This window comes from Notolabrus celidotus, chromosome 2 (genome assembly GCF_009762535.1).
Source record: "Notolabrus celidotus isolate fNotCel1 chromosome 2, fNotCel1.pri, whole genome shotgun sequence".
Classification (NCBI taxonomy): Eukaryota; Metazoa; Chordata; class Actinopteri; order Labriformes; family Labridae; genus Notolabrus; species Notolabrus celidotus.
In genome coordinates, this window is record NC_048273.1 from 12,508,386 (window position 1) to 12,652,564 (window position 144,179).

General features: G+C 40.1%; 1 pseudogene; it reads right to left on the bottom strand.

Moving 5' to 3' along the window:
• Positions 1 to 41,511: 41,511 nt before the first annotated feature.
• LOC117807484 lies at positions 41,512 to 109,517 on the bottom strand (annotated as a pseudogene).
• Positions 109,518 to 144,179: the final 34,662 nt, after the last annotated feature.

Here is a 144,179-nt window from a genome sequence, read left to right on the forward strand (position 1 = left end):
GAAGGAAAAACAAGGAGGGAAGAAAGGAAGGAAAGGCAATAAGAGCAAAGATGAGGCTGTGCTTGTTTCAGTGTTATCAACGTCGAGCTGTACAGTGCTGTCAATTACAGTGAAGAGCTATATCATAAAACCTGCGAACATACACCCAATCCCACACACTGTTTTATCCTCTTCTATTCAGTGTTCCTGGTGGACCACGTGTGTATTCAGACGCTCTCTGCTTTGATTCTCTTCATTGAATAAATATGATGGTTCAAATGGAGAAACGGAGACTGCACCTCATGGTGCTGACTTTGCTGAGCACCCTGGTGGTGCAGGGGATGAATGAGCTTCAGGGCTTCCCAGAACTATAAGGAAACCTATTACTTAGAGCTGAGGGCCACACAGGTCTCTTTAATTCACACAAGACACCCACACACCAGCAACCAAGACATCCAGACACCCTTTGAGGGATTTGACTGGAAGCAAATGTTCATCCTTTCCCTTCTGAAGGGGTCATACTCCTACTTCAGTACATTTGAATAAAAAGAAACCATTAGAGATAAAGATAAATGAGAGAGATACAGATACACTACTGAAAAAGAAAAGGGGAGAGAAATTAAATGGATAAAGAAAGCTAAATGGACAAGTAGTCAAGTTCCCCTCAGCTGCCTGCTTGTCTTGGCATGGGATGTAGATGTGTCTCAGCAATGCAAAAGCATGCTGGACACATTTTGAGATGGACCAGCCTAGCTGCAAAATTTTTTAATGCTTTATTCACTCAATACATTACAATCATGCATCCAAAGAAAACCATGGTAATCCAACCTTGCAGACTGCTGGTGTGATTGAAAGACTCCTCAACTTAGGACAACAAGTGATCAGCAGAGGGGGTGGCACCAGTCTCGATGAATTGGATAGTGTGTTCATCCTCACGCCTATCAACGCCAGGCTGAGCTCAACCACCGAAAGGGTAGATGACAGAGTGGTTATAACCCATTGTTGAATACACATACGCATAGTCAAGAGGTTCTTCTCTCAACTCTCACTTCAAGTGGAAAACACCGGTGTAGTTGAAAGTGACGTTATGGTGGAATTTATTTGTTTGCTGGCCTGCAACCAAAGCAAAGCTAGGCAGAGAGCCAAAAGCAGCCCTCCTTTAAACCATTTAGCCTCTCCCACTAGGCGTCAAAAATTACATAACTTTGACCAAAAGCATATTTTACACATTAAGACATTTTAAACTTTTAAACTTTTAAACTTTTAAAAATTAAAACATTTCACATAGATATTTCAAACATTTTAGCTGGTATTATTATTAAACCCAAACCACAATTTTAGGAAATAAATGACATCAAAACGAAAAGATTAAATTACAGAAACCATGTGACCACTTTTGCTCTCCATACACGCCTATTTATTCTGCGGAAATGAGTCGCTCTGTTTCCTCATTTGAAATCAGGAGCAGGATATGGTGGAGCACATATGCAATGCACCTAAGCAGGTAAGTTGACCAAATTCTGTGTAAATGTATGTGGAGCTCCCAAGTGTGCAACCTTGTTTACTCATGTTTTTTCAAGCCATAAGATTAGTGATTGTAACATTAGGTTAAAATCAAACGAGGACAATGAGGGGAAGACTGTGAAGTGTGAAAGTCTGTGTCTTCTTCTCAATGTAAGATCAAAGTCACAAAGGGTTAACTAAACTCATTGTCAAAAATCTTTTTTTTCCACTAGGAAGCAATTCATAATTCCACAGCTCTATTTCATCACAGTCCTGTTGGTCTAAAGCTCTTCTCTAAAGGCCAAAACATACAGGTCTAAAAACAGCTTCTCAATATTACATATGGTGCAACAATATGTTTTATGCAGTATTTATAATGCTATAACGTAATATGCAATTAAGATCATACTGCAATATCCTTTAATGTGTAACAATGATCCTGTAAGGTACATAATACATCAGGTATCTACTTCCTAATACTTTCCCTGATCCATCTTATGTTTGTAGCTATTATGGATCAAAGTATGTCGATGGATGCATGTGGGAATCTGATGAATGCTACTTGCTTCTCTTTTTTTCTGTTATAGAGAAGCATAAAAAAACTGTAGCAGAGAGTGCGATGACAATTTAAGGTGTCCTATTTTATTTTATACAAAAATAATAAAAAAGGGAATGTGAGAACACTGAGCAGAGATTGATATTGCATAAGCTCTAACAAAATATTATAAATTGTGCATCAGTGAATGACGGGAATAATTTGAAACTTGGAAAGAGAAGTCTGCACGTAAGAAATCTGTAATTGCAGAAAGATATATACACAATAAGGTGCATAGGAACAGAGTAAACAGAGTAAAAGGGAAAGATTCTGCTGTGATAACCATGCAAGAAACACAATCAAAGTGTGAGAATGAGAGAAGATGACAGTGTAATGCTCAAAACAACCAAGAAAATAATTGCTCAGGGGGAATAGAAAGGAGACCTGATGACAGTGGTAAGAGCTCCAGCGTGCTCTGTAAAATCATAACACTTAGAGCGGATGATGAGTCATGAAAGTCTGCATATGTTTCCATGGTCCTGTTAGGAGCAGCAAAACAGCAAAAAAAAAGCTGTTTCATTGTGAATAAGGAGTTTCAGGAAGGAGTGAGGAGCTGGAGATGCAGAGAAGAGGGCTGACTGAGGAGGAGAGTAAAAAGGCTTGGTGAAAAGGAATATATCAGGAGAGAAAGAGGAAGGGAGAGGAGATAAAGTAAGAGAGGCTGGCAGGGGTTTGATGGTAAAGTCAGCTATTTCTAGCTTCATGTCTACACTGTGGTCTTGTCTCAGTGGGAGCCTCTCTGGTCTGGGATAGAGACAGGCTGGGATCCCCTTGCTATACTGATTCTCAGACACATTCATTTGGGAGAATCAGAATTGATGAAACCTGCCTGAGGCCAAGGTTTATTTACTTATTTATCTGGTGCTCCTCTGGTTCCTGCTCCATCTGTCTGAGAATATGAGGCTACCTGCTGAGGCCCAGCAGCTCCCAACGCCCAGGTCTGACAACTAATTTCAGAGTGTGGGTGCGTGTGTGTGTGATAGTGCAGGGTGGGCTGGTGGAGGGTGCCACCTGCACTTTGCACATGCTCCATTAATCAACTGTGGGCAGCAACACAAATTGACATTTCGCAGAGGGGTGTAGCTTCATTTCAGGTGCACTTGATTGTTGGTTTGAGGCTGTTTCTGTTTTTGCCACATCATTACAAGTCAGTCAGTCTGCTACCAGAGGAACAATCTAAAAAAAGTTCTGTGCTCTGCTCCTTGCTGCAAAGAACTATTCAATAAAACCTCTGTTGTCGAACTGATAATTAGATTTCAACAGACCATTCAAATAGTGGTTTAAAATAAGTGAAAACTCAAAATCAGTCTCAGCCATAGTGACCATCTCTCTGACCTGGTAGCTCTGGACAGCTTCCCAGTGTTTGAAGGTTTAGAGCAGCGTACATGCAGAGCTGTGACAGACACATTGGATGAGCGAGTCATTGAACATATGTGTTCATGCTGTTTATGTTCACCCATGTGCATTCAAATCATGTCTGCCCTCTGATCCGTACAAATATGTGTCTGTGTGCAGACAATGATGAGTGTAAACCAGATGTAGCGAGTATCAACATCCCCTCCTCCCCCTGTCCCCTGAGACAAGAACAAAGAGGTCAGACTACACCAGGAGGCCTTTGATCAGCTCAGCTCTATCATGTCCATATTAGAAACTGACAACACTCAAATCAAAGAAGCTTCATCAGCAACATGCGCACGTAAAAAGTGTCTGTGTTCGCTTGTACATAAAATATTTGTTTTCTGTTTTGTGATTTGTGTTTGCTTTCAAACATTGAAGATTTTTGGGAAAAGCATGAAGCAGTAACAACAAATTTTTCCCAGGTGGCTTTATCACAAAAATGAATGTAATGACACAGATTAGGAAAAACTTCTAGCCCCACCCATAGAGTGCTTATTCACTTGTGCTGAATCCATCTTGAGGAAAAGTCAAGGAGAAAAATTGAGGCTCTCCAGCCTGAAAGTAAGGTAATGATGTGATTTACTATCTACTGCTGCTTTATTGGAAGCAAATTAACCTACTTGAAAGTAGAGAACAGAGTTAGCAGCCCCGAGATTTGATCATATTTTTAATATTTCACCCTGAAGTGGAGATGGGGTTTTTTAGCGTTCAGGCTGACACTGTGGCAGTGATTTTAGCATCATAAGCTAAAACCACTTTACCCTGAAATGTTGTTTTTGCTGAGAGGTCCATCCAGAGCTGCAGAGGTCCTGATTTAAAACATTGTCGACAAAAACAAAGTGTTATTCATGCATTACAGTCACTAAGTCAGCCTTTTAGCCTCACAACAAGCTGCCATTAGAGCTGGAATGTATTTTGTTCTTCTTATTGTGTTAGACATTATCTTAATGCTTTTTATTGTTGTTCCACAGCACTGCAGCTGGAGTGCAGAGCTATTAGTCCATCATATATCAAGCCCTCAGTGTCATGTGTAGTAGTTAAGTGTTTTGAACTCACACATGGCAGCATGAATCTTCCTGAAGGCTGCTGATTATTAATGACGGTGTCAGAGCAGAGCAGCCTCCTTCAATCACACTGCAGGTAACTCCTGCTCCCACAGCCAACACCATAACAGGGAGAGAACTTTAAATCTATTTTAATATGAATGAATCATTCTTGACGCTGATTTCTCACTCAGCTTATGTTAATGCTTCTTTTTTTGTGAGATTAGACCCTACAAGCAAATTCATTCACAAATACTAACACCTGAAATGATTACAAATGAGGAAGTCATATGAATAAAAGACAAAGAGTACCAGCATGCCAACCTCCTCCAACCTGTATACAGTAATTAGTTACTGGGCTTATGGAGCATCAAAGAAGACATATTTGAATACAGAGAGAAAGCAAGTGAATTAGTTTTAGGAGCATTAAAAAAACAGGAGGAACGAAGAGACAGAATATGCATCTGTTCCTCTTGATACCCTCTAAAACACTATACTCATTTGTGTCATATTTTGTAATCCACTTGTGCATTTCACTCTGTTTGTCTTTATTTTTCTACCCGAGGATTTTCTTTTTACTCATCCCTCAACATCTTTTTTTATGTCATGCTTTAAAGATGAAGTAGCAACTTTATTTTTGGACTGCATTTGCAACGGCCTATAAGTATATAAATGCAGTCCAAAGAGATCCATAAAAGTGTCATTGCAATCTAAGGTACCACCTGTGTCCCACATGAATCAAATTTCACAGCTGCAATTATGCACAGAGTTGATGCTTCACTCAAACCCCACATTTGAAGTACCATCGTTAAACAGGTTGATTAACACGGTAGCCTTGTACTCTGCTTACTATTAATCCTTAATACTGTTGAATTAAAACACTGCATAGCCAGGAGTGATAAGACTTACACTAATTGACTCAAATGTAAGAAGAAAGTAGTGTATTGTTCATTCTTTAGCAGAAAGTTCAGATACGGGTCTGGCATTGAGATAAGAATGGGATCGATCTCTCTCTCTCTCTCTCTCTCTCTCTCTCTCTCTCTCTCTCTCTCTCTCTCTCTCTCTCTCTCTCTCTCTTGCCTCATTTCCTCCCTCATACACCTGCAGTTTCTCAGAACTGATCTGGCTAATTACACATCTCATCACATCCACACACAGCCAAAGGCTCTCAGCAGTCCCCATAATGCTGTAGTGGGACCTTTCAGACACGATCTGGGAGGAGACAGTCAGAATAATAGATCCCAAAACAACAACAGAGGCAATTTAAAGCTACAGTGTGTAATTACCTCCAGAAAAAAACATCCTGCTTTCCATAACTCATAGAAATGATGGGTTAAACACTGGGGTAATATGTGTAAATGTGTGTTTATCAGTGCATTCCACTCTACCCCTGGGCTCGTACCTGGTAACTTGTAGTCACCCATCAATTCTGATAGATGATTTCCTTTCTGTGCAGCCAACTGTTCAAGAAGTGCATGGCTCTTCATTTCCTTCTTTCCCCCAGACGCAGCGCTGACAGCTCAGGGACACATTTAGATTTTTAATGGCTGGTTTAGACATGTTCAATTTATCCTGAAAATATCTCTATGTGGATTATTGCAGGCGTATTACCCAGCTTTCTTACTAATCACCTGGCTGTGTTGAATATTTGATTCTGATTGGTCAATACCCATTTAACAGTTCATAGTTCTGAACAGCAAGGATGATGCGAGGGACTACCTAATCACAAACCTCACACATTGCAAATCAATCTTGCATAGAGTGTACTCATTCCGATTTCACCTCTTCTTCTTGTCAGTGCAACAAAAGCGTAGACAGACCGAGACAAACGTAGACCTAGACAATGTGGAGGATATTTTTTATAATATTGATAATGTAATTGGAGAGCACACATTTTTTTATTGATGGTTGATGGCTGACAATTCCCCAGCGGGGAAAAGAAGACGAGATGTCTTGCCAAAACTGCTGTGGGTCACTTCTTTGCCTGCAAACCCCTGCCACCTGGCCCATCCCTGATGTCAAAAATATATCATCTGGCCTGATTATTATTTTTTTAATTACATATTTTTATCTGGTTGTTTTCATACCCATTAAACTACCCTGTCCTATAATTTATAATGAAAATAAAATACAATTCCAGAAAAACATGGTGTATTAAAGGTTCCCTCACATGTCTAGGCAGATTTTTTTAATTATTTAAAGCAGCTTGCTGGACGTACGGGAAACTTCCACTACATTCATTTTCTTTTCAATTGTAGCCATTGTGTGTGTGTCAAGCGGCAACCTCCAGCTGCCAGAATTGAAGCCAATGCGGAAGTGTTAAACTGTAGTTTCTCGAGTGTCGGCTTGAGGCTGGCTCCGGACGTACTGGAAACCACATACACACCAATTCAAAAAAGTAGATCTTTACAGCAGAAATGACAGTTTTACAGCCTGGAACAAGAAACAAGTGTAGTCTGGATAGCTAATTTCTTGATCGGCACACACTGTGTGGGGGAGTGAGTGTTTTTTACAATGCAGCAACTTCAAAGATATTAAGATTACGAGTTTTCCATTATGAGAGGCACAGCTGACTTGATTGACAAGAGGGAACACTGTAGCTGTTGGTTAGGAGCATAGACTGTATAAAATATGGACGTAGTATCCGTTCCTGAGAGCTGTTTTGAAGCAAATCGACGGCAGGCTTTTTTGAACCAGGCTGTAAACATGATTGTTAATGCTGCAAAGATTGTCTTTTTCCCATTCATGTCTATGTGGTTTCCGGTGTTTCTGCAGCCAGCCTCAAGCAGATTTTCGATGTTTTGCAGTTTATAACACTTCCGCAAGGGCTTCATCATTTGAGACCGGAGGTTGCCGCTTGGTTAGGAGGCTCAAATACCGCCTCGTTACCTCACACTAGCTCAACAGTTGTTACGTTGAGCTCAGCATTTCCAATATGGCTCCCGCCAACGATTGGCTTCAGAACAGCAGTTCAGAAACAGATAGGCGACGTCACAGATACTACGTCCATTATTTATATAGTCTATGGTGTGCCTCCACTGGCTTCTCAGCTCCGGCAATCCAGATCCCTACACAGCAGATACACAAGTCTTCTATTTTTGCTGGATGCCAGATCACATTGCATCCATCATCACAGAGCCAATAAAGCGAGACCAAGTCAGGCTCCTAAACAACATCAAAACATCTGCCTAATTTTCAGAATAAAGGCATAAAAACACTGATTCTGTAACTACCATGGGAAGTCCTTGGTCTCATGACTCCAACTGTGGTGAAACTATCTGCTGCATTCTGAGAACACAGCCAGTGAGTGTTGAAGAACGAGAAAGCATGGAGCCAAACTGCAGCAGAGCAGAGATAGACCAAACATGGTGGAAGCCTGGATTTAGTTGTTGTTGGTTTGCTAACAACAAAATGTCTGTTTCCAAACTGAAATGGAAAGTGGATGTAGAGTTTAGAAGAAATGCCACCTAGCTGATATGCAAGGAAAATGTTTCTGTTTTGAAGGAATATAGAATATATCATTACTGGACTAAACACAGATGACAGTACCTGGGAGAAGAAAGTACCTGGGAGAAGAAAGGAAACAATAAGCCAGACAGTTGCAGAGAGGGCCGAGGGCTTGGGATGCAGCAATTGAAGCAAGTTCGGTAGTGAGTGAGTTAATTGCTAAAGCAGGTAAGCCATTCAGAGAATTTCTGAGGGTTTGCATGATATCCTGTGTCCAGAAGAGTGTCTGTTCAAAAATGTTATTTTTAACAATAATAACATTATCGGCCAACACTGTGGCAAAGTGGATTGTGGTTATCTGTGGTGCTTGATGAAAGCACAGACAAAAACAGACAATGCTCAGCTGGCCATTTCCATCAGGGACTTTAATGAAAAATTCAAAGTGACAGAAGAGTTGCTGAGCTTGTGTGCACTGCTCAGCTGTAACACAGCCAAGGATATTTTTAGCAGCTAAGTGACGCATTTGAGTATGAGAATTTGCCATGGAACAGACTGGTAGGAGTTACCACTGATGGAGCCTTGACCGTGACAGGCAGGCAAAACAGACTTCTTTGCTGGTGCAAAGAAAGTTAGACACTGTCATGTCCATCGTCCTGAAATGTATTAACTACATCAGTGTTACAGAGTTTACACCACCGTCAGTTCCTGGCCATTTTGAGGTAAGTGAGTCAGCATACAGTGTAGTACTTTACACTAAACACACTTCAAAGCTGCGGGTGAGTGGAGCAGTGATAAGCCGCAGAGAGCTTTGTTTAATAAATGATTAAGAGAACAGGAAGCTGTGGCTGGGAGGATGGGTGGAGGGTTGAAGTAGCAAGGTGAAGTAAAATAATAAATAGCAAAATAAGAATAAAAATATCTGCTTAATGACAGAGATATGCTGGCTGAGAATATTGGCACAACACAGATATGTTGCATTCCTCCACAAAATAAGTGATCAAGACACCTATCCCTGAAGTCAACAGGATTGATCCTCTTTAGATCATGGACATCAGGAGAACCATTCAAGATCACTCATCTAATTACTGTTGAGATATGATGTTGTGGAAGCCACCTCACTGACCCTCTTAAGGATATCGATCAGCCAAAAAAAAGCTCACACCTCATTTATCTGGCAGCCAAAGCAAAGAGCAGAAGCCTCAGGAGGCCTGAGAGGCTGGCAGTCAGATCTGTGGTTGTGACAAGAGCAGCGTGAGCTCCTGGATTTAGGAAAAGGAAATGAGTGCTTGTAGATATGTGGCTTTGAAGTCAACATCAAATGAGAAATGTGTTTCTAACCATTTTAGATAACATCTCTGTTTCTACTTTGAACCAACATGTGACACCAAACACCTTTAGAAACTTACCAAGGGCTTCATCTCTCTCTTTCTTTCACTGATGCACAGAACTATCTTGTTTGTACATAACACCCGGACCTCTCTGTATGTTTTGACACAGATATTTTTTCAAATATTCACTCCTGGGTGGCAGCAGCAGAGTGGTTAAGGGAGAAACTACTGCCAATTAAGTCTGCAGAGCCACATATTTTCATGTTGTGTGATGGTGGGTTTTTTAAGACGTTCTCTCTGAGACCTTGATTTAGAAAAATTAAGCCCAATCAAGAGGTGTGATTGCCAGATTGGTGTCATCAACATGTAAGATCTGAGAGACTTGAGAGAAGACGGAGGTGGCATGATTTAGTGGTGACTTAGAGGTTAAACGTTTGCAGCCCACACAGTGTATTTGTACTTGACGGTTGCCCGTGAATGATCTCTCGAGTGAGTAATGGTCAAGGGTCAGCCACCTGTTCCTGATCATCTAGCTGTTTCCCCGTCTGTCTATGGCGTTATAACAGTGACAAAACTATCGCGCGAGCAGATGAGATTCTCGCACGAGGAGAAGTGTAACCCGAGCGCAAATCAAAGAGACCCATGCAGAAAAATTGTCCTTGTGAGCGCAAACACATCACTCGCGTGCAACATTTCTCTACTCGAGAGCAAATTTTCAGCCTGTGAGAGGAAAACTACCTTCAGAGCACGTGCAGAACTGAACTGAGCGCTCACAGATTTAATCTGCGCGCGTGGGTGTTTCCCCTGCGCGCTGTGTCTCTCCTGCTCGCAGGTCACAGAGCTGCTCGCGCTCGAGTATATTTTAGTTTTGTCAGTCGGGGGGCGGGCACAGTGGGCGGGCACAGTCACAATGGTGTCTGGGTGTGATTGGCTGAGTCCCTGTGTTTTCTGATTGGGCCTTTTTTTTCACCTTGTTATTTATTGTTCGTCTCATGCGACATGGACATGAGTAGCTGCTATTAACGAGCTCCATGGCTAATCTTCCAAGATCGACAGCCTCAAATGCAATTCTCTACAGTGGAGACACTTTCCTCTTTAGTACCCCCAGAGCTGGAACCTGGACAAAACTCCGTCATCCACAGTTTGGACCACAGCTATGAAGGTAAGTGTCTCTGTTACATTGTTAGCTTAGCATTAGCTAGACTTCTTTGTGTATATCGCACTGTGGTGTTCTATAACTTAGACCTTTGTTTGGATGCTGATTAACATTCATAGAATAAATGAGGATATTCTCCTTGTGGTGTTTGATGGTGTAGCGTGACACCGTGATTTTGGTATTTAAACATCAGTAAAAGGTGAAAATGTGAGTCCAATAGTATGCCTTTACGTATTGTTCAGCCCACACCCACAGATATATGTACATATTTGTGATGCTGTAATCGGATACTGTTTTTGATCCCATGTGTTATGACTGATTTTGCAGGGCTAACAAGCTAAAACACGGAAGCTAAATACGTGTTGCTCACTCAACTACGAGAAAACAGAAAAAACATAAGGGAAATAAAATGATTGCTCACATGCTAGAATGCTGTAAGTTACTGCATTTATAGGGAGAAAGGGAATATTATGTGATCGATTAAAGATTTTGTTGATAGGAGTCTGATTTAATGCATTCATTAAACCTGTAACTTAAATAAATGTGCTTTTGTTTAGGAAAAAAGGATGATAACCCTATGCAACCGGACTACGTGCCATCAATCTTTAAACATGTGCCATCCCCAGAGAAGAGAAGAGAAGAAGGAGAAGGCAGCTGGATGTGTTCAACAGAAGGCAGAAGAGCAAACTCCAAAGAATTGAGCAGGCAAGGAAATCATGGGCAGCAGCAGATAGCCCTCTCATAGACTGTCCTGAGGAAAGCAGTACTACTCCTGCTGGAGTGGAGAGTCTTGCAGGAGAATCTCCAGAAAAATCGGCCCTCAATGAGCCTCAATGCACTGCTATATATGTTGTTAAAAGAAAATAATGAATAGAATTGGACTAAATGAAATGAGTCTCAAAAACAATGCTTAAAATGTTAACATTCTTACTGGTTTACCAACCTTTTCAGTCCTGATAACACTTTTTAATTTTGTAGCTCCTTTTCTGAAACATAAGTCAGACCTGACATCATTTCAGCAGTATATGCTTACGTTAATTAAGCTCAGAATGAACTTGTCTTTTGACTTTCTTGCCGATAATTTTGCCATTGATTCGCCCACTTATTCCAAGCTTTTAATGTGTGACATTAAACCAGAGTAGGTAAGTGGTGGCCACTGTACACATCAATATACATTTAAAAAAGAAGTGTGGGTATTTTGAAATAACTGTAAATAAATCATAGACAACCATTAACAAACCTGTTTGTCTCTGTTTCTTTCACTTATGTGATTTCTTTATGAGAAACTGATGTGTTACCAGTTTATAACCACCAACTATAAGTTTAATATAAGGCCATCACTACTGACTAGAAATGCAGTTTTTTGTGCATGAATGACTTTTCTGCAGGAGGGACATATCTAGTGTTTTGGAATTCCCTTCACAAGAAGACAGGTTTGGTGAAACTTTGTACTTCACATAAACCTGATGCACAGACAACATGTTCCCAACTTCAGACTCACGACAGTAGCACCACTGTTGACTATTACTAGTGAGTGCTGGTTTTGGGGCACAAAAATACTTTGCAAGCAGCTCTGGAATTCTACATTTCTTGAAAAAGTCTTATAGCAAATTCCATTTCCTTCTCAAAAAAGGCCACATCTGGTGTCACGGGTTCCACAAAAGGTGAAGTGCTTTCCTTTTCAGTCCAGAGGATAAAGTCACAATATGGTTTGTCACTAACAAATAGCTACATTTGCACTTGGTAATAGTATGCATGGTCCTTCTTCAGTGTAATGTTTCCTTGCTCCTATTTTGCAAGGCAAAAATTTGCAACACAGTGAGCTGCCTCATTTAAAGTGAGGTCCTTGGCACAGAATGCGCACTTTATTTCTAGGACATCGGAACCACAGCAGCTGCAGGACACATATCCATCAGGTGATGCCCCAATAAATGGGGGTACAGGTGAAATCCTAAATATATATATATTATATATAATCCTATAATGTGTATTTTATACAGTCTATGGGCATGAGACGAACAATAAATAACAAGGTGAAAAAAAAGGCCCAATCAGAAAACACAGGGACTCAGCCAATCACACCCAGACACCATTGTGACTGTGCCCGCCCACTGTGCCCGCCCCCCGACTGACAAAACTAAAATATACTCGAGCGCGAGCAGCTCTGTGACCTGCGAGCAGGAGAGACACAGCGCGCAGGGGAAACACCCGCGCGCGCAGATTAAATCTGTGAGCGCTCAGTTCAGTTCTGCACGTGCTCTGAAGGTAGTTTTCCTCTCACAGGCTGAAAATTTGCTCTCGAGTAGAGAAATGTTGCACGCGAGTGATGTGTTTGCGCTCACAAGGACAATTTTTCTGCATGGGTCTCTTTGATTTGCGCTCGGGTTACACTTCTCCTCGTGCGAGAATCTCATCTGCTCGCGCGATAGTTTTGTCACTGTTATAACGCCATATCTGTCTCACTTCTGTCTAAATCGACATCAAAAACTTACTTAAACTTTTATGTTCACACAATTCAGTGAAGAGTCTCTTACATAAATCTAGTGTGACAATTTAAATCCACTTCAAATTGCTCTCCTGCCTCCTCAGCACTGAGTATATGAGTGTGTTCCCTTTGTCTATAAGTTCAGAGGGAACAGAGTGAAGGTGTGTGGTCTAAAGAAATGTTTTCCTAATAAATCAAAAAGGAGCTTTTAGAATCTGTGCGCAGTGCAGTGAGGAGTATTTCTTTCTCCATTCCCTGTGAGAGCACCTGAAGTACACACTGCTTGACTGCTGATAGCTCAGTGGTAAATCACATCTCACACTGTGGGGCCAACTCTGGACTATCCTACAATTCCTGGCTGTTTGTCTTGTGCTACTAAAATGCACATATAGTCCAGGTGAGTGCTAAAACATCCACTCCACAGCTTCAGACTGCTTTGACCTTCTTGGTCAGGCTTGGGGAGACAGATAATTAGCTGCTGGAACATGTCTTCTCCACTGTTCAGCCTGATGCTTTGACACAGAGGGAAGAGGAGAGGAGAGGAGGTCACCTCAGTTTTTGAGTGTCTCCACCTGGTCCCCTCTCTGTCAAAAAAATGAAGGTCATAGTAAGGCTTCAGCTTTGGATGCCTGAGATACTTTAGACTTCCAAGCTCAAAAGTTATGTATTTTCTCTGCTGCTCTGCATTAGACTGATGGGACGCTAACTTAACAGCTGACCAAGTAAACACACGTCTGAAAAAAATAAATAAGTAAATAAATTATACTGAGACAGAGCAGCTGACCCTGACACAGTGATGGACAATGTTCAGAGATCAACAGCTGAGCCAATAGTCCAGTGCAGAGAGTGATCCATCACAGACAGCAGTCGACAATCAATCTGACCACAGAGCTGGAGATGCACGAGTCCAGAATCTCAGGTCCAAGTTCAGTCTTAAGTACTTTAGGGGCAAGTGCATGTCAAATATCATGTCAGGTATCATGTCATGTTTGTGGGTGCCTGAAGTGCACCTCAAGTCCAAGAGTCAAACTCAAGCCCTCATATCTGACTGCGCCTCTGGTGAAACACAGACAGTTTTTCATATTACATGATAATCTTTTTTAACTTATTATTCTCCCTCAACTGTAAAATTCAGTCAGATTCCACATATCTTTGTTGGTTATGCTGGAAAAGTAGACAGTTTTTTTTATCCATCAGTCACCATCAGATAGTTGTGGATTTCAATCACCCATCCAAGTGTTATGAGTTGCTGCTGTAGACATCCTGCTGCTGTGGGCGTTCAAGCTACTACTACTGCTATCCGGATTACAGAACACTCTTTCTGCTTGGTATACTGATTTAAAATGCTTAACCTAGATTATTCTTTCATAACAACTAAATTAAGTAACAACAAATCGTTTGAAGACACATAGCAATACAGCATTTCATACCTAATGCTACTTCTGCATTGAACTATCAGTGTTTGTCTGAATAAAACAAAGAGGGACACATTGTGACTCATTTTGTGAGACCAAAAATATATTTACCAGTTCCAAAGCTTCATGTACAAATATACAGACCACACACAAGAATAAAGGTATCCCTTCAAGTAGAAGACAGTGGATACATCTAAATGGAACCAATTACAAAACTTAGCCTGACCCCCAGGCAGGCTGTGTGAAGTGGAGGAAGTGACAGTATCTTACACCTCTATCCTTCTGCTCACTTATGTCTTGTTTCCCTTTAGCTTTAGCTCTCATTTCTCTTAGATCCCAGGGATTCCTTTGTACCTCTGCAGATTAAAACAGAACACTTGCTCACACTCATTAAAATGCACCTCTCATTTGGGAAGTGCAGCACATGAGTGAAAGACATCAGCCATCTGTAGGCCTCTCATGCACTACTTGTTTAGCAGCTCATCAGAGTCTGACAGATAGAGCTCATACAACAATGATGCCAACATCAGATACTTGATATCCTTCAGTGAGGCATCTCTCCCTCATTCACTGTGTGTGAACGCCCAGCCCAGTTTGTTCAACGGTAAAGATAACTATGAGGCAGGCATAACAGGGTCTGCTTCAGGAGCTGTCCGGTGCTGAAACCTCATAAAGAGTCCACAGGGAGCCTTTCTTTTCCTGAGCATTAACTTAGACAGGAAAACACCGGCATAATGTGTTTGCTACTTCTCAAGGGTGTTTTAGGAAGTGACTGATAGAGACACAATCCACATCTGATCCACTGGCAGTACATCTGACTTTGACAGAGGAAGCATCACAACCAGCCAAGATGAAATAGAGACCTGTAGAGGAAAGGTATTTACATGTGAACCCACCAGACGATCACCTTCCAATCACTGGAATATACTCCACTGTGTCACTGCCATTAATTCAGCAGACATATACTGTTACCAGATGTCATTATGTATTTATAGTTTTTAATAGGGAAAATGTCCTCCTTTGAATAAAACATTTGGTGCTAAAGGGGTGCAGAGCTGTGTTTGGAGAAAAGAGAGAGGTTTCAATGAATATTCAAGAGCGGCGTCTGGAAGGATTGTGGTGAAGTACCTTTGTTTCTGTCTCTGTGCCTCCTGGGCTTCATCTGCTCTGACAAGGGCCACAACGGCCCAGCTGAGCTGCTCATTTGCTTGGCTCTCAGTGTGATGGCTAGCTCAATATGGCCGGTGCCAGACTATTATGTTAATAGCCAAGGCAAAGCTAGCAGCGGCACACTTGGCCTCTGCTCCATCTGCTCAGTGGTGTCAGGGTGGAGAAGTAGAGGGACATGGAACTGTCAGTCATGCAGAGTGACGCTCTCTGGTGGGCAGTGGTAAAACCTTTGTGTAACTGCACATACTGTCAGGTCTAAAAGATGAACTGCAAGCTTACTCCACTGCCACACTCACAGATGTGTGACGGCTGTCCCACCTGGGGCCAGTTTTGTTTCCCTTTTGCACCTTTGTTACTATCTGTCTTATCACTATCATTGCTCTCTCTCTCTCTCTCTCTCTCTCTCTCTCTCTCTCTCTCTCTCTCTCTCTCCCTCTCTCTCTCCAACTCTTATTCTCCTCTATCCCTCTTTCCAAGCCAGACTCATTCGAGGCAGATGGCCGTCTAACCTGAGTCTGGTTCTGTCCCGAGGTTTCTGCCTGTTAAAAGGAAGTTTTTCCTTGCTGCTGTAACTAGCTTATTACTGTGAGGGGCATTGCCCATTATGGATTAAGATGAGATTAGATCGAGTCCTGTCAGTAAGATGGGACTGGATCTTATCCTGTCTTGATGTTGGGTCTTTGTTAATAATTTAACATACAGTATGGTCTAGACCTGCTATGTTTGTAAAAGTGTCTTGAGAAAACATTTGTTGTGATTGGCACCCTGACAACCTCCCCCAGTTATGAATACCTCTTCTTCCATTGTAGAAATAAAGGATACAAGTCAATTGATACAAGTAACAACATAATTAAATATAACTAGATAGCCAAACATAGTACCACACACTTCCATCTAAGGACTTGCATATGATGGCCTTCACCAGTCAAAGCACTGAACTCCAGTCATATCCTCTGCACCGATTCTGTGCAGTTGGCTGCCCCCTGTTTATTTCGCCCCGAGCCAGGGTGGCTTTATTTGCTCTAAGCATGGCAGAGTCAATTGTAGAAATATTCTTATCTCTGCAGAATGTCTGAGCATTCACAGTTTCCAATTCACTTGCTTGGACTAAACTCAAGTGCAAAAATTCAATATCTGTCCATTCAAGACTTCTGCTACAAGTGTCTGTACCTATGCGCATAGCGCATCCAGGCAGCGATGACACATTTCTGTTAGCTATCTCCTTTCTCTCTCCTCACTCTCTGTATTTCTCTCTCTTGCTTTATTTTGCCTCATCCATAGCTGGAGTAGAGCTGTTAAGCCCTACTCTGAAGGAATATTGTTCATCTGTTTTAGAGCCTCATCCCACAGAAAATGTGAAAACAGGGTTAGTGAACTGGTTATTGCAAATAAATGAACACTTCCCATGTGAATAAAGGCATTAAACAGCAGAGTCTGTGATCCAGAGAGAGAGAGAATGATAGTGTCAAAATAAAGAGACTTATGAGGGAAAAGAGAGACGGATGCAGAGACCTTGTGTGCTGGAGCAACAGGTAGAAAGAAGCAGAGGGGTACTGAAAATGCCTGAAGTACACTAACAATGAACAGGAACTTGATACTGAAGTGACCAACAGCTCACACTCAGACACACAAAGACACACTTAAAGCCAGCCACTAAGTAGGGAATATTTTATCTAAAGTGAGTCATAGAATGAGAATAAAGCTGGGTGCTGCTCTGCATCAGCTGGGAAGACACAGACTCTCTGCAGGTACTGGCTTGGCCTCAAACATCAAGGATCACACAGATGACACCTTGGAAGTTAAGGAGGGATAGAGAAAAGGATTGTGGGATGATCTTTGCTTAGAACAGCTTGTAGTTACTGTCGTCTCACTGAGAGTTTGTGTCATCACATGCCTGTGCAAATGCCACACATATGAAGAGCAAGAAAACCAGGGTAAGTGTCAAACAGAGTGCACAGAGAGAGGAAAAGAGGCTAGTAACTGTGTCACAAACTGCTCGGTTGAACCACTGCTTAATTTCCCAGGAGGTCATAAGCAACTCTGCTCATCGGACACCCTCACATTGCAGTCAGCCAAAGCTGTTTTTGTGTTTTATCCCCTACCACATATAACTGACCAATCACCCTCTAAAGCCTTGTTGCATTTAATAACGGTGTAGACGTCCTTGGTCTTCACTCTGATCAGAGGCGCTGTTATCAGAAAGTTCTCTACTAACTTCAGAGAGTCATTTGTTGAAGTTCAAATGCCATCCAGGATATCAGATCACTGGCAACATTAACAGTTCAGCTTTACTATCTTTATATTATCCCCCATCCAGCAGCTCTCTCTGCCTCTATCTGCCTCACCCAGAGGCTTCCAGCAAGAAGAAAAGGATTGTTTACTGAAAGAGGTGAAATTACAGTCAAACAGATCTTAAAGTGACCGTGTTAGTTTGATTAGTTAGTTTTTTTTTTTATTATACAACACACCTCAGTTCTGGGCACAACAAAGTCGATGTAGTCTCAGCGGACTAGATCAGAGGACACAAGGCTAAGGAGGTGATGAGGGGAGTTTGGATGTATGAGGCAAAAGTTTTTCAGTAATTGCATTTACAGCATGTCAAATGAAAACCCCTACTAACCATAGCGATATAAAGATAATTCCTGAGTTACTAAACAGCTCCACATCTTAACCTTGTAGTTACAAACTCATCTCCTATAACACCTCATGTTGATTTTATTGGAGGACAAAACCATTAAAAGGACAGGCTGCTGTTCATACACTAAATTTATATGCCGGAAGGAGCGGCCAAATCACTCACTCTCACTTTGATGCAGTGAGGTCCAGTCCGGAGGAATATAGAACAATGCAGCAGCCTCACAGGAGCCGCTGTGATACAGAGCTATGAATAGAGGAAAGTCCACATTTCCGTTAGAGTGAAGCCATCAGCCGCGATGAGTGGAAGAGCGACAGAGTGATGCTCATTTCTTCAAACTCACTGAACCAAAGAGCGCTCCACGGCTCTCTATTCAAATAGCAGAACAGAGGAGGATGAGAGGATGAGAGAGACAGAGGATGGTCCAGTCTTGGGGCTGACCTAAACACTAAAAGTTCATCCCACGACAAAAATCAAACTTATTATACGAATCGTTCAATATTACTGGACGATGACCCGATGTTGTGTTATAGTTCACTCGGTGCGAGAAGAGATCCCTTGATTCACCAACCAAGAAAGAAATTATTAAGATGTACATCTTTGCATCATGTATAGAATAATGATTCAAACATGCTGTTACGTGCCATAGTTTTCTGGTGTTGCTTTGTCTCTCTGTGCTCCCAGCCTCACTGCAGCAGCTGGTGATTGGGCACACCTGTACCTGATTTCCAATCAGTGGCCAGTCTGAGTGTAGGCCTTCAGCTGCATTAGCACGTGTGGATGTCTTCTTGAGTCTTGTGACTAGACCTTCAGTGGAAGGAGTGTTTGCTGAATGCCTCTGGCTTTGTGTTACTTTCTTGTTGTGGTTAATTCAGTTATTCAAGTAGATAGTGTTATTAGTGTAACTTTTGTTATTAAACTACTTTTGATGTGCTTACTCTTGGTTCCTCTCCTCTTTTCCCCAGCTTTAATTTATTTGTTACTCCCCTTCATCCCCTGGCTACCTTTGGGATCGTAACAATGGCACGTAACACATGCAGTAGGAGCTTATATGTTTCAATGGATGCTCTATAAACACGGAAATTCATGATTAATCTAGGTATTCAGAAACCATGGAAAAACTTTACATTAATCGTAGTCCCAATCTTAAACACGCATTAATTCCCTGAAGTCATGTTAACTGGATTATTAGTTCATGATGAGTACAGTAGTATCCTATATGAGTTCAAACCCTAGACTGTATAAAATATGGACGTAGTATCCGTGACGTCACCCATCTGTTTCTGAACGCTGTTTTGGAGCCAATTGGCAGCTGCAGCCATATTGCTTCTGTCAAGCCAGTGTGACGTAAAGGGGTGAGCTTTGAGCCTCCTAGCCAACAGCCGCAGTGTTCCTGCAGGCAGCTGTCTCTCATTGGAAGACTATTAATCTCAATATCTTCGAAATTGCTGCGTTAGAAAAAAATTCATCCCCCTCACAGTGAGAGGACATTGAGAAATGAGTTATTCAGACTACACTCACCTTTTGTACCAGGCTGTAAACATGTTTATTTCTGCTGCAAATATGCTCTTTTTCCCATTCATGTGTATGTGACTTCCAGTGCTTCCAGAGCCAGCCTCAAGTGGATCCTCAATGAACTGCAGCTTTTAACACTTCCGCATTGACTCATATTTTTAGACCGGGTTGCCGCTTGGTTCAAACTGAAATTCATCAGGAGTCATGTTTACGTCAACATGAAGTAAGCATTAATTTGCTAAAATAAAATCTGGACCATCATTATTAAGTGTTACCAAACCCATTTACCCGTTGTTAGTCAGGTAGCTTCACAAACTGCTTCCTGTTACTTAACTCCCAACACAGCTCTTGACCCACAAACTCTTCAAAGGACAAAGCCAATGAATGATGATGATGATGACTGAGACAGAGCTTCCTTTTTGCTTCTCTTACTAATTCCTTACGTTTCAGCTATTATTGCATCTCCACTTCTAAGAATGACCAAGAGGCAATCAAACAACAAACAAGAGAGTAAACAAAGAAACAGCTTATATTGATCCCTGGGCCTTATAGCGCTGAGTAAATGTGTTTATTTTGTGCAGATAATATATTACGCTTAGATTAAACACATATTTAATGTGCTGCTGGAGCTGCTTAGAAGCATCCTCTGGCATGAGTTTATTACATTTTGTTAATACCTTAATGAGGCAAAGCATGAGAGAAATTAATCCCTGGAGATTTAGTTTCTTCAAACACTGTCCAGCCACCCCTGAAAGCCAGTGGTATGATTAGACACAGCACAGAAATGTGTTTTTCCCTGGGAGGATTTATAAATATAGTTTACTATGTTCTTCCCCTCTGAGACCGAGGCTGTGCTGCTATTTGCACAGAATTCAGCTCTGTAATAATCACAATAACCTATTCAGCCATAATGATATAAAGCATTTAACAACTGCACAAATTCACTAGGCTGTGTGATTGTGAAAGCATGTTAACAAAGTTATCAGAACACCATGATTGTGCCTTATAATGACAATAAGATATCAAATATGGTGTAGACAGTGAAGCAGACATTTCAAACCATTACAACATTACTTTTGTCACTGAACATTGTTAAATAAGTAGAACATTGACTGCTGCCTCGTTTATAGCTGTTAGGGAAACAAAAGTTCAACAGACATAGACAGACAGAGGTTGTAATATTCATCTCTTTGCTCTGTCTTCTCTGCAGAGAAGACACAATGAATGATTGTTAAACACCCAGAGTGTGGCTCAATATTTAATCTTCATCTTGAAATAATTACTTTGACGTACTAATGAAACAATTCTGAAATAGATTTAAGAGTGTAATGTGCCATTTATCTGTTGGATATCTCTTTATATTGAATGAAACTCTGGTGAACAATGCCAGACAGTCCACATGGAAGCAGCTTTGTTGGGCTTTTCTGTAACACAGCAGTGCTTTGAGCCAATTCTGTCATCAGCATGATGTGTGTTTTTTTGTGAACATATATTCATTACAGTTGGTGTTGGAAATGTGCCTGCATGTTGCTGCCTCTCTTGTGTTTCCAACAGGTGATGTTCATCTTGGGGCGATGATTGGTTAGACTTCAGCTCAACAGATGATAGGCTGGGCCAGAGGTCTTTCCGCTATCAGCTGAGGGGTGACGTTACAGCAGCAGCACAGGAATCCCAGCTCCCTCTTCTGTCAACTGGCCGCATTAGGCTTTTGCTCTCAGCATGTATTTTTTCTGTTAAGTTGTGTATGGGTGAATCACCAGTTTATTTGATCTCATTTTCTCCTGTTTTTGTTAGTTGGAGAGGTAAGCGGCAGTAGCTCAGTCCATAGGGACTTGACTTGGGAACTGGAGGGTTCGCCGGTGTAGTATGGACAAAGTTTGGCAACTGGTGGCTGGAGAGGTGCTGGTCCATTTGCCTGGGTGCTGCAGAGGTGTCCTTGAGCAAGGCACCAAACCCCCAACTGTGCAGGAGGTGCTGGTTTATGGCAGCCTCCTAACTTTGACATCTCTCCCTTGGTGCATGTCCATAGCATGTTATTGCATGATTGTATATATCTATCAAGCTATGTGTGTAGCATGATTAAAAAAAGAGAACAGGAGTGAAAAAAATGAATTTTCCAGATTAATAAAGTACGCTTATCTTTCAGTAATTGTACTTTGGTTGCTTTGATTTTTCAGATTAGTTGCTTTGCCTCAGCTAGGAATGTTGTAAGTCAATATAATTCATGTAATAAACTCCCTTTGTTATAATTTTTAATATTATTTTTTTCTTGTTGCTGCTTGGGACTTGGGGGAAATGGGTCTTTTTCATGTTGGGTCTCGACCACCCCCAGACAGGGAATAACACTGACATTTTTATCTGACTGCAATCATTTCAAATCATATTGATATCAAGAAATTAGAATAAGTGTCTCAAAGAGATAACTTTTCTAAATACATGTTAAATAAAATGAAACTAATACTAACCATGTCCCCTATCTTGGAAGTATTATTGTTCCTACACTTCTTATTTGGATTCAACATTCAAAAATTACTGAGGTTGATGACGTAAGGGATAAAAGGTATTTGGCTGTAGTTTTGATTATTGGAGAGTGTTACATAGGCCTAGGTGAAACGTTCTTAAATCATTAAACATTTTCCCAAAGGGGTATATGTATATCACTTTCATTTAAACCCATTCAACAGAGATTACACCCAGAACAGTGTGTGCTAACCTCATGGTGGAGCTACAGGAAGAGAGAATCTCCAAAGTCTCATTCTCTGGGGACCAAAAAGTTCTGTTCAAAATTGTATTCAACAGCTGCAGCGATATTCTAGTTTGGACAAAAGTGCTGGACTGGCAGCCAAAGAGAGTGCTGGAGTGGCAACAAATCATAATTAAATCAATCCCCCAAAGATTTGTTTCATTCACTTTGAGTTGGTTCAACAGAATACAAAACATGTAGAGCAGCACAGCTGGACACTCTGCTGTTCTTGGAGGAAATGGAGAAATGTGATATCTCAGTCATGTAACATGGTGATCTACTGAAGGGAAGCATACAGCTGGAATAAAATAAAGTAAACATTGGGTGAGGTTGAAGACGTTGATTGATATTTAAATGCATAAATGTGTACATTTCAATTAATTCATTCTATGGTTAGTAGTATCTATTATTTTTGTTTGTATACCGTGCACCAAACATGGCCAATGAAAAACGTTATGTTGTAACTTATGTTGATATTATATTGATATGCTGAATAAGCCCAACCTCATTGAGTACATACAACAAATCAAAGGATGCTGCCATCGTGCTGGCATTTTCTTATTATTAGTTTAATATGCATCGTCAGTTCTCGGAAGAGCCACATGGTTGACAACAGTAACTCAGCAGCAGTGGGTATATAGGTTGCTAGGTTGGACTATAATCAGTGTGTGTCTGTGTATAAGGGATGTGTGTGTGTCAGGGGGTCAGTTATGTTGCCAACACAGACTCTTCAACTCATTGACTCATTAGTGACTGACATAAGGACCTAAAGACAATCAACACACTGCTCCCAGTCATTTGCTGTCACTGTGTTTGACCTCCTTAAAGAAGGGTTGAGTAAACGAGGAGGAGGGATGGGGTAGACAATAAGAGCCAAGACAAGGTAGAGGAGACTTAGGTAGGGTTCAAGACAACAGCAGCAGGAGAGTTGTGAACCAGTTGAAGAAGAAGAGTCAGCAGAGCAGAGAGGCTGTAAATGAGGGAGTAATGAAGCTGTGCAGGTGGAGGCAGGTGATCTTTAATGAATGAAGCTGAGAGAGGAGGAGACAAGATGCTGTTAGCTGGTCTGTGATAAAAGGAGAATCTAAGACTGATCTGGAGGGAGCAGAGAAAGTTTGGTTTAGTATTTAAAGATGCTCCCAGAGTCCGGGCCTGATAATTCCCTGTACTATACACGTTTTATGATTAAGAAAAAACAAAAATATTTGTATTCAACATGACTTTGAACTAACATATGTACAAGGAACATACTACAAAGATTTTGGTGCAAAGTGTAGCTACTGTGTCATCACAAATTAGCTTATTTTGTTTTGTTGCAGTTATAGTTGACTGTTTGAAAGTAGTGTTCTTGTGATTTCAAGAACATTATTTGAAAACCATCTCTTGGCTGTTTTTTACCATGGGATTTATTAACCAACAACGGACCTCTGTACACACACACCATACGAATACATAACCACAAAATGTCAAACAGGGATTACCTTAGACTGTATAAATAATGTAAATAATAAATAATGTATCTGTAACATCACCCATTTGTTTCTGAAGCGCTGTTTTGAATCCAATTTCAGGAGCCATTTTGAAAATGATGAAGTCAACCTAACTTCTGTCAACCCCCGGAGGTAAAGAGGCAGGCTTTGAGCCTCCTAGCCAACAGCTACAGTGTTCCCGCCTGTAAATCAGGTCAGCTGTGCCTCTCATAATGGACAAATTGTAATCTTAATATCTTCGAAATTGTCACATAATGAAAAAATCGACCGCCCATACAATGTGTGCCGATCGAGAAATTAGCTATCTAGGCTACACTTGTTTATTGTTCCAGGCTGTAAAAATGTCATTTCTGCTGTAAGGATCTGCATTTTTGAATTGGTATGTATGTGGTTTCCGGTACTTCCGGAGCAAGCCTCAAGTGGACACTCAAGAGACTGCAGTTTTTAACACATCCACATTGGCTTCAATTCTCGCGGCCAGAAGTTGCCGCTTGGTGATTACAAAAGAAACTCTGGGATTGACGTTGGGAGAAGCCAGTATAATCCCCTTTCAGTGTTGGGCAAAATTCATGTAACTGTAGCATCGGTATTACTACAGTGATGGTGGCTCCTCTGAAGCATAGGTTAAGAATTGCATTTTCCAAAAATCATTATGAAACAGCAGTCTGAACCCAAATCTTTCACTCCACTCTTGGTTTCATCATTGCCACACATCTTTTCATTGCTACAGACAAAATTCAATTTCAGACAAGAGCAGAGAGCAGAGAGACAACATTCTGATCAAAGACTTTGTCCAGAGGTCTGGTTGTATCACAAACTAAAGCAGCAGTGTTTACACTCTACAGCACTGCCAGCTATGACACCAGAGACCTCTTCCTCTTAACAGAATACCCTTGCTCTGTTTAATTTCTCCCTCCTCTGCGGACTGTGCTATCCTCTCATTGTTTAAAAGGAGCCTTGTAATCCAAACAACCACCTCAGTAAAGGGAGCAGGACCTCCTCATCCTCAAGGGGCTGGCACATCCTTCAAATTCACAGGTAATGACAATAAGGTGTAAAAGAGCTGTAAAAGGTGTAAAAGAGCTGAGTGTACCAGAAGATGTTCCCCCGTTCAAATGAATGGGCGAGACAGATTTTTGGACCTATACTGCAGCCAGCCACCAGGGGGCAGACACACTGCTGAAAGCCTCACCACCAGGGCCGTGTCCGGCACGCTTGGTTGATACTGGTTAAACTTTTGCAATAAAAATGATCATAACTCTGTACAATAAAGAAGTAGCAATATCTGTAAGAGTGACTCAAATCTTTCATAAAGGGGATAAACTTCAACAGACTCTTATTGGAGCCAACCATCTTCTTCTACAGTCAGCCAGCAGCTCTGTAATAAATCAACATAATGAGGCATAAATCAGCATTAATCAGCTTATGGGTTACAGTGTAATGGCACATGTCATATAATCCTAATTATCACCTCACACAGAGTGTCAGCAATCCCCACCTCCTCTCATCATTGTTGGTGACCAGTGTACAGTACTGTGTGACTTTTAAAAATCACAAGAGCCAGTGCAGACACCCAGATATATGTCCAGTTAAAGTTTTACAGAAGTTGACAAAGCCACAAACAAACCAACAACTCTGAAAAAAAAAAAAAAAACTTAGATGAAGGATTTAGCTTAGAGCATTGGGAAATAAAGAAAATGGCAGACTATCACTGAATATGATTTTAAAAATAAGATTGAAATATACAAAAGTTTATGAAAACAAATTAAGGTAAATATTGTATGGCCAGTGAGTAAGCTGCTTTAAAAATGTAGACTAAAAATGTTGTACTTGTCTGTAGTTACTGACCAGTCATGTAATTCCATTAAACCTTCAGGGCTCCATTGACTCCTGTTACAAGTTGCACATGCTCATTTGCTCCTCTTTAATACAAGAGATAGGAGCCACTCAGAGCGCAATTAATTGGCAGCTATAGTGAATTACACACCACCAGCCAGGAGGCAGCAATAGGGCTATGTAGCATGGGAGTGAGTTGTTGAACTTGAGGAAAAAGTTTGAGGCTGAAGTCACTCATTTCATTCACTCCTTTTCAAGGTGCTCAATAGGAGGCTTAGCTATAATAGCATGTGCTGCTAATGCTAGCCTCTCCTGCCTCCTTTTTCAAACATCAGGATCAGAGCCAGTATGGATTCAGACAGGCATGACTGATTTAGAGTACCTCTCAGAAAGAGCTAAACAACATAAACAAACAAGGGTGTACATGGAAAATGTTCATTCAGCTTAGCAAGTACAGATAGATGCCTTTTATTTAATTTAATTTGGTATACGGGTGAAATATCCATTGTTACCTTATATGAAATATGTATATTTTTGATTTTGTTATAGCTTTCCTCTGAGAAAAATGCTGTCGATAGCTGTGCAGTCGGAAACAGAAATAAAATACTGGATTAAACACTTTGAGAAGAAACTTCTTTTGGTATTGTTCGTATCCCACTAAAATCCACAACCAGAAGACTGTTTTTGTCTTCAACACATATTAACTGTTCTTCTCTTTCTTCTTTGTTTCTCTGAAGTTTTCTCCTCCTTATCCTCTCCAGCTCCCCAAAGAGAGCTCGGTCCATGCAGCAGGTGGGGATGGGCATTTCCAGCGTCACTGATCAAAAGGAAGCAGCTCTGTTGGTGCTGCTTGGCTGATGGACGGGAAACACACAACTTCAAAGATGTCCAGCAGTGATCTCTCTCTACTGAAGTGTTTACAAAAACCTCCCTCAGCCAGTCTTCTCTGCATAATGGGGCCTCCAAACTTAGCACACCAATCGGCCTCCTGGTTGTGTTTTCTTGAAAAAGACAGCTTGTGTAGATAGAACACCAGAGAACAAATTGTTAAACCGAGGCCAGAAAAATAGTGGACATGTTTCATGGTAAAAACCTATCGTGTGGGAGGTGGTTGGCTTCATTCATCTATTCACTTCCGACTCTGTAATAACCTCGTTTTTTCACCAGTATTCTTGCATCACCCTTACTTAGTAGTTCCTGTTACTAAATAAAATAACATAAGATATTTCAATCTCTTGTTTATATTAATTAAACTGCAGATCAATATAAGGAAGCCAATGTCAGATTTTAAATGCTTGCAGGCATTTGGCATTGCTAATGTTGCTAGCAATTCAGATAGGGTTGGCAGTGCTGATGAAGTCAGCTCTTGGAAACATCTGAAAGAGTTTTATTAATGAATCAGGACAACTTTAAACAAACTCAAAAATGGTTGATAGTTTTTGGACAGGTGTACCTTTTTTGAGAATAGAGAATAATTACATTTTTACTGTTTGTTGAGTGTTTCTTTCTGCTTAGCATCTTTGTTTCAGGGGATGTGAAAACCATCTCACCAACATCCTCTTTTACGTTGATTTAATGGACCATGAACTTTGTTTCAAATGTAAAATAATCAATCAATCTTTATTTGTACAGTACAGTGCCAAATCACAACAAATGCTTTCTCAAGATGCTTTTACTAACATAGTAAGTCTGGATCGTACTCTATGTAAAATTAGAGGAGATCAAGACTCGCACTCATTTAATCTCAATCCACCATGAGTAGAGCACCACACTGTATTAAACTAGTTACAGCAGCAAGGAAAAACTTCTTAACAGGCAGAAACCCCAAGCAGAACCAGACTCGTGTTAGACAGCCATCTGCCTCGACCATTTGGGTTGGAAAGAGCTCATGAATTGTGAACTACATCACTTAACTGGCCTTTAAGCTAGCTCATTTGTAGTTTGAACTTGCACACTGTCACTCACATCGTCACACTGTCTGAATAATACACAGATGTCAAATCGCGTAATATAAATGTGCAAATGTATGTAATTGAATGTTGCAAGTTCTCATTTTTTGGAAAGATTAAAGCAAACTCCAGCTGATCTCTTAGGGTTGATGACTCATGATTGCACCAGACGGGGACACTGTGACTCTACAGAGCCTGTATTTTTCCACTGTATTTTTTTATGTAAGCATAAAAGCCAGAGAGTAATTAACTGGTTAAGCTGATATCCATATAAATGATTCTGGTCATCACAGGAGCTCCTCTCGTAACAACCTCATTATGCATCATTAAGTAAAAAAATACACACTTCAGGACTAATTGGGCTTATATTTTTAATTGGCTCCACCACCGGGGGTAATCAAACAAACAGCTTCTCTCAACAAGGAGTTGAGTGTGGTTTAGGGAAAAAAGAACCATATGCTTCTTTTTCAAGCAAAGAAATAACAAAAAGTGCTGCACAAGGACCCTTATATGAGGTACATTGATAGTATCTTTCCACAGTTAGTTTAGCTTTTCCAGATTTCTTTTTACATAACTAAATGTCAGAGCGACACACTGCTTTGGACCACCAGATTCACTCATCATGGTTTATTTGTGTATTTCCTCAACAGTCCCCAGAAGTGTCGAGCTGTATTTTAAATTATAGATGGGGTCTCTTTTAATATGCTCTGTGGTGTTTGATGTTTGAAGAGGAAGTCAATTTATAATGTATTAATCTTGTTTCTTGTATTTACTATCCTTGCTCATTATCCTCTCTCTAAGGGGCATGTCTACCATTGTGTGCATCACCGCTTCTTTTAACAACACTCACATTTTGGAACAAAGTAGTCTGGAGTTTCGCAAGTGAAATGTCCCACTGTTGCATGATGTAGGATTTCAGATGCTCAACTATTCAAGGTCTCTTTTGTCAGATTTTTCGTTTCATGATGAGCCAAATGTTTTTAATGGGTGTTGAGTCATGCAGGCCAGTTTAGCAACCAGATTCTTCTACTACAGAGTCAGGCTGTTGTAATATGTGCAGAGTGTGGTTTGTAATTGTCTTTCTGAAATGTGAAAGGTCTTCCCTGAAAGTAGGTATTGTCTGGATGACAGCATATTTTGCTTCAAAAGCTGTATTGTCCAGAATTAATTATTCCCTCTCAGATGTGTAAGCTACCTATGCCATGGACACATAAGCATCCCCATTGAGAATGCTGGCTTTGGAACTGTGCACTGATATCAATATGAGTGGTCCCTTTCTTCAGTAGAATGGATGATGTGGCATCAATGATTTCCTGTAAGAATGGGAAATTTTGATTCATGAGACCACAGGACAGTTTTTCATTTTGCCTGAGACCATCATAAATGGGCTCAGGCCCAGAACAGTTACTGGTGTTAGTGATCATGTTTATATATGGTTTCTTTGCATTTTACATTTTTAGTATAGAGAGCAGGATATCAGCACACTTAATGCATTTTACATTTCTTCATGGTACAGTTCTAACCTGCATTTTTGGATGTAGCGCCCAACAGTCCTCACAGACAATGTTTTTGGCACTGACTTTCAGCCCATGCAGTGAGCTCCACTACTGAGTCATGTCTGTTTTAAATGTAGAGCCACAGGTGGACCTAGGATCACAGCCATCCAGCATTGGTCTCAGCCTTGTCCCTTTTGAACAGAGATTTCTCCAGATTATCTGAATCTTTCTATACTAAGTGCTGTAGATGATGAAATCCCAAAATTATTTTTAATTCATGCTGAGGAACATGATTCTGAAATTGTTCAGCTTGTTAAAGTTGCTTAAACAGTGTCTCAAAGAGAGGACATTGTCTTTCTATATTTATTTCTGAGAGACTCAGCCTCAGTCCTTTTCTTTCCAAGTCATATAATCAAACCTGTTTCATATTCATTTCATTATTTTTGAGATGTCTCTTCAGGCTTTCTTCTATAGCATGACACCATTTTTTCATTGTCTTGTGGCCTTGCACCAACTTGTTTTAAATGTGTTGCTGGCATTACATTTAAAATGAGCACATGTTCAACAAAACAAGCATTTTTTTTGTTTCAATGTTTGGCATGTTTGTAATGGAACACCTGTGAGCTAGTCTAGGCTGGCAATGCCAATTGCACTACTTTCACAAGCATGCCTTCATGGATTAATTTGAACGCACCTTTTCACATTGTAAGGCAACGTTTTAATATTGCGGAACATAATTACATGCAATAATTAATAAATATATATATTATGAGATAATTTTAAACGGCAAAATGTTTATTAACGGTTAAATGTAAAACCACTCACAGTGTTGCTTGAGGGAGAAAGAGTCAAAGAGCAGTAATGAATGGAGGTATAAGAAGCGAAGTTAGTCTCTTCCGTGCTTTTTTAAATTGCTGCTGTCTAAGCTGCCCTGCAGCCCAGCATACTTTATAACAGCTGGAAGAATCAATAATGATGTGACTGGGCAGACTGAATACAGTTTGTGAAAGATTGTTTCAGTGGATAGCATCAGGAGACAATTCATTAAAAAGTAAATCATATGAGTCATGTGTTGACCATAATTAATGTACAAGAGAAAAAAAGATAAGAAACAATTTTGATAACATGGGAAGATCACTCATAAGTCAAATTGCTCACCCTTCTGCAATTTTAGTTTCATATAAACTGTGAGGGTTGATGCTTTAGCAATTCCCCATTCCCTTCCTTTAAAACAGTTCTTGTTATTGTTGTATTTGTGGAATTTACCCTTAATAGAACAACACAATAAATATTTGTAGGTAGGTGGTGTTTGAATCAGCACGAGAAGTCATACCTGTTAAGTGTTATTTTATGACTGAGTTAAATGAGATCCATTCAGGTTAATGGTACTTGTAATGTTTTACACATCGTGGAAGATGAGGGGAAATGGTCTGTTGTGAAAAAGTCATGGGACATGAGCCAAAAACTACAACAATGGTCAATACTTTCCTCTAAGTTCTGATTATTTTATGACGGCCATTAAACATCAGGAAAATAAATTATCTAGAGTAAGGTACAAACTGTTTTCTGGCATTTTGGTTCCCTATTCAACAGGAGAGAGTGAGAAACAGCAAATATATGAGAGAGGAAGAAGAAAACACTTACGGCTGGTATTTTGCTCTTCACAAGAGATGCTCAATATGCATTTCATTACATTCAACATTCATAATTGTTTCATAAGCTTCACGGTATGTTTTTAAGTTCTATCATTTTTAGCTACCTTATTTGTGTTGCATCAAGATCCTCCAAGTAGTAGCAAGAAACAAGGAGTCTTGGGGTTCGAGAATCATTTATTTGCCTTATAGTGGACCAAACGTATTGTTTTTAGCTCCATCAAGTTATGTCTTGTGTTCTTCAATTTCACCCTCCATCCACATCCACCATCTGGTAAATGGGCTGTAGCTGGCCAATGCAGGAGTTAATTCATGCTTTATGGAGTTGGAAACTTATTCTACAGAGAGAAAATCATATTTCACCAGAGATCTCAGTCCTGCTCGACAATGATGGATTACTGTGGTCCAGCATGTTCCCTTTCACGTCTCATGTAATTGGATTTAGATTCCAGCACCTGCAGAGTAGAAGAAAAATCTGAAATGTAAATAAACTAGATAAATATGATTATCCTGTGCTAAAATTGTGCCTGGGAGGAGGCACATATGAGGTAAAACTGTCTCAGACGATAACATGTTTGATTGGATTATAATGATGTTGAAAGAGCTAACACCAACACAGATCATCTATTGTGAGCGATGCTAAAGAAACAAAACCATTCCAGTCATCTCAGCTTTACATATAGAATCTACAGCACCTGCCGATATGTTTCTACTTTAAAGTGATACCTTGCTAACATGCTAATCGGTGTTGGTTCCACTGATGATAACAATGCTAACAGAAGATGTTATATATTATGATCGTTAGCATAAATGTGTGTGTTTTTGCAGTGCTGCTTAAAGCTAGTTGCATTTAGTTTTAAGCACCACTGTGCAAGAGTCTCACAGAGAGAAGAATAACTTTAAACTCTACATCTTTTTTTACATTGAAGTACAACTTGGACATCACAAACAACTGCTTTAAAACAAATGAATGTATATGTATGATGTCAACACACACAAACACACACACACAGACACACACACACACACACACACACACACACACACACACACACACACACACACACACACACAATACAGAGCAGATCCAAACCGCTGCAACATTACTGTGGCAAGAAATTCTACAATGTGCAGCCAACTGGCTGAAACCCAAAAAGAAGAGACTCAACACATACACACGCACACACACACAAAATTCAAGAGACAAGCAGAGGCCCACTCTCTCCGATCTCATATGCGCTTACACACAAAACATGATTTTTTTTTGTCAGCATCCTTTTCCAATCTTACTCAGAGAAAGGTTACCCCTTAACGAGAGGAAAAGACTCCTTAAAAAAGTACATAATTATTGAGGATCAGTCTGTACTGTACGCTCAGATGACTGACTTTGAACTTAATTAACCTCTATACGGATCTACTTTTTACATCAGAATTACTGTGCTCAATGCATAAAACTACCTGACTTTTAGTGTGTTTGAATAGTGACATATTCAGTTTCAAAACATGAAACCAGACTGAAAGAAACATACTTGCATATTAGTTAGCAGAATTTGTCCGGAAATCTAATATTTTTCAATGGACAAAGAACACCCTTATTTATCTCAAGCAGCAATGATAAACACACACATGCACATTCAGAGGTAATGAACTGGACATAACTCATCCACAGTTGAAGAATGGATGACTGACTTAGCTTTAAGTCACTTTCTAGCATACATTCCTAAGATTTTCCTCAGGTCTATCCTCCTTCGTGTTATCACAAAGGCCGTTTCTATCTCCATGTTCTGTAAATGAGTTGTGCATTAGCATAATCTGACAGCACACAAATGCACCATCTGCCCCTTTTTAACAAGCAGTGATACAAAGCCTTTAATGTGACATCTAAAAGCCATATTAATGTGATGCTTTGGGCTTAAGGGGTTGCTGATAAGTCCTACTTCAATGAGCAATTAACTAATTGGAGCCATCCTTTGGATTTCTGCTTCTGCCTTCCTGCCATCATAGCGCTACTGTAAGCCTCACTACATCAGTAACTGGGTTAGGCATGCTGTCTGTGTGGTATACAGAGCAAAGATAGATGGATCTGTTTCACTTCTCTTGATGGATAACTCATTCACTTTTTGACATGGTAGTTCATTAGGCCTGAGGAGGAGAAGCAAGGTCTCTTCATTCTGCCTGACCTGGTCATAGATAATGTCCTAAGGTTCTCTGCTGATCAACTCTGCTGAATATACACAAACAGGATGGTTATATCTTGAGTGGAGCGATACATATTTAATTAGAGAGCAGTACTGGTGTAAAATATTTTAAAAGTGGTGTATATTTGTATCTCATTGCAGAGGGATGGATGAGATTTTCTCTCTCTTCTGGAATTTAAAATATTTCTTATACAGACTGTACTGATTCCATTTATGCACATTAAATATAATCCTACTGTCTGCTCACTTGCAGACTCTTACAACCTTTATGGCAGACTTCTCAGATGCATTATATATTCATAATATTCAGTGCTCTTTTGATTTAAAATGTGATTCTGATATGAACACCTTCACTCCCCTCTGCTTGCTTTTATATTATAGGACTTGACATAAAAAGGGGGTGAGAAGTGTTGGTGATAGGATGGAGTTATTGAGTCTCTGCTTATGGTCTGACTACATTTCAGTGAACACAATGGAGCCAGAGGCTGATTTCTAAAGGTAAATTACCATTCTGAGCAGTATGGCATCTGTCTGGGGAGGTTTATCACCTGTGCAGTGGATGTATCGTTGGGGGGAGGAGGAGGAGGTGGTCAGGACCAAAGCAGGTGACGAGAGGGAATAGAAAGGAAAGTGTTTGAAATGCATTTAAAATGAAAATCAGATAGGCTCTAATAGCTGTCATTCAGAAAAGCTGCAAATTGCTTTTGAGCAGATTGAACGGGTGACCAGGCGAAGATCAGGTCAGTTGATCCAGACAATGATGCTGTTGCCTTGGAAACAGACCTACATCTCCCAAGACTTCTGTACTCACATCCCCCAACCATCACCAGAGACCCCCTTCCAGCAGCTGTGCACCAGATCATGGTCCTGTCCTGGTATGTGCCCTGCTCTTTTTTAGATGTTTGCACAGATCACCTCACCATACACAGATACAAACTGTGTAAGCAAACTACCCATTCAACCCCATCAACATTCACCAAGAGACTGCATTTGCATACAATGACTCTGGCATACTGGGCGGCACGGTGACAGTGGTTAGCACCATTTTCTTCTATCAAGAAAGTTTCTGGTTTGAACCCCTCGTGGAGTTTCCATGTTTTCTCCCCATGTACATGTATATGTTGGTTGTCTCTGGGTACTCCAACAGTCATTCTGAAATGTCCATAGGTGTTAGTGTAGTGTGAATGCTTGATTTTCTCTATATATTGGCCCTGGGATAGGGACCTGGACCTATCCTGGCTGCTTTCTGCCTTCGCCCAATGACAGCTGGACAGGTTCCAGCCCCTCTGTGACCCCGATTGGGAAAAAGCAGGATGGACTCAGCCTAACAACTTACCCAACTACTGTCAACAACACTCACATCAGTTAAAACAACACTTTGACCCTCTTGACTAAACACACTTCCCATTTGCTGCTGCTGCTGTGTGTCACCTCCAGAAAGAACAACAAGCTGTAATGAAGGTGACATCTGTTCTAATTGTAGTAGAAACATATTGCTGGTGCTGACCTTAATAGACTTTCAACAGTAGTGCATGCTTGTGATATATACACAGACACACTGGGAAGTAATTTGTGGGGGGGACACAGAGGACGGTCCCCTACACTTTTTTTAAGGACCCCACACAAACAGAGCCCGCTTAAGCTGCAAGTCCCCTTCCAACTGCCCTCGCCTCTCCTCTCCGCACTGTAATTCCTACTGATTCAAACAGCAGCTGCAGCAGGTGAGTCTGTGGGGGTCTCTGTGATGCATACAGTACATATCATGGTGGCTTTGCAAGTCACTAATGTTAATTGTGCATGGATCTAAGAGCAGCTTTATCTTTACTTTGCTGCTTGCTTTCCCCGTAGTTAGCTCGCTAGCTAGCTACATATATTAGCAGTATCAGTGACAGTCTCAGGACCTGTCTGTCTAACCTGAGTCTGGTTCTGCTCAATGTTTCTGCCTGTTAAAGGAAGTGCTCTGTCTGCTCAATACTCACAGTTATATGAGACCCTTTCACAACTTCGCATTTCTAAACAAATACCCCATTGAATTTGTATAGTCTTGGATAATCTTGATGAAGTATTTGGAGTCCTTGTGATCTCCATGGTGAGACATTTTAAAATATCATAAGCTGTAATTGTCAGTCAACCACATCAGATACCTAAACCTTGTGATCAGACACCTGGAGTGTCGTCAATGTCTTGCGGTTCGGACTCACTGGTTGGTTCCCACTGGAGAGTCACAGTCACTTAACGTTACCCAATCTGACCTTGCTACATGAAAGTGAGATATCTTTGGATTAAAGACTTGTAAATTTTTTCCTAGATAAACTCAACCCTAGCTCACTTAGTAGGCTCTCATATCCCGGTGTCCAAATCATCTTCAGCAGTTCCTCTAATGGGGGACTCTGGTTGAGTTGGATGGGTTAACTGATGAGATGTGACAAGAAACATTCAGTCCTTCTTCAGTCATTTAATTTCTTCTGATGATGCCCCCAATCAGAGCTCTTTTAATAGGCACTGCAGCAGAGACTAGGGGCAAAATAAAACCACTCTCTGTTTCTACAGAGCCTGCTGTTTGATTTGATTGTCTGCCAACAGTCTCATAATTTTCTTCTGCCTTTTCTGGCTTTTGAATTGAGGAGATATTGAAATGTTCCCCTTCAAAAGATACAGAGTAATCTCAGTCAATACCTAATTAAAGTCTGGAGAGCTATACATGAGGATGTCATTACGTTTCTTAGGTGTGGCATTGTATAGCGCTTTTGATAATGGAGTGTTACTGTTTAACCCTTAAAGGTCGACACAGCAGTAAAAACCAGTCACTCTGTGGGACTCACGGCTTGCTCTCAGAGTGAGAGTGTGAAGTCTGAAAATGTTTTCATTTGATTTACAGTGATACTGAAGATGAACCTGCAGAGGAGCAGAACATTTCTGCAGCAGCTGCAGTGCCACCTAAGCATGGTCAGGGCTCCCACTCTTTTCCAGAGATGATTTTCCAGGAAATTTCCAGGACATTTTCATTGATGATCAAGCTGGTCTGACAGTCTAAATTTAGTTCCTAATTTAGTTCCTAAATGGTCTAATATGTTCCTCTCAGTGGAAGTCTACATTGAAAGACATGTCGTCTATGGCTATCAATGAAATCATCTCTTACATACTTAAAAATGATGGCAAATTGATAGAATAGAAATAGAATAATGCAACCACAGATGAGATTTTAAAAAATGTAAACTGTCTTCCTGCATGGCGATGTCTATTATGATCAGGGATGTCTACAACGTGGAGTTTCTGTGCAGCTGTGCAGCTGTGTCGCTCTTTTTGTTCCGTTTGTTTTCACTATCGGGAGTTTGCACTCCTACTAGCTAGAGCAGGGGTTCTCAAACTTTTTGGAGCCAGGGACCCCTTACAGGTGAGAAAATTGTCCATGGCCCCCTCATAATTGTAACACAGATTAAGCACATTAGTGATGTGTCATGATCAAAAGCTGCGGCTCTGAGAGCTAATGCTTTATAATGAATCAGAAGAGCCGGCTCGCATCAAGAGAGAGCCGGCTCCCAGTTTTTCCTTTCGCTGCTTAGCTCTCACAGTGCTCAGCCCCAGCTCTGCTCACAGCAGAACTTTGTTTTGATTGGTCAGCATGGCGGCCATGCGGCCAATCATATATGAGGATATAGGATACAGGTGATGGAGGGGAGGCTGTGTATCATGGCTTCATCTGTTCCTTCAGAGAGAGTCTTCTTGAATACCGGGCAAATACTCACTGTGAGGAGAAATCGGATCAGCCCATCCAAGCTGACGCATCGGATTTTTCTCAATGCCAACCTGAGGACATTTATTATGTTTGCTCCAGTTTGGTTCTGGTTCTGTTTACTTGAGTTGGTTCTGGTTCTGTTTGCTTGAGTTTGGTTCTGGTTCTAGTTTTGTTTGCTTGAGTTCTGTTCTGGTTCGGTTCCGTTCTGGTACGGTTCTGGTACGGTTCTGGTTCGGTTCTGGTATGGTTCGGTGCTGGTTCAGTGCTGGTTAGGTTCTGGTTCAGTTCTGGTATGGTTCTGGTTCGGTTCTGGTACGGGTCTGGTTCGGTTCTGTTTGCTTGAGTTTGGTTCTGGTTCTGGTTCTGTTTGCTTGAGTTTGGTTCTGGTTCTAGTTTTGTTTGCTTGAGTTCTGTTCTGGTTCGGTTCGGTTCTGGTTCGGTCCTGGTTCCGTTCTTGTTCGGTTCTGGTATGGTTCGGTGCTGGTTCGGTGCTGGTTAGGTTCTGGTTCAGTTCTGGTATGGTTCTGGTTCGGTTCTGGTACGGGTCTGGTTCGGTTCTGTTTGCTTGAGTTTGGTTCTGGTTCTGGTTCTGTTTACTTGAGTTGGGTTCTGGTTCGGTTCAGTTCTGGAACGGTTCTGGTTCGGTTCGGATTCGGTTCTGGTACGGTTCTAGTACGGTTCTGGTTCGGTTCTGGTTCGGTTCTGGTGCGGTTCTGGTTCGGTTCTGGTTCGGTCCTGGTTCGGTTCTTGTTCGGTTCTGGTATGGTTCGGTGCTGGTTCAGTTCTGGTTCTGTTCTGGTACGGTTCTGGTTCGGTTCTGGTACGGGTCTGGTTCGGTTATGTTTGCTTGAGTTTGGTGCTGGTTCTGGTTCTGTTTGCTTGAGTTCGGTTCTGGTTCGGTTTGGTTCTGGTACCATCCTGGTACGGTTCTGGTTTGGTTCTGGTTTGGTTCTGGTTTGGTTCTGGTTTGGTTCTGGTACGTTTCTGGTTCAGTTCTGGTTCGGTTCTGGTTCAGTTCTGGTACGGTTCTGGTTCGGTTCTGGTACGGGTCTGGTTCGGTTCTGTTTGCTTGAGGGTTGGTTTTGGTTCTGTTTGCTTAAGTTTAGTTCTGGTTCTAACCTTAACCTAACCCTAACCCTTATCCTTATCCTAACCCTAACCCTAATCCTAATCCTAACCCTAACCCTAATCTAATCCCTAATCCTAACCCTAACCCTAATCACACCCCTAAACCTAACCCTAACCCTAATCACACCCCTAACCCTAATCACAACCCTAACCCTAATCTTAACCCTAACCCTAATCTTAACCCTAACCCTAATCACAACCCTAACCCTAATCATAACCCTAACCCTAATCACAACCCTAATCACACCCCTAACCCTAATCACATCCCTAACCCTAACCCTAATCTTAACCCTGACCCTAATCTTAACCCTAACCGTAACCCTAATCTTAACCCTGACCCTAATCTTAACCCTAACCCTAACCCTAATCTTAACCCTAACCCTAACCCTAACCCTAATCTTAACCCTAACCCTAATCCTAACCCTAACCCTAACCCTAATCTTAACCCTAACCCTAATCTTAACCCTAACCCTAACCCTAATCTTAACCCTAACCCTTATCCTAACCCTAACCCTAATCCTAACCTTAACCTAACCCTAACCCTTATCCTTATCCTAACCCTAACCCTAATCCTAATCCTAACCCTAATCACAACCCTAACCCTAATCCTAACCCTAACCCTAATCATATCCCTAATCCTAACCCTAATCACACCCCTAAACCTAACCCTAACCCTAATCACACCCCTAACCCTAATCACAACCCTAACCCTAATCTTAACCCTAACCCTAATCTTAACCCTAACCCTAATCACAACCCTAACCCTAATCATAACCCTAACCCTAATCACAACCCTAACCCTAATCTTAACCCTGACCCTAATCTTAACCCTAACCCTAATCTTAACCCTGACCCTAATCTTAACCCTAACCCTAATCTTAACCCTAACCCTAATCCTAACCCTAATCCAAACCCTTACCCTAATCCTAACCCTAACCCTAATCTTAACCCTAACCCTAATCTTAACCCTAACCCTAACGCTAATCTTAACCCTAACCCTAATCCTAACCCTAATCTTAACCCTAATCCTAATCTTAACCCTAACCATGATCCTAACCCTAACCCTAATCATAACCCTAATCTTAACCCTAACCATGATCCTAACCCTAACCCTAATCCTAATCATAACCTTAACCCTAACCATGATCCTAACCCCAATCTTAACCCTAACCCTAATCTTAACACTAATCTTAACCCTAACCCTAATCTAAACCCTAACCCTAATTCTAACCTTAATCTTAACCCTAACCCTAATCACAACCCTAACCCTAATCATAACCCTAACCCTAATCATAACCCTAACCCTAATCACAACCCAAACCCTAATCATAACCCTAACCCTAACCCTAATCATAACCCTAATCCTAACCCTAACCCTAATCACAACCCTAATCTTAACCCTAACCATGATCCTAACCCTAACCCTAATCACAACCCTAACCCTAATCATAACCCTAACCCTAATCATAACCCTAACCCTAATCACAACCCAAACCCTAATCATAACCCTAACCCTAATCATAACCCTAACCCTAATCCTAACCCTAACCCTAATCACAACCCTAATCTTAACCCTAACCATGATCCTAACCCTATCCCTAATCACAACCCTAACCCTAATCATCACCCTAATCACAACTCTAACCCTAACCCTAATCCTAACCCTAACCCTAACCCTAATCATAACCCTAACCCTAATCATAGCCCTAACCCTAATCTTAACCCTAACCCTAATCTTAACCCTAACCCTAACCCTAATCTTAACCCTAACCCTAATCCTAACCCTAATCCAAACCCTAACCCTAATCCTAACCCTAACCCTAATCTTAACCCTAACCCTAATCTTAACCCTAACCCTAATCCTAACCCTAATCCAAACCCTAACCCTAATCCTAACCCTAACCCTAATCTTAACCCTAACCCTAATCTTAACCCTAACCCTAACGCTAATCTTAACCCTAACCCTAATCCTAACCCTAATCTTAACCCTAATCCTAATCTTAACCCTAACCATGATCCTAACCCTAACCCTAATCATAACCCTAACCCTAATCTTAACCCTAACCATGATCCTAACCCTAACCCTAATCCTAATCATAACCTTAACCCTAACCATGATCCTAACCCCAATCTTAACCCTAACCCTAATCTTAACACTAATCTTAACCCTAACCCTAATCTAAACCCTAACCCTAATCCTAACCTTAATCTTAACCCTAACCCTAATCATAACCCTAACCCTAACCCTAATCTTAACCCTAACCATGATCCTAACCCTAACCCTAATCACAACCCTAACCCTAATCATAACCCTAACCCTAATCATAACCCTAACCCTAATCACAACCCAAACCCTAATCATAACCCTAACCCTAACCCTAATCATAACCCTAACCCTAATCCTAACCCTAATCACAACCCTAATCTTAACCCTAACCATGATCCTAACCCTATCCCTAATCACAACCCTAACCCTAATCATCACCCTAATCACAACTCTAACCCTAACCCTAATCCTAACCCTAACCCTAATCCTAACCCTAATCATAACCCTAACCCTAATCATAGCCCTAACCCTAATCTTAACCCTGACCCTAATCTTAACCCTAACCCTAACCCTAATCTTAACCCTAACCCTAATCCTAACCCTAATCCAAACCCTAACCCTAATCCTAACCCTAACCCTAATCTTAACCCTAACCCTAATCTTAACCCTAACCCTAATCCTAACCCTAATCCAAACCCTAACCCTAATCCTAACCCTAACCCTAATCTTAACCCTAACCCTAATCATAACCCTAGCCACAAATGCTCTGCATAAAAAAGATCCTAGGGGCCCCATTAGATAGATCCGCAACGATTTGTAAAGTGGATGGACACTCTGGAGGTGTCTGTCTGTTCCACCATTCACGAGGCCTTCTCTGGAAACACTGTACAGAGACGAATTAGAGGACCAGATGGCAACTGGACCAGCAAAGGAGTGCGTTGCCCAACACCCATGTTGGAGTTTAAAGCTAATTAACATCTGCATTAACATCTTAAATGGATGAAAACTCACTGAGATATAAGGTATATCAATTCGCCACATCAGGCTTTCATCTGCCAGTGCTGGCCTAGAGTAGCTCCTCTTATCCTACGCCTACATCCTCCTCAATGTGAGACTGGTCTGAGTTTCTCTGAGTGATAAAAAAAAAGATAAAATAAACTATGACAGTTTTTTTAAATGGAGGAAATGAATGCATACAGTTAAAAACTAGAGGTTCTAATCTTAATTCTAACGTACAACTTGCAGGGGGAATCTGCCTAAAGATAAGACCCACATTATTTGACCTATAACTTACATAATGTGGACTAAATTGAAATGACTTTCTTCTGTTTTTTTTAATATGGAGGAAATTAAAATATACTGCTAAAATGACAATTCCTTAGCTTATCCCTAGAAATTGGTGTCTGTGGCATAAGTGGGAAAATGACTTGTCAGAAAAGTCATCTGGGGAATTACCCCCATGAAAAAGTAACAATTTAAAAACTTGGGGCACTAAAAAAGAAATGTAACAAGATAAATCACACACAAGAACAGTAGATATGATTCAAAATCAGTTTATTCAGAGTTTCTTTAACACTTTATTTAAAATAATCATGTAAAAAATAGTGAACAAGTCCTTTATAAAAAAGGGTTCACAGTAGTAAGTCGCAAGAGGTAACTGCCACAAGCAGCAGAGCTGAAGCTCATCAAAATAAAACGACACACTATACACCAAACCAAAACCTACAGGGTTCTGTACAAAAGAGAACACAAGGGAGCAGTCTGCTGCACATAAAGAAAGACAAGTTCTTCCCTTTATGCTTTGTCTTTGCCTTTAATACAGCCATGTTTCTTGTGTTTCTGCAGAGTCCTTTGAAATTTCTATGAAGTCCAACAGTTTAGAAGTGTACACTCTAAGGTAAGCATTATAAAGTGAGTCTCTCTTTGCAGAGCAAGAGTATTTATTTTATTGTTTGCAGTTTTCTGAAGAATCTCTCTCCTCCAGACAGTCACTCATGCTCAGTCACAGATCAGTTCTAGCCTCTTGGCTCATTTATCTCCTCGACCTGGCTCAGTTCAGCTTTCAAAGGTGACTGAAAAAGTTTGTGAAATGTCCCAGCTAGCTCCTGTCTTTTATTCTCCTTTCTTTACTGGCATCCAGACTTTTGAGCAGGTCACTGCATTGCAAAGGTAAGAGAGGTGACGAGCAGCAGAACACACCTGCTCCGCCCAGTAATTAGTGAATATTGAAGCCAGCTGTTGATAATTAAGTGTCTGAGGCAGAGAGGATAAAAGGACCCATTGGATATACACACTGGCACAACTCAGACTTACATTCATTATAATGTAAAATAAATAGTTATAGTAATTAATAAGAAATCAGATGATGTTACTTTCTAAACAATGATACGCTTACTCATTCAGTTAAACAGGGGTCTGTCCAATGTCGCGTCCACCGTTGTACATTGAATGGTGAAACCAGTTGTGCTAATGGGGGAAAAGCTAACTTCCTAGTCCAACTGATAGGATTGGATTCAAGTGACAGTCAACGTTTTCAAAACTCATCAGATAATCCGACCTCCTTCTTCCCTTTCCTCACAGTAAGCTTGTTTATTCCTGCTCGCATAAAAAGAAGGTAGTGTCACAAAGTTTGGGGAAGCCGAACAGAGATATAATCAATTTGCCTTATATATTGCACTTTACAAATCACTTCAATCAATTTGCCCTATATATTCCAGATGAATGAACCTCTGCTGGTCAACACTATACATCACTGGAGGATCTGTACGCTGATTGGCTATTGCGGCGCAATAGATTTGCTGGAGTTCAGACTTTTTAACTCTCGCAAATTATTTGGGTTGCCCAATTCGCACTGCCAGACCTCTACTCGCATCATTTTGCATCTTAACGTTGACTTTACATGAAATTAATTTGTGTGAATGATTTTATTCATGTTTGATGTGAACGCCCCTTTACTGTGTTCTATTATGATGGATAAACTGTAAAAAAAAATAACAACTATGCAACCAAAAAGGCAAGCTTTTCCTCACCTAGCTGCAGAGCAAATTTTAGTTGATGAAAAAAGTTATGATAAGCTGAACATCTAGTTTCACACTTTTCTAGTTATATGTGTTTATGGCAGGGAATAAATTGTTGATGGACTTGTCATATGGACAGATGAATGAGAGGAACTTTGTCCTGCTACATCACTTTCATTAACTAACAGCAAACATTCTTACAGCAACACAAATTATGAGTTAATGCAAGGCATGTGGAAATACTGAACTGAGTGAAGACAAACTGAAATCAAAGGTTCAGAATACCCTCAAGCAATAACTGATGCATGTCTGGAACAACAAGAGCAGTTTGAGATAGTTTGACTTCTGAAAAGTGACTGGTGTCTGATGTGACATGATGATACTGAACTGAGATGAGTGTTTCTGTTTTCCTCTGGGAGCTCAACAGTTGATCAAAGTAAAAGTCTATCACTGACAAGAACACACAAAGCTAACAATTAAATAAGTCAGTTACAAATGCCTCTGAGTCAGAAAGCAAAAAAATCACTTCAAGTTGAGCATGTCTTAGAAATCGAAAACAAGCAAAAGCAGCGCCGTTAACAAATAAACACAATGGCGCTCATTTATCAATCTGGTGTAGAAACCAGCGTACAACAGGGTTCATGGGTTATCTATGAATCCTGTGTAGCTGGGTCAATCAAGGCGTACGCATTATCAGATTTTGATAAATGTTGCCACTGAAAACAATTGTCATTTTAATTTTAACTGTACTATGCAGATGATGGTAAATATTCAATATGATAACTTGCAGACTGGTTAACCTACTCATTGTTTTAAATTAATTCAAGGTGTGGTCATTTTGTCAAATGCAGCCTGGCCTTGAAGTTTGTCACTTGTGCGCAGTTACGAGGCAAGTCAATTATGAACGAAGACCTGGAGTGGGATTTGAGTGTTCCCTCTGCCCACGTCCAGATAAATGCAGATCTTTGCATGGACATAATCATACACCTAGTTTTTGGTCGTAAGCAAGTTTGATAAATGAGGGCCTAGGTACATAAAGGAATAATGTGTTTAACAGAAAAAAGGTTCAAACCAACAGCAAAGATGACTTCCGTGTCTCCTTTGAATTTGAAAACAGCATTTCCAGCAATCTCCACCTCATTTATGGTTTGTAGAAAACAACTTCTTTCTGAAGAATGGTCAGTGTCATCTCATCTTTAAAAAAGAAAATTGATTAAATACAAAAAAAATCAAGCAAGTTTACCCCCAGGGTTCAGGCCTGGCAGCTCCTTGGCAGGTCTCAGAGTTCACTGTGATTCAGACTGACTCTCAGATCCAGAGGTGGAGCTCAGGGCAGAAAGAGGGCTTGGGTAAAGAGTTCTGTTCTGTACGGTTAGAAGTATTTTGGGAAGCTGTGTCAAGAGGTGAAAAGGGCAGGGAGAAATGCGAACTGTAGTCAGCAGCAGCAGAGGAAAAATCAAAAGCATCTGTTTCAGAAGTTGGTGTGGTTGTGGCCATGGCCGCCTTCTCCTCTGTGGTGTCCTCCCTCTCTGTGGCCGTGCCTCTTGTGATTCCTGCGTTCCCTCCTGCTCTTGTGGTGGTGTCTCCGGTAACGGTGGGCCTGTCGGGCTGATGGAAATGAGACACATTAAAATACGGCAGGGGGGTTTCAAGGAATGAGTCACAGATTGATAATCAAACGAAAAGCTAGAGTGGAAAAGTGATGTAAGAGAGAGATGATCCACTGACAGGAATCAGAAACATTCAGACAGAGCGGTGACACCAGGTAAAAGTCGAGAGAACAGGGACCAAATATCAGAAAGGTCAAAGGGTTCTCTGTGGATTTAACTGTTTCCACCACACTGAGGGAATCTGTTTTATCTCACATTCAGGAGACTGAGAGCATTCAGCAAGAGCACCTCACTATAAGCTTGTCCCTGAAGTTATCTGCCAAATTAAGCTACTCTGTCCCTTACTGCATCTTGCCAACAAACAAATATTTTTTATTATAATGGATGATAACAACACTGTAACTCTGAGCCATAAAAACAGCACTGTCTAAAGATGAAGAGAAAAAATAAGAATAATAATTTTTAATCACTTTGAAGAGAGGCTACAATATTTCAGTTTTTCAAACTTACTGTCACATTGCGAGCTGAGTGAAATCACATACAAGGAGCAGTATGTTCAATATTTATATTAATCCGTTATTTGTCCTCTGAAGACGAAAAATATTTTGTTTAATACTTCAAAGGAGACCTGGCCACTTTTAAGCAACCCCAGGGGATTATAATTCAGTCTGCAACCAGAGTGATATTTTTGCTGCTATTATTAATAATGAGATCAGGGATGTTGACAGGCACGAATCCTCATGGCGACAACATATCCTCAAGGTAGTTAAAGTTGGTGAATTGACTTGCAGATATATGATGGTGTGAGTGGTAAAGATAAAAAATATAAATATATAGATGACCTAACAAACAGAATTACTACTTTAAATCTTGTTGTCTCTTTCTCTTGGGTGTAAAACTCACATTTTATGCAGATAATTTTTGGCCGCTCCCACTTGCCATTGGCACGACACTTAGCAGTGGGGACATGGCGCTGCAGGAAGCCATCAGCACACTGGTAGCGCACTACAGAGTGGATGTCATAATGGGTACGCTTTTGACCAATCAGGAAGGCATTATCCAAAGTGGGTGGGGCTCCACAAAGCACTGTTGGAAGAAGACATAATGTCACAGAATATTGATCAAACTGTGCACGTTTGTTTATTATACTGTATATCCTCTTGTGTTGTAAGGATATACCATCATAAAATCTATGAATAACAATGACTCTTAGCTTTGTTATTATGCCTGGTAAAATAGTCAATTACTTTTCAAGAGAAACGCCTCAAACACCTCTCACAGCAAAAACATCAAAATGTGGGTTAAGCTCTGCAGGACAGAGTGAAGGTCTATGTCTGACAGTGAGTGGGTAGCTTTAAAGCATCACAACATTTCAGACACACAAGAGTCTAGGCAGAGTGAGGCCTGACTCTCTGACTGACAGGCTGGTTGGGTTTCAGAGAGACACTCAAACAGCTTAACAGATTCTCTAACTGTCTTGTCAGAGGTTGTCAGTCTCCCTTTGCACACTACAGGTGAATGTGTAACTCTAGGTATCACTCCATGGTGGTGCTGTGACTGCAGTGCCAAACTAATCTAAAAATGTATCACATCCACACTTAAATTTCATTTACACCCTTTGATGCTTCAAGTGACCGTGTGGCAACTCTAAGTGCTATCAGAAACTGTTTCTAGTACTTTTTAATCCCTTGTCCCAACAACTCTTTAATGTGTTGTGTTAGAAACAGGCTAAAAGTCATTTTCTCCTCATTGGAGACAATCACTGACAAATAGTATTAGATGAGGATTATTGTTATACTGGAAATATCAGTTCAGGTTTGATTAACAACATCTTGAGTGTGTGTACTCGCAGCAATTCCTCCTGATTACCTCACTAGATACGAAGAGAACCCCGACTGCTTAAAGGCACTGACAACAGATTATCATATTTGAAAGCACCCTGAGGCAGCTCAGCTTATATGGCTAAATTAGAATTCTTAGGATGTCCTGTGTGTATATAATAACCCTTCAAAACAATGGACTTAAATTTCACTGTGGGAGTTTAGAGAAGACTATGTAACTCTCACCATAATAATCAAGATATAAAACTTAATCTTTGCAACCCTTTTCCATTAAATCATGTTTTGCATTGTCCCCCCTTACAATAAAAGGGCATGAGAGTTGAACTGACTGCTATCACGTATCATTAAAACATGGCCACGGGGACTTAAATATCTTCTTAGTATAATATCCAAATGTGCAGAGCTTACATACATTGTAAAATAGACTATACTTCTTTTCTAGTCTTAGGACTACTCAGAGTGCTTTTACACTACCCATTCACACCACATTGATACACTGAGGCCAGAGGATTCTATGCTGAGTGCACATCAGTATCAACTAATCCTTTGCACACACATTTACACAGCACTGGCTGTGCCACCGGGAGCACTTTGGCATGCAGTGCATCATGAGTTGCTTTTGTTTTCTTTGTTTTGTAATCCGTCATTGATTTCTTGTTTTATTTTCTAGATTTTACTTGTGTTTTAGATTTTGTTTCCTCCCAGTGTGTATTGAAATTTTTGGATTTTCTTAATGTACATGTTTTATTAAGTATTGTGTCTTCTCTTGTCTTTTTGAGCTTTATTAATCCCACATATCTGTTGCAATGAGTAAAAAAAAATGAAGGGGAGGACCCATCTGCAGAACAAATCTTACTTAAAAATGTCCATAAACAAAATTCTAAAATGTGCAAAAGAAAAAACGAGGAAATACAACACAGGGGGTATGGTATGATGGAAGGCACTTAAAATGATGTGATGATCAAACACAGTAGAGGGGAAACACATAGGCTATTTTCAGAACCGCCCACTATACTACCAGTGCATACTGATCTGGCCAAAATGTAGTATGTAGTATGTGAACAAGTGCAAAATCTGCAATATGCCAAAACTACCGAGATGTCGTACTGATTCAGGAAATGTTCTCAGTGTGCAGCGGACTAGTCTTCCTCACGTTCTGTTTCCCACAATGCACAGCGCTAACTTTACGCTTCTTCTTTTTCCGTATATGACAGCAGGCACTCGCTTGTTTTTTGGTGCTGTGAACTTTATTAAATTCCATATAAACCACTTATTTACTTTTTACATCATAAGTGGATGCTAAAGAAGCAGTTTCACTATCAGCTTGGCCATTGTTTACTTCCGCTTTCTGAAACTGGAAATTCAGCAAAGCCTATCCCAGCAAACGGCATAACAGATCCAACAGAAGAGTCATACAACATACTACCGTCAAATGCAGTATGCAGTATGCAGTATGCAGTATGCAGTATGCAGTCCTTACTGCATACTCCATTCGTAGGTAGTTTGTAGCAGGCGGTTTTGAAAACAGCCAGAGACTAGATACACACTGGTTAATGAGCAACAGGTGTGGACACAGGACACAGGTGAAACTAATCAAAGAGGAGGGAAACACTGGGGCAGGAAGTAAAACTAAACTGACGTAATCACATAAGATGAAACCACTGCAACAGTGTATTAGAGGAAAGATTTGCATTTTTACCAACATCATAAAGCTCAAAGTGTAACAAGTGTGTAAGTGTGCAATACGCACTGCATACTGCATTTGAAGTTAGTATGTAGTATGACTGCTCGGTTGGATCTGTTATGCAGTATGCAGGGCCAGGCATTGCTGTTTTTTTCTGTTTTGCAAAGCGGAAGTAAACAACAGCCAAGCTGAAAGCAAAACTGCTTCTTTAGCATCCCCTTATGATATAAAAAATCAAGTGTTTTATATTGAATTTCATAATTTCCAAAGACACATGGAGAAGATGGGATGGATATTGACTCTTTAACTACTGAAAGTTACAAGATTCAACTGTGTTTTTTTTTTTGCATTACTTCACTCATTTAGCAGATTCTTTTATCCAAAGCGACGTTCATACGAGAACAAGAACAACACATGCAAAGATCTAGACAAGAGGAAACAAGATCAGTAAGAGCAACAAAGTGCTTCAAGTCAATTTGGGGGCAGGTACTGCCAAGCAGTGTAAAGGCAATGCACAAAAGTAAGTAAGGAATTATTTTTTTTTTTTTGAATAAAATAAAGAACATCTACAATGAAGTAACCAAACCATTTAAGACCTTCCATTATCATCATCAACAATTAACATCACCACAATAACGACCAAGTGCTAGGTCACTCAAGAGCTGTAATATAATGGGCCATTAAATGTCTGATACAACTCCAACACAGTAGTTTGCAATAATGCACCTCAGCTGTGCATTGTGATAAACAGTATCCATGGGAGACTGGTGCACTGCATACTGACAAATGTTCCCGAATCAGTTCGACTTGTGGGTAGATTTGGCTTATTGCAGATTTTGCTCTTGTTCACATACTGTCTACTACATACTACATACTGAATTCAAATCAGTACCTTACTACTAGTATAGTAGGCAGTTTCCAAAACAGCCATTGTCTTACTATCTTTCCCTAAGATCTCTACTCATCGTCCCTGACCGGTCACCTGATGGATGAATGTGTCCTATAAGCTCCCATGCTGTTATCACCAAATCAAACAAACGCTGCTGAGGAGCAGAAAAACACATCACGTGACCTGTGAGCTTTAGAGAGCAGACGGGTAATACGCAGCATGGAGCTGACAAACTCCACTGATAAGACAGGACATTACATGAGGTTACTCGGAGCGAAAAAGAACCCCACGGGGAGGAGAAGGGGAGATGAGAAGATGGTGATAATTGTAACTGACTGATTACGGTCAGAGGAGGGCTGGATGCTTGGGACTTGTGACAGTGAACATCAAAGGTGGTGCAACACTGAGCATGTGAGGGCAATATCTTTCCTTTTATGAAAGACTGAGGTGGCTGTTTGAGGAGATGAGTTTGTTGGCCGATGTTTCAGAGGTTTGTTCACTTGTGTTCTTGGATGACAAATTCTCAGCTAGAGAAATTATCTCTGACATTAACAAAATGACCATTAGTAAGGTTCATGCAATACAAGGTTTTCACTTCACATTTGCCCTGACTTTGATCAAATAAATCACTATATTTTCTCATTGATGTTGTTATGTGTTGGCATATGATGTAATCTTGTTTCAGCGTCAATTTTGAAGTTTACTCAGCATTTAACAGATGAAAAAAAACATCCCTATAGAATTTTTAAATAGCAATACATCATCTATAAACTGGCCGACAGTGACATAAGAAAATGAGGAACGTCTTGTGCTGGTATAGCTCAGATAAATAGCTTGTGAAAAAGACTTTAATATGACACTGATGATGAAGATGAAAGATGAAAAATAAAATAAACACCAAATGCATCAGTTCATATTTTATTCATCATGATGGATGATATTTTCTGCAATTGCCCTAAAAAGTTTCTCAATATGTTTGCTCACTCTGTTTCTGTTCAATCTTCTGTGTTCTATGATATCTAGCTTCAGATGAATTAATAAATGAAGATTCAAATCTACAACTAACTACAGCTTGTCACATGTCATTGCAGGGAAGATATGAAATTCAGCTGTCACTGGCTACCTTGATTTTATTATGTCTGTCTTCTTTGCGTTGTTCATGAGTCTGATCTGTGTGCAAGTGTGTGGTGAAAAACAAGCTCTAATAAGATCTCAGAGGAGAAAGTGATATCCTAAATCTAATGCAAAGCAATGGCAGCTTCAGCAGGGGGCATTCAGCAGAATACAACACAGGAACTTACACACACGGCAAGTTTGCTCAACTTGTTTTCAGAGTTTAACTTTCCTCTGCCTCAAGATACACTCAACATTACTAAACACCATATTTCCCAGAGGAGATGTAGCAGTGATATGAGAGGTATGTAGAGAGCATTTAATAGCCGACCTGGAGAATAATGGGTGATAGTAGAGGGAATGCTGGTGAGCAGTAAGAAGCGTAAATATGGACTGAGTGAAGAGGTTCAGAGCTAATCTCTTCTGTTGCAGAGAGCCATGTATAATGTAAAGTGTGACATACCCAGGATGTTCACAATCCTCTGAGGGTTTGTGCCGTCACTCTCTGTGCTTTAACACAATGAGGCTGACACACTTCAGCTGCTTTACATAAAAAAGTTGAAGAACATTTCGTCTTTTTTTTTTTCACATTCTGTCTTGTGATTGTGCTCGTTTGATTTCAGAGTATAGAGCTAGCAGCATGAGTTTTTCCTTACTCCTCTTTACTCTTCCCTATTCATTTTTCAAGGTTACCATTCATGTTGTGCTCCCTTACATTTCTGTTAATCATCTCTGGTTAAAGATGCAGCACAATTTATACATCTCTCTCTCCTTTCACCCTCCACCTAGATATTCTCACCTGTTCCCTTCTTGCAGACGTAGGGCAGGTTGTAGTTGCAGGGCACATCATTCCATTTGCCGTTCTCATGAGCGATCATCACCACGCAGTCTTCTCCTCCAGCAAAAAAGTTGTCCGGCTGATTCTCACGCCAATTCTCATAGTGCTGCACGTACAAATATGACAAAGAAGCACAGTTACAGAATTCAAAAGAGTAAGTTAGTGATTCAGAATAAATTATTTTTTCCAGATGCCATACTGAGCACGCTCAGTTGATTCACACAGTTTGCCCAGGGACTTAAACTCCACTGAGATCAACGTTTGACTGAGCATTGAACACACTCAGCTGGTTCCTCACCAGGTCCATCTTGTCGGTCCACTGAAAGTCGTCCTCCACCGTGCGATCATTCAACCCGATCCAGGTGTTGTCATGGCTCAGGCCTACGTCAAAAGAGACACATTGAGGAAGGTAATACAGCCAACAGAGAAAGCACACCTACACTATTACATAAACAGATACATTATAAGGCAATCCAAGGAATAGCATCCAGGAACATAATTTAATCCAATAAGAAAACAACAAATGGTGTAAATATGAAAAAACACAGCTCTTTAGCAACAAAAAAGCTGGAGTCTTCACATTTACTAACAGCAACTAATGGACTTTCATATTAGTTAATCTTGTTTAGCAACTGTCCATGTCATTTGGATTCCACTGTTTAGTTTAGAATGCAAGCCCTAGGCTTCTAAAGCTTAGATAATACACACTGACCCCTGATGACATCATTAAGGTTATTTTTTCTCTGATGTAATATAGCTCCCAGAACAATAACAACATTATCCATCATTTTTCACAGTGCAGTAATAGTCCCAAAGACTATAACCAACGCTGATCTTTACAGTGTGTGTCAGATCACTAGAGTGCTTATTAATGTTTGTGGTTGTAGACCTTTGTGCATCAGGCTCCTCACATGAGGCCTGACTCAGTCCTGAGATTTGACCTCTGACCTCAGCTGAAAGATAAAAAAAACACCAAGTTCTACAGTTTCTGTCTTTAATGCAGTGGTGATGATATGTCTGTGTTGTGTCAATCAAAGCTGATCTGATCTGATTACCAGGCCCATTAATCTTCCTATTGAGTCTAATCTCTTATTGCAGGGGTGGAGACGTCTCTTTTCAAGACAGTTAAACACGTTTTTTGGTAACTGAGCACAGGCTAGTCAGCAGGTTTGCCTATGGATGTCACCGTCCTGGCATCCGCCTGAGACAGAAAGTGTCATTGCAGTGTCTCTCTGCTGGTGATCTGGCCATATAACATGACACGTATCTGTGGAGCACTGCCAGGAGGTCAAAAGATAAAACTGAGGAGATGAAGGTTTATGAGGCCCCTAAGGAAGACTGTATGTATATATGAATGGTTATGTTTCCTGGCTCAGAAAAGCTGCTCTCAGTTGGCCAAATGTTTTAGTCCATGATGATCGCCAGAGGGAGTCCTGAAAGTGCAAATCAGTGCAATAAAACTGAAGAGCGGCGATGTTTCTTACTGCTTTCCTGTGTCAACATAATTCAGGACAGTGTGTTAAAATTCCAGATGACGTTGCTCTGCATTGAACCAAAGAATCTAACCACGAGATTGATGTGATTTTTCTTATTTGGTACAGTTTGCCAAAGACGTGACAGTTTGACTTCCTTATCACACACGGACTCTAAGAATCTAAAGTAAAGTGCAGTCTTTGTCTTGAGTGGATTTATTTAACCCAGTTGGTGGCAATTTGTTCACAGGGCACAAATTATGCCTCACTAACTTTGGGGATTTTTCACCCGTTTCAAGACAAATCACATCTCAAACAAATGTTGCAGTATATTAAATGGTTTGTCGGAGCCTGTAGCAGCATTTCATAGTTATGGATGGTGATTCACATTTATTTTGCTGAACAGGCTCAGCACCTGAGGGAGTTTCCAGCTGGGAGCACAATAAAACTCATCAGAGGCTGTTCAGAGCAGAGGTAGAAATTAATCACAGTTATTGAAGACAAGAGCTGTCATGTACAAGTATGATAATGATGTTAATGTAGAGGACTAGATATCAATCAGCATCCAGTAAAAGCAGTGTGTAGCAGCACAGTAGAGGACATCTGGTGATTACAAAAGCCATGTAATTGTCTTTGTTACAACTGAAAGGTGACTGGTCTTATGCCATTGGTAGCTGTATGAATTGTTCAGTTTGTTTCGAGCTACACAGTAGCCAACAGAGGAAGAGACAATGGTTCTATTAAATATGCTTACTGCTGAAAATAATGCATTTTAATCACTGATGGTGGCTTTACATAGAAGGCTCTGCCATCAATGTGGTTTGAATGGGTGCTTGTAACAAGTAATGCAAAGGCACTTTGAGTGGTATTTAAACATACTGCAGTCCATTTGCCATTTACCTTGTTTGATTTGTCCAATCAGTTGGTTTATGAAAAAAAATATAATTTAAAACACATTCAGGCATGCTAACTACAACACTAGGGGTCATATCATACACTTAGCACAAAGCATCTTGGTGTACAGCTTGAGTGTCATTGCTATGTCTATGCCTAGTGCCCACATTTAGTAAATAGCGTGAACTTGCACTCATATTAACACCCATGAGTGTGTTGGTCTTAAAATGAGCTGTGGCCAGGTGCAAAGGTTATGGGGAAGCAGAAAGCATGTGTGCAAAAACCTGGTCTTAAGTCCAAAGTCAATTGTGCAGCACTCTCCTGATATTTAGAGGGCACAGTGGTGAGACAGTAAGATGTTTGTTAGAGTTCACATTGCACTTTCCTCTGGTTGTTATGCACACATAGAGAAACAAAACCCGAATCATAATGCCTAACACTAAATTCCACTGACAATGGTGCCCAGAGATATGAATTGGGAGGATTACATATGCTGACTTGAGCTCAGTCTATTTAAGTGGAGAGGTTGAAATCCATCAGCACCTAGACCCCTGCCTGCCTCCAGCAGGTGCACCTGGCTCTCAAGGGCAATGAGAGAAGACATTCTAATTTATCTGATTCATGTAATGCATTGAACACACCTATGAATAATCAAGGGACTTAATTCAACCTCTTTGCACCCTGCGCACCACTTAGCGCCCAGATTGTGTACCACTAGACAATGCATTTTAGATTGTTTGAATAGGTCCCTATGTGTACAAGTCTAACCTATTTGTAGTACCACGTTTTAATGCTAAAAGTCACATTAAGCTTGATGTAGTTGGTCTTGGTCCAAAAATAGAGAAACATTTACATAGATTATCAACTATGCTGAGTCGGTCTTTCTTCATCATCCACTCACCTCTGATGAAGTTCTGCTCGCCCAGGCTGTGGATGCTGGCCAGGTGTCCACTGTGCTCCCTGCAGTCCTTCTCAGCATCTTCCCAGTTGTGTCTCCGGCTGAAGTATCTGTAGCAGTGGCCGTGGAACTTTTTCCAGGCATGCTCACAGCCTGCAGTGTCTGTAGGTGTAAGATAAGAAGGGTGGTGTAAGAAAAAAAATTGGTCATTAGGAAACAGAAAATAAACGTTGGAATAGAAATGTGGGTTTCTTAACTGTTAAGCACCCAAAGCTGATAGATTCAATGGGTTCCGATTGCACAGAAAAGTAGAAGGGGGCTTTAGGATTCAGAATACAGTTACAAAGATACTTCTTCAAATATTTTCTTTTTGTATTCACACACAGCAAATGCCTCCAGTCATTGAGCCCAAACGACCTTCCCCTCCTCTGCTTACTCTTCCCTTATGTGCCTTTGTTTGCACTACTCTGCCCATATACCCTTTCATTTGACTTTGAATCCTCAGTTGAGGCAAAATGATGTTGAGATAGCATTGACAAGTCAAAGGGAGTTTTATTAAATTCAAATTACAATGATCCCGAGGAACAGCTTCCACTGCACAGCACTGGTTTGATGATTAAGCCCTGTCACAGTCCTGCCAGCAGCCTGCTCTCACTTCACCCTCTATCCTTTGCTCCTTCTCTCCCCTCATCTATCTCATCTTCCACCCATATCTGACTCAGGGTTAGCTGTGTGACTGTGAGCTGTACATTTTAAATGTGAAATGCGCGCATTGCTTCTACATTGATTTAGTGCATTAATGTGTGTGTGTGTGTGCGTGTGTGTGTGTGTGTGTGTGTGGAAATGTTAAAAAGTGCAGTTGGTCTAGCTCAGGCTCAATCTGTCAGCTAAGACACCTCCTATTTCTTCATTCTCACCCCTTCTCATACCCCTCCATGCAGTGTCTGAATCAGGGAAAAGGCCACAGCTTTTCCTCTGACAAATCTGAAGGGACAGCAGTAAATTGGGTGGTGCAAATTGGGCCATATGGGGCCCTGCTTTATGCAAAGTGAGGCAGTTCTAGCAGAGGACCAAAGAAGACAATAGTTCTTCATGAAAACCTCTTTAAAGTAAAACATGAAATAAGGGCCTTGAAACCTTCATACTTCATATTGAGTGTAAATGCTTTTCATACTGTTAAGTTTACTTTCTTCACTTTGTTGCTGTGAAACAATGACTTGAAGTGCCATGACACAATGGGGCATAGCAAGGCTGCTTTCTCAAGTGAAGCAACGTCCACAGAGACCAACATACAATAGAATAACAACATACTTGTATCTTGTGCTCAGTGATAATTTATTTGCAAACATATGGTCAAATCACAGTTCAGACAAAAGAGACAGAGAAAAAAGTGATTCAATATTGGATTGTAAGTTTTTAAAATAAGTACTGTTTTGGTACCCCAACAATAACCTATTTGCTATACTTTCACAAATATATGAAAAATTCTCAAACCAAATCATTGTGGTTGAGAGAATCTTTATTTGACTGAGCTTGATAACTAATAACCCACCGCCTACTGCAATTAATCCGACAATCACAAGATGTGAGTCAATGATGTTTACAAATACGTCTTCTAACTTTGCATATACAATGAGGTTCATAACACCACAGATAGTTCTGGGACATAAATCTGCATCAGTCACATGGAATATGAAATATGAATATGAATATGAATATCATGTGCAGAAATAAGTTTCAGGCTTCCTCTGATTCACAAGACAGGTTCTCAAAATGATCTATCTTTGAAAAGAACATACATTCAGTGAAAGGTCATCTTATCTTACATGTAATTGGGTTGAACAATGTCCCTGCCTTTATCTTTTTTCCTGTAGGATCAAAATCACTCACTGCTGCAGCTGACTTCTAACTTATTCTTTCACTGTGTCATCAGACCTGGAAGCTACCTGACCCAAATAAGAGCCCATATGGCAGCAGCTACATTGTATTAGCATTGGGAGTCGGTCCAGTTTGGCTTATGAGGGTGGATGATTTTTTGTATGTACAGGGATTGGGACAGAAGACTTAGGTTGTTGCTGCAGAGACAAAACACAAACACACGAATATACACATCTGTTAATGAAACTGACCGCATGTGTTCAAGTCTGTTAGCCCAGACGCTGCTATACTGCCAGCCACATTGGAGCGAAGGATTGTTAAATCAGACACTACAAACATGACTAATTTCTTCCCTTGTTTGCTTCTTATTTCACTCCTATCTTTACTTCATTTTTTAAAGAAGAGAGCGACTGCGCCTTCAGAAACTTTGCATAATGATGAACCTTGGATAAGACAGCATTATGTCCTCATCGTCTAGTCTGCCAGTTAGGAGGAATCTAGAAATTAAAGTATTGAACACTAAAGCATATAAGGTGATTGTGAGGCCTAGCTGTTCTTTTATTTAAATTGCCTCTGCCAGCTTAGACACTTAAGGGACATTTTATTTGTGTAACTGCATGTGAATATATTTGAGTATGTGTGTATGCGTGTGCACCTGATGCGTAAAACCAAGCACTCTCTACTCAGTCTTGGCACGTGTCCCTCTGGATGAATTATTAGCAAACATTAATCTTCATTAGCATTAATAGCTTCTAAAGACCCAAAGGCTGCTCAAAGACTATTTCTGCCTGTAGCTTTCTGCTGAGTCACCAGTTTCCTTAGAGAGAGACAGTAAATTTGAGTCACAGCTAATCTTGTGAACTCAGATGCTTCCCTTTTTGACCTTTCTGTGAACTTTGATAACAGATGAGTCACAAAGCTCCAAAAACAAAAACAGAGGAAAACGAACAAAAGCACTAATACTAAACAGGAACCTGCACCAGTTCAGACAAAGTGCAATGTTTATTGTAGATTATCATGAGTTCAGTGAGGGGACAAGATTGGAGACACAGATCTCATCGCTCAATAGGATTTCGGAGAGACACCTACAACCCAGATGCATGTCAGGATAAGAGGGAAGTAAGTGACATCTATGGTGTTAAAAACAAAAGGGAACAAAGCTGGTCTGAATCCAGATCAGCAGGAATGTGTTTCTTTATTTAGAGGAAAAGCAACATAGATATGGCAAGATCCCGCACACTCTTGATGTATTATTCTAATAAGGAATGTGCAGTCACCAGAAATACATATCTCTGTCCGTCTGTTTTTGTCTATATGTCTATAAATTATCCATCATCATGAGATACATAGTACATAACTTAAGTGCCAACATTTTCAAACATATGGCCGTCATATGCATACCTGGTTCTAACATATGATTGAATGAGGACTGAGTAGGTTTAGCATTGGACCGCTATATTATTGGTAGATCCACACATTACTTGTTAAAAACTTAAATATATCTCAATGAATGCAGACGATCCAGCAATACCCAATGCAGCTTGGATCCATACAGTTCAGATCCCTATGACATTTGGATATTAGCAGCTATCTTAAGCTTTTAGCTTTTATCTTAGATGAGCTGTTTGTTACTACAAAGCCTGACAGAGGTCTGATGAATTCACCTCTTTTTATCTCCACACACCAGACCCTTATTCTGACACATGTGATGTCACATGGGGCGATTTATAATTCAGCACAGCAATCTTTAGAGACAAATAAAAAGGGGCTCAATATGACTTTTTCATATTTAGAAGTATCAGAGTTTGTCGATAATTATGGATAAGGTGAGTAGCTTAGTGTTTTGCATGCTAGTGAGGCTACTAAGACACATATAAACTATTTGGGAAATTTTTTATTGATTGCAGGATCTGCATCGACCATACACCTGCAAAGTTGTATGCAGCCTCACAAAGAAGGAGGTTGTATATGAGTGTTGAATGTTGGCACTTGATGTGCATTTAGAGGTGTAGAATATTTGAAGTGGTACCTCAAATTGAGCACTTTAACAGGCCAGTTCATAACCGAGGATACTCAATGTACCCGCGTGTGGAGTGAAATCTAGTGAGAAATGATTGGATGATCTTTTAACCGTATTACTGAGACCATTAGAAAATGCATTCCCGGAAGATAAAGGTAGAACATAAAATCCGGTGCTTCTGGGTGGAACAATGAGGAAAAATGCCCAGTAGCAACGTGATGTTAGGAATGTGTCTTCTTCTTTTCTGAAGTTCTTTCTTCCACTGTCAGTCAGCTCAGTCTGTCTTTCCCCTGATGAGCCTAAAGGCTGATTTATACCTCAACTTCTCCCCTACGCAGCAGGGGCTGAAACGGACATGAGCACCACATACTACTGCGTTGATGTGTCCGTGTCGCGCAGCAATACTTTGCCGAAACGATTGAAGGCAGTGCGGTCTCTCTGATAGCCGGTAGCCTGCTTCCGGCCCCGCTATGATCTCTGTTTACTTTTCCACAGAGATTCAGAGCGTGCTATGTTAATCTACAGCTGATCCAATGTGCAGCCGATGTCCGGGATCCCGGAAGTGCTGTAAATGCGGGAAATACAATGCCGCCAAGCGGACCAATCACAGGTCTTGCGGTCCGCGTCGGCTCTACGGGTAGTTACATTTTGGAGGAGGTGCATGTCAGTTACGTGGGTATGCCTCGGCGTAGGTACGGGAGCTATGCAGACCCTTGGCGTAGGGTACGCCGTCAATTCGATGCAGGAGTATAAATCAGCCTTAAGTGCGTTGGCTTCATCTATAGTCTGCTTCCTATTTACAATCCAAAGCGCTGTTGTTATGAAGGCTCGTCAAGTCTCTGTATCTGTTGGCTCCAGATTCACCTGCTGGACTCTTAGGAGGGTAGTAGCACTCCACTTTGCTCAAGGTTTCTGATGGATGAACCATCACACCTGGAACTACTTGTTCTCAACTGGATTCACACTGCTTTCCAAGGGCCTCAAACACCACCATCCCTCTTCAATGCTAAACTCATTAGCAGGCTGTTCCATGGGTACGCCCTGTATCCAACAACTGGAGACTATAGCTGTACTTGCTAGTAACATCCCTGCAGACTGCCAAGGAATATGGCACTTTTTTCTTCCAAAACTAAAAGACACATTCAATAAATAAATAAATGAAAATGAATGATTTGATGTATGGTTGAAGGGCAAAGGTGGTGTGGGAGAAGATGGATGAAATGCCAGCCTTGTCTGTGAGTTTCGAGGAAAAGCAAACATGTTCCTCACAGATAAATATTTGCCAGACATCTTAGGATTGATGAGCTACACAAACCTTTACAAATACGTTTTTTTCAGTCAATTTTTTTCTCTGTTGATGGAGAAAGAGAACAAAAGAGAGACTTACTTCCTGTGGATTGGATCACTGTTGTTATCAGCTTGTTGTTTTGTCACAACCAGTTAATGCACCTCGCTGTAATTTCTCTCTGTGGAGCAGTGATAGAGTACTATCTGAGCTAAAGCTGATAAAGAAAGAGTAATTATATGACAACGGGACAACAGACTGAGTTTTGATGCAGTTAATGCATGGGTATGCTATCAATCTTTAAAACCTTTGTTCGTGCCTTTGAAATGTGGCTATTTCTTTACAGCACTTTGAGTTTTGACCTTAAAAGCAGGTTGATTTTAGGAGACATGTTAGCATTTGACATCACAGGGTTATGTTACTGGGTTAAGACTTGCTCAAGGTGAAGAATTATGTCACCAAGGGTTCTCACATGTTTAAAAAGATGTAGTGTGACTGTGTTAACAATAGCCAACCTCAGATCCACACACACTAAAAGTCAGATGAAGCCTGTGCACACACACAGATGGTGAAGAAACCTCCAACAGAGCACCAGAGATCAACAGAAAAGATGTGAGAGGTGTAGAAAGTGACAGCAGAGAGGTAGTGAGAAAAGAAAGGAAACATGACACTGAGGTGTCTCCAGTGGAGGTACAGCGAATATGCAAATCCACTCTCTAACTTTGACACAATATTTTTCAAAATAAAAAGGATGAAATTAATGTGAATGAATAATGGGTTTAAGGACAGACAGGAGGGGAGAAGTTGAAGAAAAGAAACCAGATGATTCTATTGTTTGTTTGTTTGTTTGTTTGTTTTCTCTTCAGTCTTCAGAATAGAAAGCCAGGGATGGACTCCACTGTCAGACTCATCAGAAACATCTGGCTAATGTCTCTTTCACTTTAAACACAACCTTTTTTTTTGTTCTGTACATTTTCATTCATTATTGATGCACAACTGTTGAAAAGTAGGTGATCGATAAAATTGTTTCTCAGAGCAGCATCTACGGAAACTTTCAAAATAAAAGCTGAAGAAAACTTTATTTTTCTTTTGAAAAGTAAAAAATGTGAAATCTCAAACCAACCTATTTTTCAAACAGGAAAGCACATCAAATCAATACACTAAAATCCAAACAACCTTTCTTCTTTCCTCTGCCAGTGTACTCACTAGAGGAATAATGCCAGCAGTCAATTGAATCTACCAAACATCTGAGGCTCATAACACACACTCCTCACACTCACACAGCAATGAGACAGACAGAGCAGGTTGGATGGCATGGATGGAGGCCTCAGTGGGACAAATAAGTTCATTTCTAGTGTTCATGTCTCAGATCAGATCCTCCTCTGGATGTCAAAATGAATAATGGCAGAAAATATGCCTGCTGTGACTCGTATTATTCACAGCTGAAACCAATATTTCTACAAATCCACTCTCACAAAATTACAAATCAGACCTGCTGCTCCCAGTCAGCCATAGAGACAACAGTTCAGCAGGAGAGTAAACAAACACGCAGCTCCAATATGTGAGAGGAGATGAAACCTTCTGAGATGTTAGTATCTGTGTATTTGGTAAAAATAAAAGGGAGGAGAAAACAGAGGCTTTTAAAATGTGTTTGTTAATGTATGATCTGAGGAGCACGAGAAACAAAAAAAGACAGGGAAATTACAAACAGCTCAGATTAAAGGAGGAGATTCACTTTGATAATGTTTTTGGACCTTAAATAAATAGATTTTTTTTAACAGGATGATTAAAGTGAGGAAGCAGAGGTCCAAATATCCTGTTTTTATAATGAGACCAGAATAAATGGATGGCCAAGGTTAGTGCAGAAATGTAAACAAAGGTAGAGCTTTTCCACAAGGCAGCAACTGCAGAAAGGTGACAGTCTGAGTCTGATCTGCTTGGTTGGGTGCTGCTGTGTCAAACTACTGTGCTAGAAACTGTACTTCAGTTTATTTCAGTTTTCCCCCATACAAATGAGTGATTTTCTAAGTTTGAACCTGCCAAAACTCTTGTATCTCTGACCACATTTACAACCATTTTTTTTCACTTTCCTCTACTTCTTTCTCCATTGATCGCTCTGCCCCAGAGTCCCAGATGAGAGGCAGACTAATTCAGAGCAGTAAAAAGCAGAAACCGACACTGGAAGCCAGACCCATAAAGAGACAGATTTTCAAACCACAACTCTCGTGAGAATTGAGGTCAAAGGATGTGCTAGACCAATGGAAGTGGGTCTGATTTTATTTCACTCTGAGGAAGATATCAAGAAAACCTCACTTGTCTCCCAGATACTCCTCATTAACAGACATCTCACTCTGTCTTTATATTTTGACATTTTTATTCTTAAATCATTGTTGTTTATGCTTTTAAGTCTTGTATTTCAAGTGTTGTAAAGTTTGGATCATTCAGTGATTCCATTAATGTTGTCTCGCCATCATGTATCACTACAGGGCGCATTTAGGTTTTTATAAAGACAATAAATGTTTTGGACCATGTTAATTACTTAATTAAAAACAAAAAAAAAATATTGATAAAACAATGTAGTAATAAAATACAAGTGTTGGATTCAAAGATTAAGAAGTAAAACAAATTGATATTGCATTATCAACCACTTATTTGAACTAATTGAAAAGTTTCCCCTTAAATGTCAATAACTAAAATTTTTTGAATACCTGCCAAAGCCACTAAAATAACAATAGAAATGTAGAGGTCTGTATTAGATTGAAGCTGACAAGATATTTGTTGGACAAATTCACAAATTCTCTGTGGGGATCGTTTTAAACAACTCAACCTTTTCTTCTCTTCGCTATAGTCGCTGTTTTTTCCATTAAATTTGGCAAAAAAAACCTTTAGCAACAGATGTTGTTTTTCCTCTGTGTTATTTTGTTCTGACATGTCGGCCATGTTTTCCTGTAACACGCAGTTGGTGAATAGCCTCCTTCATGGTCCTCTTCTCACAGGGGAATTCTCCTAATGAGAAACAAACCAGCTGGACGCAGGTGTTCTGTATGAACCTCATACATTATTCCAAAGGGTTTCCCTCTTCCTCACCCTCCTCTACCTCCTCCTCCTCCTGTACCTCTGTTTCCACATTCTTACCCTCACCCTCTCTATTTTACACCTCCTCCATCATTCAGAAATCCTCATTTACTTCATCTGTGTTGTTTTTTTAAGTATCTTTGTCTGCACATCTTGCTCTTTTCTTTTCCTTTTCACCACCACCTCACAATCCATCCCCTTTCTTTATCTTCATCCCTGAAGCTCTGATTTACACACCACCCTGCTTCTCTGTTACCTTTCTCACATGTAGCTCCTCCATAGCTGGGCAGACAAAGACAGACAAAGGAGTTGGTCTCATCGATGCAGGTTCCTCCATTCTGGCATGGGTTAGACTGGCAGTCGTCAACGTCTGGAGAAAGAAGGAGAAATAGGGAGAGACTAATTAGATAAACACACACACATACACAGATATAACAGAGAAAAACAGAGCTGTTATGATGCTGTGAGTAGAGGCAGTTGGCAGGTTTCAGCGGTGGATTACAGCAGCTTTGCAGGCAGACAGTGTTTGGGGTAGAAGAGTGTGTTTGGATAAAATAGCCTGACAGCTTCATTGCCGTGCCGCTTTGTGCTGGCTGATATTAAAAACTGATTTACAGGGAGGAAGTAGAGATCCTGCCAGAGGAGCTCCAGTGAGATGACATTCTTGTTGGCTTAGTATATCTTTAAAAAGTTGTGTTCATGAATCACAAAAAAAATGATGATGTCAAAATTCTCAGTGATCAGGGATGTCTAAGAATGAATTTAAAACTTCTTCGGAGTAGTGGATTTTATAACATAGCCCAGATTATATGTATGTTGAGTTTAAAGCTTAGGACTAAAAGCTGCAATATTTCAAATTCTAATGTCTACATCCCACAAGGTTGTGCTATTCGGGTTTTAACCTTGTAAATCTTCCAACTTCAACAAACCTCCAATATTCTAAATGCCTGGAGAACCCTTTAATCGTGTAGTATATATAACTGACCTCATACACTCATGAGCACTCTTTCACTCAGTGTTAGCTACATTAATCATGGGTCATTATTACAGATTTGCATGACATTATTACTCAAAGGTCAACTTATCATTGAGACTGAGCACCACAGGATTATTGGAAAATGTTATCCAACAACAAATAGAAGTATAAGAGACTTCAGAAACTGTGTTAATGGTGCAAATAACTGGACAAAAAAGACTGATAATAACCACATAAATCTGCATCTAAAATGACTACATAGAGTGAGTTTTTCCAGGTCAAGTTTCTGAGTGTCTTGAGAAATTCAAGTGCTTAAATGGCCAATATTCTTATCCTTGCAGGTCAATAACTACTCCAACTAAATTGACTGTATGAGATGGGCTCTCTCTGCCACAACCAATCAACTGACTGGCTTTGAGAACTTGATATGATAGAGCTTTGTCAACACAAGAGGACAGATGGAGAAAAAATGGTTTTATGTTTGGAAGAATCACCTGTTGCGAAAAAGTATCAGTCACTCTACAACAAAAACACATATCCATAACAATATGAAGTCATAGTACACCCTGAGGCTTCACATTTCTACTTCACACTTATCTAGGCTAGGCTAGACCATGATTGACGTCTTCACCAGTCATAGCATCACAACAACCTGCTCTAAAATATACACACTACAAACTTATAAATAGCAGATACATGTGTCAAAATCTGCCCATTTTTTATTTGTGACTTTTGTGAAAACCTATGTGAAGCATATGTCTGTAACAACACTTTGATCCTGAGTGTCTATCAGTGTCGACCTTCCTCTACTCCAGTGGAGTGATGAGAGCCAGAGCGCTGCAAGCCTTCCTCTCAAACTCCACTCAACACCCACTCTGCACAGCAGCCTTAATGAGAGAGCCATCCAACTTTAGCAGGTGGCAGTTTGAGTGAGTGTATGTGTGTGTATGTGTGACACTGTGCTTGTGCATTTGTTGTGTGTGTCCATAACTCTTTGGCTTTCTCCCCAGTAAAACAAAATCAGACCCAGACACCAGCGTGGTCTCTGGAAAGTCAAGGAGAGCAGCACTCCACTTATCTGCTGACACAGAAATGGATGGAGGGATAAACTGGTGCTGACTGCTGGATGAAGCGAACACATGCCACATGCAAGTTCTTCTTAAAGCTGACGTGATCTCATTAAATAGAGGCAGGAAAACTGATTCTGTGGTTATTAAAACGGCAGAGGAGACATAGATATAAAATTGAGGTTAAAATGTGATTGAAGATTGACTGAAAAATAAAAATATTTGATTGCATAATTAATACGTAAACTGCTCTTGTTGCCTCTATGTGTTGATTCAAGGATAGCTGAGGATGAAGGACATGGAGCAAGAGGACACTGGGATATTTGGAGGCTCACTGCCTGCATGTGTCAAAACCAGGGTGAATAATTGAAAAGGGACAGAGAGAGGGGGACCAAGGCAAAGAGCAAACGGAAATCTGTAGGGAGAAGGCCCTCAGTCAGCTTTCCACCATTTCTCTTTTTGTATTGTTTGTCTGTTCAATAGATCAGATTTCTATCACCTGCGTACTTGAATAGAGCTACATTCAGCACAAGATTGACTTTATATCCTATCCATCATGTCCTAAAGACCATTGTCTGTCTGCCCCCTTTATGACTTTGCCCCCTCTGGAGAGATTTTACAGTCAGGTTCATGCTTTCAATGAAGTTTGTGTATGTTAGGGCTAAATAGAAAGGCAAAATAACTTTAAACCTTTAATAAATGAAAACTGAACGTTTCATAGATATGAATTATTCAGGATTTAACCAAGGTGGAGAGAGAGAGAATCCGACAGACAGAAAGAAAGAGAGAGAAACCACTAAGAGGGAAAAAGGCATGAAGAGAAGATTTAACATTTTAGCTGATAACTGGTTAACATTAAAATATAGTTTATTATCTTTTAATTAACTAGGTTATAAAAAGCACTCTATGACACCTATCGGCTGCCATCAATACTCCAATATTAGTACAAACTAGCAATCATTACCACAGTTTATACTTATTTTAACGAAGAAGCAAAAGGGAACATCCTGTATTCAAACAGCCAGGACTCAGACTAGTAGCTAGCTGCTTTTCCTTGAAGATTTTCTTCATCTCTACATGAAAGGTTTGTATTTCCAATCATATGTCATGACTGAAAGTGAGTATACATTTGAGAAATAACTTGAGAGTCTGATCAATGAGGTAAAAGCCCAAATTAGATTCAAATGTCGACATCAAAGCTCAGTTCAGCAGATTTAAATCTGATGGCACTTCCAGAACAGATTCATGTAATTGAGGTGTCAGTTGAGCAGCATGACCAAGAGCCAAAATTTGGATCATAAAGTGCAGGACAAATTTGATAAAAAATAATTGTCTTCAAGTGAAAGCTGTAGAGCCACTATTTACAGTGAAAACATCTTTCTTTGCAAGCTTCTTACTATGAGCTATCCAATCTCAAACAGCACAAACTCTGCTTCCAAAGACCTTTTTTTTTGTTCTTTCCTTTTATACTCCTCTTAGAAATTATGTGTTGTTGATTTAAACATCAAATATTACAAAGAAACAGAATCCTGAACACTGATAGAACCTCTAAAATCTTGCCTCCTCTGATCATTAAACTGAGTGAAACCCAGTCTGACTTCCTTTGTTATATTTTTAATTTTGAAGCAGCAAGTTTTTTTGTAGAGGTTATTTTCTCTCATCCAAACACTCATAAATATTCACTCTCATCAACAAATACAAGATATATCAAAGACAGGGACATTTGAGATGTGTCTACTTGACATTTTCTGTCTGAGACACAGAAATAGATATCGTTTCCTCCATTCAGATTCATTCTTAATGTGAGTGTAAGTGATTGCTGTTTTTTAGTATGCTATGATATCAGGGTGATGAGGAGCAAATATGCCAGCTGTCTATTTCAAAGCTAGATTGAGAAGATCAGGAGGCAGCTTTTTGCCTGTCAGCATAATGACAGTTTGAAAAAGCACCCAGAGCTTTACAAATCAACACTAAATGTAACTTTTAAATAGTATTTCCTGGCAATTTATTTTACGAAGGGAAACTTCTCAAGAAATGACAGTTTATGAAAATTATTCAGACATAACTGCGTTTGGAAATTGTGAATAACCTTGTCAAATAGTGCTTCATTAAGTGAGAAGATGAAGAGGACTGCAACAATGGTAAAAGCTGAAGAGACAATAAAGAGTTATTGTGAGAAAGAAACATCATAATGAGGAAAAATAGAAAAACAGAATATCAGCCATGAAGCTAACATTCTGTGTGTAAAATTGCATCCTTATCAACCAGCAGCAGTGACAGATCTGATCAACTTTTTTAAATCTTCTTAATTGCCTCTGAACCAGAACTGAAATTATTGATGTGGATCCTGTAAATTGGCATCTTCCAAATAGAAATGTTTGTCGGACAGATATTTTGGCCGAAAGTCTCTTTGCGTTTTTCATTTTTCATCATGTGAGACCTTGGATGATTGACTTCCTATCTGAAAGGCATTGACATTTCCTGCTCCTTTACAAAGATGGATACCTTTCCACTGAACCACAGCTCATCCGAACAACAGACCTATGTCAACACAAAACGAATTTCTGTTTTATATATATATAAGAAATTGAGCGTATTTATAGAACAGATATTCAGCATGCTTGTGAATGTAAGTTGCATGCTCTTTATTTGACTGTTTGACAAGAGCCTCACTTTGTGCTACAGTGACTTAGATCTGCAATGATGAAGATTCTAATATTACCAATTCTTCAAACAAACAGTGAGAACCTACATAGGATTATTGACTATTCAGTTCTTCTCCAGTGTTTTAGCATCTTTCAGCTAATCGTTTAGGTTTTCCAGCCCTCAGTTTAAATAGTTTGGTTCAGACTTAGTTAGTTTTTTCTTTAATTTTGTGCCCATCTACAACAAGCAGATTTTTTTTAAACCCAGAAACACACAAAGTTAGAGACCAACTGCTAAACATAATGGAGAATTTAGCAGCAAGAACCATAAGTGCTGGTAGCTTTATACATCATTTTCTTTTAGAAGATTAAATAATATAGGAATTATTTCTCTATAGACTTTGATCTCTACCTTGTCAGAAGATTAATTTATTTGCTACCTCTGGAAAAAAAGATGTGGAAGGAGCCTAGCACGGGAGATTTGGGAACAAAGTTTGACAGGTGCACATTTCAAGCTTTTGACATTAAATACCTTCTGCACTTCAAATTATTTGCTTACATAATGAAGCTTAATAGACAACGTAGGAAGAACTTGTCAAGCCCGTATTGACTATGTTATTATGCACTAAGTAGAATTATGAAGGTTTTATTTATCCCTACTCTCTCAGGAAAATAAGTCTTCTCATGCTTTTCTTAATCTCTGAGATACCTGACACTTCATTCATAAATTCTAATATTTTTATACACCAACTGTAAAAGAGGCTTGATAGTGCTTTTTTTCGGGAGGCTGCTGTCTTGCCTGTCTGAAAATAAAAATCACTGATGTGCTATAATGTTAGTGTGATGACTCTCTGGGAGCAGAGCTCAGCATTCAGGAACTTGGTGGGCGGAGTCAGCTCGTTAGAAAGATCTGGCCCACCTGGTCCTGCTGCTTACCTCACCAGCTGGTGGTAATCAGTCAGTCTCTCTCTCCTCTGGCTCCCCTCATGTTTGGTTTAACTGTCTATGGTTTGACTTTTATCTTACATGACTAATGACAAACTCAAACATTTTAGTTAACCCTCCTATTATCCTTGGGGTTAACTGGACCCCATTCAATGTTTGACGTCTCTAAATTAATGACTAACATCATTTTTTTGGCTTCATATTTCATGACTTTTCCAAATTTGATGGGGACAACTGGGAAAACGTACACAGCGGTATTCCTTGGGGTCAAATTGACCCCAGGCTGTTTCAGCTGTATATAACGTAAAAAATATCAACATTTTACACACATTTGTTTTGGATGATATTGAGGTCAATATAACTAAGGACACTTCACCATGTGACTGCAGAAGCTGGGATCCGCCAACCTTTAGATTGAGATATGATATTTCCAGACACCATGTCTCTAAAGACACAGACATGTGTCCTGTGTCATACGTTTTGATAACATAAAAACAAAGCAGGGCCGACGAGAGCAGACAGACTTGCAGCAGTTTGATGTTCTGTTTTACAAGTAAAGTCCTTCTAAAAGCTTTAAATTGTGTTTATGCTTGAAGTATATTTTATTTAAAGGGCTATGTAGGTAGTCAACAAAGACACATAAAGTACCTGACACATAAACCTGGGTAACAATCAGTTTCTAAAGGTTTAAATTGCTGGGGTCAAATTGACCCCAAGGATAAAATATGTTTGTAAATTTGAGGGTAACAGGAGGGTTCAATTCATGTGTGAAAAAGTTGAGTCAAGAAAATATGGGCACTCTTCAACATTATTTTTCTATTTATTCTGGTCAAATGTTTTGGGAACACTTTAATTGGACAGTCTGTCTGTTGATACTCTACAAGCCATCAGTAGATATTCAGTTGAATCTCAACAGAGTTTTAGTTGACATCCAACTAAACTTTTTCAACTGACAAGTAACATGCATTCAACTAACTGCAAGTAAACTGTAAGGTGTAATATCAGTAGATATGTAGTTGCATGTCAACACAGTGTCAGATGATGTTCAACAAGACTCTTTTAACTGACAAGTAATATGAATTCAACCAACAGCTTGTAGACTATAGGTGCATTTGCAGACAGGCTATTAACCAATATTTAACTAACTATCTGTAGATAATCAGTTTTTGCTTTAATTGGATAGTTCTAACATATTTCTACAAATGCTTGGTGACTAATGCCTACTAATGGTCTACATGTCAACCGTCTGTTGAAAGCCATCTATAGATATGTTGACAGTCAACAGATAGCCAACTACACATGAGTTGCGTTTCTATTGATTGTCAACAATTATTTGACAATCAACAGATTATGGACAGAGTTGACAGGTCATTCATTTGATGGGTTTGAGATACATGAGGAGGACATGCTACTGTGCCCTTTATCATATGTTTACATCACACTCTTGACTTTCAAAAGACAGATTGATTTTGAGTAGTTGATAGTTAACTGAGAAGAAGTTCATACAATCTACAGATAGTTAATTGAATATTGGTTATTGGTTATTAGCCTGCCTTCAAATGTACTTATAGCATTCTGTTGGTTGAATTCATGTTACTTGTCTGTTGAAAAGGTTTAGTTGAATGTCAACTAACACTGTTGACATTCAACAGAATATCTACTGATAGCTTGTAGAGTATCAACAGACGGACTATCCAATTAAAGTGTTCCCAATTTTTGGGGGGTTGGTCCATTGTTCATTTAGATTTAAATTGTCTGTCAGTAGTGATTTTGCTGCACTGTGATCTCTTTCAGTTGTAGCAAAAGAGGGTAGGGCTTCTCTCTCTTCATCCGTGGCTGTCTTTCACAGGATAGGTGGAATAGATGCAAAGAATCATCATCATTTACAGGCTTCCTTTCCCTTTTCAACTTTCCCATCCTTTCTCCCTTTTCTAAGCTTTTTTTGCCCACATTCATTTCTTCACATCCTCCTTCCTTCACTGCCTTCCCTTATTCTCTTTCACTACTCACTTCTGAGTCTTTTCATCGTCCTTTTTTTCCTTCCTCTGGAGATCTCTAAATGGTGAATTTATCTTCCTCGACCCCTGTGGCTCTCACCAGGCTTATTTCTTTTAACTAAGGAGGTTTACAGGTGTCCCTTCCGGGCTTCTGTACTCTGCAGCAACAGTGTCCCTCAGGCTTGTGTTAAGTTTCATCTTCCCCTTGACATCTTTATCTTACTGAGACGCCCAGAAGTCTATCATTAACAGAACTCAGCTCAGCTTAAAAAAGCTACAAGTTTAACTCTTAAAATGGACTGACTAATATTAGCCACAAGAGTTTTCTCTCCTTCATACCCTCCTCATTCTTTTCCTTACAGTCTGCTCCTTTCCACCGCCTTTGATCCTTTCGCCTCCTTTCATTTCCCTTGCTTTATTTCCTGGCTTCCTTCTTTGTTTGCTCCTGTCTTTCTTCCTCCAACTCCTCAGCTTTCCCCTCCCTCCCTCCCTTACTTCCTCCCTTCCTGTTCACTTGGTCGTTACTAGTGTCACACTTAAAAATAACAATAACTCTCCTCTTAAAGTAGAGCAGTTCCCCAGAGGTGTGGCTGACAGGCTATTCTGCGCCTCCTTGAAGCTATTTCTGACATCCAAAAATTATCTATTTCTATATTTTCTTCAGTGCACTCACAATCATTTGATCAGTGACAGTGAAATCATGTGGCGTCTGAGTGGAGGGAGCTCTGATGTTTAATCTTTAAATCTATATGTAAAAAAGAAAATGTCCACGCACAAAATATAGAAGAGAATCTAATGAAAGTACTGTTTCCAGACTGATCTCTGGAGGGGCGTGTGAGACAGCCTAAAGAGATGAAGTTGAAAACTGGCTGTAAGGTGCAAAGAGAACGATCTATCACTGAACATCAAAACAACAAAATAACTCACAACTGGCTTCAGGAGGAACTCTCCACATCCAAGGAAGTAAAGTGGAGGGGGTTTCCACCTTCAAATTCTTTGGAACACTTCTGAACACTAGAACGGCCATGGGGGTCATGTAACTTTGTCACATTAAAGATTACAGAGCTGCTGTTTCCTGACTTTTCCTAAAGTTGTGTGTTTACATATTTAAAATGTCATTATACGAATTAAACAAAAGGCAGTAATTATATGGCTATTTTTACTTAATTCAGCCACAGGCAGTTATAATGACTGCCTTGATTAGATTGTTACATTTTCACGCTGGGTATATGCCTCTTGGTTGCTTGGCAACTATCATTGTAGTGTACAAAGCAATTTAAAAAGTTGGGATTCAAATTGAGAGGATTAGACAACTCTATTTTGGCAATTATGGCAAAGAGAAGCACAAAGAGAGAGATGACTGCTGAGGAAGTCTGACAGTTGTTCCAGGAATTGGCTAGCGCAGACCAGCGATCTATCTGAATAAGAAGCATATAAAGGTGACTCGCCGAGGAAGGTTTCATATAAACATATGCATATTTTTATAAATATGTAGTAAATCTAGAATCAATCAATCAAGAATCAAGAAAGCTTTATTGCCAAGAAATTTGACGTGGTGATTGGAATACTGGTACTTAACAATAAGACAGTAAGGACAATAAATATAGAAACCTAAAATCTAATCTAAAAATTCTAAATAATAAAAAAAAACTATCTGTTGAACAAAAAATAAAAATGCTATCCTACATCAATCTCTATATTGGGTATTTATCATAACAGATAATGCAATTTGGAATCTGGCAGTCAAAATGACCTCTCGTGGCCTTTCTAGTAGAAATGGAATCCTGGCCCTTCTCATGCCAAAGAGGACCTCTCATGACAATCAGCTGCACTGCTCCGGTGAAAAGGCACAGCATTGACAATACTTCCAAAGCAACATTTCTGCTGATCTGCTCCTGTTCTTCTACCACTGACGTACTGTGTTGCAGTGTGGCATGCTAGCTGCTAAGCAGCAGACAGAAAGGCTTTCCAGAGAGTAGTTAACACTGCAAAAAAATAGTCAGACTCCAGGTGCCTTCACTGGAGGAGCATTCTGTCTTAGCAGCACCAGGTGCCTTGCATCACACCAATATTACGAATGATGTGAAAACTTCACATGCAGTTTATTATAATGCAATAACGTCTTGCAGACAATTTTACTATTGGTTCAATAAAACTTTTTTTCCAATAAACATGCTGCAATACATTTTAATTTACAATTATAATCATAGTGCAAAAATTCTCAATGTGCAACAATGTTACTGTAAAATACAATAATCCACAAGGTCTTACTGCATTGAATGAGCTCAGCCTATGGTAGCAGTTGAAAGGTATGGACAGACCCACTGACACAATCTTAGCTCAGGGTCTTTAAAAACTGTGCATTGATGGATCAAGGGAATGATAATGATGGAGTTATATATGCTGAAATGCCATATGGAGGAACAACAAACCTAATGATCTAGATTAACACTTGCCATGGCTCCTTTTAATCACATTTGCGGCTAAAGTTAATCAAACCACGTTGTATGTAGCTACAGACCCTAACATTAACATAATGACATTATGTATTTGCAGGAAACTGGAGTCCATGGGCCCCACAATTTCTGTGGACATCATCAGACATATCACAACAACAGACTGTATAATTAATGGACGTAGTATGCGTGATGTCACCCATCTGTTTCTGAAGTGCTGTTTTGAAGCCAACCGTCGGCGGGAGCCATATTGGAAATGCTGAACTCAACCTAACTGCTGTCGAGCTAGTGTGAGGTAAAGAGACGGGCTTTGAGCCTCCTAGCCAACAGCTACAGTGTTCCCACCTGTCAGTCAAGTCAGCTGTGCCTCTTAAAATGGAAAACTCATAATCTTAACCTAGAAATTGCAGTGCTATGAAAAAATTCACCCCTCCATACAGTGTGTTCCGGTCGAGATATGAGCTATCTACACTAAGTTTTGTCCAGGCTGTAAACATGTTTATTTCTGCAGTAAAGATCTGTTTTTAAAAATTTGTGTGTATGTGGTAACCGATAGTTACAGAGCCAGTCTCAAGTGGATACTCGAGAAACTGCAGTTTTTAACACAACTTATGATGTCATGAATACGGTAAGAGGGGGCCGTTTGTATGGCCTTTTCTTGTGAACACAGTAAACACAACTCCATTTGAAGGCACCATAAGCTACTTTCTATCTTGACATGAATCCACATTTTCTGATGGTGCATTCTTTCACCCTGTGGGCAGCACTGGACTTTACAACATATTGACCTCAGCACTAAAACTTGGATTTGGAGCCAAACATGTAAATCCATCCCATCATCAATGAAGAAAGAATGGGATGTCCTGAGGGGGGAGCGCAGCAGCATAGGCTCTTTCCATCTGTCTTCATCTTTACAGCTCTGCAACTCACTGATAATCTACCTGCAGCTTTCTTTCTTTATTCCTTTTGACTTTGTATTTAACTTTTGTTTAAAACTCTGCTTAACATAAACAATATCTATCTATCTATCTATCTATCTATCTATCTATCTATCTATCTATCTATCTATCTATCTATCTATCTATCTATCTATCTATCTATCTATCTATCTATCTATCTATCTATCTATCTATCTATTTATCTATCTATATATCTATCTATCTATCTATTTAGCTAGCTGTAAGAGTGGTTAAGCCAGGTGTGAGAGACTGAGGAGAGAAAGAACGGCAAAAAAAAAAAGAATATATTTTGTGCACTCTTGTGAGCACATTTGACTACTGGAGTGTACAGGTGAGTGAGCTTGAATGAGTTTCATTTTATGCATGAGTACAGAGGTATTCTGTGTGAATAAATGCATTGGCCTTTGACGGAAAAATAGAGAGCAAGAGGGGCAGAAACTGAAGCACAGAGCCAGAGAGAGAGAGAGAGAGACAGAGAAGGGGTTGGGAGAGAGGAAGTGGGGCAGGAAATGAGGGAAATGCAGGAGGGGACAGACTTTTTTTTCATCCTGATCTCTGCACTGCGGAACAATTCTACTACAACAGTGTACTGCAGGTCAAAGAGCAGCATGCTGGAGGGTAAGGAGGGCAGGGAGATGGACTGAAAAGGAGAGAGGGAGAAATGACAATTCCTAAGGACCGGACAGTGATGGGAGGTGCAAAATCATTTTAAAAATAGCATCAGGTGGGATTCCTGTGGAGCACAAAAATAACACAAGGACTGAGCATGCACAGATAAAGAATGTTGCCCTATATTCTTCTATTTTCTCCTATTTATAGGGTGTACTCGTTGTTTTCTCTGACTGATTTCCTTGAGTAGTTCAGGAGTAATTAAACTAAAATGCTGCTAAGGAATGAAAAGTGGAGTGAAATAAAAACAAGATGACCTCTGGAGTGTTTCTTGCATTTTTTCAAAGTTGCCGAGTCTCCCTGAAGCAGCGCAGCTTCTGTTATCTCTTGCAAAGATGAGGCGACTGAAGTCGACACATTTACACAGAGGGGGCATGAGAAAGATGGATGGAGAGAAAGTGGACAAGGGGCTAAAAATGGATCAGAGTATTTTGTCCTTTTCAGAAGATCAATTACCTTCTTGACTCCACAACACACTCAAAATGAAATCCCTGAAACACCAGTGACCAGCTGTTTGATTTGATTCAGTTGATAAAGTCCACACTACGTTACACCACACTTAATTGTCTCTCTGCTGACTAACAGACAGACTGACGGCTGATTGAGGTCTCTCTGAAGAACACACACCAGTCGAGCAGAAATAATAGTTTGTAACTTTGCTCTAGTTAGAATCACAATGATTTGTTGACCTGTGTTCAGAGATAGACTGAGGAAGGTTAATTCATTTTCTTCACAACAAACCGTATTTGAACAGAAAGAGCTGCCACAGAGAAAACTGATTAAAAGTATTTTGTAAGATCTTTGAAGGGGAAAAAACTATTTACACATTTTCAATTTGAACTTTTAAAACAAACTACTCAATACTCCTACATCAATCCTGCAATCAAATGTTTGAGGCGGAAACAATAAAGAAATTAAAAAGTGAAAACTAGACTCCACTTTCTCTCTTTTTCTGAAAGCTTTAAAGCCTCTGGGAAGGTGACTTGAATATATAAACGTCATATAGAATATCAACATTTAATGTGTAATCAAGCATCAACAAAAATCTGAGTGAAAATAGTCCTTGGCTGAGTGCAGCCAGGGGTGGCAATCACAGCGGTAAAATTACAGGCAATACGAAGAGAGGAGTTCGCTCTGATGTTAGAAGGACTGAGAAGGAGCAGAGTAGTATTGTTAAACGTCTGGATGTGACTTAGTGTTTTCTTTGTGATTGGTTAGATATTCATTTCGAATAAGTATCCAAGTAAATCCTGCCTTCTTTAACCTAGCGTTAGAACGTTATCAAAAACTTGACTGTGAATATTTTAAAAAATGTAATAAAATTAATTTCTAATATTTGTAGATATATAAAAGTATATGATCTGCATGGTGGTGCAGTGGGTAGCACTGCTGCCTCACAGCTAGAAGGTTCCTGGTTTGAATCCAAGGCCGTGCAGGTGCCTTCCTGTGACGAGTTTGCATTTTCTCCCCATGCATGCATGGGTTCTCTCCGGGTACCTGGGCTTCCTCCCACAGTCCAAAATCATGCTTACCAGGTGAATTGGTCACTCTAAATTGGTGTGAGTGTGTGTGTGAATGGTTGTCTGTTTCTCTGTGTTAGCCCTGTGATAGGTTGGCGACCTGTCCAGGTTGTACCCTGCCTTCCACCCGAAGCTAGCTGGGATAGGCTCCAGCCACCCATGACCCCTAATGGGATAAGCAGTCAAGTTAATGGATGGATAAAAGTATGTATATATATGACTATATAGTTGGAAAGTTTTTGTTGACTTGGGTGACCAGAGGCTTTAAGCCATTTTTAATTCTGATAGTTGCCATCAGCAGATTGGGTCAACAAACTGAATTTTTTTTGTTAATGTATTTATATTTTTACTTCTCATTCGTGATGACAGGAACTAAAATTTAAGTTTTCACATTTAAGTTTGGAACCAAACCAACTCTAGAAGCGGATACGTACCCAGTTGAAAGCTCCAGCACTGCACTAATCAAACTTTGATTGAATTGTACAGTTTGATTGGAAAGTCTAAAGTCTCCTGTCATATCAGTTCCTGCCCCCACCTGTCCTCTGCCTCTTTAATTAGCAACACCTGTCCCTGATTAAGGTATTAATTACCTGCTATATGTTCTCTTTGTTTTCACTCCTCAACCAGATAGTCATTGTTCATACATGTTTTTTTCATCACTTTCCAGCTATTACTAAGCTATCTTTTTATTTAAACTAATGTTGGGTTTGAATATTCTGTTTAAACAAGAGACAGATTAAAATTGGATTAAGATTAGCCATGAACTAAATGCTGTATAATCTCTGTTCTTTTAAAAACAGTGAAGTTATGCATTTCTCTATCCTTACAAGAACTGGGTGGGATGGTTGATCAGCCACAGCCTACATGATCACACAGTCCTGATAAGCAATCACACTTGCACAAAGTGATGCACTGAATTTTCTTTGAAAGGGATCCTTCGAAAACTTTGTGAGCAGCAGAGGGACAAAACTTTACCAGTTATCTGCTTTATATGGGGACAAATTGGGTACACAGCTGTGCTATCAGTGGGGTACATATACTGTGAGTGATTTTTTTTTTTTTACTGTATATAATTTCTTGTGTGTTGAAATATTCAGTCCAGCTGTAATGATAAAAACAAAACAAACACAAACAAGTAATCCATTATTGTGTCCCAGCACAGCACCATCAAACTGACAAGCTGAGTTGTGCTTCATTAATCATACTATCCTGCAGCAGGATCAAACATTCCCAGTCTCCATGATAATGAATGACTTCAATGTATAGCCCAGATTGGTATTGATAATGTTAAATGTTATTATCCCTATGTTTACATCATGTCATCATCATCATCTCTCTCTCTAAATCTCATAAATAGTAACTACACATCCACAGGGACACAGGACTTCAATAAGGCCACTACTGGAGAAAGCCCTCTAAACGTGTTTGGAACTAAAGGAAAATAGACCTTTATGTATTGGTTCATCATTAACAACAATCAGCAGTCTGAAAGAAATAAGAGCTGCAGATAGGAAGCCTTTCTTCTAGTCTACTTCCTATATAAGAGCACTGTGTTTGCCTGATAAAGCTACGGTCAATTATTTGCTGTTATAGGCAATTAATCTTTTTGTCTTTGACCATAATTAACATTGGAAACATCTGATATGCAGCTGTTTAGCAACATAATCAGCATCACAACACTTGGACGGGCAATTAAAATATCCTTCGAGAAAACAAGCTGAAAGAATGACAAGAAGGAAGAAGAAATATTAGATATGCTTTACTTCCCACACTGAGACTACAATATAACCCTTTTTCCAACAAAAAACAACAAATTTTCATCTTATTCAAAAAGAAACCAAACAAATTCACGTCATGAAATCATGACAAACACCAAGTATGTGAAATCCATGCAGTAGGCATGCATTTGTCAAAAAGTATTGATCCAAAACCAGCTTGTTAATTGATCTCCAATAGGGTTGATGTGCAGACTCACCTTAATATTGCATAATTTGGTCTTTTTGGTATAAGCACTAAAGGTTATTGATTATCAGGCTGAATACATTTCCTATTACCTGTGACCTATGACCCCTTTCCATGATGGAATGACCCTTAAAACCTCAGATCAGTCTGTCTGTGTGCGCATGAATATGGAACATCCAGGGCTGAAGAGTACAGACTTAAACAGGATTCAACATCCTTGCTGGAGTGATTTTATTCATATGAACCATAGACTCTATAATTAATGGAGGTGGTATCCGTGACATCACCCATCTGTTTCTGAAGCACTATTTTGAAGCCAATCGTCGGAGGGAGCCATATTTGAAATGCTGAATGCAACCCAGCTTCTGTCAAGCTAGTGTGAGGTAAAGAGGCAGGCTTTGAGCTTCCTAGCCAACAGCTACAGTGTTCCAGCCTGTCAGTCATGTCCTTAAATGGGTAATGCTCGTAATCTTAATATCTTCTGGACTGTCACATTATTAAAAAAATTCAAACCCTGTAAAGTGTGTGTCGATAGAGAAATTAGCTGTTCAGACCAAAGCCATTTTTTGAAACAGGCTGTAAACATGTTTATTTCTGCTGCAAAGATCGTCTTTGTTGAATTGGTGTGTATGTGGTTTCCAGTATTTCTGCAGACAGCCTCAAGCAGATGCTCAATGAACTGTTTTTTATAACACTTCCGCATTGGCTTCATATCTTGAGACCGGAAGTTGCCACATGATATGAACGCCTTATAAAGAACAAGAATAGCCTCAGATTCACTCCAAGTACTGAAATACAGAATCTGGAGCTTAGTGCACAAAATTAACAGCAAAGCTATACATTTTTGTAAGAGTTTAAGAAGCCTCAATGAAACTACAAACTAGTGTAACTTCTGACTGTTTTGCAATATCAAAACATGTCAACCCACAGATATTTTGTTAGAACCCAGAGCCAATGTACCAGACTAAACACAGTCAACCACAACTTCTCCAACTGTGACATAGCTCAGTTGGTCCCTATGGTGTTCATGTCACTGAAAGTCACATAAAACAAGAAAGTGACTTTGATGTGTTCTGCCAATGCCACATCATCCTCCTCTTTTCTTTGTTTTCCTGTCATCCTCCATCTGCAGCAACATAAGCCTCTGTTCCATCATTTTTTACCGAATGCTCCACCCCTCACTGAGCTCAGGGCTCCTCAGTGGCCTGTGTGTCCTTGCTTGTGTCTGACACACACACACAAACATGTACACACGTACCAACACAAACCCAAAGTCACTCTCTGAAAGCCGAGTACTCTCATCACACGGCTGAGTGAAAAAAATAAACTGCCAACTACTTCAGGGGCAGAGGGTGAAAACACATGAACACGCACACAGTTAAGCACACAACACATGTCAACAAGGCTTTCACAACTGGCTGACCAGTACTATATAAAAATCCCCATCTACTTTGAGTCAGCGAGCTTGATCTAAAGCCATAGAACTTGAAAGGAGAGCCCCTCTTCACCTTGATTTAAAGGTGAGATCCAGAGTCCTGCTTACAGTTCAAGAAAATAAACCCACATTGGGAAATCTTGCAGCTGCTTTCCTCCTGAATTCAGTGCACAGTTAGAGTTCAGCAGGTAAAGTCATCCCCTAACATATGCTTGTCTTTTCCCTGTGTGTGCATCCATCTGCAGCTGTGACCTCTGAGGTCTCCCTGACCGAGCGGTGACTCACCGATCTCACAGCTTTCTCCAGAGAAGCCCTGGGGACAGTAGCAGCTAAAGCCGTCACCTTCCTGCAGGCAGCTCCCTCCATGGAGACAAGGGTTGGTCTGGCAGGGGTTATTCTCAGCTGTAAAGATAGACAAAGGAGAGTTAACTTCCAAAAGTACATTTATAATTCATCTTCTACAGAGACATACCATTGTGAAAGTGCCATGAATGATACAAGACTTTCAAACAAGCAAGGAGCCAGCAACATGCCACTCTCGTTCATCATTTTTGAACCAGTAAGTTCTCTGCTCTCTGATAGAGGTAGAGACTGGTGTTGGTGGACAATATAAGTCTTGTCTCTATGACAGGGACAATCAGCTGTTGTTGCCCCTTTTTCTGATTCTTGCCAAGCAAGGGACAACACTGAATTGACCCCTCCTGCCTTCCTCCTATTGTCCTTTCATTCATTCCAAGTCCTCCTGATTGCAGCGGTCCTCAAAAATCAGCTGATCATCAGCCAATCATGCATGCTCGTGCAAGCTCCAATTTAATGGCACATTACTGTGTTTTCAAGGAGATAATAAACACATTTTACTGTGCTGATAACTCCAGGCCTCTAGGTTCAGGAATGTTTTGGCAGATTAATGGTAGAGATTGAGGATATATGAAGTCATAATTATTGCTCTTATATTTTATGATGGGGCAGAGGGAGGAGGATAATCTGACAGGGACAGGTAGAGAGCAGAGCAGGCGTCATGATTTTTTATTCTGTGTGCATAAAAAGACTGGCTTTATGACTCACATTTTATCCAATCCTGATAAGATTGCAGCTCCTGACACATTCAGTCAGACCCTTTTAAATACCGCATCCTCTATAAAGCAGCACTGACGGAGAGTACATTCTGTACAAATGTTAATCAAGTACAAAAAAAAGAAGAAACCAGAGGATGTTGTTTTTTGTTTTTCTATAAATGGAAGGGAAGAAAGGAGAAGAAATTTAGAAAAAAAGAAGGTGGGGGATATATGCCGTTCAAATCCTTATCCATCCAACAATCCATCTACAATAAAGTGTAGGATCTCAGTCTACTTTCATTGCTGCTGCCTTCAGCTTCAACTTAATCATGGCATGTAAAACCTGTAAAAATTCATACTCCAGCAACTCTTCCTCCAATATATTAAAATTGAAATGATCCATCACTGAAGAATCCGTTTTCCAGACAGCTTAATTATCCCTTTTATAAGTGCAGCTATAAAAGTCTGAATATCTTGAAAAATTCAATATCATCCATCACATCCGACCCAAAAATACAGATGAGCTGAGGGCTGCTGTTAAAGCAACCTGAGCTTCAATAACACCTCGGCCGTGCTTCAGGCTGATAGCTTCAATGCCACACCTCACTGATGCTGAAATTTGTTGTAAAGGAGCCCAAAGTAGTAATTGAGTGGATAATTGAAATTACTTTTTAGAGCTTAGATATGTCTGTATTTAATCATTTTATTTGATCTAAGGAGAACTATTCGAATAATATTGAGATACTGGATATCTTATCTTCATACCATAGTCATCAAAATAAAAAAAAAAACAATGCTTGAATATTTCACTTTACATGTAATGTATGAAGAATATATCAAGTTTTACCTTTTGAAATAAATGAAGAAAAAATAGCTGTGTGTGAATGTACAAATGTGCAGAAGTTTCACAATCAATACAATATAAGTTGAGGTATTTCATCCTAAGCCACAGATGTTTAAAAGTGTTGCAAAAGATGTTTAAATCAATTTATACCTTTGAAAATTCCTTTTTACTGTCTTTCTTCTACATCATCTCTTTAACTTCCTAACTTCACACTTCATTTGTATTCTTTTGTGTATTTTCTTGTAGTCTTAGTCTAGTCCAGGGGTGTCAAACTCATTTCAGTCCAGGGGCCACGCACAGCCGGAGTTGATCTCAAGTGGGTCTGACCACTAAAATCATAACATAATAACCTTTGTTTTAGTGCAAAAAAATTGATTCATGAAAAATTTGATCATAAAATGCTCTAAAAAGTCTATGAATTTCCACCGGATTTTGCAACCGGATAGTTTCTCCTGTGTTTCCTGTGTTCCACACCTGTTAATTAAACTCAGTGTATTCAGTTCCTCTGTTTCTCTTGTCCTGTGTTGGACCATTGTAAGTCTTCCTTGTGTTCCCCGTGTTTCTTTATCCTTGTGTTCCCTTTGTTTTCGTTTGGATTTGATTCTTGGACATTTAGTACCTTTACCTTTTTTTTTTTCACCTTTTGTTCTTTTATTATTAAAATCTTAATTTTCTGAACATGGGTCCTCCTCCATTTTTCCCCCATCGTGACAATTTCAAAAAAATAAAATGTTAAAATGGGCTCATTGAAAAAGTAAAAGAAAATAGGAAAGAAAAATAATGAAATGGTTTGCAAATTATTTAAACCATATATTTAATTGAAAACAGTACAATGACTCCATATAAAATGTTAAAACTGAAAAATTTGATTGTTTTATGAAAAAAAAAAGGCCCATTTTACATTTAAAACCAAAAACATGTTTCAAAATTGTTTTGCATAAACTCTTATAACTATACTATGTAAGCATTTGGAGACCAGTATCTAGAGTTTTTGAAGTGACTTGTCCCAATTCTCAGATTCAGATTCAGAATACTTTATTGGTCCCAGAAGGGCAATTCAGTTTTACAGTCAATTCTTGCCTAATATAAGATTTCAGTTGGGCTTTCAATTATTTGCAAACCATCACATTCTTTTTCATTAACATTTGACACTGTGTCCCAACTTTTTTTGGAATTGGGGTTGTTCATAAATTGCTAATAGAAAAACTTGAGCAAAGCTGGATCTACAGCACCGATGAAAGGTAGCTTTGCTGTATGTGGTACAGATTGAAAGCTGAAGTGTATAGCAGAGTAGAATATGCAATCTTCAGATAATTAGTAACAACTTATTACACACAAATGAGACTGTGTACTCTACCCCATCTGTCCACAGAAGTCTGAGTGATGATGCCATATATAGGCCACAGTGTAAGGATATGAAGCAGCTGTGGATTGTGTGATATGTCAGCAGCAGCATATAGTGGAAGCAGCCATGCAACTTAAACTAGATTTGGTGTTCAAACATTCAGGCCAGAGAAATGTTTTCTTTGGATCACATTTTGTTATTTCTTTAATTAGGAATGTGTGAGTGTTTGCAAAGACTTGAAACTAAGAATTAATATGCAAGTGAAAACCAAATTAAAAATTGGTATTGGTCCATGAAAGAGGAGGAAGTAGAGGAAACAAATTAAAATTTAGTTAGCGGTGAAGAGAGAGAAACTAGTGATGGACAGAAAGTCACAGAAAGGGCAATCAGACATTTCCTTCTCTCATAGCGCTTGCTGCTAGCTTATGATTAATTGCACACTGGTCCTAAAATAGGTCGTCTCTTCTATTCTGTTTGAAGACTGACAAAATGAGAGGGGATGAAGAGAAAGACAGACTATGTAGCCCTCCGATTTGTCAAGTAGACACATGGGGATCAGCAGGTATAAAAAAAGAGCTTTACATTAGCCTTAACTAATAGTTAAGCTTTAAAAGCTCTTACATAATATTGAGTTCTCCTCCTTGAAATGGATCACATACGGCAATTTCTCCTCAGTCTTGTGAAATCTGTTCCCTGATGTGACATTTTACTTCTTGATGGTGTAATCTTCAGATTTTTTTAAAGCTTCTCAAGAGGGAAATAAATTAGAGTCTTTACCTGATGCCAACCTGCACATACATCAGGATTAGGAATAGGCCATACAACCAGAATGAGGATAAGATAAATGTCTGGCACACCACTAAGTCTGAAGTTAGGCGGTTAGCAATTTCGACATGATAAAAGCTGCAGAAAAGGCTGTGCTGACAGGAAGTATAAAATCTGCACGAATAAAAACACATTTTCACAGCAAAACTGCACGCACACTTTACATACACCTGCTTATCGCCTGGTGTGTTACTGTACTCGGACCCACTGAAGCTTGTAATAGCTTTGCTGAGACACAGATCACGCCTCAGCCTGTACAAGTGGCCCGAGTCTCTGAGCGTGATAAGCCATCACCTGGGCCCAGCAAGAGCTCCCTGTTAAAATTTAATGCTACAGTACTTCTCTAAAAGGTACCGAGGCTCACAGAGCAGTTAGAGCCATATGGACGACTGCACTGAACTGAAAAGTATGGGCCTGAATACAGCTGATGGAATCATCACTGTGATGGCTCAATGAGTCTGTAGTGTGAGATATTTTTAGTCACTTCCATGAGAACAAGTGTTTAATGTGTTTAGTGATGATGCAGCACTGGAGATGGCACTCATTACACATTAGTGTGAGTTGCCCTGTCTGTGCGGAATGTCAAGTGAGGGCTAATGTTACATCCAAAACCAAAATGAGATAGATCAGGTAACTAATAATTTTACAGAACATTTGTATTTTTCAAGCTTTAATCTCAGTGTTTCCAGCTCCACCTGTGAAGGTTTGTCGTTCATAACAATGCTGACGTAAATGACAGAAAGGTGTTTAAATATGTTCGCTCCATGAAGAAAATTCCCATCTGGAACTTTATCGAGGCAACCCGACAAGTATCTGCAATGAATGTTTGATCAAAGTGTTTAGTTTCACTGAGTCATCTGTTGAACTCCAAATTTCCATCTCCACAGTGACAGGGTGAGAACATGATCCATGTATCACAGTATCCTCACATAGGCCAAACAAGGACCTCACTAAGGATGGGCTTCAGTTACTGCAAAGGCAGGCTGAATACATACTTTGAAAAAAGGTACGAAATAAAGATAATATCTATCTGCAGCACCGAGATGCAGAACTTAATGTTGGTATGACTTCAAAGGGATTGATTTACTGACATGAGCTACATGAGGGGGAGGAAGGAGAGCAGATAGGAGGGAGATGAAAGAAGAAGATGGAGACGGATGGAGGTGATAGTTACTTGTTGGTGAACCTGCTCCACTTTCCACTGATGATGTCAGCACTCCAGTAGTCAATCAGTAGTCACACACTTTACAATATGTTCGTAGAGAGCACCTCATGAACCATTCGTCACACTGAATCATCCCAGAGAGGACCAAAGAGGAGTAACATGTCAGGGATTCAATACGACCCAATTCAGCAAGCATGCACTGCCAGACAGATGAAGAAATTGAGGGTCTGTTGTGGCAGCTCCATTTATCCTTAATAAATGGCATTACCTGGACTGTCATCATCATCAACACATCTGAACCACTTTTTTCATCGTGTCTTTGCTCCCCCTGCCATACTTTGGAATACAGTATATGTGATTTGCTGGCCTTCCTGACATGAATGAAGAGTAAGGAAGCTATGGGCAGGAAATTTTTCTTAAGACCAGTTTACACTCAACAAGGAAGAGCTACTTCACATGACCTTAAAGCTATTCTGCCTGCAAAAACTCTGAACTTTGCTCCCTAAAATACCTCGAAACCAGCACTGAGCTTACCTGACTCTATAATTTGCACATTTACATCTACCTGCCTTGCCATTTCTGATGCCTTCTTCCCTGCCCTGTCTAGGAGAGCTCCCTACTGGGATAGGTGTATGTGTGTGCCTAACACACGGCTGGCTGCCTTATAACATTTTGTGACTGGGCATGGAGACGAATCCCCCACCCCGCTCCACCAAACACAGCTCCACTATGCCTTCTTTATCAATAGAAGTGAAGTCAGTCAGACAATATGTTAGCTGAAAAACCCCAGTTGAGTGCACTCACCCTCTTCTGTAGTCAGAAAATCATACATCCACTGTAGACCCTGAAGGCAGGTGGCTCTTTTGACGGTGAGTGTCTGCATGAGTGACTCGCTGAGTCAATGGCAGATGTGTGTGTGTGTGTCTGACTGCAAATGGATGATAGTAAAAATGGAAAATCTCAGGAATGCTTCTATTCATATCTTGTTAGGTATGCTCCAGGCATAATAATCGGCCCATTTCCACTGTCTGCTGAGCATTTCTCACGTTGGAATAAATTTATATCCACATTCTTCTGCTAAAGACGTAATAAAAGGCATGTTTAGGTGCACAAAGGAACGGATCCAAAAACCAACAAGTGTGTGCACATCTATTTCGTCTCCATTATTTGTCCTCTAGGAAGACAGACCTGTTTGATACAGGTAGAGAGGTGAAATATTCTTTCAGTAAAGGGAAGCAGTTTCCTGACATCTCATCTGATAGCTCCTGAATGCTGCGTTGTTACGGGTACAGACATAACCCGAGCAGGTTATACTCGTCCTCTGTGCACAGCCACACAATGACTCCACACAGAAGATAATATTCCTTCTGACAGCTCCCTGTCAAGCTCTCTGCCTCTGTTCATCACCTCCATCATTTTGCAACTGGTGACAGTCAGCAGTGATGTTGTTGCTGCTTAACTCATTGCACCCTTAGGGACCTTTTCAGTCCGTACCTGACAATACACACTCAGGAATGGATTAATCATGGAGAAAATAACAAAACAATCCCACTCAGTGAATCTCTGACTGTCTTTTTAAGTAGGTAAAATATGGTTTTGAAGAGGTACTATGTTGTCTGCTTAAAGGGATATTTTAGTGTTTCTGAAGTGGGGTTGTACGCGTTTTATGGCACTAGTAATTGTACTAGCCACAATTGATGTGGCTCAGCTCTGCCCCTGTAATGAGAAACTGCAGGGAGAAACAGCACGCAAGCTAGGCTACAGTTTTCAGCTGACGTGGCTATTTTGCCATGTAATATAGCCAATTTCTAAAGATTCCGACCCGAGCACTCATCTCGATTTAGTTCTACTCTCTACTAGTGATTTTTTTGGCGCTTCACTTTTCTACCAGAAAGCCCAATCATTTTTGCACTATTTGCAGACACAACACAGACGAGCTCTTCTGCCTGCAGCACACTGATCAGCTGTTCAGGTCTGTGGCTTCAAAGTGACAAAAATACAACTAAACTTAATAATGAGTGATTCTGACAACACACAGTCATACCATTTGCTACGGACACACGTGGACAACTTTATGAGCCGGAGTTTATGGAAGAAAAGGTGATACAATACACTGGAGGACAACTGAAGAAACTTCTAAGCTAAACTGGAGAGCAGGAGAGATCCCGAGTTACCTAGTGGTGCAGTTGATGGAGTTCTCGGCTGTTTGACATTTTAGAATGTTCACCTTATGTTCAGATGGTATGGGATTAAATCAGATTGTTTTAAGCTAACTATCAGAAAATGCAAAATAAAATAAAAGTCTCTTGCAGCATGTTTTACAATGTATTTAAAGGACAAGGCACTGTTCTATACCAAACACATAATGAAAAAGAATATGTTGTGCATGAAAAAGATAAAAAGCTTGGGCTTGGCATCCATTGTTACCACGTGACTAAAGTGAACACAGCACTTTGGTTTGAGTCTGATCTTGAGAGGGCTGTGAAATGACAAAATGTTCATAAAAACAACTACAAAACTTGTTTTTTCAGTTCTGCTGTGGATCTGTTCCCAGTAACAGTCAAGAGATTCAGTCATCCATCCTCCATAATGAGAACTCTAGGTCATAAAATCTAGAGATAAAACAGAGCTGCCTGTGGTGGAGCTCCTAGAGGCTGAATAATCATCAGGTTTTATTGTGGCAGAAAAAAATATAAATTATCTTTATAATACCATGAACATGCCTCTGCGGGCCAACTGTTTCTCGCTCACAGCAGAATATTAAAAATAAAAAAATCACTGAAAAAAAAATTGCTTGATATTTTCGCCTACTGCTCAAAAAATATCTCACTGAATTATTCACTCACTGTTTTTTTTTTTGTTTTTTTTTTCAGTGTGAAAAAATCAAAGCACTGTGGAAAACTAGAAAATATTTTAATTTAATATTACTACTTCATGTGATGTTCTCTGAACCTCTCAAGCATAGCACTTGATGTGGTTCATGGAGACACTGAATATTATGAGTTAATTTCCTGGCACATATCAAACACAGAAAACTCACTGGTGCTGACTCTGGGAGAAGAAAATAAAAATGTCAAATCTGACCTGATATCCAGCCTTGACACACATTGTTACATTCTAACTTAAATCCATTCATTCGCCTCCTTTCAAACTGATCTGTTAGAGACATGTCTCACAGCTAGACCGACTTACCTCTGCTTCAGTTACTGAGTGTTATTGCCTCTCTAGATAGCTTTAGCCCCAGGATTGATAACGAGTCTGTCTTTGATAGCACTTCACCTTATTGACAGATGAAGCTAAATGTATCCCCTTTCTGCTACGATGAAAGGCTCACAGTTACATGTTAGCCAGCTTACAGTCAGCAGTCCCCATCACAACAACAAACCTGTTTTTTAAATGAAAGTCCTTTTGCTAGTCTGTGGCATTCTCTGGTCTTGAGACTGCTCAATCTGCTCATTCACTGATGCAGAAACTGCTATACCAAGTACCTATCAGTATTAACTCATCACACACACACACACACACACACACACACACACACACACACACACACACACACACACACACACACACACACTTTCAAAAGCTGCTAGCTACGCCACTGGGAGCAATCCTGGGTGCAGTGTCTTGCACGGCTGACTTTACCACCGCATTTGAAAATATGCCCTCTTGCTGCTCCAGAAAGCTGATCCAAGGTCTCAAACAGCCGGCAGACAAGCTGAAAACCCATCCACACACCCATACTGACAATATGCTACCCCTCTCTGACCCTGTCTCAATTTATCTCCTCCATTCCCCCTTTGTGCTCACATACACACTTCAACCTGACTCTGCTCATCCAAATTTCACACTGTAATTTGGGTTGAGGGCTGCCTGCCATGTTGTGGATGCTGCCAGAGGTCTGATCCATCTTCAGCCCAGGAGCAGGCTGTTGTCAAGAAGGGTATAACTCAATGGCATCCTTCTCTGTGATCCATGTGTCAGACTGGATAGACAGCCAACATTACTGTTTCACCTGCACTGCTTCAATGACTCAAACTGCTTGATGACAGAGCTCAGAACCGTTTGGTACACTGCTATATATATCTGAAAACTCTGGTCTAGAAACCAATTTAGTAACTTTTTGTGGTTTTACAAAGTCCAACAAAATACTTTAGGGTTCTACAATATGGAAATGATGATATGAGTCAGTAAAAACAGAGCCAAATTAAATGCTTTTGCTCTCTCACAATAAGGATTAAGACATATCCTGCGTGTGTGTTTGCATGTGATTCTGTGACATGGCGGTGGGATTAGGTGTTCTACGGCGTAATCTTGGCAGACTGGTGTTTCTCGTCATAATAGTATATTTAGCTTGAATGTGTCTGTTTGTCCACCCATCTGTGTGGGTTTAGCTGGAGGCCAGAGGGATGGGAATTGGAAGGTTGGATATAGCATCATATACCAGCATTTCATCACCCTGATATACGGCTAAATAGGATGCGGAAGGGACTGAGGCTGTTCTGATAACAAACGACAAATGGAGACAGGAAGGAAGTAAAGAAAGACAAAAGAAAGAGGGTAAGGAGGAGGTAAGGAATGGAAGAATGAGGAGAGGGAAGGATGTGTTCCACATGTGCCATTTATTAATCATTTGACTGAGTTTGAATCATATGTGGACTAAATTACATCATAACAAAACTAGGTATTCCAGATATCAGTTCACCACAGGTTACCTGGATGATCCTTTATTGTGTCCTAGAACTAGTGCAGGGCGATATAGCCTCAACTACCGAACGTTTTACCTCAATTACAATCAATGATTGTTATATTTTATGTTTTGTTTTGTTTTGTTTTTGCTTTCTAAGACACAAAAATAAAGCACTGATTAAAACAGGATCAAATTAGCTGAGAGTATTTTTAAGTGCATCAGAGCCTGTAAATAAGCACACACGACTACCATGACTCACTGCTGTTTGAAAACAACATCTTGGTGTCAACCTCTACATATATAGTATCATTTCACATTAAAGCCTCTAGATGTTCTAAAATTATCCTTCCAGCACAGCTTATAACCCGCACTTATTTAGGAATATCCTGGTCGGAAAAGATGAATCGCATCCATGAATTTACAGATTTAAAAAAAAAAGTGTGTTCCTTGCTTCACAATATTATGTAAAAAAGAAAAACAACGAAATGATCAAAGATGGTGACAGGTTAAAAGTGTTTGTGAGTTACCATCAATAAAGAAAGTGGAACGTCAATGATCCAAAAAGACGGTATTTGATGTAAGTCAAGACAAAACAGGTGATACAAGAAAAGAATAAAAACAGCCATTCAAATAAATGACAAAAGTGTAAAGTTATTGTATTATTTTTGAAAGAACATAATTTTGTCTGAATGCTCCATGCTTTACTCATAGACTGTATAAATAATGGACATAGTATCCGTGACATCACCCGGCTGTTTCTGGAATTCTGTTTTGGAGCCAATCATCGTTGGGAGCCATATTGGAAATGCTGAACTCAACTTAACTTCTGTCGAGCTAGTGTGAGGTAAAGAAGTAGGAGTTAAGCCTCCTCACCAACAGGTACAGTGTTCCTCCTCAAGTCAGCTGTGCCTCTCATAATAGAAACTCTTAATCTAAACATCTTCGAAACTGCGTTATGAAAAGTTATGAAAAAATTAACCCCCGTAAAGTATGTCCCAATAAAGAAATTAGCTATTCAGACTAAACTTATTTTTTGTACCAGGTTGTAAACATGTTTATTTCTGCTTTAAAGATTGACTTTTTTAAAATGGTATGTATGTGGTTTCTGGTACTTCCAGGGCCAAATTTAAGCGGACACTCAAGAAATCGACTTTGGCATCAATTCTAGCGGCCAGAGGTTGCCGCTTGGTTTTACTCTGAGATGCATGTATTTGGAGTTAATGGTGGCATAAATTGCTTCCTGTTCCTGCAGCTAATGAATCCCAAACAGCTTTTTTTCTAAATAAAATCTAAAAAGGAAAAAACAGACACAATGAGCTGAATAAATGTAAATGAGTTGCAATTGTTTGAAGCATGGACACAATATAGCAACTAAAATATGTTTGCTCTGTATTCAATCTGTCCTTGTATACAAGGACAGATTGAATACAGAGCAAACATATTTTAGTTGTTAATACTGCAAATTTTGACAAGGACGAGATTTAATATTTTTGGTCTATTAACTCTGCCACAGCAGCAGGTCATTAATAATCAAGACAAATCAAAGAGGCTGCTTCACAAACATTCAACACTGCTATCATTGTGAGCATATTCAGGAGTGGAATTAAAAAAATAAACTGAAATTTGAGTCAGACATGTACCAAATAGCACATTGAACAGATGGACAACAATGAAAATGAGTGAGGTGCAGTGTCTTCAGTCGATTACGAGTCCTATTTCATAGTTTGTGTCTACATTGATGATTGGTTGGGTGCTTGGATCTCGGCCTCTCTCTTTTTCACCTATAATTGCCTTCACTCTGACCCGCTAATTACTTCACTTCACTAAGACCTGGTTGGTCTCACCTCAGTGCACTGAACTGCTCTCTGCGGCTGTTTGTCTCACCAACATGAGAGGAAGGGGGAGGAAAGAAAGAGGATGTGTAGGCGAAGGAGAACAACCTGGATTAAGAATGCATGATGAATGTTAGAATGAGACACAGTCAGTACTTAAAGGTGAGTCTATTTTAGGCTTTGAATTAAGATGAAGGGCACACTGGAGTGTTTACATACTGCTGCTACTGTACTGTGTCGCCTCAGGAGAGAACTGATGTGATTAATATTTCTGAATGTCATGGAGCTGCACACATAATTAAATGAAATGCCACTGATTAGATAAATGATCATAATCAAGATAAAAAATAATGACAATCAGGGAGCTTACATACCTGATGGAATGAGCCCAAATGCCCAGTTGGGTACAAGAAATCCAAAGGGGTTGTTTGATTCCTTGCTGCTTTTTTGGTCTGGTGTCAATGTAGATTTGATTTCCTCAGATTTCTTGCTTACAGCCTCCAGAGGCGTCCGCTGACTTCCAAACACAAAGGACTCCAACACTGCGGACCTGGATTCCATTTCTTTTGCAGCAACATTAGAGCCTGAGGGGAAGGAAGTTGACTGAATGAGACCCGTAGGCTTTTGAGACCCTTCACTGGGTGCAGAAGTAGCTGAGAGGTCACCCTGAAAGTTTGACATGCCAGTCGTTTTCTCTTTCTCTTCCTGAACCCATGAGATGGAGATAGATGGCACAGTTGTAGTGAAAGAATCTGGGGAATTTTCTGAAGTGGTTGCTGTGGCAGTAGAATCTGTCTTCTCTGAGTCTCTGGTAGGAAGACGCTGCCCTGTGGTCACCTCAGAGGTTGTCAGCATCTCCACTAAGGCTTCAGTAGTGGAAGGCACCACATCTTTTCCACTCATGCCCTTCATGTGCTTCCTGAAAACAGAGGTGAATCCTGAATTTGAACCACCCTCTCCTCTTTTAGAAGAAGCAGAAGAAAGGTTCTCAATAGGGCGGCTGACATAGAAGATCTCCCCTCTGGCCTCCTCTGCTGTGTCAGGTTCTTGGGTGCCCTCAGGTGGGGTGGTTGGCTGTTCAGCTAACTGCCAATGGGACAGAGTTGTGTGCTCTGCCACAGTCACAAGCTCAGTCTGACTTTGGCTAGGTGTAGCCTCTGTCTCAGGACTCAGTTTGACACCACTGTCCAGGTCCAAGCTGTTGTATTTTAATCCAAATCCAGCAAGGGAGTTGTTTCCCTCACTGCTTCCCTCCACCTCTCTCTCCTCTCCTGATGTGGTCCTGGCAGCATTTGCATCATCTCCATCCTGATCCCTCCCCTGGCCTGAATAGATTTCTGAATTGTCCTGTCGAAGAGAGGGAGGCAGGGTTATCACCTCCATAGGCCCTGCTTTGGCTTCCATAGGCTCCAAGGTGGGATCTTTGCCTACATAGGCTACATTTCCAGGAGGGCTTAGTTTGGAGCCATGTAATGACTGGATGACCCACTGAAAGTGGTTTCTGAGGCCCAGATCAAAGGTCGAGCCTGCTCTGGGAGGCTGAGGTCTGGATATATTGACATTTCCACTAGGTGGTGATCTCTCTTCAGGAACTGATGGTGTGAATTCTAAAGGGAACAAAGATAGGATAGTTAATTAATTAATTTCATGATGATGGTGGTGGGGGTGGATTTAATTTTTAGATGTGGAAAGGCAATTATAACTGAACTCTGGCTTACATGAGTTTGATTAACTCTTACAGTTTAAAATGAATAACACAAACACAAGACCATTGGAATCAGCAACATGATTCACGAGTATGGATTTGAGCCATGTGTGGCTTATTTTACTCATTCATTCATTTTTGCATTTGCCTCTGTTTTATATGCCCATCAACAAACTGGAACACTTATTTAAAATTAATTGATTCAAAACTGAATCAAGACTACATTTGGGATAGTGACCCACTAGTTCAGATAGCTGACAATGGAACAGCAGAATTATAATATATTTCTGAAACTTGAGGATTTTTCACAATGGCTTATAATAATGACACAATCAGCACAACCAAAGTAAAGGTTTGGTGGAACAGAATGGCAAACAACCCAGAATTTCCTCTTACATGTTGATGGAAATGTTGGACACATAGACTTTGAAGTAGCCTAATTTGAAAAGGTAGACCAATGCAGAAGAGCCATAAACTTGCATACTGCCAAGTGTCTGGAAGATAGAACTCAATTGATTTTCAATAAGTTTAATGGAATGGAAATCTTCTAAAAAAAACAATCTGCGTTTCAGTTTACAACCTCAGTCCTTTATATTGACCATTTTGACTTATTTGGAATAGTGTCAATGCAACATTTAGTTCCATTTAGTAAATAAAATAATGCCATTAAGAGTGAAGTATAGTCATGAAGAAGGTCACTATGTGACCTGTCAATAAAAATTAAGGAATTTTAAACCATCTAATCCAAATATGGTCACTTCTCCTAAACAAAAAAAAGATAGCAAAAGCCAAATGCCAGACATATAAGCTCTGAAAAATGGTTCACAGTCCAATCCATGGCATCAAAGTGGCCACTTCCACTTTTGGGTACAGTTTACATCCGTACATTACCTTTCTTCAACACTGATTTGTTTTATTTTAATAACTTCTGAAATGTGTGTATTTCGTTCTACAGACTCAATCACTTTGTAATTTACTAATCTGGCAAAGCTCCCCTTGCATGTTAAATATTCAGTAGTATCTACAACATACTTCTTCCCTCACTGGTGGGCCTGTTCAGTGCAGATGCTGCAGTTTTAGAGTTCCTACCATCCCTTGAGGAAGCCCATAAATACACATTGCACACTTCCACACACTGACACAAAACAAACTGAAAGGGTGAAAGTAATTTCACACTTCTTCTCTCTGTTCCTTTTTTCTTATTCCCTTTTGGATTATTCCACCTCAAACCAGCTCCTCCAGGAACACATTCTCATGTGGTGAGAGAAGCCATGTGGAAAAACACAGCAGCACTGGGGATTTGATAAGCAAATGACTTGCTCCGCAACAAGCTCCCATGTTGGACTTGTTTATTTAGACGAAGTGGTCCACTGCCTTATCAGCTTACAGCTTTCAACCAAACACTGTCTGCAGCATCAATTATTCATTCTGTCTGCATGTGTGACTCACAGCTGGTGTGTGTTTTTTTATCTGCAGTGCAGTAGAGCTACTGGGTGGACCAACTGGTGGTTCATCATCGTTGCTCAGCTTATTCTGCTGTCCTCAGGTCAGTTGGCATGTCTGACATGTAAACAGCAGAGGGTGTGCAGCATAACCAAGTACAGCAGATTACTCAGAGAGGGGTCCAACGTACACAAATATATCCATGCATGAAATATTAAAACCTCTGTGAATTTTTCAGAAGGTGTGCAGCTGCCCATGCCTCCATGAGCTTTATGAGCCTGAGGTTCATTTCCATAAGAGCCATGTAGACTGGCCTAATTGTCCTATTAATAATCCAAGTAGCTAATTACAGACTTTACTACAGGCTGATGAGAGAATAATCATCTACAGTATGTAATGAGCTGTTAAATAAATGATGACCATTAGACACACATTCTGAAGATTTTGTGGTGCTGTTTTGAACATACTTAAAATAATGCTCTGATGCTAGGGCACCATTTGCCTAGCAGCCCAATGTAAAGAGGCATAGCCCTTGTCGCAGAGGTCGCAGGTTCGAGCATTTACTGCATGTCCTCCCCCACTCTCTGCTCCCTACGTTTCCTGTCTGTCTTCAGCTCTCCTATCCATTAAAGGCGAAAATGCCCAAAAATATAACTAATAACAATAACAATAATAATAAGAATGCTCTGATGCTGTACATCTGTTGGTGGGAAACTTGGTGGAAAACTCAACACTGAAATGCTGCATTTCATAAACCCATGTTAAGAATTAAATACCTGGGATAAATAAAGTATTTCTGACTCTGAAATTGTGTGCTTCCACTGTAGGTGCCTCTACTGTGTTAATGGAGTATACTGGCTGAGAGAATCCCTCAAGTCAGGGAGACATGATATTAAATTGTGAGCATTGAGGCTGACAACGGGAGAGGCAGAGAGAGATGGCACCAATGCCACCTTATCCCATCTGCAGATATGGCATGTAATAAAAGAGGCCGAGGGGAAGTTATTATGAGGCTGTTTGAATCATGTCAGGAGCATCTACACTGAGTGTGAGTGCAAAGACCTCTTTGTCCTCTATCATAAAAATGTAGTCGGAAAGGCTGACGAAACCGGCGTGAATCAGAGACACACTTCCTTGAGAGAAGGTTTGGCCTTTTTGCTCAGCTCATTTAAGTCTAGACATTTTTTAATGAAAGCAAATTGCTCCTAACTGAAATCAAAATACATCCAGAGATAGTTTTCAAATTATCAATATACTTTAATTCAACTCCAATCTTCTTTGAAATCCTGTTTTCAATGCAAAGCTTTGCCCTTCAATCAAAGAGGCACGCATGCAGACTAATGCCTAGGTTTTCCTTGACACCTTATAGGTTGGTTCTGCTCTCACGAAGCATAACAGTGAGTAATTATATTAATATGGCTAGCAACTGCTATGTGAGAGAAGCCTCTCACCTTACTGAATCATTCCTCTGGCTGTCTGTAGGAGAGACTATAGTCTTTTTCATATCCTTCCCTTGAGCTAATGCCAGTAAGTGTTATAGTTGTATCCAGCTTCTATTAGTACAGATGTTCTGCTTTTTGGTGTTGAAATCCAAGCAAGAGGAAGTCCCTTTGGGTTAGGTGTCAGGATGTATCAAGAAGACATGAGCTGAATAGAGCTGAATGCTGACCTTATCTATCCTGTGGTGTTAGTGTACTGTCGCTCTCCTGAGGGTAATTCACTCTGCTGTGGATGTTACCTGTCTGACAGAGCCTTCAGGTTCTTCAGCACACATGCACTCTAACAATGGACCCCTGCATGTGTGTGGCCTTTTCTCACTCACCCTAAGCTTTGTTCTCCACTCATGTTTGAATGCAGGATTTTAAACCATGGCTGGTCTCCACTCCAGCTTTTTGCTTTATATTTGTGGTTAGCCTCTTTTGTTTGTTTACAGTTACTGTTTAATTTAATCTATTCTGATACTCCAAATTGCCCTGATGAAGAATATATTACAGTCTACACAAGAGAAAAGACAAGAGATTGCTATAGAGAAGCGCTGTTCCTTGTGCGTGACACAAGTTGTATATTCACCACTAACATTTAAATGTGCCACACCTCTGTCTGATACATAACTGTATCATTTTAATGTAGTGTCTGTTTACATTTTCCTCTCAGTTATAGTATTAAAAGGTTGAACTTAAATAAGTACACACACAAACACAAACAGTCAGTGTGGAGCTCATACCGTTCACAGTGGATGGAGGGTTGTCAGCAGAGCTAATGGAGGCTCGTTCTCCTGGATGAGTGGTGGTGTCACTTTGCTCTGTGAGTTGGACTGCAGGCACTAATGGAATCAGTGGCATCAGCTCTTTCTCCTGCTCAGACAGACCGTCCTCTGGACTTTGTAGTCCACTGGTAGCAGCCCTGAAGGAAAAACTGCCACTCCTGTGCTCCATGATGGCATTGTCAATTTTGCCCTTGTTTCCACTGGGTTTTGGTTCACTCTGGTTTCTGCTGGATGTTTCTCCCTGTGTCTGGTTTCCGTTTTCTATTCCCTCAAGATCTGAATGTCTATTTTCTGTCTCCTCCATCCTCTCACCTCCTCTCCAATTCCTAAAGGGCTTCATCAGAGAGCTCACAAACTCAGCCAACACACTATTACTAGTCTGAGCCTGAGGTGTTGAAGAAGCAATGGAGGATAATGTAGGGGTGTCAGATGATCCAAAATGGCCATCATCTTCTTGTTCATGTGCAGAACCTCCATGGCTCTCCAAGTCAGAACGTCCTGAAGTGTTGTTACTCTCACCCCTGTAAGATTCCTCTTGGCTTTGCTTGCTGCTTCTGAGTCCACCCTGTTTTTCATCCCAGCCCCGAGCTGGATTCAAATGGATGACTACATGCTCTTCAGATATCTCAGAGGAATTGTTGATTCCAACAATAGAGTTCAGTCCTGCGTTGTCTGAGTCAAATCCAGCAGTCTTGGAGAAAGGGTCTCTGTTCTGAACTTCAGTGACTGAAGAGATGGCCTCTGCTATTGTGTTGGCAGTCTGGTACCAAGTCTGTGATTCTGCAGCCTGGACCCTCCCTGGCTGCTGGGCTGCAACACATAACAGTCTCACTTTACAAAAGGGAACAAGACTTTTGTTGACTTAATGTGCTTTATCTGTTATCTGAAGATAGCATTTGATCTAAATATTAATGCAAATTTGCAGTGCAGTTGGTGCAATTAGGAGGTTCACTGATAAGCTGCTGGTGTATCCAAAGAGAAGACAATGCTGAGTTATTTCACATTAAATAACAAAGGCTTGTACCTGTGTAGCAGTAGGCGTCAAACAGGGCTGTGGTGTCAGGAAAGCCAATACGGTTGGGGTTGTTGTACACGGTCCTCACCCCGGGCTCGTCTCCTCCGCAGTTCTTCCGTGGGACATTGATGGGGTAGCGGACGCTGCCATCAGCCAGCCAGCCGGGATCACACTGGTCTAGACCATCCTGCCAGGCCAAATAGAGCTGCCCCACCGTGGCCAGCTTAGCTCCCAGTGTATGGCAGTTTATGGAGGCTGTGGCCAGACTCAACTTCTCCTGAACTGCAGAGTGGAAGACTTCACCTGGAGGATGAAGAAAAGCTCAGATTAGTGTTACAGTGCAAGGTGAAGCACCTTTTTTCATTTCACTTTCATTTTGACGCTCAGACCATAATCATATGGAATGGAGCCACAAACAGAACATAAATTACAAGTAAAAAATATATATAATGATGGCACACGGCATGGCTGAAGTACAACAGATCTTATTCAAACAATGGAAGGACATTCTTCAGAAAAGCCCCTAATTTGGAGATAACTTCCGGCTTATCTGATTGCAACAATATAATTATACAGTCTTTCTCTATTTTTTTTTTACTTCAAAGTCAATAAATTATTGCCAGTTTTGTTTTGCTCTTTAGTCAAAATTTTCAGAGTATTAAGCTGTGGAAAAGGAGACAACACTTTCCAAATGCTTTAGGAGACACCGATATCACTCATAGGACAGCAACATGCACCCTGCTAAAGCATGTAAAAATCTAATTCAAGCATGCCATGGCAAACAAGTGTCACTGTAAGACTGGCAACAGGAGGCCATAAGCTGAATAGGAATGAAAAGTCCCAGAAATATTGATGACCTGTTGTTGGTCTTTATTATCTCTGCCTGTGGCATCATATAGAAAGACAGAGTTTTAGGCACTACTGATCCACTTTGCTAATGCCTGCATAGGTCAAGACAGTACAGCTTGACTCAATACTGTGATCATTCTCCCTCTCATAACCAACAGTTGTTCTGTTCCTCCTCTACTGCCCTCTCCTTTCTGTGCTAACAGAGAATTAGTCACAGAGTGCTGTGAGCCTGCATGCTCTACAAACCTTCAGCTCACTGAACCCATTCGTGACTAAACCCCCATTTAAGATATAAGCTCCTGACTCCCACCTTGAAGCTGTTTAGCAAAGCAGTAGACATCAAACAGCTCATCAAGAGATCTATGGCCGTAGTTACGGACCCCAGGTTAGTCATCTCGATCGCCATAGCAACCTGGCCTGGGTGACTGGATAGGATACCTGCACAGGAAAAGAAGACAGAGGAAGGGAGAAAGACAAGGAGGAAAAATTATGATGTAACAAATTTGTCTCCCTTAATTTGGTTCCAAACAAACAAATTAAGACGTAATTGAATGACACTTCCTTTGATAAAATGATTGTATATACCTTTCAAAAAATAGCCAAATGTAGCATCCAAAGAATATCTAAGTACTGACACATACAGTAAGTATCTCAATGAAACTGGCTGAGATACCTCAGTGCGGTGTTACATATATACAGTATATGACATCACAACCTCAGGACTTCAGTTTTAAAGCACTTCATGGTAAAATTTCCTGCTTTTAATCTTAATCTCAGTTTGAGCGTCAGAGAATAATTACCCAGACATTTTCCTTAAATCTTTTACAATCCTTTTACTCCTTTAGCGTTAAGAGAGACAGAGAAAGAAGGGAGGTTGGAAGTCAAGAGAGATTTAAAGAATCAGGAGTTTCTTTTAATGTGGGGCCAAAAAAAACAACCATCTATATTCAGACTCAAGCTGAGCAATTATTCCACGAGAACACTGATTCCAGCAGCAGCAGTATCAGCAGGGCACAGGTAAAGAGGCTGATTAAAAGATTATGCTGGGCAAACTGGGACTTAACAAGAACTAGAAGAGACACACATTTAAAAGCATTCACACACACATCAGACTTACATGCAGAAGACCCACAAACAGTGACCTGTTTTATCATGGCATAACAAGAGAACTGCGTCCTGTAAGTCTCAGGCCTCAGCCCCTTTACTTCATTCTCGGTGGATGATGTCTGTATTTTTATCAAAGTTTTAATTGGACTCTTTTTATGTGCACATATGTGTGTGATGTGCCTTCTGGATCTGGACCAATTAGGACTCCCAGGAGAAAAAACCACGAGTGTAGGTCAGATGAAGAGAAAGAAGAACAGGGAAAGCCTGCTGCCTGAGGTTGTGAAAAACTGTTAGGAAGAGAAAATGTGATCTCCATTGCGACTAAAGCAACAATGATTGCTGGTGGGTAATGTTAAAGGAACTTGGTGGAAGTTGTCAAACTTTAACAAAGGCAGCAGCCTGACAGACAGCTGGTAGTTAACTGCCTTTTCAGTGTGCTAACGAGCAATTAGGCCCAATTATGTTACATAGTTCTGTGTTTCCATATGACTTTCCCTCTGCCATATTCATACTTCTATAGATCACTAAGTTCCACTGTTTGAGATATACATTGATGGCCAACATTATTAGAACACCTGACAGATCTGTTTATATTGACCTTTTTGTTGCCTCCAACACATGATTTCATTTCATAATGTCTATGAAACATGCAGATGGTTGCGCTGAGCACAAGTATCAGATGAAGTGAGTCCTACTGTTTTTATCCACTTTCAACTTCAATATTTGGTACAGTATATACACCTTTTTGCAGCAATTACAGCAGCATATCTCTCTGGTATAGTGTCAACATGTTTCCTGAGAACTTCAACACTAATGTTATCCCATGCATTCTGCTACTCAAGCCAAAGGATTTCCTTTGAATCTATAATAAATTTGTCCATTTTATTTTCCAAGTTCCTACAAATTTGCTTGGTGGGGTTGAGGTCCAGACTTTGAGGGGTCCAGTCTATCATTTTCAATGCAGCAGATTCCTTCTGTCGCATGTAGTTCTGGCAATAGTTAGAAGAATGTTTAGGGCCATTGTCCTCTTGGAAAATAAATCCAGGCTGAACAAGACGACTCCCAGGTGGTACTCCTACCTCACCAGAATGTTGTGGGATACTTTCTTATCCGTGAATCCATCAATTTACACTAAATCACCTTTTCTTAGGACTAAATGGCATTTTGGAATGCTTCACTTGTCTGTCTGAACATTTCTTTTTTCTACCTCTCCCCTTTCAGTTCTGGTGTGAATTGGTGGCATCATGGCAGCTAAAGTGTACTTTACAGTGCTTGGACTGCATCTCAAGTCCTTAGCTATGCGGCGGTAACTCCAGCCAGCATCAAAGGGGGCCTTTATTTGAACCCATTGCTCACTCGTAGGCTCCTTCTTCACCCTAGCCATGTTCAGACAGCAACATGTGTTCAAGACTACTTCTAGCAGCTTTGAATTTATACCAATTGGTAGCGTGGCCTCAGTGACCAACCCTGACGTTACCAAACACTTAATGAGCAGGATAGGCCTTGTACATTCAAAATAATCATACAGCTGTGTCTTTCACTCTTGCATCACCATCAGATTAACCACGATTACACCGGACAATGATTACACAAGTAATTTGGCTTCTTCTGTGAAGGAACATGATTATGTGACATTTACAGCGTGATAGGCATTTAAAATGTATATAATTACATTTCCTCTGAATTACCAGTCAATCTATGATGGATATTTGACTTGTTGAATCATAGTTCGGGTTAAATTGCCTGTAAAGAGTGAGCTGCTGAGATACTGCTTACCAATATATAACACATGTTGAGCCGGATTCCTTATATGTGTGAAGTAAGCATGACAAATGCCAACAAATCTTTATAAAACTGTTTATCTATTCATTCGTTTTACTTTCTTTGTAATTTTTTCACTAGCTAGTGTCAACTGTTCTGTTAATAACATCTCTAAAACTGCTCACCTAGTGATGATGGATGTAGAAGAACAGTGAAATATGATCAGCCTCATCGTTGAAGCTAGTAAGACATTGTTATTATGAGCACTCTATTATCTCTGTTGAATAAATTGTAAGTCACTACACTGTTTTTCAGATTGATCCTGATGATGAATCAACCTGATGAAGTTGATCACCTCTGATGCCCCTGATCAGTGAAACCTTAATACATACTTTATCAATGAACCTCACCGTACAGTCTGGTCAGACAGCCAGCCAGCATCACAGTTGTCATATCCATCAGCAAAAGCAGCCTGCAGCTGTTCTGGATTTGCGATGACGGCTGAGTTCTCCACACACACCCTTTTGGCGTCAGTGAACGACAAGGCGTAACGGTCATGGGAGGCCCCGATAGTGAAACACCACACCTGCAACACAGAGATACAGAGTGTGATAGCAAGTAAAGAGGACACTCCTGATACTGATCACACAAATTATGACCTGCAAACTTTGAACCCTTAAAACATGAGCATGTACATGCTCACAGATAATTACAAAGCCCTCCAAACATACTCAATGACCTTACATTGTTCCATCTATGCAGGAGTAAACAATAACATTCGGGTTCAGCACCATGAGTACATGAGTCTTATTTGCAACAGGCTCTCAGCTTGTCAGAAATGTTGGCCTTCATAAAGAGTATGTCAAGCATGCTGTGTATTCTTTTCAATAATTTTTTAACAAAGTTAAATATAGTACACACACAATGCCAGCCATCATATGTGATGGAAGGACAAAGAACAACTGATCAAAGAAAGTTGACAAGAAGATATATATCTTAAAAATAATGTGAATAGGTCACTTATCCTATCTTTGCTTGCTTGTCTGAGAGAGTGAAAGAGATTCAAGCGATATGGGCTGGAAGACAGGCCATGTGCTATCATCTCACATTCAGAGAGACACACTTCCTGCAATCCCAGTAGTCCATAGCCAGTCTGTCATGTTGGCCCTAATTGCATCCTCAGTGAAACTCAGAGCAGTAATCCTCTCTATTTTGGTTTGTATCTTTTCTCCTAATTTTTTTGTGTCTACCCACCCGTTCTCCTTCAAAGCCATGTTATCTTACCAAGTAGGGGTGTTATAGCTGGCTAGCTAATTTGGCTATGGAGATACAAATGAGTCATTTTTTCTTGGGGGATCTTGTGCTGATTCACATGAGGGTTGAGAGCCCAATACCTGCTTTTTCTATTACTATCCCCTTCATCTTCACACGTCTCCACACGTGTCCAGGGATGAAAACAGGAAGTCAGTAGTTCTGGCCTATATGCTTAAGAACTGTATGGTGCTCTCATTATAACACTGTAGCAGAGTCAAAGTTAATGGCAGAAGACTTCCCTTTGATACTGTATAGTACAACTTTTAAGTTGTTTAATCAAATATTTGAGCTTGGTTTAACTTGAAATAAGTGACAATCAGGTTCTTTGTTTTCTTTTTCTTTTGTATCTTTCTACTTCCTCCAAAAGCATAGCATTGGTCATCACCATTTAACAATCTCGTCATCTGCTACATCGAATATTCGGAAGGAGTTGTGCCCTTAAGTTTGATTGTTTATGTGATTTAAACAACTGTTGCACTGAGGTCAGCTTTCATACACTCTTGTTTTTGTCACACATAGCAGTAAAAAAGGGGTTCACCAGCTAGCTGTGCCTTCCCCCCATCAAAAAGGAAGGTAAATAAAATGTGTTTTATTCACCTGTGACCTCCAGGGGGACTGTGTCCTGCTCATCATTGATGCCCACCACAACCTCACAGCGGTACAGACCAGAGTCACTGGATCGTAGTCCTGACAGAGCAAGACTGGCATTGAGACGGTTCTCACTGTAGCCAGGCAGCATTACACGACCCTGGAAGGCCTTCTTCACCTACAGGAGAACAATAACAGGGGAATGGTGAAAAAAGCACAGGGAAACCACTGAAATACCAGTTATCAATCATCTAGGTATCACATCATAGCAACAAACAATTTACAGTACTCATTCTTCGCCTTCATCTTACCTTGACCACGTTGTCTTTGGCCACTAGGACTGACTGTTCCTTCTGCAGACCATCAGAGCCTCTCTGGCCCCACACTTTGGTCCACTTGATCCTGGGGGGCTCATGGGATGAACTGGCACCAGGGCGGAGGGTGAAGAGGCAGGGGAGGAGAACAGTTTTGGACAGCTCTTCACTAATGGTCTGATGGGTAACCTTCCTCATATTCACCACAGCGTCTGCTTTAGTTAAGCCTGAGAAGTGAGGAGGAGAGGAGACAATCAATGTCAAGTCCTAGATGTAGCCACACAGTATTTATGATACACATAAAAGTACAAGTTAAGTGTTTATTGCAGAAGAAAAATGATTTCCCTCCAGGATCTTTTGTTCCATCAGATTAACCTGATAGTGGATTAAAAGGAAAGGACAGAAGCTCATTGTCTCTCTCTGATTATTGGTCATTGATCTTACAAACCATTACTGTGCAACCTGAACAGTGGGAGGCAGGGCAAGACTGTGGAGGGAAGACATCAAAAGTGCTTTCATAAGCCATCCATCAAACCATGGTTACACCTAATGGGGTCGATATGAACCTCCTCTTTGCTGCTTGAAGCCAAACTACCGCCAGAGATACAAATATTACAACAAAAACACTAATAACAAAAAAAGAAAATAAGGATAAGATATTTAAAATGTGGTGCATTCACAAGAGCCATGTTCTCTATAGTTCTGTTGTGTTCCACTGCATTTTTGTTGCTGATATTTTCTTCCATCCTGCATGAAATGAGTTTTACACAGGAGACGTCATATCATACATTATTTTTATTCTCTAATCTTGTTGCCTTCAAAGATAGAGGTGGCTCATTTACACTGTTGAAGGAAATATGAAATCCACTCTTACAAAAGAGTCACACAGGTTATTATCTCTGAGCTCCATCTGCTTCTGTTTATCCAGTGTGCACAGTGCAGACTGAGGTTTAGCTTTAAATCCATAATCCTTATCTGCATATTTTTCACACCTCTTATCGTTTTCTATTCCACCTCTTCTCACTACTGAGAAATAAGCTTTCATTTGGTAATCAGTGGAACACTTGAAACTTGTTGCTACAAGTGGCATGTTTCAGTGCTACATACAACAACAACAACCTGTGGACCATCAGTTGTAGAACTGTGAAAGAGTGACTTCTTGGAGGTCACAGGCATACCACTGTGCAAGCTGCTCAACCAAACTGTCTGTTGTTTTCCCTCTATATTCTGTCATTTCCTTTTTGTTGTCTTCCTCCCCTGCAGAACGACCACCTGCCAGCTTTCAGAAAAGTCATCTTACAATTTCACATCATGTTCTTTTTGAGTGTGTGTGTGTGTGTGTGTGTGTGTGTGTGTGTGTGTGTGTGTGTGTGTGTGTGTGTGTGTGTGTGTGTTTATCCTGAAAAACTAACAAGTTACAACATCTCATCCCTCATTTGCTATTCATTGTTCACATTGTGCTGTGTACACACATAAACATTAACCTACACACACACACACACACACACACACACACACACACACACACACACACACACACACACACACACACACACACACACACACACACTCACACACACACACACACACACACACACACACATTTTAAGCATCACTTATTTCATGTATAACCAGGTGGTTAATTTGAGCAAACATGTGAAAAGCTATCACTGCTCACTCCTGCAGCCATTATGTTGCAGCAGTTTCTCAAGCTAAGAGGCTGAGAGTCTTTTACCTGATAGCTTAATACTAGCCCTCCCATCATGTTCCCTCCTTGGGAATGCATAAACAGACCTTAATACCCATTTATTTTTCTCCCCCTGTAACAACGTCTCTGACAAGCACCACTTGTCAAACTCCTTCACCAAGTCAGGATTTATGTTCCTAAACAGCCTCTTTTTTTCCCTGCAGATCAGAGAAACAAAATGCAGGGGGCTTTCAGAGGCAGAGGGATAAAAGTAGACGAGACAGGAGATGACTGCCAGTGCAAGTATCCGGCAGTGTCTTCCCTGTAAGACCAGTGTTTTGATTGTAAGTGCTGTCAGAATGAGCTGAATTGAAAAAAGAATATGTTAAAAAAAATGAACCCATAGTAATCACGCTGACATCACACATCACTGATCATATAAAACTGTCCACACTAGCTGTGTAAACATGATAAGAAGTGCTGCTGTGAATTTAATTCGCTTTTACTTTAGTCTTCTTTATCTATCTGAGAGAACATCATCATCCATGATTGATTTATTAGTGGGCTCACCATCTCTATCCCTGTCAGAAGTGTCAGATAAGCACACATTTAACCAAGAAACACACACACGCACACGCACACGCACACACACACACACACACACACACACACACACACACACACACACACACACACACACACACACACACAAACACGACAGGGGTCGATATTTTTTTAAAGAACTCATTAGTTTTTGAAGATATTAAGGTTAAAAGTTTTGCGTAATGGAGCACGGCTGACTTGACCGGCAGGCGGGCACACTGGAGCTATTAGTCAAGAGGCCAAAAGCCCGCCTCAACACCACCACTTAGTCTTTTGCTAGGTTGACCAATAATATATTTTATTATACATATATTATATATATAAAATCTTATGCTGATGAAGACAGGTAACACTGCAGATATTTGGAGGGGGGACAGCAGAAACAAGGGTATAGGGCAAGGTGCAAACGTGCCTGTCTGTATGTATGTGTGTGAATATATTTTTTTTTCTCCCTATATCCAAAAAAATACCTGGTGTTGGAAATTGGCTGATATCTCGTATCTTCTGGCAGGGAATCATAACCTGAGCAAACGTAAAGGGAAGCTGGTTCTTTCTTCCTCATAAAGTCTTATGTCAGCAGAAGAGCATCACAGAAACATTGTTTAAACAGTATTAACATTGAGTAAAAATGTTTTAAATATCTGAGGGGAAAAGATTAATTAAAGCCACTTTACTGGCTCTGACTAACATCATCCTCTGCTAGAAGCACACTGCCACAATAATAGTTTTTTTCATTAAATAAATGTGTGTCAACAACCTTTTTTCATAACAAAGATGTGACGTTGACAAGTTAAAAATACACCTATATTAATAAAAACTCATATGACATGTATGTTTATTTTTTTTTTAAAAAGAAGGGACTAAATAATAAGTGGTAGACTGTCAAACATTCAAACTTCATGATATTTTCCTCACAGTGTGTTTAATCTGGCTGTCATGCAAGCAGCGCATTCCTGTAACAGAGTGTGAGAACCTTCACAGACATTCCTGTGACAGGTTCAATTGGTTGAGGGGTGTTTGCAGATCCTCCTGACTCCAACCAGGCCATAAAGGTGATAATGGCCCAAAGCAGTCTTTTTGCAACAACATGACAAAATCTGAACAAAAAAGGTTTGGTTGGACAAATAAAAGATGACACTAAAAATCAAACAGATGTACGGACACACCTCTTATTTTTCAACATAAAGAAAACACTTGAACTGTGGTGAGAGGAGAAGGAAAGATGACCTGTGGCTTCAAAGTAGATGAGTACCATTAGCTTCAAGAGACACTTGAAGGTCCACCTGTTTATGATATGGTAAGTTAGCTAACTGCAATGTTTACATTTGCTAATGTTACGTCAGTGTTACTGGGCAGTGGGCTACATCCACTTGTTGCAAATTTGCTATCAGGCCATGCTAGCTTAGCCTGGAGCCGTCTTCTTCCCTGCAAAAGTTTTAAACTAGCAGTTACAAGTGAATGAACCTGGCTTTCAAGCTAACCTTGCCTTGGTTGATATGTCACTTGTGCAAGGCTGAAGATGAACGTTTCCTTGATGGCAGCAGCGATGCCATCAAGCAAAAAGCCATTTGGTCAAGATCTCTCACACAAACACCAGAAAATCTGACACATAACGCAGAAAAATGGAACAAGCAGAAATGACTGCAACATAACACAGCATGGCATTGTGAGAGCATTGTGGAAACAGGCAAGAGAAAGTAATACCTTAACCAAAAGTAGACAATGTCTGAAATATGTGTAACGGAGAAATAGCAGTGATGTGGAAAAAACACCCAAAAAAGAGATGCAGTTTGATTCAGCAGGACATGAATGCAGAGTCCCAGTGACACATTTATGCTCGCTCTCTCTCTGTCTGTCTGTCTGTCTGTCTGTCTGTCTGTCTGTGTCTCTCTCTCTCTCTCTCTCTCTCTCTCTCTCTCTCTCTCTCTCTCTCTCTCTCTCTCTCTCTCACACACACACACACACACTGAAAGAACACATCCTTTTCGCAGTCTATCAGATTCTCTCCTGCTGTCACTCTCTTTGTTTTATCCCCCTGGAGGATGTTGCACGTTAACCACACACTCACACATATGCCCCTCCTGTATAAACACACACATAGACACACAGCTCTCCAGAAGACAACAAAACTGCTTATTCTGGACCATTTTGACGAGAGTTTGCTGGAGACAAAGAGGGACATTTATCCCTGAGATAAGAGGCATTGTTAGAATGGTTGTCTTGTTTTCTAGTTTAACAGGTTCCATCGGGTAAACACTGTTTATGGTAACATTATGCTACTTAGGTTGCTGAAAAGAAGACAGTGCCACACATAAAGCAAATCAACCTTTACAATCACAATCTCCTTTACAGTCTCTCTTGCTCTTTGTCTCTTTTATGTTGACCTTTTTATTCAGACAAATGTTTATCTTTGTTCCCCAGCTGCTGCTGCAATTTGCAAAACTAAATCAGGTAACCTTAAGTTCAGGTGTCCTCTGGAAAAGCCGGAATTACATTGTGAAGGAGAAAGGGTAAAAGTATATACATTTCCTCTTCCTCTGTGGTAATAAATGCAAAACAAGCAAGTGTACTCAATGACACTGCTGTATCCAATCTGCATTTAGATGGGAATTTTATAACAATATCCAACAGAAAATGTCTTTGACTGTTGATCTGATTAACTCGCTCTTTGTCAATCTTTCCTGAAAAAGGCTCAGGTTTTGGGGAGATAAAAGAAGCGACACTACTAAATTTTATTTCAAAGTAAAAAGAAAAGTGCTAAGAAATATCTCAGTAAAGTCCTCCACTGAGAGTTCGTCCAAGACAGTTTGGTGGAAATAAAATTTGATTCGGTGATCATTTTGCTCATTTGTTCTTGTAGTATTCCTTTTTTCACTTATCACTCACCCTTACCTCTTTCATGACTGATTCTGACCTCTTTACTGATTTGTTTCACCTGTGCCTGATTAGTGTAACCTATTTTGATTGGTCTCACCTTCACAAAGTATCTAGTCTTTTGTTCCTCCTATTTCTGTGCCAGTTACTTTTTTATACTCAGTTGCAAGTGTTCGAGCCTTTTCCTAGTGTCTTTTAGCAGAATTCTTTAGATGTTTCTAAACTTATGAGCCCTCAACAGTTAAAAAAATGGGAATGTTTAAATCGAAGAATGTGAATGAAGGGCATACAGCAGGATCAGAATGTTAAAATCTTAAAAGTGTGTACTGAGAGATTAAGTCTGAGGAGATACAAAATACAGCAACATGTTTCGTAAACTGAATCAAATAACCCACAATTAAGTTGTTCTGCTTAATATTTCCTGGAGACCTCTAAAGAGAAAACATAACCTAAAATACACACTATTTCCCCTCAAAGAAATCACAACAATCATGACTTCACCTTCGTCTGTAATATCTGCATTTAGTTTTCACTCAGAGGACAAAAGAGAGTGATTACCTTCTTTCAGGAGGCGAGGCAGATTCCACTTATCTTTTTATCAATGACATGAATGATTACCTTTATCACACATCAACTCTGCCTCTCATCTATCCCTCACTTAACTACAAGCTCTACAACCAGTTTTAAAGCAGATATATTCATCCCAGTGTAATTACACTGCAGATATCATTCATCACATACTCTGAATTGAAGCTGGTATGTAACAGGAGGTGGATCCAAACTCACAGCGTTGAACTATAGAGGATCAACTGACATACAGGAGGGCTGCACGTGTTATAAGTCAAATACACAAGGTTAAACAATGATTCAACATTAATTCATATAAATGATAACTGTGCATCACGATAGATTTTCTTCACATCACCTAGTCTGATATCAGTTGAGACAAAGATACATCACTGGCTTGATTGCGATTGGAAAAAAATTCAAAATAAAAAAGACAGATTTTCAGAGTTTGTCTGTGAACATGGCTATGTTCTGTTTACATTTTACAACAGGTGATGGGGACTCACCACAGCTCACGGTATAAAGCAGAAGGAGGGAAAGCAGGGCCTGCAGTCCACATCCAGACAGTACGCCCTGCATCCTGCTGCACCTGCAAACACACATGAGGAGAAAGAGAGGGAACGTGAGCACATTATGGAAAATTTATCTGTGCATCATTCGTCCATATCGTTTTGAAAACAAAAAGTAGAATAACAGAAAAAAAACATTTTTAAAATGTGTTTCCAAACCAAAATGGAAAAAGAGAAACGGATCACAACTTGTTTTCGGATTTCCAATACTGTGCTCAAAGTGGAAAAACTTTGACAACAAGCCATGTAATCCAATGTATCAAACTCTGTTTTTTAATAGACCATATTATCATATGGCAACACATTCAAGGCGGGCACAGCTGTATTAATACCATGTCTATATCTGACACTCTTCTGTCATTTCACAGCTCAGAGAATGGATAGTGAAAATCAGGGAGAGATCAGGCCATATCTGAAGTTGAAAAAACATTTTTGACTGCCTATTAGCTAACATCAGAATACAGCTAACGTAAGCTTTTTCCGAGTCCACATTTAAGCACAAAGCTCACAGATATGGGAAAGGAGAAAAGTTTGCACAAAAAGAAGTATATTTGATAGATGACTAATATGGAAGCCCTAATGTTGATGTGGTGTTTTTGTACTTCACGTAAGCTCTTCAACAATAAATAATAAGTACAGTATGGATGAAGGTCGTTGTTGCGATTTAATGATTGACAGTGATAACTGGTGACTTTCAGCCTATGACTCGGGCAACCACCTAAGCATTATACAGAAGTCAGCAGTAAACAGGTTTACTCTTTAAACCATAACACTGGTGGTTTACCTTCATTGACAGTGACATAAACCTTAATCTGTTTGTGGGATGAAGAATCTCACTTGTGTACCAACAATTTCATTCAAACAAGTCAAAAAATGGCCAAATTAATTGCAAAGATTCTGAAAAAAGAGGATTAAAAAAAGACACAGCAACTGGCTTAAGGGCTAATATCCACAATGTTGGAAAATGAGATTACAATCATGTTGTTGGAGAGCTATGGTAAGGTAAAAAAAGACACCAACGTGAACATTAGCAGCCATCCTTTCAAGGTTGATAATGTGTTTTTTTAGCTTTAAATATGGCCTGATCTCTCTCTTGGTTATCACGTTCCATTGTTGTTGGGGCTGCTTATCACCCAAAATCTGTGAACTGACAGGGTTAGTGAAGGTTTACACGATTTACAACCTGGAACACGGCATAGAGACATGATAAAATTACAGCAGCGAACACCCAGAGATGAAAATAGCTCTACAGTTTTTAAAGAAATCAATCAATTGTCTCTACCTGAAGTGTTTGATTAGGGGTCAAAGGGCAGTTTGACATATCCTGGGGAGATGGCAGAGAAAAAGCAGACTGCCTGTGTAGACTGGCAACTTTCCCAGAGTGTTTCATGGACACAGATGCTTTGTTCATACCCATGCTCACCTGAACCACCTGGCTTTTAGCCAGTAATGTTCAACACTGATCCACAAATGTTAAAGACACTAGGTGATTACAAATCAACTGTCTCTACTCAAATACATAATCATAGTTCCCAGTTCCCTTTATGCCTTTTTAACCACACAAATAAAAATATGCTTCTCAGAGTGAGGTGTTGTATTGTTCACATTGGATGCTTAAAATTATTTTCAGCATAAGAATATCAGAGCAATGTTGATGCTGTCATATTTGATCAAACAAGAGCAACATATATTTGAGATCCACAAAGACAAGAGTCCTCTAAGCTATGTCTGCATAGGTCTTTTGAAGAGATAAATGTGGGGCCTACCTTGGAGGAAAATAGGCTGAATATGTTGCTCAAGCCCCAAACACACTGCTATTTATTGAAAGGCTACTCTTAATCTGTGCAGCATATTGTATATTGTTAAGAGACTGTCTCAGTTCAGTTTTGCCCGTATAGCTGTTCAAGGGTTTGCAACAACAAAGAAGTCAGCAAACAAGATACATAAAAAGGACAAACAAAACCAAAGCCATTTCCTTGCACCTGTGTGTGTGTACTTGAAATAAGTGTATGTATTAATCTATATCAGCAAATGTGGTTGCCGCAAAAGCCAGGGGACAGACACCAAATGAGGCAGGTCAGCCCCTGCTGCGGGGCCACAGAAACCCTGAGAGTAAATAATGAATGTGGTGTCTCTGGAGATGTGGCGGGCCATGCAGGGCCAGAGGAGGAGGAGGAGGAGGAGGAGGGGATTGGGTGGCTGGTAGAGAGAAGATGCTGGTCGCAGATAGCTAGTGTCAGTTACAGCAGCGCCAGTCCCTCTGACTCAATCTCAAAGGTGCAGCCAAGGACAAAAACACTGACCTCCTATCAAGTACCTCTGCTGGGCCACAGCTGAGTGGAAGCTGATACAAGAGAGTCTGAGAGTTTGGCATAAATCCACATTATTTAGAGGGGTAAGGTTTTACCTCTTAGTGCCAGTTTGCCCTTCTCTCTTTATCAATTGAAAGCTTATCTCCTCACTGTAGTTTCATTGCAGTGTCAGTGTGCACAGCTTAATGACGCTGTGGAGTCACTTAATGGGGCCGACGTGCTGAAAGTGGACTTATCCTTCATGATTTAATATCGTCCTATCACACCTCCCTATCTATCACACATGACTCATAATTCCCTCCTTGTTTGTTCTTACTTTCCTTTCTTTACTTCTGTCGGATTGTCCCATCACTCTTTCCTCACCATGGTGCATTATTAAGAAGGCTTATTCATCATCCAGGTTGCCTCTCTGTCACTAAATCAACACAAACTGATGTTGTTCCTGCAGTGAACACATAGATGCTTGTTTAACAGGAGGAGTTACCATTAGTGTCGCCTTTGGAGTAAAAACAAGGTTACCAAAGACGGACGTAAAAAGCCATTTGGTCAGTGACAAAGTGGGATATTACTGAGGTTTTAAAGAGGAGCCTGTCACACTGTGTTTCACATAAATGGCTTTAGCTGGTCACATTATTTTGCAGGAGCTGGGTCTGTGTTCCACCTGTCTCATAGCATCTATAATCCTTGGGTTTATTGTTTGGGTGTTACAGTATAAAAGCCCCCAAATGAAAACATGGCTGAGTAGCAGCTTTAGCTCAGCTTATAAAACTTGTATGAGGTGAAACAACAGGGACACAAAACAGGAAACAGTGTATGTGCCAAGGAGAACATGCTGCACAAATGAGATCGTTGATAGCAAAACAAAAGGGCATTAAGACTGATTATTAACCTGCATCTCATCCAATGACAGTTGGATAGGCGTCCACCCCCTTCAGCCCTGATAGGGATTTACCTGATAACTGACTGAACATGATAATTTCATACAGGAAATAGGTACATTAGATAAGAGAGAAAAACGAAGTGAGAAGGCAAAAAAGAAAAAAAGGGAAGATAAAACTGTGGAAAAGACAAATAGGGGACATGGTGAAGGGCCAGGTGATATTATAATGACATAATTTGATGCTCCAAGTGTGTGAGTTGGGGAAACTGAATCTTAAGCAGCCTTAAATTCCTCTTGATGCTTTGCCATCCTGTCCTCATGCTGGAAAGGAATGAGAGCTGGTAGACCAATGTGAGGGTAATGGCAGAGCACCAAAAAATAGAAGATTTGCCATCACCTCAAAGCCCACCATATGGGTTGAACACATAAGCTGGAGATAGTTTCATTCCATCACACACATACACCAATGTGCACACACACACGTGAAGAGAAACATGTTCCTTGAAAGCTGAAAAAGAGGCAGGTAATGAGGGAGGAGAAGCTGAAACAGCTCTGCATTAAAATGAAGTCGGCAATACTATGGAAACTGAATATGTAATACCTGCGGGAATGCAAATGAACGTGAGTGTGTTACGTGAACAGATGCCACACTCAGACTCACAGATGCATGCATGCACATCATATTTCATGTGCTTTTCTTGAAACAGATTTGCTGCTATTCTAAGTTGTATGCTATTGTTTTGTCGCTGTAGGTAAAATGTGACTCCATTCTTTGTTTAATCCATGCCCAAGCACTTGGTAATTGTTATTCTGAAAGGAGCTCCGGAAAGGCAGATTAACATTAATAACTCTGTCGTGCATGAACGAGGAGCTACTCATGCTCACATGAAAAGGTGCAGTTAATCAAGTGATGAGCAAAAAGAGACAGAGAGAAGAAAGGAAGGAAGTAAATAAGAGCAAGGATGGGTCTGTGCTTGTTTCAAGTGTTTCACTGTGAAATTGAAACGTGCTTTCATTTACAGTGAATGTTTTACTGCTACATACCCAAACCCACACATAGTGCATTATGGGCTTTTAGTAAGTGCCTGTGGTTGACTCAGAGAGTTTATTCAGATGCTTCCAACATATTAATAAAAATGTCAGTCCAAACCACACAGTGCTGACCAAGCTCCACAGTACAAAGAGGGGCTGACATTGCTGAGCACCCTGATGGTGCAGAGTGTGAACAGCTTCAGAGCTGCCCAGAACTATATCGAAAGCTATTACATTACAACTGAGAGCCACACAGGTCTCCTTAATGCACACCCACACCCAGCCTGCAGCCAACACATCCACACACCCTGTAAGAGATTTGACTGGAAGCAGATTTTCATCCCTCCCTTTATGAAGGAGATACTCATCCAATGCACATGCATAAAGAATGGGAAACTTTCAAAAGGGAAAAAATTAAATGGTTGTATATATACAGCTTTGCAAAAATAGGGGATGAGGCAAGGGAGGGGGAAGGAAAGAGAGGGACTCCTGAAAAATGAGGTGACAGAAAGCTTTTTATGTGCAGAGGGGTGGCTAGGCAATTTTCAGATGTCTGGGACTTCTCATTTGCAGGGCTGCAAAGCCACTTTATAACAAATGTTCAGCTTGTTCTGGGCACATCCTGGTCCCCTCGTTGCTTGTTGTGAGAGTGGCAATACTTTAACACAGACTGTTTCACTCAATGCATTTATTCATGCAAATGTGAATAGAGTACAAACGTGTAGATGTGAAATTGTCTATGGTACATTTCCAGTCCCGGACCAGCGTGTGTGTTGAAGGTTAACATTTGGGGCTGATAGAAACATTGCATTTATGAAATCAAGGAATTCTATCTTTATTATTTGACAGTTTCAAAGGGAGCAGTGTTCCTCAGTTCCAAACGTTTAAGATGACATTTAATATTTTATGTATTTTGAACAAAAGTCCAAACCCCAGATTGAGAATAAAATGTAACCACAAAGCAAGAAATCTTAAATTATATACAGTAGATCTGGTTAAAGTTTGATATTTGGTTTGAAAAGTTTGATTAAAATTAATTTTAAGGTAACTACATGTGAAGGAGTTCATGGTGTATATAATTAGAAATACTGCTTCCATCTCTGCTGTGACGTTCCTGAATATCTTTCACAGATAGCAAAACACACATGGGGCTCAGGGGAAGTGTAAACTATAAAGACAAAAGAGATTCTGAATGAGAAATGTGCTGGGAAAAATAAGGTTAACAAACTGATTTGAGTGATAAAAGATGAGGAACATCCAGCCAGTTGAGGAGCCATCTAATAAGGATGCCTCCTGAGTTCCTTCCTTTGGAGGTTTACCAGGTAATGTATGTCCAAGTAGAAGGAGACTCTTCAGGGTAGACCAGAGCTCTCTGAAGGAATTATGAATCCCACCTAGCCGGGAATCGCATCAGGATCCCTCAGGAGGAGCTAGAAAACGTTACTGTGGAGAGGGATGTCTTGGTCCACTTGCTTAGCCTGCTGTTACTGCGACCAAACCCTGGATCAGCTGAAGACAATGGATGGATGAATGGATGGATGGATGGATGGATGGATGGATGAATAATGAATGGATGGATGGATGGATGGAAGGATGGATGAATTAATGGATGGATGGAAGGATGTATGAATGAATGGATGGATTGATAGATGGATGGTAGATAAAGGACTGATGGGTGAATGAATGGATGGATGGATGGATGGATGGATGGATGGATGGATGATGGATGGATGGATGGATGGATGGATGGATGAATGAATGAATGAATGAATGGATGGATGGATGGATGGATGGATGGATGGATGGATGGATGGATGGAGGATGGAAGGATGGATGATGATGGATGGATTGAGAGATGGATGGTAGATAAGGACGGATGGTGAATGGATTGGATGGATGGATGGATGGATGGATGGATGGATGGATGGATGGATGGATGGATGGATGGATGGATGGATGGATGATGGATGGATGGATGGATGGATGGATGGATGAATGGAAATAATGAAAGAGAAAGATACCGCAATGTGATTACTGTGTTGTAAACACAAGTGTGTGAATGAAAGGGGAAGAAGTGTAATGCTCAAAGCACAAAGAAAGGAATGCCATGTAAAGTGAGGAAGAAGATAATGCAGATATGATGACAGTGCAGGAACATCAGGCTGCTCTATATTCATCAATTATAACACTTAGAATAGATGGTGAGTCATTAAGTATGTTTCTAGAGTCCTGATAGGAGCAGCAAAAAAATGAGAGTACTGTTCAAGTATAAGTATGGAGTGTAAGAGAAGAGTGAGGAGCTGGAGACACAGAGAGGAGGAGGGTTGTAAAGACAGCTCAGTGAAAAATAAGATAGAGGAGAAACTGAGGAGAGAAAGAGTGATAGATGGCCAGAAGGGTGTAGTTTAATTTAAAATTCACTGATTGTTGGTTTGAGGCTTTTTTTGCAGGATCATTATGAGTCAGTCAGTCTGCTACCAGAGGGATCATTTAAAACAAGCTCTGTGCTTTACTCCTCGCTGCAAAGTTACATTCTTTAAATTACACTCTGTCATCTTTGAGTTCTTTATCCACCACAGATATTTTCAGACACTTCTTCTCACTTGACTTTGTATCTCCCAGGACACACAAACACAATACAGTTTAACTAAACTGAAGTACTCAAACTCAACAGTGAATTTTATGCTGGACTATACCTCACATAGGGACTTAGGTATGAAATAACATGATGTGTTAAAGTGAGCAACAACCCATCTTACTTGAGCCTTATTTCAGAATTTAAGTTTCCTTTAAAATTCCTCATATCTCACTGTCAAACAGTGTTGCCCTGTGACTATCTCTCACAGAACCCTCACAACCCTCCCCTCCCCATCCCAGTCTTGTAACCTAGACAGCCTGATAATTGGATTTTAACAGACAGTTCAAATGGTGGCATGAAATAATTAGTGAAAAATCTCATCATCAACACAAGCATGGTGATAATCTGCCAGGTCTCTCTGGAAGAGAAACAAGAAAAGGCATGATAACAGCCTTACACGATTTCAATGCCTTGTCTTTGCTTTCATTCACGAGGAGCTGTGACAAATGCATGCTGTGATAATTCACTCTGCATCCTTCTTTCTGGATGACTGAGTAATACATGCATGTTTATGGTGTTTGTATTCATCTCTGTTAATCAATGAATGTTTGCTTTCTGATCCTTGCAAATATGCTGGTGTGCATGGGGCTCTTGGAGTGTGAAGCAGATGTAGCAGAGCATCACTGCCCCTCCTCCCTCATTGCTTCCCAGACAAGAACAAAGAGGGCAGACTACATCAGGAGGCCTTTGATCAGCTCAGCTCTATCATGTCCATATAATGTTGCCTTTGTCCCTCTGATACGCAGTTTGGTCTTTGCATTCCACACATGTACTGTAAGCATGCAAAAATCAAAGAGTTAAGGACAAAACATGAGGCACTACAGCGCTACGGTCTACTCATCCACATGTACCTCTGGCATCACCACTGCCTCTTCTACACAATCTCTTAAGTGGCCTTAAATTAAAGTAAGAGATGATTTACTTTTTACTGCTTCTTTACCGCTGCTTTACAGCGAAGAACAGTTTAAGCAGCCTGTAAATTTGATCAAACTTATTATTAAGACCTTGAGGGGGACAAGGGGGATTTTGGATTTAATGTGTGAGGTGACTAAATGAAAAGGATTTCAGCATGGCAGACTTAAATACAAATTCACTTCAAAGTCTCTTTCTGCTAGCTGAGCAAACCACGTGGGTGTGAATTCAAACAAAGCTTGCATCGTATGACAACATTTGAGGATTGGTGCACACCTGCTGGTTTTTAAAAGGAAATAGAATATAACACATAAACCCAACTGTGTTAATCGCAATGTGCACTGAAGTCACTTTTTGTCAGACAAGGCTGAGAAAACAAGCTACAATTTGTGCTAAATGTTGCTGCTCCTTCTTCTAATTGTGTTTGACATTCGCTCAATGCTTCTTATTGTTGTTCACAGTGCTGGGGCTTGAGTGCAGAGCTATTAGCCTGTCATACATCACACCCTCAGTGTCATGTGTAATGGTTTAGCGTTTTGAACTCACACATGGCAGCATGCATCTCGCTGAAAGCTGCTGATTATTACGACAGTGTCAGGGCAGAGCAGCCTCCTTCAATCACACTGCAGGTAACTCCTGCTCCCACGGCAAACACCATGACAGGAAGAGAACTTACATTATATTTTACTAAAGAATCATCAGTCCTCTTTGTAATTTATCATCTGACTGATGTCAAGGCCTTTCCCCTTGTGATACTCCACATGGGAGATTTAATGCTCACACATACCACTGGAATGATGACAAATGAGGATGCATCAGCTCATTTGAATATCAGAGAGAGAGAGAGAGAGAGTGCAGGCGTGCCAACATAACTTCCTCCAGCCTGTACAGTGATTACTCAACGCTGGAACACTAGAGGAATCACAGGGTTTATGAAGCGTAAAGAGAGCAGGTCTGAAGGTAAAGAAAGCAGGTGAGGAATTTGAGAAGGAGGAAAGTAATGTCGTTTTGCAAACAGGGAGGCAGGAGTAAAAAATAAGGAGAAGCAGAAAGGTCAGGCATGATATTGGAGGAGAGGCTGCATGCAATACCATCCCTCTTTTCTTTATTGGGCTAACCTGGTGGGAGAGATGCTGTGCAATTTCATTCGGGTGTGTGATGAACACTGCAAACAACAATAATTGTACCATAACTGAACACAACAGGACAGACAGAAAGCCTTAAGGCTGATTTATACTTCTGCGTCTCCCCTACGCAGCAGGGGCTGACGCGGACATGAGCCCCACATACTTGTGCTTCGGTGTGTCTGTGTCGCGCAGCAATTCTCTGCCGAAACGCCTGAGGGCAGTGCGGTCTCTCTGATAACCGGCCGCCTGCTTCCAGTCCCGCTACGATCTCTGTTTACTTTTCCACAGAGTTTCAGAGCATGTTATGTTAATCTACAGCTGATACATGTTGCTGTTTATCATACAGACATGATTACATGAAGAATAGGGAGGAGGAGATGAAATACACGGCCGATGTGCGGCCAACGTCCGGGATCCCGGAAGTGTTGTAAATGCGGGAAAGACAAAGCCGCCAAGCGGACCAATCACAGAGTCCGCGTCAGCTCTACGGGGAGTTACATTTTGGAGGAGGTGCACGTCAGCTACGTGCGTAGGCCTCGGCGTAGGTACGGGAGCTACGCGGACTCCCGGCATAGGGTACGCCGTTGATTCAACGCAGAAGTATAAATCCGCCTTTAGAGCCAGTTTGTGTGACACCCTACGTATAAGGGTGTTTGAATTCACTTCCCCTCTCCTGTGTGAATCTCCTATGATTCCCCTGAAAGTTATACCCATGTGTGTTTTATCTTAAACTCCTCTTTGAATCCTGGTGTCTGTCTTAAGTATTGAGCATTGTGATTGCACTACATGATAGCTGAGAGGATAAAAGATGTGTATACACTTCCTTCTGTGTCAAATGTCATTGCAGCATTGTCATTAAGCGTCACTGAAAGATCCTTGAAGACCATGTGAAGGCCAGGAAACTGTCACAATCACCTTCTACAACCAAACACACACACACACACACGTGCAAACCCCACATTAGTGCAAAGTACCACCGTTGAACTCCTCAGACTCAAGTAAGACTACGCTGGATGATGAATGAACATTACTTTCTTAAAGATAGTCCTTTAAGCAATTACATCAGTCCTCTCCCTCCTCTATTTCACTCATCCCCTCCCTTATTCTTTGTTCCTCACAGAGACCTCACAGGTATTGTCTCTTAATGGCTTAATAGAAGCGATTAATTACTCTGATCAGTGATGTTAACCTCCACCTCCTCCACCTGGACTCTTGGCAGTGTGATCAAACTGGCTGATTCATTCTGTTGCCTCCTGCCCAATTTCAATCCTTACTTCTGTGTTCTTATAATCTCTGCTAATCCAGACTTAAAATACATGACCCTGAGTTATCACAATGAGAAGACAGTGTGTTGTTCAATGGGGAAGCTCAGATACAGGAATGCTTTCTTTTCCTTTCCTTGCTTCTCCTCCCTTCTCCTCTCCTCTGACCCCCCTCTCTTTTTCTTGGCTCATTTCTCTTCCTCCCTCATACACCTGCTGTTTGTCAGGCTGCTTTAGCTAATTACACATCTCATCACATCCACACACAGCCAAAGGCTCTCAGTAGTCCTCATGCATTACTGCTGTAGTGAGACCATACAGACACGATGTGGGACTCTGACAGAGGAGACGTGTGTAGAATAGAAGGTCTCACAACAATGACTGAGGCAGATTACTGATACAGTCTGTAATTACCTAAAGGAAAAAAGAGAAAATAATAGTACTGTTCATATTGTAGCAGCAGTGTTGGCTTAAACGGGGTAACATTTCTGCATTTGTGTTTATTGGTGCTGCTTGCTCTTCCTCCAGGCTCACACCAGCTAACCTGTCACACATCAAACCCTGATGGATACTCTCCTGTCAGTGCAGCCAGCTGTTGAAGCTATGGCTGCCTCTCACACAACCATTATCTGCCCTTTCTTACATGCAGAAATGACAACCCAGTTCATTTAATCACTTAACAAATATTACTAGGATGATAAATCTTTGGGGACTAGGTTTGCTCGGTCAATAAATCTGATCAGATGTTTTAGGACGCAGGAGAAGGTTTACTTTAAAAAAAAAAAAAGAGTCTTGTTTTTCCTTTTCACTTCCTCTTTTTCTGTGTGACCGCTCTGACTATTTGTTTGGTGAATTATGATTATGTTTCTGGCTGGAAGAAGAGATACTCAAAGGGACAAGTAGAGCCCAAAAGAGTGATGGATGCACTGAATGAGAAAAGACTGTGAGAGTAGAGGGGGAAATATGTCATGTCAACATGACTTTGCAACACCTTTCCCCCTCCTGTTATCCTTAAATATACTATTGATAATCCTTGGAGTCAATTTGAACCCAACTATCTAAAACTTTGGAGAAACAATTCTAATCAAAGTGTGTGGATTCTGTCTTCTCTGGTAGAAAATAGTCTTTGTGCATGGTGCTCATCAGCAGGACACTTTCTTGGGGCAATATGACATGACAGTGGTTCTGTAAGTGAAAGCAAATTTCGAAGATGTTAGCCTCCTGTACCTCATTGAAAAGAGCTCAAAGGTGCGATCTGACTTTCTTTTTCGGCAGTTCCTAACCCAGGGTATATGAGGTGAAAATGATAAAAGGCATAGTGATTCAAATTCAGTCCATTAGCCATGTCCAGTTCTGTCCTTGTATCCTGATGTTTTGCCATCAATTCTACCAATGTACACTTGGATTATTAGAGCATACTCTTATTTTAATGTTGTCTGAACTGCAACTAGAAATTCATCTACAGTCACTGATGGGACTGGATCGTAAAGCAAGGGTACTTGTTGAGCCCCACTGCCTGTAACACCCATTCTGTATCTCTGTGAGTCTGTCACAGAGTCAGCTATCACAAGAGAAAACATAGAGTGTCTTCAGGAACCATATGTCCCCGCCCCTAGGTCACTGCAAACATCAAAGTGCTTGTGGGTTTTATGCCTTGTGGTGATGTGTGTCTGCAAAAGAAACAGGTGGCTGTCTTTGCTCTGTAACATGGCATTGGTGCATTTGAGATTTCAGAAAAGGAAAGGAAAAGAGAGAGATATGAATGGGGTTAAATATATTTTTGGTACCACTTTTATAACATCATATATCTACGATGTGGTATGTAATATTTGTAGGAAAGTATTGGATTATTTGGTATTCTTGCTACAGGCACTCAAACAAAAATGCAATAAGTGTTTGGACAGAAGCACAGGCAAGCTCTCTCCTTGCTCTTCTACATGTAGGTATTGTATAATTAACTGCAAAGAACATGAAAGCCCAGGCTGCTGCAACATAATGAATCACAGAGATAGCTAGCTGCAAACTAAAACTACATCCAGACCAATAGAGATTTAACTGTCAGCTGAGAAACAGACTAACACAAAAGACAAAATTTTAATTATGTCTGACTATGAACTCCATAAATAATCTAAAGTCTTGTGTTCAAGCTGTTTTCCATTTGTTGCTTTATCAGATAATCTACAGATCCATTATTGTTCCCATGCCATGTCTTTCCCCTAAAGGAGATGAGTGGAGGCCTTTGCAAAGCTAATATAGCTCATTAAACATTGTTTACTCAGAGATAACAAACAAAACACCTCGTGCTTAATTGAAACGCACCTTCAAGCAAAGGGTGAGCGACGGGGGGGGGCTGGAGGGAGCTCTGTTGGGTAAGTGATCATCCGCAAAGTGTAATTGAAAGGAAGCCAAAGGCAGCATGGAGCTGTGGGGGAGTGGATGAGTGGGGGGTTGATGCAGCACAGAGAAGTGAAAGAATAAGAAATGTGTGTTTATTGAGGGAGACATGCTGACTGACGGCGCCACAACAAAGAGATCTCCTGCATTCTTTCACAAAAGAAACGTTTAAGGCACGGGCTTTATGCGGGCCGACTCAATGGTGGAGTAGATTTCACCAAACACCCAAGATTTCTTTTGTCTGTGTATCTCAAATTCCTCTTCCTTTCACAGTCTGCGTGGTAATGCAATTGAAATTGCATATTGATTACACAGATTGATTTTGCTTAGAGGCGTCGTAGTGGGGGGGGAAGTGGGATTGACTACCTCGGGCTCAAGTGGGGAGGGGGGGCCCTTAATGGGCCTGAAATAAAATGTGTTTTCTGCTACGCTTTTTTTTATTTGCCTCTGTGGATACGCGTCTCATGCCTAAAGTGGGGAATTGTCATATTTTCACAGCATCAAGTGTGGCTGAATCTGAGTGAAACTGTAGGTTTTTAGAGTTTTATTTGACTTCATGAGGTTAGATTATACCAAACAATGCCCCCTTTTTGTTATTCAACAAGTCACTTGGATTAAAATAATCTTGTTTAAAGAGGTGGACAGTCTGAAGGTCAATATTTTGCAGTTGCATTTGGAGAAATTGTGATAAAAATAATATTGATATGTAGCTTAGATTTGAGTCAGTAAGCATATATTTTGTATAATGCAAATTAAACAGTATTATAGCAGCAATGTTATATTTTGTAGGGTTGGCTGAGATAATGGGGCTCACTGAGATATCTTTTCAGGGGGCCCAGAATTCCTGGCGACGCCCCTGATTTTGCTCCATGGTGGCTGTGGAACTTCAATGATGCACCGATGTTTGTATGTGTGCATTCAATCAACTCAAAGATTAAACGTTGTCAACCTCACTTTAGCATGTATAACCAGTCGATTTATATTATTTTAGCCCTAAACTGCTGGTTATATGATTTGTATTAGCTGTAGCACAAAAACCCACCACAACCAGCACAGGCATGCTTATGTTAACCTGCCAGGAGGACCAAAAGCTGGAGGTGCTAGCTTCACACTCAGCGAACCAATTGGACATCGTTAACCTGCAGTCTCTGTTGATAAATCATGCTCAATTAGTATTGTTTTCTGAGTGTTTTATTTATTTTAGACTAGTTGCTTACAGGAATTTAAACTTTTGTTTACGGCTAGAAAAAAGCATGAGTGTGTTCTATGAATTGGGATAAGAGGGTTGATGGGGTCTTTTGGGCCTGAAGTCATGAAGGTGACTCTTCTAACTTGGCCTGATCAATATGGTAACTATCCAACTGATGGTGTTGTTGGTTGCAAAGGCAGCACTTCATTAAAAGCTTTCTACATATAGTAGAAATTGGTAGAGATTGTTAGACCTTAAAAGCAGTAAAGGTTCAATAATTTCAGAGTCAATTTTGAATGAAACCACATACCAGTTGGGAAAAGGGGAAATCATCTGCATACTTAACATCTAGCTATCTTTGGGGAATGGTTAGCCTAAAGAGTATGAGATTCACCGTTGATGGTCTCACACATTCAGAACGACTGGCTCTTTCAGTTGCTGAGTTTTGATCTGCTTCAACGGAGCTCACTTACCTCAGTGACGCCATGCTCACTGACCTTCTAAAATGAGCCGCTCTGCCAAAGAAGAGCAAACACCTCACTTATCTGGCAGCCAAAGCAAATAGCAGAGGCCACGGGAGGCGTGTGGAGCTGGCAGTCATATCTGTGGCTGTGACAAGAGCAGTCTGAGTTCCTGGCTTTAGGAAAAGGAAATTGACAGTTGTAGATAAGTATTTGGCTATAAACGACTTGGTGGTCAGTTTGAAGTCAACATGAAACACTTTTTAAACCATTTGAGTTTATATCCCTCTCTTAGTGTGAACCAACTTATTAAGATTTATACCAAAATAACCCTTACAAACTTAAAACCATCTTCCCATGATGCATACTGCCATCCTATTGGTGTATACTATACGGCCCTTAGCTATACTTTGTCAACAATCAATTTCTAATGTTATGTTACCTCTGCATATATTTTTTTTTTTACTTACAGCTATGTCAATATATTAAAGCTCGATCATTTGAAAATACACCTTATTTTTATTTCAAACTTAATCATAGCTCAACATTACTGCACTGGTTAGGGGAGAAAACACAGCAGGTTTGTAGTGATACACTAGAAATGAATGGCTCCAGTGTGTTGGCTGGTTAGTGAAGATGGTCAGATGGCCTCTGCAATGCACTAAAGATGAATATTGTCCCAGATGCATCCAGAGATGTAGGAGAAGTATGTGTTTGTGTAGTGTACACACAGATAAATACTGTTCCCACAATTCAGTGAAGAGTCTTTAATATAAGCTCTCTCTGAATCTTGCCTGGACACTTTCGATCCATTTTAGATTGCTCTCCTGCCTCCCCAGCACTGAGTGTATGAGTGTGCTGACTCTGTGTCTGTAAGTTCAGAGGGAACAGAGTGAGGGTGTGTGGTCTAAAGAAATGTTTTCCTAATAAATCACAGATGAGCTTTTAAAAAACGGTGTGCGGTGCAGTGAGGAGTATTTCGTCCTCCATTCCCTGTGAAAGCACCTGAAGTACACACAGCTTGACTGCTAATGGCCCAGTGGTAAATCACACTGGCTCTATGAACTATCATGGTGGTTAATTTGCGGCAGAGCACAAACACCAATGAGAAGAAACATGAGCAACCAAAACTGCTAAACTACTGGGTTGTTATAATTGGGACTTAGACATTGTAGTTTCATGGTGTTGGCAAGAGTGATTAGCTAAAGTGAAAAAAACGTTATGGGTTTAGCTACAAAAAGCAGATTTCCATTCACAGGATAACTTTTTATTGTGTTTCCTGAATAATATACATTTTTGAACACATCAAATGCTTACAATGAACTCTACGTGCCACTATCTCTTTAGATGCTAGGCTTAAAGGTATTTTCCTTAAATCATACCTGGAAAACCCACTGAGGTGAATGCATAAACATCTACTCCACTGCTTTAGAAAACTTTGAAATGCTTTTGGAGACTGCCAGAACATGCTTCTTCCACTGTTCAGCCTGGTGTTTTGTCACAGAGAGGGGATGAGAGGAGAGCATGGGGAGTAACCTCAGATATTTAAAGTTTCCCTCTGACCCCCTCTGTGTAAAAACAGAAAAGGCCATGCTCATACGAGGATCATTCAGGGCACAGCTTTGTAAGCTTTAGATGTCCGAGTCCTGCAAGCTTACACTGGAAAAAAATGCCCCTCCAAAAACAAGAAGAAAAGACGTAATTCAAGGTACAATTACCTTGAAATAAGCAGAAATAATCTGCCAATAGAACAAGTGAAAATTTGCTTGATAAGATTTCTTAAAATAAGACGTAATATTTAGAAAACTGTGATCTTAAAATTAGCAGGGAAAACTTATTTTAAGCAATATTTTACCAGTATTTTAAAGCTTAGTGTCTCAGAATAAGACAGGAATGATAGCAATTAGTATTTTTTCACTCAGAAATACATTATTGCACAAATGAATTTCATGTCAGCTTTTTCATTTGAGATACAGTATATTCACCTTAATTTGAGTTGTATTACAGCGGCACTTCTCTAGGTTTAAGACCATCTTGTACTTGAAATAAGATTACAAAGTTTAATTTGAGCATTTTGAGATATAATGTCTTCTCATAGTTAGCTGGATATACTAATATTCAGTTATATTTTTTTTTAGGATAAGCCAGCTATGCTCTAAAGTAGGTGTTTCATTGTGTGCATGTAGTTTGAGGATGTATATTTTTATCTGATTTAGAAGAAACAGTGTCTGAAAACTGTAACCCACCCTTAAAAACATCTTTCTTTCTTTCTTTCTTTCTTTCTTTCTTTCTTTCTTTCTTTCTTTCTTTCTTTAATGGAGCTGTTTTCTGATATATTCTCCAATAAAATGCATTTACTTAAATCAAGTAAAGGGTTTGTCTTAAATCAAGATTATCCATCCTCTACAAATGAGATAACAGCTTAAAAAATGTATGAAATGTAAAATGCACCTTGTTTCTTCTAAATTACAACTCAAAACAAGATAATTTCAAGATTGTTTGACTTAACAATATATATAAGGTGCATTGTCTTAAAACAATTAAAGCAATTTTTTTGCACAGTTGTTTTTCTTTTGCATAACGGCACATTTCCTACAATCACGTGTAAAAATCGCTGAGAAAATAAGGTGACCTCTGTATTCAGTCAGGCTGACTGGTTGACTGAATGTTTTTCTCCTCATATTGAAACCATACTATTTATTCTATTTATTTTCTTCCCCTGTTGGAAAACACAGAAAAAGCAATTTGAATGGAAATTACACTTGAAAATCCTATTTTCCTTTTACCAACGACAGAAACACTGGCTAAATAGATTTATTCTCAAAAAGATTTTAAAACCCTTGCACTCTCGCTCTCTCTCCCTCACACAACTACACACACACACACACACCAGACATTGAAAATACATCTGAAGCCTCTTAGCTTTAAAAGCAGCACACTTCAAAGCTTCATCTAAAAAACACTTTGAAGGAGCATTTGCAATCTAATAACTGGCTGCAAAATGACTACAACTGTGCTGACATGATATCTGATCTGTTATGAGCAAAGACACATATGATTTCTTGTAGAATCACAAGAAAATAGCTCACATATTGGCGGTGAGGGCTGCAGTCTGCCAGCTGCTTCTGATCATTCAGCTGTTTCTCTCTGTCTGTTTATCTCATATCTGTCTGAATCTCTACATATGGCTTTTGCTAAAACATGTTTCTTCTTTGTTGTTTTACTCCATCTCAGTCACAGTTATCTAGTGATGTTTAAGTGGTCCACCACTTTGTATTTTGTTATGGTTATGGCATCTAGGTAAAAGGAAGTTGGCATGTTTTTGCAATTCTAATTTGAGTGCAATGCATCTTAATGGGATCAATTATACTACTTTCATATACCTTCTCTATAATTCCATAAATCCCTGTAAATGGTTTCTGTAAGCTCAAAGCTAGATCCTTTATTATGAAGGAGAGCTTTATGAGTCTCACTCTGGTTCCACGGTTTCATAAATACCCCTGTAGTGTAGCATCCTGGCAGGCAGAGTGAAGAAGAGGTAGAAAGACGGACATCACTCTAGTGACAATGGATTGTATGCTTCTTTTCTTCTCTTTTCTTTTCTGTTCTTCCCTTAAGCCTTCTTATTTCTCTCAGATCCTACATTTCCTTTGTACCTCTACACATTAAATGGCTCCACAATTCCTTTGGGAAAACATCAGCCATCTGTAACCCTCTCAACTCAGCCGGTATAGCAGCTCATTAGAGTCTGACAGTTACATCTCACACAACAATGATGCCAACATCAGATACTTGATACCCTTCAATGAGGCATCATTCACTCACTGACGCAGTGAGGCATCTGTCTATCATTCACTTTGTGTGAATGAGTTTGAATTCACAAGGACAGAAAAACTATGAGGCAGCCACAACAGGCTCTAATTCAGGAGCTGTCCAGTGCTGAAACCACATAAAGAGCCCACAGGGAGCCTTTCTTCTTCCTGGGATTAACATTGGACAGGAAAATAGCAGCATAATGGCAAAACAAACAGCTGTGAAGTGTTTGCTTGTCCTCCAGGGTGTTTTAGGAAGTGAGTGATAGAGACGCTATTCAGATCTAGTGACTGATCACCTGACTTTAGCTAAGTAATCCAAAGCGGAGAGACTACAAGAATGGCTGGGAGAGGAAAAAGTAGTTGAAAGGAAACCCCCTAAACCAACAACCCCTCCTTCAATCACTGGATGATCCACCAATCTGTCACTGTTGTTAATTAAGCAGATTGTTGACATATTACTGTTACCAGATTTCATCATTTATTTATAGTATTTAATAGGGAAATTGCTTCCATTGAATAAAACATTTGTTGAGGGGGGAAACAAGGGGGGTGAGTGGGTGATAAATATTCAATAGCTGCGTCTGGAAGGATTGTAGCAAACTACCATTTTTTTCTGCCTCTGTGCCTCCTGGGCTTTGTCTGTGCTCACACACGACCCAGCTGAGCTGCTCATTTGCTTGGCTCTGAGTGTGATGGCCACTTCAATATGACTAATGCCAGACTATTATGTTAATAGCCAAAGCAAAGCTAGCAACAGCACAATAGGCTCTGTTCCATCTGCTATAAGATGTTGGGGTGGAGATGTGGAAGGACATGGAGCTGTCGGTCAGGCAGATTGACAACCTCTGATGGGCAAAGGTCTAACCTTAACTTAGCTGACAAAATGACCCTTCACTGGGAATGGCAAACCAAACAAATGAACTGTGCGCTAACATGTTTGACAGCTTCACACACATACATGTACTAAAACAGCATCAAACAAACAGAACAGTGTTTTCACTTACTAATTTGATGATGGTTTTCTAAGTCTATTAACTGCTTCCTCATCGCAGGAATCTTCCATTGTTCTTTTGACTGCTTATACCACCACATCCTAAAAAAGCTTTATTCAGTTGTAACACATTCAGCGTGCATACAGCATTGGCATTACAGCAAAAAAGGTAAGCCAATACCTCTTCTTCAAATGTAGTTACAAGAATTAAAGACATATTTTAGCAGCAAAATGATCACAGCTAATGATAGCACTTAACACTTTCCCTCACAAGTGTGATGCTGAATCGATGTTTGGCTGATCCTCTTTTCCATGCTGGGCCAAGGTGGCTTGTTTTGTTCTAAGCTTGGCAGAGGGGTTCATCATAAGCATATTCTTATCTTTGCAGAATTTCTGTTAGAGTGCATCATTTCTAATACACTTGCTCATACACTGCTCAAGTGCAAAATGGAGTTCCTGCCCATTCAGGTCTACTGCTACAAGTTTCTGTACTAATCTGAGCGCAGTCAGGAGGAGAAGACGCATTAATGAAATATGTGATGATACAACCTCATAGAAAGAGCAGACAATTCCCCACTCAGTCCCAGTCTGTAACCTCCCTTTCTTTTTCTGTCTTTCTTTCAGTCTTTCTTTGGCATTGCCAACAGTTGGAGGAGAGCCACTGAGATGCAGTGAACCCTCTCTGAAGGAATATTGGTCGTCTGTTGTAAAGCCTCATCACACAGGAAATGTGAAAATAAGGGCAGTGAACTGGCAACGGAACAGAAAGGAACACGTCCTCTGAGAACAGTGGCATAAAACAGCAAAGCCTGTGATCCATAAACAGAGCAAAACAAGAGGAAGAGCGAGATAAAAGGAGAGCAACAGATAGACAAACAGGGACCTTCTCAAATATGCAAAAGAGAGCAAGATGCAGAAAGAAGCAGAGACATGTAGAATGACTGAAGGAGTGGTTTAATATTGAGCCAGATTCTGTAAGTACAACAGGAGCTGAAGATGCTCATAGCTCTCTTACAGCGATGAGGAACTAGAGGTGACCGGCAGTCCACACACACAAAGCCAGACACACATGGCTCAACCAGTGAGAAGGAAGCACTTGATCTAGAGTGAGCCACAGAATAAAAATGAAGCTGGGTGCTGCTCTGAATCAGCTGGAAACAGAAGCTCCTGATCCATCAGACGTTCTCTCTGCAGAGGACCAGCTTAGCCCCAGACATTAAGGATCACTTTGCTAACACTGCAGTCCAATGCAGAATTGCACATAGGATACAGCCGTTGCTTTAGAGGGATGAAATACCATAGAAAAGGTGTGTGGAATCAATTATGCATTTTGTGCAAATACCACTCATACACAGAGAGCAGGTATAAGAAAATAAGAAAGGAAAGGGGAAAGACATGAAGGGAGTATCAACTGTTTCAAAAACTGCTTGATTAAATTTCTGCTTTACCTGACTTTCTGATATTTCCTCCTGAGATAAACAAAGAGGAAAAGGATCGTGGTTCTTCTTTTTTCCTATCTTCAATCCTTCATTGTGAGAAAGCCAACCAAAGCCATGTCTTGATATGGGCTGCTGTGCTCTGACTTGAGTGGTGCTGTGCAGCAAAAAACTTTACAAAGATAACTAAGTGACCTGTTTGGTGGCATTAAAGAGCCATCCAAGTCTGTGGTTTCTCTCTTCAGTTCACTGACAGCATTGACGGCCGGGCTTCACTGCTTATCGACTTTCACCCACCCAGCAGCTCCCTCTGTCTCGATCTGCCTCACATGAAGGCTTAAAGCAGGGAGAAAAGGGTCTGTCTATCTGCAGGAGGTTGAATCCTGGTCACATTGATCATGTTGGGTCGATTCTTCAGGTTGATTTTGAAAACCATAACTTCACCCACAGGTTTGAGCATGACATGGTGGAGACTAAATCAATTGCATTATTTTTAGAAAGGCTTTAAAGTTGTCAAGTGGGGCTAAGGGGGAACTAAAGGGGATGTATGAGGCAGAAATGTATCAGGAACATTGATTAGAATGTATTAATAATGGCTTAAGTGTTGTAAGATTTTTTTAATAGCCTTTATTTCTAAGGAAAAATAGTCAATGTGCCAAAGAAATAGTAAAAAAAAAATCTTGTTAAATTCCATGTAATTTCCAGTATGTCAAAGTATTGCATTTTAATGAAAATAGGACTAAAACAAGACTCAGTATAAACTTAAGAGTTGAAACATTGACTTACTGCAGCTACACATCTTTGTCTTTGTATTCGGATCATACCCACACATCTTTCTTTGAACAGTATGAACTCGCTCATCTCTAATCCATCAATGACCATTCATAGTGCTTTTATGGGTGTGAAAGCAGTCTGCTATTTATTAAGTAAAATACTAAAAATCGATTGAACAACTCGCCCTCACCTTTTGTGTGAAGTAAGGTCCAGAAATGAAGAGCAATCCAGCCACCTCACAGGAGCCGCTGTGGTACAGAGCAGCTGGAAAAGACCGGGACCTGAAACATCCAGCGACGCGTAAAAAGCCCTCCAAGTGCTGCGGGAAGCAAATCAGTACTGGATGTCCAGTGGTGATGTCCAAACACTGACAGCTCCGGTATCGTTTTGCACGGAAAGGATAAATGAATGCCTCGTGTGGTGTCCGTATTACTGTCGTAAAAGGAGCCGATACACCAGCAGCGATGAGTGAAAGAGCGCAGGAGTGATGCTCACCTCTCCAGCAGCTGAGCGCTACTGAACAAAAGAGCGCTTCTGCTATTCAAATAGCAGGAGATGGAAGGAAGGGGGGCGCCGGTTCTAAAGCTGACGTAAACACTGAGGCTCTTGCATCCGGAGTCATCAAATACCAAAAACGTAACATAGAAATACTAGGTTTACTTTAATTTACTGGGATAATTCAGAGTATCATTTTTTTCTACTTAGAATAAAATAAATAATAATAATGGTAACCTCCCATGGGGCCAAAAGTCGATACAGCTATTACTCCTGACCCCCTCATGTAATCTGAGACATGAAGAGGGTTAGATCAAGTCTTGATCTAGCATCTCTGCTCCATTATAAGCCCATTCCCATGTCTTCTTTTGTTTGAATGCTGTAATTAATATCATTAGGGGGGGATTACACTCATTTGGCAGTGTAGCAATGACCTCAACTCAAGACTTCACATGCAGTGGGCTATTTTATGACATTAGACTGATCCTCAGTTTAGAACGTCAATAATTTGGTTTGCAGGCTATAACAACAATCAAGACTGCACTAGAACACAAACAAACAGCAATGCCTGCATGCAATCTAGCATGGCAATTAGTATATATATATATATATATATATATATATATATATATATATATATATATATATATATATATATATATATATATGTATATATATATATCATTCATTGATGTGTTGCTTGTTATAAGCGCATCTTGATAGTGATGCCTGCAGCCATAAAGGCAAAAAAATATTGTGTGAGCGAGTCTCTGCTCTGTTCCATCCATGTCAAAAGAAATAATGATTCCCCATGAGACATCACGCCGCATGCAGGGGGAGTAACGGTTGGGCTACTTGAGCTGGAATGCTGCAATGGAGGTCACTCAAGGGAAGAGAAAGTGATGCACTGATGCTGGAGCTCTGTGCTCGAGGAACTGGCCGTGGTGCTGAACCACTGTAAATGAGTAACAACAAGCTGTATTATAGTTTGCTCATGTGAACCTGCTGTAGATAAAAAGAGTGATTGTCATTACTACAAAACCTCAATTGGAAGCATCCAGGCCCCCTGAATAATGTAGAAACTAAGCCCAATCTTAAAAGTGCATTCTAAAAATAACAGCAATCAAAGGGACTTCAAATCCTGTGTAGTGCATTATGTTCACTGAGTACCTTTTTTGAAAACTTCAAAAGACAGTTTAGGAGTTCAAATTAAGACCACAATAAAGGTTTACCAATATGCATATTCCTGCACCAGAAGCCTGCTAAAACAACATCTACGGATTGCAAAACTTGGTAATTTTTTCTTTATTCGGGGAAGCAGGGTTAAAAGTGAAGCAGCTATACTGAAACCAAAACCTATGGAATGGCTGATAAAATAAAGGAAAGCACATCTCATTAGATGCAATGACTCGCTGTTACAAGCCCCCTTTTTAGTCAAAATCTTTACTGAAGTGCATGAAACTAAGTGTGTGTTCCACCTTTGATAATGGGTTAAATGGCAATGCACTGGATACATTCAGAATAGCTATATTTTTCAGTATTCTTAGATCAAAGAGTAATCACTGATAAATCTACAACTCCAGGAGGTGACTGAAAATGTTTCAATCAATCTGTATTGCATTATTCTAATGAAGGAGACCAGGAGCTGTTGAGCTCTGGACTGAAATATTTACTACACATTCACCTGCCATCTCCACAGGGAGACTGACACCCTCTGACAGGAGAGTTAAAGAACCTGTGAAGTTGTTTGAGTGTCTCCCCAGAGGCTCGTCCGTCCTGTCAGTCTCTTAGAGCGCAGCCTCTCATGCATCTTTGCTTGTGTAAACATTTTTGGTTCTGCTTCAACTCTTTATGCGTCTAAAAGTTTGTGTTACTTTAACAACCACCCACTTACTTACATATTTAGACAATACACAGAGACCTGCAGATCCAGATCCACAATTTGATTCATATAGTATATGTTAATGTATCATTCAGCATCCTTTGCTCTCCTCACCACTGTAATATCATCTTTAATAATCTTGTATAAGTCATATGAGTCAAATGTTTGTCGGCTTGTACATATTGATTTAACGTTGACGGGAGAAAGCAATGTCTGTTGTGTCTTTTAAAACAGATGAGTGTAGCCCTGTGTTTTAGGTCATATTATTTAGCTTGGAGGGAGAGTAACTGGGTCGAGTAATGCCACAGCTAAGAGACAGACAATCCAACACAAGAATCTGTAAGAGAGACAAAATTGATAAATAAATAAAATAATCGAAATTACAAAATGGTTGTGTTACTGCTCAGAGCTGGGCTTGTGGGGCTGGTGGAGCAAACAGAGAGGAAGTAAGACAGACGGAGAAATAAAAGCAAGGACAGAGGTTATGTTGAAATGAGTCAGAGACTGGATAAGATGAAAGGCTAGTAGAAAATGATGAAAGGATGAGATGAATCACTGAGAGGCGTCAGAAGTATTTAGACAGACAGTGAATAAGAGGTGGAACCAGGTAGGAGGAGAGTGAACAGGGATCAGATTTTAGGAAGGTCAAAAAAACACATTCTGTTTCCAACACACTGAACAAATCTGTTTTATCTTGTTTTCAGAAGACTTGGCATCTTGACCAAGAGCACCCTGGAGATGCTGAAACATCACAATATGTTTTCTGAATTTTGGTGAGAGCTTCAGAATAATTTTGGGAAAATACATTTTATCATAAGTCTAAAAGAGAAAAGGTATTGAAGACTGGAACAACATGTTTGAGATGCTGGACTGACCTGAAATAAGATGAAGCGTCAAAGGTGAATAGAGGACTACAATTACTTCAGTTTCAACATTTCCCACCGAGGGTCTGAAGAAGGTTTGGCATGATAAAAGACATCTATATGCTTTCTCTAGCATTTCCAATTTTGCATTGTTTTTAATGAACGGTCATCTGAGCATTGGTTGCATTAATTATGTAAAGGTCCGTACAAAGGATGCCCGAAGGCATGAAGCTCTTCAATGCCCCTACTTCTTCTATGTAAACCCAGGGGATTATAATTCAGTCTGTAACCACAGTAATATTTTCACTGCAATTATTAATAATGAGAGCAAGGATGCATGCCTGAATTGTCATGGCGACAGCAGCTCTGTAGGCAGTTAAGGAGGCTTTCTTATGGACTTATTATAGTGTGTGAGCTACAAAACAGGGACTGTAAATGCAAAGATGACTGAAAAAAATGAAATACAGTTTTGAAGTGTTGCTGTTGTTGCTTGCCAACCCACTCTGGGAAAATTTTATTTTGTAAAACTCACATTTAGGATTTTGGCCGCTCCAACTTGCCATTTGCGTGTCACTTAGCAGTGAAAACATGGCACTGCTGGAAGGTGGTAGTGCACAACGGAGTGTACGTCTTTGGGGGAACACTTGTGACCAATCAAAGTGAGAGACATAATAAGACAGAATATTAATCACATTTTCCTCTTGAGTTTATTCTAAATCCTCTTGTGTGATAAGAAAGGACTAATTGAAAAACAGTCCATTTTAGATAATTACTTTTTATCTAAATTCAGCTTTTGGTGTCCATTTAATTGAAAAGGCTATTCTTGCAAGATATGAAGATCTTAAACACCTTTTAAAGCATCACTGTACTTATTTCACAGATTGGTTGATTTACATGTGGTAGATATGTGTATGCATGTATATAATATTTTTAGTATTTAAATAACTAACTGTGTATGCATAGGTACATGTAGATGAGAAGATGATAAATGATAGTAATATGCTGTAGAGACATGGTTAAGCATGTGAAGCTTCTGAATTTCAAACACACCAAAGCAAACTTCTAATAAAACATTATTTTCTATAATTAGTCTGTCAATATCTAAATTCCCCTGCATGTAATTCAAACATCCCAATTTTATCAGAAGTCAATCAAATGAAAAAATAATTTCCAAAACATATGAATAGCTTACCGTTGAATGCATCCTCCTCTCCTCTGGACACCTTTATAAACAGGAAATTGTGTATGGCCCTGTTGTTAGAATATGTGAGGTTTGGTGTGGGGAGACAGATTATTTTAGAAGCTGTTGTTTAGTGTTTAGGTAAGTTGTAAAAACTTTTCTGCAATCACTATTCATCCTGCTGTATGGTAGATAATTCATGCCTATTATTGGTGCATTTTAATAAGTAATATGACTGATTGTTAACTAACTGTCTTAAAATTTTTCCTTCTAACCAGTAAAAGTTACTAGTTGTGTACAATAGAGGAGGTTGGGTCCTCTCCCTGTCTCAAGCGCTTAATTATCACCTGCTGGCTTCAATATTCACTCATTACCTAGTGGAGCAGGTGTGTGTACTGCTGCTCTCCACCTCACATTATTTAAGATTTTATTCATTGTTGCTTCAGAAAATGTAAGCTGAGTCAAACCATCAACCTCCCCTAAAATGTTGAATCTCTTACTGCAATTTAGGAATGAAATCTTCACATTCAGTCAGCTCAGGGCAAATTGAAGCCATAACCCAGAGGCTTATGTTAATGCGACTGACCAGGAGAAACTGTTGCTTGAGGAAAGAGAGTCTTCAGTAAAATGTAAAAGAATAAAACATACTTGTTCCTTCTAAAGAGGCTGAAGAGACTAAATAAGTATATTTGCCACTGATTGTGAACTTTAAGTGTGGTCATTGGTGTGATTTTGCACCACAGCCAAGAAGAGCTGGACTGAACAAAAACAGAATAAATCAGATTAGGTCACAATGAAACTTCAGGATAATAGTAGGTGAAATTAGTATCCATAACATTTGCCACTGTGGCACACTTCACTTGTTTACTGCAGCTGTGGTTGAGGATTGAACAGAAGCGGAGCTGCTTAAAGCCACAGACACCGTTATTTGTAAAGTGAGCTGACGTGTTGAAAGTTGGCATGACATGATGCAGCTTAGTAGTCGTAAATCATTTAGTTTGGGGTGACAACATTTGGTGTTCTTTCAAGCTCAACTGATTTTGATAAAGCAGAAACACGTATAAGGGTGAGGCACATCTGTTGACTGCTGCAGCAATTAACACAGGGTATTCAGTCCTGGCTCTGTTTCCTGGCAGATCTTGACTGTTACTGTTTTCCACTTGTAAAATATACACACACAATAAAGGAGTCATGGATCCATTATATTTTCAGTCACTTTGTCTGTGTGGACACTAAGTAAATTAAATGTATTCTCTTTACTATTTTTGGGTGGGGGGTGTTTTAGTGTTTTTTTTATATTCTTCCAGCAAGACTAAAGGTAGGCATTGGCAACTCACAGATTCGTGGTGTCTAAAATAACCCCCTGGCTATCTTATTCAATGAATTACACAGTCCGTTTTCAAAAACAATAATCCATCGTAAACAATTTGAAAACACACATTATTGTTTGAACTTGATACTTTTGCTGTTGGAACTATATTCATCAACTTAACTGTGTGTAAGAATGAAGAACGACAGTTAAGTTACAAGGATAAAACAAAAACAGAAAACAGGTGCAGGAAAGGCTATCTCTGTTCTCAAGTAAGAGAGGGGGATTTAACTGTAGTTTGACCCAAGAGAAGATGTACAGCAAGGGGAAGGGATGAGTAGTTTTAGCTAAATAAGAAAAGGTTTATACTACTGAGTTAGGATTTTGAGATCCAACCCTCTTGCCATATTTTGAGTTTCCAGAGAGTGTGTTTTTGGTTTCCTGGATCAATTTCCCTGGGGACATGATTGTTTTTTAATAATAATAATAACTTTATTGATATAGCAACTTTCAAAAAAAATTACAAAGCTCTACCAACAGTGTGTTTGCTTCCCGGATATCCTCCTGCAGTTCATTCCAAAGCTTAGGGGCCCGAAACAGAAAATGCTCCATCACCTTTGTTTTTTCAGATAGAGCGTGGAATAGTTAGTAATGACCTACTGGAGGATCTGAGGTTACACAAAGGCTTGTAGGGGGTCAGCAATGTATTCTGGAGCTGACCCCATATGAGCTTTAAAAGTTAACACCATCCTTTTAAAATCAATTCTAAAATGGACTGCAAGCCAGTGAAGTGATTTTAAAATTGGTATGATGTGCGCTCTCCAGCTGCTAATAAGATATTTATTTATTTTTTAAGCGTGGTTGTATGAGGTACTTGACAATGATAAGTGTCTTACCCACAGAGGATTCCGGTCAGCTTGGTACCTTTGTTGAGAAACCAGCTGGAGCACAAGTGAAGCTAGGCTAAAAAACGCTGCAGAATGAGTCAACACTACCATGCACTTTTGTTAATTTCAAGAAACCCAAACACTAATGTCTGTTTAACTGCACACTCAATTTAGACAATTTTTGCTTTGCCGTCAGAAAGCCCATTCATCATTGCACAGTAGTGCCACATATGTATTCCTCTGACTGCAGCTGTGTGAGAAAATGGGTCTGTTGTGATGATTGGAGCACACAAAGGGGCCCATGTTTTTGTCTCTCCTCAGCTTTAGCTGTCTAGACGGGGAGATTAATTGTATTCCAGCAGACTAACACAGCGGTTTGTATGAACTCACCTTCCAGTCTCTTAATCTGGTTGTCTGACTTTTTCACAGTAACACGTCTTTGGGACATGAGCAGCTACGTATCAGAGGAGCACTTCATAGATTTTCAGACATAAGGTAAGTTTTAGTGAAGTTTAAAGGCATAAAAAGAAAGATTGACCTGTTTTTTTAGGTCCTGACTTCACTTTAGAGGACTTACCTACCACAGAGTGAGCTCAGGGATGTGTGCCAAAAAACCTTTCACGCAGTCATGCTTGTGTGTTTGAATATGCAGGGCTAATTAGATCAGCCCTGGAAAAATGTTTACAGCAGTTAAAAGATGACACCTTTAATAAAGAGCTCCCATTTTCATTATGACTTGTTGGCTCTGTTCTTACTGGAAGTGACAGACTTCATGCCAATGGTATATGTTGTGTGTAGAGTCAGTGTGGTCAAGTGTGTTGTGCTATCGTGCTCGCAGGTGTAAGTGTTGCTGAGAGTGTCAAGTGTTGTTATGCTAAAGCAGTCAGTGGACACAAATGCAGATGTCTCTGGGTGTATGTTCATGTGTTCATCGTGTGTGTGTGTGTGTGTGTGTGTGTGTGTGTGTGTGTGTGTGTGTGTGTTATGTGTCTGTGTGAAGTGTCTGTGAGATGGGCTGCCTCTATAATCAGTGCAGACAGCTCCACAATTGGAGTTGGTTGGCAAAGGAGGAGAATGGGGGTATGTGTTTTTTTCTGTGGTGTGAGTGGGGATGGTAATATGGGGGTGAGAGTACAAAGACTCTTGGCAGAAACCCTGTGGATCAGGCTCAATGTATGTTACCAAGGAAACAGCAGTATTGTTAGGATCAAATCACTTGGCTGGGGCCTGTTCACTCTCTCTGGTCAAACTAAGTCAGAGCATTTCTGAATGGAACACAATGACAGCCAGAGTCTGTCTGATTTTAATATTAATTCATGTCAGTGCATTTTAAACAGTTTCACTTTCAGTTCACTTTCATGTCTGGGTTCTCTGTTCTGGTCCTGGCCACCTCCTCTCTTTGTTACCCCAAACTCACAGGAGGTGAACTCAGACAGGTGCTGTACTGCTCAGAATGCCAAATCAGCTTCTGGCTCATTTGTGTTGCCTGATATTGAGTAAGTCCATCAGCAGAATATTACCAGCTCTCTCCTGTCATCCACTTACCTCTCAGTCTCTGTCTCTGTAAGGTCCTGCAATGTTAAAGCTAGAGGAGGAAAATGTCTCTATTTGAAAGTCGAAGAGTTCATATGCACAATCAGTTAACTCTTTTGAAAAAATTTAAAAATATTTTCAAAAAACACATTTTGTCTAATACTAGCTTTTGATATGATCAGTCAACTGAGGTTGGGTGGCTTTGACTAAGTCAAAATGACTTAGTCAAATACTACTAATCAGATATATCTTGAAAATGTAACTTTATTAGAAATCTATACCAAAAAGAAATATGTTTTTGAAAATTTATAAAAAAAACAGAGTTTTACGGAATCTGTTTTTGCAAATGAACTCTTCATTCTTATCATGTTTAAATCAGAGGAGCACTGCATATCATGGAACTGTCGGGGAAATGTCTGTTTGTCAGAAAGGTTGTGAGGAAGAGGGGGGTTACACTACTAACATTTTGGGCATTGCACCAGCTGAGAACATTCCAATGTGGGCATAAGTTACATCATAAACTGTACACCTAGCTCTGAGTAGGTGTAAAGTCCTGTGTAAAAGGTTGTCATGGCGCACTATTTCAAAGATGGATCACTTGAAGGTTGTGGAGAAGCAGAGAGTTCCACCAGCTGTGATGTGTTGACAACACACTCTCCGCAATAGATAACATGAATAATAAACTTATGATGACTCTGATCTTAACTAGCACTTTCACTGAGGCACTGTGTGCGCTCATCACCAGGTGAAGTAATCAAGCATGGTGACATCAAATGTGTTCAGAGTGAGGGCATGCCAGTTTACAAGGACCCATATGAAAAGAGACAGCTGATAAACAAGTTCCAGGTGGAACTCCCAGAGAAACATTGGCTCCCAGAAAATCTCATGTACCGGCTGGAAAGACTGCTTCCTCCCAGGGACGATGTGATGATCACTAGTGACATGGAGGAGGTAGAACTCATTGGGGTGGATGAGCAGTCACAGCAGAAAAGCTACAGCAGGGAAGCTTATGAGGAGGATGAAGAAAGTCCCAGGGGCGGAGTATAATGTCAGACACAGTCATTTTTGCAATGACATGACTTAGCACTTAGAGTGAAAATCTGCGACAATATTTTGATTAGTTTGGACATTACAGTCTACTAGTTAAGATTTACCTAATGTCTCCATGGTGCAACCAAACAATGACACAACTTAAGTCACAAATTAACTAATTTCAATGTATGGTTTAGGGTGGACTTTACACCCTATTTTAGGACTCAACTTAAGTAGAGCTGTTGCAACAGGCCACTGGTTTTTAGACAATACTCGTCATCAGTACTATGTTTCATTAAGAAACGCTTAAACTTGCATTTTGGAATGTTTCTCAACAAGTGATCCGTGCTCTGAGAAGGGTTGTTAATGATGATCAAATACTGAGAGTGTAGAATATCACCACCAGCAACCAGCTGTGCATTACTGTTAAAACAGCTGTGTGAGAAGGGTTATGTTTAACATAGGGTGTGACCTCAATCATTGCATTTGCAGGATATACAGGTTGTGTCTCTCTCTCTGTGTTTACCTCTGGAGCATGTATCAAACGCTTTCCCAACATGTTGGTGTTCACAGGAGCGTACTGAGCTAGGGAAGATGAAAAGTAACTAAAAATGGTCAGTAAACATAAACTTGGGCAGCCTGCCCAGGTTTTTGTTGGAAACACTATACTGTAGCAGCTGCAGGTGAGTTGCTGGCCAAGGTGTGGAGTGTTGCTGTTTACCACACACCAGATACTGAGGGTTACACATGATGAAATTAAGCTCATAATGTTAACTGGCTACAAAAAAGTCAGGTCTCAAGTCACATTTGTTTGTGATGTCAGACTCAAACTGGAGTCCCCATCTCCGGTGCTCTATGAATGTATAATTTCATAAAATGTTAAGTAAATAAAAAAGTGCCGGAGAAAATCTCAGCCATATTCCTACAAAGGGATAAGAAACGACACCACTTTGAAATAATTAAACCCCAGCACTGCTCTCTACCTAAATGGATATTCCACAATCTCCTGAAGCATTGACCCAGTCTATTTATTTCTAGCAGAGCTGACTTAGCAGTACATCTCCAGTCTTTATTTATGATCAGGTCAAGCAGTATCTAGATATCTGCTGGTTAGCTCAACACACGGGTCCACGCTCAACCCTGATGAACTACTGTGTCAAAAAGGAAAAGGGGTTTTCCAATCAGAAGTGAAAGAGGTCCATCTATCTCGGGTCGCTCTGACAGAAAACACACACAGAGATTTACTGTATTGTACAGAAAGCACAAGTAACCTAATGATATTATTCCACTTGGTTAACTGCTCGTCCACGTAGAACTCTGTAAGCAGTTGGAGCCTTTTAAACAGATGTGTTTGCTTGTTAAAGACGTGGTGTGTGTCTGATTATCAAACGGGGACAGAAAAGTAAAAAGGTGTTAAATTAAAGGCATTCGATCTCTGCATGTCCAGGTGGTGAAATTGATGGGTTTGCCAGTCATCATGAGGCAGAACACCTGGTTTATTCTGCTTTTTAATCCTCCTGTTACCCTTAAATTTACTAACATATTTTATCCTTGGGGTCAATTTGCACCCAGAAGGACTTTATTTGTAAAACAGAACATCAAACTGCTGTGAGTATGTCATGCTCTTGTCAGCCCTGCCTTGTTTCTATGTTATCAAAACGTAAGACACAGGACAGATCATTGAATGTCTTTAGAGACATGGAGGCTGGAAATATTATATCTCAATATAAAGGTTGGCAATTCCTGCAGTGACATGCAGAAGTGTCCTTGGTTATAGTGACCTCAATGTCATCCAAAACAACCAAATAAAATGTGTGTAAATGTTGATATTTCGTATGTTATATACAGCTAAAACAGCCTGGGGTCAAATTGACCCCAAGGAACACCGATGCATACATTTTTTTTTACAGGAAATTGGAACATATTAACATTTTAATTTTACGTTTTCCCAGTTATCCCCATCAAATTAGGAAAAGTCATGAAATATGAAGGCAAACAATTATGTTGGTCATTAATTTAGATACATTAAACATTGAATGGGGTCCAATTGACCCCAAGGATAATAGGAAGGTTAATCTTTGATCCTAAAAGTGCTGAACTGATATATTGCAAATGGATATATAAATGATTTTTGTGAAACTACTGAGGACGATCAACGTAAGGAAATTCCTAGGAATTGTGCACATAAAAAAATGGCCAATAAGTAAAAATCAGCTCAATAAGTAACTGAGGCACACATGGCAGTCAACTATTCTTCAGCTGCGGATGTCCAGTTCATTATCAAGGATTGTGTGTGTATGTGTTTTGCATGGCCACAAGCGATGAGGAATGTGGTCCCATCTGTCCATTTCATACATTAACATGGATTAAAAGCAAATGTAATAGATCTTTGGCCTATGTTTGCTACCTACTGATGTCAAGTGTGTTTTCCAGGAGCAGATTTCATGTTTTGGTTTAGTCTCTTAATGTGTCAAGTTTTGCATAGAACACAGTGATTCTGATATATATATATATATATATAAATAGAAAATGTAGAAATTGTTCTCTCTCTCTCTCTCTCTCTCTCTCTCTCTCTCTCTCTCTCTCTCTCTCTCTCGCTCTCTCGCTCTCTCGCTCTGGGGCTCTGGGTTCAAAACAGCGCTTCAGAAACAGATGGGTGACGTCACGGATTAATAGTCTCAGGACTAATACAGGAAGTCCCTCACTCCCAACAAACCCACTATCTTTTGATTGACCCTCCTGAAGCCTCGAGGAGAGAACCCAGATTTATAGCAACATGGCTATCTGAAGAATTCCTTGACTTAGTGATATCAAAAAGTGTGTACAAAAATAAATAAATACAAAAGACATACAGAACAGCCTACAAACTTAGGTCTGAGGACTAAGGGATCACACAGAAATGCATTTAAATACTAATCTGAAACTTCGCCACTACTTAAAATGATATTGTAAAGAAGGTATGCATATCTGAAAATATGGAACAGCTTAATAACATCTCTTAAACTTAACTCTTGTACAAATATATATATTGTTTAGAATTTGACTGCATGTTTTTGGTCAACTCCCAAATCATATGTAACCTTGATTTGTCAAATTTCAGGCTTCTTTTAAGTAAATTAGTGCTAATGGAAGTTATGTCATTCAAGTTATCATAGCATTAGTGGTAATCAATAAATCAATGAAACTATTGACTAAGAAACAATTAATGTAGAGGAGTAAAACAAAATGACATTCATCAAATTGCATTGAGAACCTTTGTAGTCAAAAAAGAATCATCTCGTCCTACATGTATTTCTATATGTGGCATGGCACTGCGTTGGTGTGTTGGATGTATTAAGGAGCTATGGTTACAGGAGTTACAGCACATACAGCCACATCAAACTGCATACATACATCTATGATTAGAGTATATTCTACAGCTTCAGATACATGTGTGGTTCCTGAGTTCAGTTGCCACGTTTTCAAACTAACAGTTGTTAGACCTCTATTAATCTGTGTGAGCCTGCTCATTTGTCAGGAATACATTACTGACGATATGTAGACATCTGAATGCATCAATGTTGGTAGTGTATACTTATAGTGGGTGTAACTGTGAAGGATAATCAGTAAGAGTTGCAAAAAGACACATTAACTTCAATACATTATTCACTGTCTTCCTCTACAAACTTCAAACAGATGATCTTGAAGAGACTTCATCTGTAATCTTAAATGGAGCTCATGAGTGTGTTTTCAACAGCTGAACAGATTAAAAATGTGAGTCCATTTTTTTTTAAAGTATCATGATTAAAGGAGATACAAAGATAAGCAGATGCTGGTGGCTGGATGAAGTTGAATGGCACCACAAATCATGTTCCTAGCTTGGGAAAGCTTGTGCAGCACTTTCTGTTACCCTCCCTTTGACTCAAACAGAAACTACTTCCAGTCTCTTTCGTCCGTCGGAAACTTGCTTTCTAAAAACACAATTTGTGCAACTACCCCCAGTGGTGAAGCAAGTTAAGTTTTAAGCTTAATTAGGTATGAAGTGTGTTTTCTTTCTCAATGTCACATAATGATGCGGTTCAGACTGGAGCCCCTGTTGTTAAAGCATTAATTTATTGAACTACTTACAAATTAAGTTACTCTTGAATGGTGTTCTCACAACCGAGTCAGAGTCTAGTACAGTAGGAAGAAAACAAGTGATTCACACTTTGAAGTAATAGCAACAAACTCTTTCCAGAAGCTTGTCCACAGGCTGTCTTCTCTTAGTTTGCCAAGAAATAAATCCCATT